This window comes from Gymnodraco acuticeps, unplaced genomic scaffold (assembly GCF_902827175.1).
Source record: "Gymnodraco acuticeps unplaced genomic scaffold, fGymAcu1.1, whole genome shotgun sequence".
NCBI classification, from domain to species: domain Eukaryota; kingdom Metazoa; phylum Chordata; class Actinopteri; order Perciformes; family Bathydraconidae; genus Gymnodraco; species Gymnodraco acuticeps.
Window position 1 is genome coordinate 1224538 of NW_022990172.1, and position 121896 is coordinate 1346433.

Sequence of the window (121896 nt, forward strand, 5' to 3'; positions counted from 1 at the left end):
CTCATTCCTCAGCAGGTTTGAGCGTGAACGCGCCTCAATGTCCAGTTTACGAGCCTTCTCCTAAACAGAGACAGGATGAGAGCCGGTGTGAGATGCAGCGTGTGGAGGCCTCCTCGCAGCTTTTCGGTCCGGGCCCCTCTTGGGTTGCTTCACGGGCAACGGCGGCGAGGGCGCTGACGTGGCTCGTCACCATCGATAATAATAAGCAGCAAGGCCCACCGGGTAAACCGGCTGCCCCTAACCTGTCGGTTATAGGCAGCATGGCTCGCTGCATAAATCGGGTGTCTTTAAAACCTATTGGTTTTTAGGCAGCTCGGTTTTTCTCCTCTGTCCCAAACCTACCTCCTACACACGGTCGTAATGAGCCCACGAGTGCCATTATTACAGTGAGGACAGCACTGCACACAGCTCCGCTCATCCCTTAGGGGTGTTGAGCGTGAACGCACCTCAGTGTCCAGTTTAACACTGTAAGCAATTGCTGTTATTTTACAGCAAATTTTCAGCACTAATCTACTGGCAGCCCCCTAACCTCTTAAGCCCTGAGCCTGTTTTTAAGGTTTCAGGCTCGAAAATGCTATGCCCAAAACAAATGACTATAACTTAACTTCTAAAAAGGTTATATGAATAATTTCTTTTTTCAAAGCAAGGTTACATCTGTGAGTTGGATGTAGAAGTGTCAGAATCAATATAGATATTTCTCAGTCAGAGTAAATTCAGATGGAACATAGTAAAAAAAGGTAAATTCTTACCCCCGCCTAAAAAAAAAACATTACTTATAGTGAAAACTACCCTTGAACGATGGGATAGTAGACTAAAAGCTTTAGGAATCCAAAGTATAACATATAATAAGTACCCTGTATCAAGATTGAGGCAAAACAAGTTAAATGTGACCTTTTTAGAGAGGTTTAGCTAAAAGTAGTCCAGGCGGACTGACCTTTGGGCACATTTTGGCACATTTGGATACCATCAGTGCCATTTGACCTTTTTCAGGTACCATACTGTAAAAATCATTTTATTATCACTACAGGTAATCATTCCATGCAAATACAAGTGTTTTAAAAAATAAATAAAAAATGGAATTACATTTTTTTTGTATGTAAATGGTGTGTGTGTGTGTGTGTGTGGACTTTGCCACAGCCCTTACATGTTTATCACCCGACTAACACTTCTAGGAAGGTTTACTTACACAATAACAATTAGGAAACACTTGTCTAGAGCAGATTTATTTCAAAAATAACACTAAAAAACGACACTAAAACCAAAATAACACCACAAGCATTTTTTTTGTAAATACTGGCAAAAAATAAAAAATGTACACAACCTGAATGTGTTAAAAGTTTTTGAATTGAGGCACCAGGCACTTAGTGCAGTAGATAGGTCTTCACCATTTTGTTGCCAGCATCAGAGCACTTCCTGAGCGCGGTGGCATCTTCCCCATAATACTTGGGAATGCATACGAGTGATGATGGGGGGGCGTGGTGGTGGTGCTGCAGGGGACTTCACCCCTCATGTCTGCAGCAAGCTGCTCCTTGAAGGACTTCTGGGTGTGTGGCTTCGCCCTGCCGGGGTCACCCCTCATCTTGTGCAGCTCCTTGTGGAGAAGGAAGCTGTTCACCACTGCAAATCCAGAAAATGGTAAAAAAAAGGTCTTGTACCATTTCATGGTTTTGTGGTGAACGCTGTAGTACCCAATCAAAGCATCGGACACATCCACGCAGCCCATGCTTCTGTTGTAGTCCATCACAGTGTCAGGAACGGTAACAACCTTAGTCTTCCACACACCAGCCCGTTTCACTTTCCTCCTGACAGTCTGTCCACTGAATCAGAAGATGCAGAGGGAGGCTGAGTTAGTACTGGTGCAGACGTCCGGCGGCGTAGCTTGGATGTTGATGGCTCTGGGGCAACTGTATGCTGATCTGATGCACGTCGTAGCTCGGATGAGGCAGATGTTGATGGCTGTGATCCAGAAGCCATTTGATACTCGTCTTCATCACTGTGAAAACAAATGTGGAAAAAACAATTACTTTGATTACTTCACTGGCGTATTCTTTCAAAAATGTAACTCAAATCAGAAATAATTCCTCCATTTAGCGTGTGTGAAATAACAGTATACATATATATATGTGTGTATACTGTTATTTCATATATATATACTATAGCGTGTGTGAAATAACCGTATAGCCTACACACATATATATATATATTAGTGCTGTCAAAATTATCGCGTTAACGGCGGTAATTAATTTTTTGAATTAATTGCGTTAAAATATTTAACGCATTTAACGCATGTGCAGAATGGCCCGCCCCATACGTGCCACCAGTGGCAGCGCCAGGGTATGGCTGGGGTAGGCTACACCATACCAAGAAATGGCTTAGCCCCACCATGAAAAATGATGTTAAAGTAAGCGAAATAAAGTCTGCCAACTTGCGCGGAGTAAATTGCACAGACAGCAGTTAGTAAGATTGATTTCAGCAGCCACGGTTTTGAAAACTTTTGTCACGTAGTGATCGTCTTCTCAATAGAACATATTTGATAACGGCGTGGTGTTGTTGCAGGAAGTCCCGACGGAGAATACTTTTGCTGTAGTACAGGGGTGCACTAACTGGTACGCAGGTTATGTGCGTAATCTGAAATGCGTACCGTCACTTGTGTCACAAAGCGCATTTGCGTACCGACGTAGGCCTACTTGTGAAGCTTTTCCAGAAGGCGGTTAGATCACCGGACGACAGAGTCGGTTTCCGTGTGCACAGACAGGGCTGCTGTTAACGTCGGTCTGTACAACGGAATTGTGCCAAAACTACGCCAACCGGCTGCGGAGGGAGACTCCCCCCCCCCCATTCACTGGAAAACTGCGCTAAAACAGCTGATCGTTCACACTCTGTGGTCACTCCACTACCCGCCGCCGCCCCCCCCCCCCCTCTGTCGACTTTCCTGAAGTACTCCCCCGTTGATAGAAATCAACACGTAATGAATTAAGACCCCACGGTTTGATGATTGATAGGTGTGTGGGGTTGTCTTTCATTTTGACACGCAGAAAAATGTTATAATAAACATAGATACTGTATGTTAAATGGATATATCCGCCTTCTTTCATTTATCTTTCCATTCCCACAACAATATACTACATAAATAAATGGCATATTTTGGACATAGTTCGAATGGTGATTAATCATGATTAATTAATTTTTAAGCTGTGATTAATCAGATTACAATTTGTAATATATATATATATGTATACTGTTATTTTACACACGCTATAGTATATATATATATATATATATATATCTATTTATAGACTGATATACAATACAGCTTTATTTATAAACTGCTATTAGTCAATGTCTGTAGAACTACAAAACAGCATTCATTTGGCGTGTATTTTGCGAGTGTGGAATAACTATAGATTACACCAAATACACAACTAATAGATACAAACAGATAGAGTACATACCTTTCCTGAAGTTCATAATCAGGGTTGCCTGCTGTTGTCTCTGTTCGCTGTTGTCTCTGTTCGCTGTGTTCGTTGCTGCTGTGCTGGTTGCTGCTGTGCTGCTGTGCTGTGCTGGAGCGGTTGTGCGGCTGCTTCTGCTCCGTCTGTGCGTAAAGCAGCCGCTGCTGGCATTATTCATACTACGCAGGATCCTATCTCTGGAACCCATTGGTCGATTTGGGTGATTGACACCTTTTTTGAAACTTTGGAGCCAATAGAATCGAGGGGGAGTTAGTAAATCCCGCTTTACACTTACGTCAAGGACAGAGAGGCTCGCGTAAACAGCACCAGAGAAAGCCTAAACCCCGGACTGCAAAACGTTATACCTACGATGCGGCCATGAATGTAATGATGGATTATCAGGAACAATTCTAAAGTGACTAAGAGACATTGGATTAACCTTGAGCAGCGTTTTTATTCCCTTGAACACGACTTTTGATCACAAAACAGCAACGGTAAGACATAATTATTGTTATGCTTTAGAACACTGTTGTTGTTTTCTTGCTCTGTTCTGGCTGCTCGCTCAGTGAGTTTGTGTCCTACAGTGATGATACTTATATAAAAATAATCTGTGGAGTATCAGATTTCAGCTGATATGTAGTTTGTGCAGAACATATTAAGTTTTAAAGATCGTTTTTGCTAGTTAGCACCGGAAGTAGCATCAGCCTGTTTTCACTAAGGGCTAATGCTAACGCTTCTTGTGAGACTTGTGTTTTGTTTCGGTAAAAATGGCTCATATCATTAGGTTGCTGAGTTTTTTCCCGTTATTTGAGTATAAGACATTCATAGGTTTTTAAATATTAAGAAGCCCCCAGACGCTGTCTCCTGCAGTGAAGTGTTTTTCCGCCCGGTATTGGGGGGGCCGGGTTTAAGAGGCTAACCAGAATGTTACTGTGAATTTATTTATTTTTTACAGTAATAAACTGAAATTGTTCAACAGTATGAATACTGTATAATTTCAGTGTATTGCTGGCGTCTCTGCTGCCAGTATTTTACTGTTAATTGAGAAAATACAGCAGTATACTGTATTTTATTTTTACAGTAAGAGGCTGTAAAGTCATTTCACAGTATGAGTACTGTGGTATTACAGTGAAGTGCAGGCGTCTGTGAAGAGACTGCCGGCACTTTACTGTTATTTGACAGGAAAATGTGTTACAGTGGACATAATGAGAGCCTGTGTGAAATGCAACGTCTGGAGGGCTCTGGCGTGGCTCGTCACCATGACAACCACAGCACATCCAGAGCAGGATGGCGCGCTGAGTGGCGGCGCGTGTGTTCAATGGACAGAGGGAAGTTAATATGCAGCAAGGCTCCCCGGTTAAGCCGGCTGCCAATAGCCTATTGGTTACTTGGCAGCATGGCTCGCTGCCTAAGCCGGCTGTTTTTTTTTAACTTATCGGTTAATAAAACAGCAGGGCTTACTATTCAATCCGTCTACCTTAAACTTTTTGGGTTTAGGCAGCACGGATTTTTTCTCTGTCTCAGACGTACCTCCTACCCACGGTCGTAATAAGCCCACGGAGGGCCATTATTACGCATTGTGTGGACAGCACTGCACACACCTCCGCTCATCCCTTAGTGATGTTGAGCGTGAATGCACGGTTTACGAGTCTTCTCCTAAACGGCGACATATTGAGAGCCTGTGTGAAATGCAGCGTGTGGAGGGCTCTGGCGTGGTTTGCCACCAACCACAGTACATCCAGAGAATGTACACCCGGCGCTATCAGAGTACTGTATGGTACTCAGGGTGGCGGCGCGTGTGTCAGATGGATGAGCAGGCGGATGGGCAGAGAGTTCGCCTCTCCCTCCCCCGCAGTTCTACGGGATACAGGGAACCCTGTCATCCCGGGAACAGTGTCTCGCGCTCCGTGCAGAGCGGCAGGAACTCTTGTTAAAAGAAAGCTTTTTTCCAGGGTTCCTCATGGGGAAGAAAATCAGGGTTTTTTACTCCCGGTATTTTCTAGTCCCGAAGGAAACGGGGCGGGGGGAATGAGACCCATCCTCGATCTGTAGTGTCCAACAAGGGAATGGCCTTTTCCCATGCTGACGATCAAACAGGTGCTGGAGTGTTCACCAGGGAGACTGGTTCACATCCATAATCCTGAAGGATGCATTCCTCCTCCTTCATTATCAACTGGAAGAAGAGCTGTCCTCGTCCCTCCCAAGTTATCTTTTTAATTGGTAGTGGAATTGAACTCAGCCCGCATGAGAGCGCGACTCTCACAGTGGAGAGGGGAGAAAGTGACAGCTCTCCTCCGGGCGGTGACACCCCTCTCCGTGATGCAGCTGCTAGACATGATATCAGCTGGTCACATGGTGATTCCCCTGGGTCTCCTTCATAGTGAGGAGACTCCAGAGGTGGTTTATTCTCCTGTGCATCGACCCCGTGCGTCAGAGGAGACGCATGGTGTACATTCCTCCTTCCGTGGTTTTGGATTTGACCTACTGGAAAAATCTCCACGTCCTGTCAGTGGGGGTGCCCCTGAGCAGAGTGACGTCTCACACCGCAGTGTTCACAGACGCATCTCTCGCAGGCTGAGGAACGTGCATGTCGCAGGCAGTGGGGGGACAGTGGCTGGCTCACATGTCTCTCCATATAAACGTGCTGGAAATACTCTCCGTATGGAAAGTGCTCCAGCACTTCGTCCCATTGCTGTACAATCAACATATGTTGATTCAAACAGACAACAAAGCAGCGGCGGCCTACATAAATCGCCAGGGAGGTGTTCGATCAGCGCAGCTGCTGAACACACATCCTACACAGCCAAATGGACAGCATTCCGTGTGGTGTGCAGGGAAAAGCCTGGACCCCGTTGGGCCCCCTGCCTCGTGCTGTCGTTCCTCCAGCTGTTGCTGGACAGAAATTGGCTTATAGCACGGTAAAAACATATGCTGCTGCCATTTCATCTTGCCACGTAGGTTTGGGGTCAGCACAGTGTTTAGTCACCCTCTGACAAAACGTTTTCTACGGGGAGCACAGAGACTCAGACATGTGTCACGCGCTTTGGCGCCTCAATGGGTTTTTGGCTTTAGTGTTATGCGCACTGAGTAAAGCTCCATTTGAAACTTTAGATCAGGTCCCCCTAAAGTTCTTGTCAGCCAAAGTAGCTCTGCTCTTGGCTCTGACATCAGCTAAAAGTGATTTGTCTGCTCTCTCTGTGGCTCTGTCATGTCTCCAGATCCAAGGAGATGGCAGTTCAGCTGTTTTATGCCCTAACCCGGCTTTTATGCCAAAGGTGATCACAAGCTCTTTTAGATCGAGAGTGATACCTTTGGATGGCTTCTTTCCTCCTCCTCACACATCAGAGGAGGAAGCCACATCTCATGTCCTCCGTCCCGTGCGTGCGCTGTCATGTTATATTGCACGCACGGCTGCTTTACGCAGTTCCCAGCGTCTGTCTGTGTATTACAGAGAGCGCTCAATAGGGCAGCTCTGTCGGCACAGCGCCTGTCACACGGGCTGTGTGAGGCTGTGTCACAGGCGTATTTCTCCTCTGGGTTGGATCCCCCGGAATTTCCTCCTCCACGGCGTTGCACGGAGGAATGACAGTGGAAGACATTTGCACTGCTGCAGCTTGGTCTTCCCCCTGTTCTTTTATTCGTGTTTATTTGAGGGATGTCTCCCATTCCTCTCTTACACATTCAGTACTGAGTGTTCTGTCAGATTGAGTAATGTCGGGGACTAAACGGTGTGCCCTCTCTCCTGGCTATCGGCATTCAGAGAGCTGCCCCTTTTTCCCCTCTTTTATCGTTTTAACAAGTGAGATTTGTTTATCTCTACTTTTTTTAAACGACGGGTATTCACCTTCATTCCCTTAACGAGAATATTCATTTGGAATAATGCTATATTTCCAGGGACTGTGATGCTCCTTTCTTTTTCGCATGGGTTATTAATTGAGTAGATGTGTTTTTGTACTTCTGGTTACGGACGGACCAGTGGGGCGTGGACTACATCCTGCTTCGCCCTTAACCCAATAGCGATAGCCTTAGAGGGCGAAGCCTTATATGAAATAGAACTGGGGTTACGTACTGTAACCCAGCTTCTATGAGTATAGGCGCAGCCCTCTAAGGTTCGGGCCCCACTGGCTCCGCGAATAGCTGAAGAAAAGCTGTTTGTGTGGGAGCAGTTGGACGGGCCTACTTCCTATTTATACAGAAGTGAGGCCGGAGGTGGGGCCCACGTCATAGGTGGGCGTGGATTAAGTCTGTCAGTGCTGCACACGTGCAGTGGGATTACCCAATAGCGATAGCCTTAGAGGGCTGCGCCTATACTCATAGAAGCTGGGTTACAGTACGTAACCCCGGTTATCTTATCTTAGCCAGCGCCATATAGATAGATAGATAGATAGATAGATAGATAGATAGATAGATATTATATGGCGCTGATCTTAGCTATGTGGTGGTTGCATTCTCCAGCCACCTTCCTTGTGTGTGTGTTTTCCCTTTCCCTGTCTGTGTGGGCGTGGTGCCTGTCACTCCTGGCTCCCGGCTCAAATCTCCACCAGCTGCAAACAGTTGAGCACTCTCCTCTGCGACACACCTGATTCCCATCAGCCATTACGGATGGTATATCAGCGGAGGCTCCACAACCTGTCAGCGCCAGATCGTTGTTAAACCCCAGTGGATTACGCTTCAATGGATTACGTTCCAGTGGATTAAAACTCCGGAGGATACTCTTCAGTGGATTATAGGGGTGTAACGGTATCCGTATTCGTCCCGTACCGTCACGGTTCAGACGTCACGGTTCGGCACACGCAGTCACACGACGAATACGCCTTTTTTTTTACGAGTGGGAAAAAAGTCTGTCATTCAGGGCAGTATCCACTACACTATTTATAATCCAGGGGGCGGTATTGTGCCTAAAAGCTGTTTGCCAGCCGCCCTTAAACAACAAATGAAGAACAAGAAGAAACACAACAACAAAACGAACAAAATACAAGAAGAAGAAAAGTTAGTATGGCGATTTCAGATAACACACAGGAGCTAGAACCCACCTGCTTCTTTTAAATCAGCTGTGTGGGAACATTTCGGGTTCCCTGTGGACTACAATAACGATTAAGTGTGCGAGTGGTGGATCGGACGAGTGGTGGATCGGACGAGTGGTGGATCGGACGAGGACGGTGTGTCGCCGTTGTTCTACAGCGGTGCGGTATGCTAATAGAAACACACGCCAAACATGCTAAATCATATCAGAAGGCATCACCCAGATTTGCCAATCACTGGAGCCCGGCAAAAGACAACAGCAGTTCAGCAGCTGATCCCCGCTGTTTTTAAGAAGCCAATAGACATGAGAGCCGTGAGACCAAAATAAATAACGGAAGCTTTTGGCATATTTTTTTCAACGACTTTGCGCTCTTGAAACACTTTCTTATTATTTATGATGTCATATTTTCAAGACATTCTTTTTAGCTTTACAGCTTGATGAAACCTTTTTGTTTGACATCAGCCATTATAGATAATATGGCCATCTGAGTGTACCGTGTATGGTTTGTTTTTAACTGTTTAATACAGTTAATTATTCAAAATGTCAGAGTTCTTTATTTTTAAACTGAAAATTGCACTACTGTTCAAACATAAATAACAACAAACCTGGAATTATGCATTTGGGACTTTTTTTTGCTTTTTCTTGTTGGACCGAACCGTGACCCCCAAACCGAGGTACGAACCGAACCGTGACTTCTGTGAACCGTTACACCCCTAGTGGATTACGCTCCAGTGGATACTCTCCAGCCGGATTATCTCCTCCAAATAAAACCTTTGTAACACACTGCCGTGTCCTGCGTTTGGGTTCTCTCAGATAACCGTAACAGAACGATCTGGCCAGTATGGACCCAGCGGACACCGGCTACCAGGCCAAAACTACGGACGAACTCTGCCAAGCCCTGGCCAGTCAAGGCGCTCTCGTGGGGCATCATGATACAGTTCTCCGTGAGGCATTGGAGACTCTCCGGAACCTCTCCGTTAATGTGCAAAGGATCGGCACGCAGGTAGAACTGCTCACTTCACAGGCTTTTCCTCCGCAGCACACTGCACAGCCGACAGCCCCTCCCCCCCCCCTCCTGCCGCACTCCTCCATCAGCTACGAGAGGCTGTCATTCCCACACCTGAACGATACGCTGGAGATTTGGGTAATTGTAGAGCCTTTTTGTTCCAGTGTACGTTAGTTTTTTAGCAGCAGCCTAGTACTTATCACACAGATGGGGCTAGGGTAGCATATGTAATGAGCCTGTTGAGGGGGAGGGCTTTAGATTGGGCTACAGCTGTTAGGGAGAGCCAGCCACACATTTGCTGGTCATATGATACTTTCATTTCCGAAATGAAAAAAGTTTTTGATCACCCGGTACGGGGGAGGGATGCTGCTAGGCGCCTTCTTTCTCTCCGGCAGGGCTCCCGTAGTGTAGCCGAATTTTCAGTGGAGTTTAGAACAGTGGCTTCCGACTCACGCTGGAATAACGAGTCACTACAGGATGCTTTTCTTCAGGGGCTGAACGAAGCAATTAAAGACGAGCTAGCGGCTAGGGATGATCCAGGTAGCTTGGATAATTTAATTGCCACAGCCATTAAGATTGATAATCGCCTCAGAGAGAAGTAGGGATAGGACTAGCCGTCACTCCAATCCCAGCGACTTCTCACTTGATCCCCAAATTGGAACTGCCACTACCCCTATTCCCCGATCTTTCCCGACTCCTTACTCAGCCTCATCCCATGGAGAGGAGCCCATGCAAGTGGGAAGGGCCCGCCTCTCACCATCTGAGCGTGCTAGAAGGATCCATGCTGGGGAATGTGTTTATTGCAGCCAAACCAGTCATCTCGTTTCCTCCTGTCCTAGTCTGCCAAAAGGTCAGGCTCGTCAGTAGCTGTGGGGATTCTGGCGAGCCCTTTCTCCTCTCTCAACCCCCGACCCAGAACACAGCTAGAAGCCATGCTTTGCTGCAACCAACAGTCCCTACCCCTGCTCGCCTTAGTGGACTCGGGGGCGGATGAGAATTTTTTGGACATTGACATTGCAGCTCAGGCAGGAATTTCCTGCAAAGTGTTAGATTCACCTCTTAGTGCTAATGCTCTAAATGGAAAATTCCTGGCCCAAGTCACTCACTGCACCAAGCCAGTAAACCTCATTCTGTCTGGAAACCATTGTGAGTTTATTCAGTTTCACCTAATTTCCTCACCTCAGGCCCCCATAGTGTTGGGCCATCCCTGGTTAAGAACTCACAACCCCCAGATTGATTGGGTAACTGGCAAAATCATTAGTTGGAGTTCTTTTTGCTTATCCTCATGCCTGCAGTCTGCCCTACCGCCAGCAGAGGCCGCCTCTCCACCACTCAAGATCGAGCCGCCTGACCTGTCATCTGTTCCCACTGAATATCATAACCTAGGAGAGGTGTTCAGTAAACAGCGAGCTCTTTCTCTTTCTCCTCATCGACCCTACGACTGTCCCATTGACCTCCTTCCCGGGGCCCCTCTGCCTTCCTCACGTCTGTTCAACCTATCTCGCCCTGAGAGAAAATCCATGGAAAATTACATCCATGACTCCCTGGCTGCTGGTGTCATTCGGCCATCCTCCTCCCCGGTCGGTGCTGGGTTTTTCTTCGTCTCCAAGAAGGACCGCTCACTGCGGCCCTGCATTGATTACAGGGGTCTCAATGCCATTACTGTAAAAAACAAATACCCACTACCCCTCATTAATTCCGCCTTTGAACCCCTCCAGGAAGCCACCATTTTTTCCAAACTGGACCTCCGCAATGCCTACCACCTCGTCAGAATCCGAGAAGGGGACGAGTGGAAGACGGCCTTTAACACACCACTCGGTCACTTCGAGTATCTGGTGATGCCTTTTGGACTGACTGGACTGTGCTCCGTGACCTCCTCAACCGGTCAGTCTTTGTCTACCTGGATGACATCCTCATATTCTCTCGTAACAAAGAGGAGCACATTATCCATGTCAGGCAGGTGCTGCAGAGACTCCTGGAGAACAGACTCTTTGTAAAGGCGGAGAAATGCGAATTCCATGTCAACACAGTCTCATTCCTGGGCTACATCGTTGAGGAAGGAAAGCTTAGATCCGACCCTGAGAAGATCCAAGCGGTGGTGGGGTGGCCCAAACCAACCTCAGTCAAACTGCTTCAACAGTTTCTTGGTTTCGCCAATTTCTATCGGCGCTTCATCAGGGACTACAGCAGAGTGGCGGGTCCTTTAACCAGACTCACTTCCCCCACAACTGGCTTTTCCTGGACCCCAGAGTGCGATGCAGCCTTTTCAGAGCTAAAGAGACTCTTCACCACTGCCCCTGTGCTCATCCACCCTGATTCCTCTCGCCAGTTCGTTGTGGAGGTCGATGCCTCCAACACCGGGGTAGGAGCAGTTCTTTCCCAGCGCTCGGAACGAGACCAAAAATTGCATCCTTGTGCATTTTTCTCTCGCCGCCTCACCCCAGCTGAGAAGAACTATGACGTGGGTAACAGAGAGCTGCTGGCTGTCAAACTTGCCGTAGAGGAGTGGAGGCACTCGCTGGAGGGAGCTGAACTCCCTTTTATTGTATGGACGGACCACAAGAACCTGGCGTACCTCCAATCTGCCAAGCGCCTTAACTCCCGTCAGGCTCGATGGGCCCTGTATTTCGGCCGCTTCTCATTCACCCTCACCTACCGTCCAGGGTCACGGAACCTCAAGCCTGACGCCCTCTCTCGCCAGTTCGCTTCCGATGGACCAACTGCCAGTCCAGACACTATCCTGCCTGCCTCCTGCGTGGTGGGGGCTGTTACCTTGGAGATTGAGTCATTGGTCAGGGAGGCCCAGCGAGCGCAGCCTAGCCCAGGTAACTGCCCAGCTAATTGTCTTTTTGTGCCTACCCCTGTTCACTCCAAGGTCCTGCAGTGGGCACACACCTCTCGTTTCTCATGTCATCCTGGTGTCCATCGCACACTGTTCATTCTCAAACAACGCTTCTGGTGGCCTTCCATGGCTCAAGACACCAGGGCCTTTGTTGCTGCCTGTACATTGTGTGCCCGCGCCAAGTCCTCCCACCAGCCTCCCGCTGGCCTGCTTCGCCCACTGCCAGTACCTAGTCGCCCTTGGTCGCATGTGGCATTGAATTTTGTTACTGGACTTCCACTTTCACAAGGAAATACCATCATCCTAACTATTGTGGACAGATTCTCAAAGATGGTACACTTTGTGGCTCTTTCCAAACTTCCCACTGCCCGAGAGACTGCAGATCTTCTGGTCAACCATGTAGTTTGACTTCATGGGATCCCCACCGACATCGTCTCTGACGCCAGTTCATTTCCCACGTTTGGAAGGCCTTCTGTCAGGCTCTGGGAGCATCGGTGAGCCTGTCATCTGGCTATCATCCTCAGACGAACGGGCAAACAGAACGGGCCAACCAGGATCTGGGGTCGGCCCTTCGTTGTGTGGCTTTCAAGAACCCTTCGTCATGGGTCCCAGATCTGCCATGGATCGAGTATGCCCACAACTCCCTGCCAAGTGCAGCCACAGGTATTTCACCTTTTCATTGTGCCATGGGTTTCCAACCACCTCTGTTTCCAGCCCAGGAAGAGGAAGTTGCTGTTCCCTCCGTTCAGGCCCACCTTCGTCGCTGTCGTAAGGTGTGGAGGGACACCCGAGCAGCCCTGCTCTGCTCCGCTGCCCGCAACCGCCTCATCGCAGACCGCCACAGGACCCAGGCCTCCAACTACTTACCAGGTCAGAGTGTTTGGCTTTCGTCCAAAGATCTCCCACTCAAGACAGAGTCAAAGAAACTTACCCCACGGTATGTCGGCCCCTTCATCATCGACTCCATTATTAATCCATCTGCAGTCAAACTCAAACTTCCCTCACACATGAAGGTTCATCCAACATTTCATGTATCTCTGTTGAAACCTGTTGCCAGCAGTCCTTTGTCTCCTCCAGTGAGTGTTCCCCACCCCCCCGCATCATCAATAATCATCCAACCTACACCGTCAGGCGATTGTTGGACGTTCGTCGCCGTGGAAGGGGATTCCAATATCTGGTGGATTGGGAGGGCTATGGTTTAGAGGAGAGGTGTTGGGTTCCCCGGCGAGACATCGTGGGCGCATCTCTGATACGAGACTTCCACCGGGATAACCCTGGAAGACCTGGTAGACCTGGTAGACCGCCTGGAGGCGTCCCTTAAGGGGGGGGTTGCATTCTCCAGCCACCTTCCTTGTGTGTGTGTTTTCCCTTTCCCTGTCTGTGTGGGCGTGGTGCCTGTCACTCCTGGCTCAAATCTCCACCAGCTGCAAACAGTTGAGCACTCTCCTCTGCGACACACCTGATTCCCATCAGCCATTACGGATGGTATATCAGCGGAGGCTCCACAACCTGTCAGCGCCAGATCGTTGTTAAACCCCAGTGGATTACGCTTCAGTGGATTACGTTCCAGTGGATTAAAACTCCGGAGGATACTCTTCAGTGGATTACGCTCCAGTGGATACTCTCCAGCCAGATTATCTCCTCCAAATAAAACCTTTGTAACACACTGCCATGTCCTGCGTTTGGGTTCTCTCAGATAACCGTAACAGAACGATCTGGCCAGTATGGACCCAGCGGACACCGGCTACCAGGCCAAAACTACGGACGAACTCTGCCAAGCCCTGGCCAGTCCCGTAACAAGCTATCTCTTAGTGGAGGAAAACAATTGTGACATCACTTACGCGACTCTGGGATTTGTAGTCTTTCTAGTTGCGTATTTTTCATATTCTCATATTTCAACAGTTTTACGACAAACTGTGACTTTTTTTACATGGAAATGATTTTTTAAGATTGACAAACATCATATGTGTAATTCGTGGCACAATTCAAACGGGATCGAAAGATAAGTTTTCTCTCTCCATTGACTTCAATACATTATTTTTCCGAAATAAGGTCCCATGGACCGGAAGTAGATGGGCGTGACTTCGCCACTCTATTAACTATAGCTTGTTTTTTTTGTTATCAGTTTCCGTATTCTTTCTCTGTTTATTCTTTAATGGTCTTAAAACCTACCCCTCAAAAATTCAAATTTATATTTCAAATGAAATAATATGTACAATGTATTCTAAATGTAAATCTACAACTTTCCACTCATTTTTCCACTCAGAAATGTAACAGCAGCCAAGCAACACAGTTGCTGATTCCCTGCACCCTTTAAAGGACTGCTCCAATTAAACATGATTTATTGATATTGTAAACTTATTTCTCCACATATATGTAGTGTACTTTAGATTATTTTCCACAAATGGTTTAACTTTAACTTCCACATACATGCTCCAATTATTAGAAAAAGTGTAGAGATTTTTCTCAGGCTATTAAGGGGGAAACCATTCAGATTATTATGCCCTTCAGTTTGCACACTGTGTTTTTATTTGCCTCTGCTCTCTATGGGTCCGACCCTCAAATATTAAGCACACAGCTCATAAAACACTCCCTTCATCGGGGACTCGAATGAATGATAAAACAGTTTGGAGGAAGTATTTTCATCAAGGTAACTGTCAGTAAAGTAACTCAAGAGTCGTGCACATATGAGTATTGCGACCGTCAGTCTTTGTGCTGTAACTCGTCTGCAGGGACGAGAGGGGTGCTCTGCAGCATGATTAAGTATTCCCTGCTGGCCGCTGGCTGCTGCATTAGTATGGATGCTGAGTAGGTGAAAGTCGTCTTTTGACGCTGTGAACCTCGACTGCTGTCAGGTATGCAAGACGCCTTTATCCAGACTGGGAATAACTGCGAACACTTTTGGAAGATAACAGACAAGAAGCTCAAATGTAATGAGACCACAGAGAGTCCTAGAGAGCTTCCTCATTGTCTGGACACCTTGACGCCCCTTTAATACGCACGCAATCTCTCACACACAATCTCTTTCAACCACACTATCACTCTATTTGCGGGTTCATTTCCATTCTGAGCGCTCAGTGCTGGTGGGTTCAAAGCCCTGATTGTGTGGAGAGCTGATGAAGGCAGAGACTCACTTTCCTGCCTTTACTATGGAGGAGGAAGAGGAGGAGGAGGCTGTGGCTTCCCTCGGGCTGCCTCCTCTTACATCACAGTCTTCTGGCGGCAGCTGGCAGGACATAAACATATTCATAGCAGCCACAGCAGCCCATGGATTGTTTAAAATGAGCCTGCTAGGGCATGAAGCAGGTAAAGGCCTGGTGGTGGGAGATTATGGGGGGGGGGGGGGGGGGATTAGATGGGATTCAGCAACCTGGGCACCTTTGTTTCACCCAGGCACTACTATTTGACCAGGGGGGGTATTTGAGAAGTGATATATGCATTTATCTGTGTTTGTGTGAGGCTTATGAAGACATTTTATTCTATGTCTTTGTTGAATATGTTATGGTAATCATGGGCATCTAAACACCTCATTTTAGCTTGAACAAATCCCCCTCACAAGGAATTGAAAAATGTATTTGAATCAAAAGACAGACATCATTACTCTCTCTTCCCTTACAGTATGCATACAGTTGTGTGGTCAATTAATGGAATATGATATATAAATTGTCAATTTATGGCCTGGTTTCAGACTTGTGGGTTACGTTAATAATGGTGGATCATAAAATGCTTAGAATGTTGCCTTCAAGTGATAGGTGATTTGCTCTTTTCAAATTACAATGATGGGTGCAGAGCCTTGCCGTGAAAACAGCAAGTTAATTGTCATTTCTATGGTTATGTCCCTTGCTAGGCTTAACACACCTCCCATCTGATTGGTTGTGCATCAAAAGGTTAGCGGCAATTGAAGTCCAACTTAAATAATGCGCAACGTCCGCACAGAGACATTTTACCACTGGTTAAGTGAAGGTGGCTTAAGAATTGCTTTTGTTTTAAAAGATCAATGTGTATAAGGTCGCATTCACACCAGTCTTGTTGAGTCCGGTTGAATCGAACCCTGGTGCGTTTAACCCCTTGGTGCGGTTCATTTGGGTTGGTGTGAACGCAGTCTGAGACCTCTGAAGTGAACTAAACAACCGGACTCTGGTCCGCCTAAAAGAGGTGGTCTCAGACGGTCGTGTAAAGTAAAAATGCTCCGTCAACTACAGTATACATAAAAGTAAGAGCCACCTGTCGTCGGTGAAACGCCCCTCCTTACTGCAGAATGTCTCTCATTATATGTGTTATAATGTTTTTTATCGCACGATGTCTGATTGTATAATCATACGCCCCGTCCGCTAGAGTCTATTTATATGCTCTCTCTCTCTCTGCAACCTTATATCGTGGGGCCAGAAGCTTAACCAGTGCCCCCACAAAAACTTGTTGAGAAAGCATATCAAAATCATGTGATGTGACATGGCTCAACATGAGCACTAGACATCCCCTTAGAGGCTCTTGTCTGAACCTGCTGCTCTCATCCTGAAGCTGCTGCTGCTGCAGAGATAAGCGCTCGTTTGGAGATGTAGACACCTGGGATGCTGGATCATAGGGGCTCAGGGATGCAAACAGTCTGATCTGCATCTGGTCCATGTGCAGCTGGCAAAGGAGACCTGACTCAGAAAGCTGGGGTTTGTGCTGTATGGCATCACTCTGCATGGAAATGTTTCAGTAAGCAGGTCAGGGAAGGAGAATGGTTTTACTTTAGTTTATGGGTTCATGGGAATGTAAGTGCTGTGGGAGGAATACAAATCCATCCCCTCCTGCACTCACATGTTTTTCTCACTCTGGCCCTACACTGTTGACAAATAGAGATGATCAGATAGTCTAAGGAGAATGATGCAATGCGTCAAACACTCCGGCGTGGATGTGACACTGCAATAATATGAAAAGCTGTCAGAGTAATGAGCTGTCACTGAGACTTGACCCATCTTCATCCGTCTCTAGTTTCTCGCAGCCACCATCCAGAGCCTTTCTATTCATGTACTGTGAACGTCCACACTAGTTTATTTCCACACAACTGCAACTGTCTGACCAGAACTCAATTAAGTACTTATATACTTAGCAATAAACCAATGTAAAAATAATAATATAAAACATGTGGCGAAACATTTACAAATGGGAATGACCTACTGTGTTGGGTGTTAATTGCTATTGAGTATGTGATCGCAAGAGAGGCAGATGCATCTCTCACAGAATAATAGATCTGTCAACAAACTAAATAGGACACCAATGGACTTGGAGCTCAGAGCCACAGAAAATGTAAACAAATTGACAAACACATTTTTCTGGGGGGACTTTTCACTGGATTTGTTTGCAATGGGAAACATTAGTATAACAGCAGCGTCAACTTTAAATTAGTGCTAGACTTTTTTTCTTATATTGATGTTTCCTCCTTAAAGGTGGGGTAGGTAATTTTGGAGAAACCAGCTCGAGTGCGCTAGAATTTGAAAGTACGCAGCCGAAAAAAATCTGCCACTTCCTTCGCACTTCCTCACAGAGCCCCTCCTCCAACACGAACGCGCACATGACCAATGAGGGCACAAGATACGTTTGTGCACAGATGGAAGGCTGACAGGCAGGTAGGCCATCCAGTTATTTTAGCCGGGCTGGCTCAGATGATTGGTCATGCTTTTTACAGCTCTACGGCTTCCACAGATGACATTTTCTTATTGTCAAAGCATTTAATATATTCATTGCTATCGGGATGTTAAGAGCATTCCATGGAATATAACAAAAAGTGTTTCTGAAATAAATTACATGCCCCACCTTTAAGTTGATCAGAAAACTCTAGGTGCCATTACATTTCCTGCACCATATTTGCTACTGCAAGTGATTTGTATGTGCATGTATGACAGGGTTGCATTGCTGCCAGAAGTGGGAAGTAACTAAGTACATTTACTCAAGTACTGTAAGTGTAAGTGAGGTACTTGACTTGAGTATGTTAATTGTATGCTACTTTGTACTTCTACTCTACTACAATTCATTAAATGGTGTACTTTTACTCCACTAGATCTACTTAATACCCTCTAATTCCTTTGCAGATTTGGATTAATGATGTGAAATATAAACAACATTTAAATAAGGCTTTAGTTACACCTGGAGTAAATTCACAAGCTACCCTGCAGTATACCAAGTCATTAAAACTAGCTGCATCTTATCAGCTTTGATAACACTTTAATGCATCAATAATTATAAAACAGATCATATATATTATTCTGAAATGGACCAACCCAGCTAGCGGGAATGTTCTCACAACTTTGGCTAACGTTACCTACAGGCTCTAATAAGGTTTTAAAGAAATGTTTTAATCTGATGTTCAAAGAACAGGATGTTTATTTTTTCAAATAATGTTCCTATAAGGTTTAAGGTTAACTAAGACATAACGTTTTAACTGCAACATTCAGAGGATGTTTTTAGGATGTTATTGAGGCCTGAGATGACAGAAAGTGTTTTATAAAACGTTCCTTTAATGTGATATGTTAACAAAGGCGGAACGTTTTGCCTGCAACATTCTAAGGATGTGTTTTGGACGTTGTTGGGTAACACATTAAAGATGTTCTTTATAAAACGTTCCCTCAATGTTACATGATAACAAATGAAGAACATTCTCCAAGAAACATTCTGAAAATGTTTTCAGGATGTTATTCTTTTTTTATAAAACGTTCCTGTTATGGCAAATATTAACACGGTCATGGTCAACGTCAGATTTATTTCTAGAGCGCTTTAAAAAACAAACTTGTTGCATTTGTTTGAAAAGGATGTTTAAAAAAATCTGATGTCACCATATTTTCCTTTTGAAAAAAACAAACAAGCACGTAATTCATGATAAGCTGTAAGCAGATATTGCATGTTTGCGGTGGCATGTGTGAGTTCCCAGCTAGAAATGTTTGTTACCATTCGTTGTTCTAGGAATGTTTTCAGCGGGACGTTTTATTTTGGTTCCCAGAATGTTCTTCTGAAAGGTAGGATAATGTTCTCTAAAAACATTCTTAACATTTTTGGTGATAACTTTCTTAAGATGTATGAGCGCATTGAGACAATGAATAGGACTTATAAAAACGAATGTATGCATGCCAATATTCACTCACATGCACTTATAATCACACTAAGGTATGTAGGCCCACAGTATTCATAATATCATATGTGTAAAATATCCGAAAATAATCACACTTTTTTCTGACTATAAAGGTTGTGTCTCGTATGTAGGTTCTAACTGTTCGATAAGCTATCTGGCCGTGTGTGGTTTGTGAGGGCTGCGTATAAACAGTGTCCGCTGTTTATGCATATTGGATACAAATCTTTATTGCACCCTTTAGATTTGAGACCGACAGACATATAGAGGAACGGACCGACTGTCACTGCCCGTCCCTGAAACCCCTGTTAAGAGTTTGTATGTGTTTGTTTCTACTGTGTGTCTCTCTCTCTCTGCCTGCTGGTCTGCTCGACACGGCTGGGAGCAATCAACCACACCTGCAACCTGCTCATCAGCCACACTATGAAAGTGCCTGCACTCATTTCCTGCCGGATTGTTGTCGTGAACGGTTTGTTGCCGTGAACGGTTTGTTGAGTGCTGCTCTAGCTTTTTACCAGCATATTCTTTGACAACTTTGCCTGCTTTTGCCTCACACTCATTTTTATGTCTCTCCCAGGAGGAATCCAAGGCCTTCCACACTCCCAAGACCAGCCAGGCCTCTCCACCCTGGAACAACTGTTTCCCACTGCTGCCATAACCAACCTCCACTCCCAGCTCCCCTTTTCTAATAAACAAATGTTACTTTCACCAGCTGATTCCGAGTCTGATTCTGGGTCCCCTCCAGTACATGTGACACCGACAGTGACTTGTACTAGCTGCTGGTCGCATTTATAAAAAAAAGAAAATACTTCTGATAAATCGGAACGATAAAGCACGTTATCCTTCTCTAAAATAATAACATTCTAATAAAAAAGTCTAACTTGCAGCTGAAAACGTTTTAAGAATAGTAGGGCATAATGTTCTAACAATGTTATCAAAAACATTTAAAAAAGGTTATTACCAAGCATTTTAAGAATGTTTTTAGAGAATGTTATCCTACCTTTCAGAAGAACATTCTGGGAACCAAAATAAAACGTCCCGCTGAAAACATTCCTAGAACAATGAATGTAACATTCTAAGAATGTTTTTAGAAATAAAAACATTTCTAGCTGGGAATCTGCATAATCATGAGTACTTTAACTTTTGGTACTTCAAAGGTAGGGTAGGTAAGAATGGAGAAATCAGCTCGAGAGCGCTAGAATTTGAAAGTACGCAGTCGAAATAAATCTGCCCCTTCCTTCAGACTTCCTCACAGAGCCCCTCCACCAACACACACGAACGTGCACATGACCAATGAGGGCACGAGATAAGTTTGTGCACGAGATGGAAGGCTGACTGCAGGTAGGCCATCCAGTTACTTTAGCCGGGCCGGCTAAAATAATTGGTCGTGCTTTTTACAGCGCCACGGCTTCCACAGATGACATTTTTTTATGTATTTATTTTCAAAGCATTTAATGTATTCATTGCTATCGAGATGTTAAGAGCATTCCATGGAATATAACAAAAAGTGTTTCTGAAGTTAATTATCTACCCCACCTTTAAAGGTGGGGTAGGTAAGTTTGAGAAACCGGCTCGAGATACACTTCTTGTTATATTCCATGGAATGCTCTTAACATCCCGATAGCAATGAATATCTTAAGTGCTTTGACAAAAAATCCATAAAAAAATATCATCTGTGGAAGCCGTAGTACTGTAAAAAGCACGACCAATCATCTGCCCGGCTAAAATAACTAGATGGCCTACCTGCCTGTCAGCCTTCCATCTGTGCACACATTTATCTCGTGCCCTCATTGGTCATGTGTGCGTCCGTGTGTGTTGGAGGAGGGGCTCTGTAATGAACTGGCAGATTTTTTCCGGCTGTGTATTTTCAAATTCTCTCGAGCTGGTTTCTTCAAAATGACCTACCCCACCTTTAAGTATATTTTTATGCCAATACTTTTTTACTTGAGTAACCTTTTGAAAGATACTTCTACGTTTATACAAGATCTGAGTACTTCTGCCACCTCTGATTGCAGCACAAAACCTTATGAACTCATCCAGATTATATCATTGCAGAGATGAACGTATGTGGGTGTTCTGTACAGTCATTTCCTTTTTGCACCTCTCTAGATTATCTCCGATAAAGCCAAAAGCAGTTTGTGCTACCTGACTATCAGTCAACAGACAGCGCAGATGATAGCAGGTTCCTACTGTATATTTATAGCTCGACAAGGCAAGGTGACATTGGAAGATTATTATTGCAGCAGCAATGAGTCTGTTTCAATGGAGTGGATAATAATTCACTTTTCCCCTATAGGGACAGCATTTAGAAGAAATCGCTATTCCCCTAATGTAATATCCTAAAATAAAGCATGTCAACGCACAGCGACTCTATATCATGTGTCTTATTCCTGTGCCATGCGTCAAAGGTAGCCAACCAGCCAAAGATCCATTTAAGGTGACGTATTTTTATCCTGTGTTATTGAGATGTCTCTTGATGTGAAGGATTGAAAGCCTCGTATGCTCACCTACAGCAACAGGGGTATACAAAATCACAGCAGAGAAACATGTATTTTTAAGAAACAAATCAGTGAGCTGTCAATTGCTTCAATGCATTCCTCCTCAGTGGTGGTGAGACAGCTGAATATGTTGTGTGTTCACATACAGAGAATATATGGTGTAAGGTGATAAGACAGCACCTGAGAAGAAGATACAAAAAAACCTCTGGTTTATAAATATGTCATTTTTGCTTTCTATCATTTTGTATAATTCAGTGACAGCAGGAACTGTGGCACAATGCGTCTCACTTTGTATTTCAAAGGGGTATATATGGAGTGTATAGAGATAGAAGGTGCCGTATAGGAGACTTTATGAGTTTCCTGTCCAAAGCAAGGTGCCATTACTCAAGCCATGTCGGGGCTGATCTCAGTTCAAATACCGCTGTCCCCACTGAACAGGGGTCCACATAAAGGAAGTCTATAAAGTCTACCCAAGACCTGGGGAAGGGGCCCAGCACTCCATCTGTCTAGAATTCTTAGTTTATCCAGAGATTAGGGAGTAGAGGTGGTATGAAAAAGATTGTGGATGTCAGTTACCAAGTATCTTATTGCGGGTCTGTAAATCTGAGGCTGTAACAATGTCCTTTACAGAGATTATTCTACTCGTGCATCCGACCAGACACTGCATAATTGTGTTAACTCACACTACATGTTTAATCTGCACTACTAGATCCTGCTTTTATTGTATTGTACATTAAATCCTTGTCGCTGATGTGTTGCTCTTCTGATAACCTGCGACAAATAGAAGTAATACTTGTACTAACTGGACACATATGCCTACTATATATAAATACATATATATAGTAGCAGGGTGTCCGCGGGGTCTTAAAAAGTATTAAAAGTTGATAAATCAATTTAGCGAAAATTAAGGCTATTAAAAAGTATTAAACGGCATTTTCCAAGGTATTACATTTTGTAGCTTGTTTTCAATAAATATATAAATTGTCCAAAGAGGTTGTATTCTACAGTCTGCCTGAATGTAATCATTGCGTAGGTGTGTAGTGGGATTCTGTGTAGTTTATTTATGGCATCCCGTTGGCTTTGACGTCATCTGAACAGGAAATCGCTCGCTCACTGCTTGATAGCACGAAGGTCCGTTTACGCCGGTTGTTAAACAACATCGTTATGGGGAAATGCAAGTTTGCGTCCAAATGGTTGGAAGATAAGGAGGAAGGACAATCAATACTGTATATAGTCAATGTGAGGTAAAATGTGTCGCCAATGTAACCGGTTAAAACTCCAAGTGGCGTTGAGATCTTAAAATGTATGGAAAGGGTCTTAAAAAAGGTCTTAAAAGGTATTACATTTGACTTCAGGATTCCTGCATATACCCCGAGTAGGCATACATGTACAGTATGTGTCCAGTTTGTACAAGTAGTACTTCTATTTGTCGCAGGTTGTCAGAAGAGCAATACGTTATTTATTTATATCTAAAAAATTAAGAAAGATATTTGACTGGTGAAGGAACATCTACCATAATTAGTCCAAATTCCTACGCCAGCAAGAGTCACATCGAGCACTATCTTCAATGTTTCATGCTTTTTGGCTAAAAATGTTATCATGGATTCTTTCAGGATAGCAAAATGAGCTTCAGATTCTGTATGAGTTGTCTCTGAAGCCTCATGGTGAGCTCCCAGTTAGCGGGGAACGTTCTCACAACTTTGGCTAACGTTACCTACAGGTTCTAATAAGGTTTTAAAGAAATGTTTTAATCTGATGTTCAAAGAACCTTTTTAGGATGTTTATTTTTTCAAATAATGTTCCTATAAGGTTTAAGGTTAACTAAGACAAAACGTTTTAACTGCAACATTCAGAGGATGTTCTGAGGATGTTATTGAGGCCTGAGATGGCAGAACGTTTTTTATAAAATGTTCTTTTATTGTTACATGATAACAAATTAAGAACATTCTCCAAGCAACATTCTGAAAATGTTTTGAGGATGTTATTGAGGCCTGAAATGACAGAAACTGTTTTATAAAACGTTCCTTTAATGTGATATGTTAACAAAGGCGGGACGTTTTGCCTGCAACATTCTAAGGATGTGTTTTGGACGTTGTTGGGTAACACATTAAAGATGTTCTTTATAAAACGTTCCCTCAATGTTACATGATAACAAATGAAGAACATTCTCCAAGAAACATTCTGAAAATGTTTTCAGGATGTTATTCTTTTTTTATAAAACGTTCCTGTTATGGCAAATATTAACACGGTCATGGTCAACGTCAGATTTATTTCTAGTGCGCTTTAAAAAACAAACTTGTTGCATTTGTTTGAAAAGGATGTTTAAAAAATGTTTATGTCACCATATTTTCCTTTTGAAAAAACAAACAAGCACGTAATTCATGATAAGCTGTAAGCAGATATTGCATGTGTGAGTTCCCAGCTAGAAATGTTTGTTACCATTCGTTGTCCTAGGAATGTTTTCAGCGGGACGTTTTATTTTGGTTCCCAGAATGTTCTTCTGAAAGGTAGGATAACGTTCTCTAAAAACATTCTTAATATTTTTGGTGATAACTTTCTTAAGATGTATGAGCGCATTGAGACAATGAATAGGACTTATAAAAACGAATTCATGCATGCCAATATTCACTCACATGCACTTATAATCACACTAAGGTATGTAGGCCCACAGTATTCATAATATCATATGTGTAAAATATCCAAAAATAATCACACTTTTTTCTGACTATAAAGGTTGTGTCTCGTATGTAGGTTCTAACTGTTAGATAAGCTATCTGGCCGTGTGTGGTTTGTGAGGGCTGCGTATAAACAGTGTCCGCTGTTTATGCATATTGGATACAAATCTTTATTGCACCCTTTAGATTTGAGACCGACATATAGAGGAACGGACCGACTGTCACTGCCCGTCCCTGAAACCCCTGTTAGTGTTTGTATGTGTTTGTTTCTACTGTGTGTCTCTCTCTCTCTCTGCCTGCTGGTCTACTCGACACGGCTGGAAGCAATCTCCAATCAACCACACCTGCAACCTGCTCATCAGCCACACTATGAAAGCCTGCAGCCTGCACTCATTCCCTGCCGGATTGTTGCCGTGAACGGTTTGTTGAGTGCTGCTCTAGCTTTTTACCAGCATATTCTTTGACAACTTTGCCTGCTTTTACTTCACACTCATTTGTATGTCTCTCCCAGGAGGAATCCAAGGCCTTCCACACTCCCAAGACCAGCCAGGCCTCTCCACCCTGGAACAACTGTTTCCCACTGCTGCCATAACCAACCTCCACTCCCAGCTCCCCTTTTCTAATAAACAAATGTTACTTTCACCAGCTGATTCCGATTCATCCTTTTACATGTGTCCATCCATCCATCTTCTCCCGCTTATCCGTGGTCGGGTCGCGGGGGTAGCAGTTCCAGCAGAGAGCCCCAAACGTTCTTTTCCCTGGCGACATCAACCAGCTCTGACTGGGGGATCCCAAGGCGCTCCCAGGCCAGCGAAGAGATATAATCCCTCCACCTGGTCCTAGGTCTACCCCTTGGTCTCTTCCCAGCTGGACGTGCCTGGAACACCTCCCTAGGGAGGCGCCCAGGTGGCATCCTAACTAGGTGCCCGAACCACCTCAACTGGCTCCTTTCGACGCGAAGGAGGAGCGGCTCAACTCCGAGTCCCTCCCTGATGACCGAACTTCTCACCTTATCCCTAAGGGAGACACCAGCCACCCTGCGGAGAAAACCCATCTCGGCCGCTTGTATCCGCGATCTCGTTCTTTCGGTCATGACCCATCCTTCATGACCATAGGTGAGGGTAGGAACGAAAATGGCCCGGTAGACAGAGAGCTTTGCCTTCTGGCTCAGCTCCCTTTTCGTCACAACGGTGCGGTAAAGCGACTACAGTACCGCTCCCGCTGCTCCGATTCTCCGGCCCATCTCACGCTCCATTGTTCCCTCACTCGAGAACAAGACCCCGAGATACTTGAACTCCTTCACTTGGGGTAAGGACTCATTCCCTATTTGAAGTGGACAGTCCATCGGTTTCCTGCTGAGAACCATGGCCTCAGATTTGGAGGTGCTGATCCTCATCCCAGCCGCTTCACACTCGGTTGCGAACCGATCAAGTGAGTGCTGAAGGTCGCAGACCGATGAAGCCATTAGAACCACATCATCTGCAAAAAGCAGTGGTGCAATCCTTAGTCCACCGAACTGCAGACCCCCTCCCCCATGACTACGCCTCGAAATCCGATCCATGTATATTACAAACAGGATTGGTGACAAAGCGCAGCCCTGGCGGAGGCCAACCCTCACCGGAAATGGGTCCGACTTACTGCCGAGGACCCGGACACAGCTCTCGCTTTGGGAGTACAGAGATTGGATGGCCCTGAGTAGAGACCCCCTCACCCCATACTCCCGCAGCACCTCCCACAGTAACTCCCTGGGAACTCGGTCATACACCTTCTCCAAGTCTACAAAACACATGTAGACCGGATAAGCGTACTCCCAGGCCCCCTCCAGGATCCTTGCGAGAGTAAAAAGCTGATCCGTCGTTCCACGACCAGGACGGAATCCGCATTGTTCCTCCTCAATCTGAGGTTCGACAATCGGCCTGACCCTCCTTTCGAGTACCTTAGAGTAAACTTTCCCGGGGAGGCTGAGTAGTGTGATGCCTCTGTAATTGGCACACACCCTCTGATCCCCCTTTTTAAAAAGGGAAACCACCACCCCGGTCTGCCACTCCTTCGGTACCGTTTCCGACTTCCACGCAACGTTGATGAGACGTGTCAACCATGACAGTCCCTCAACACCCAGAGCCTTCAGCATTTCCGGGCGGATCTCATCCACCCCCGGGGCTTTGCCACTGTGGAGTTGTTTGACGACCTCAGTGACCTCCCCCCGGGAGATTAGTGTTGATCCCCCGTCATACTCCAGCTCTGCCTCTAACATAGAGGGCGGAGTTGTCGGGTTCAGGAGTTCCTCAAAGTGTTCCTTCCAACGCCCTAACACTCCATCAGTTGAGGTCAACAACGTGTTTTACATGTGTTAATAGTCAAATTCCAATAGTTAAGTAAACTATCAAAATCATCCTAATGACCACAGTGGCCAGTCCACTTACCCAGGAATTTTGAGTTGAACAATTACAGGAATATTATGTATTTTATGTTCTAATAATGTAAAACTATTTTAGTAAATTGTTACCACAGAACATTTGCATAATGTTTTAAACATAAAGCATGTTATCCTTCTCTAAAATAATAGCATTCTGGCAACATAAACAAATCTAACTTGCAGCTGAAAACATTTTAAGAATGTTTTTAGAGAACGTTATCCTACCTTTCAGACGAACGTTCTGGGAACCAAAAGAAAACTTCCCGCTGAAAACATTCCTAGAACAACGAATGTAACATTCTCAGAATGTTTTTAGAACCAAACATTTCTAGCTGGGGCTGTGGGTCTCCAGTCCCAGCCCGTGATAGGTTTAAGAATGATTACCCATGCTGGTCTGTATTCTCCAAAGGGACAAAATGAGCTGGAATCACACGATGATTTCACACGACGACAGTGATGAGCTGTGCCGTCTCGTGCAGCGCTGCTACACTCTCTGAACTCATTCTTAATTTAGCTGCATCATTTGTATCATATGAAATTCTAATGCTAAGTGAGTTTGCATGCGGTGCTTTTGAATTCGTTGAAAGGTAAGCAGAGCTACAACAGGCAGTGTGATGCCCAAACACAAACATGAGTTGCACAATAATTCCCCTCCCCAGAGGTCTCATTAGGACTAAATGATTTATCCGCAGAATAGTTTTAACTCAGCACTCAAATCTCAAATAGTATTTCTGCTTTCATACAGTACTTTTCAGTCACTCCTTTATTCATACACACACATAGATCTAGAGCTAACATAACAGGAGGTCCAGGCAGAATTAGCCTCTGTTGTCTTGAGGGGGGGGGGGGGGGGGGCTGCTTGGTAACCCTGTGGGTCCCTGCTTTTCCCTCCAGTGTGCAACAGAGCATGCTCAGTGGGAGAGAAACCAGAGCCTGTTTACATCAGCAGAACCCCTCCCCTCTCTTTGCTTCCCATTCTATTGGGACTTTTCATTTTGCCTGTTTGGTTTAATATCGAATGAGAAACACAGGAGCGTGCGTGCGTGTGTGTATGTGTGTGTGTGTGTGTGTGTGTGTGTGTGTGTGTGTGTGTGTGTGTGTGTGTGTGTGTGTGTGTGTGTGTGTGTGTGTGTGTGTGTGTGTGTGTGTGTGTGTGTGTGTGTGTGTGTGTGTGTGTGTGTGTGTGTGTGTGTGTGTGTGTGTGTGTGTGTGTGTGTGTGTGTGTGTGTGTGAGCGAGACCATGGTATACGTTTGCTTGTAATTACCCCCCGAGGGAGCTCTCTCGCCCCCCAGAGATATTTGCCTCAGTAGCGAAGTGGATACAACCCTGACTTGCTTCTGAATTACACTCAATGCCTGTAATCCTAACCATATCAATGTACTACCATCGGTGTCTGATATGAGAGTTTTTTTTAATTTAAACCAGTGTGTGGAAAATAAAAGACTTCTCCTGCATGTTTGATCCACAACTGTCCCAGCTAGAAATGTTTGGTTCTAAAAACATTCTGAGAATGTTACATTCATTGTTCTAAGAATGTTTTCAGCGGGAAGTTTACTTTTGGTTCCTAGAACGTTCTTCTGAAAGGTAGGATAACGTTGTCTAAAAATATTCTTAAAATGTTTGGTGATAACCTTCTTAAAATGTTTTTGATAACATTGTTAGAACATTATGCCCTAATATTCTTAAAACGTTTTCAGCAGAAGCCTAAATTAACTCAACAAGTGCTTCGTTTTCTTTTTTTTTGGTTGGACTACGCAACTGCCATTGTAAAAAGATGGAATAAGAGCCAGCATCAGAATATAAATGTCTTCCATCTACAGCATTCTAGTGAACATTAAAGTAAGGATCTTGAGTTTGAACTTGCATCATGTCATGTCAATCACTTCCGAGGTGGTGGTCTGTCCTTGTGGGAGGGTCAGGGCTATCTGCTGCTGTCACTGACAGTTTTAAGGTTGGGTGCTCTGCTGCTGTTCAGGCGTTTCCTGCTGACTTCTGCCTCGGCGACACTCATCCGTCACAAACTGCCACTCCGAGTTAAAGCTCTATGACTGATGCAACGGAGCCGCTCCCATCGCAACTCTCTGTGGCATCGCATCCTGTAAGCCCACCTCACAAACCCACCCCTCTTTGGTAGGCCTGCCTCGCAGAATGGATTCAGAGCACCTGCATGCTGAGCGCTGTGACTAGAGAGACTCAAGTGCACATTTTCATCAGCTCGTGTGTCCCTGTTGACATAAGTGGATCAGAGAGAGTCTATGGAGAGCACACTTAAAAGCAGGACTCAGTCACTGCAGCAATGAATGGATGTGACGTGATGTAACTATCTCTGTTAAAGGATGTGAAGCCTGCACGTCTCCGAATAGTCATTAAAAAATAGATTAAAAAAATAACCTGCTCCAATATACAATTAGTAATTAAAGGAAGTCTTTGATACAGACTTTGTACAGTTTTCTGTTCCAGCATCTTTTATTATACTTCTATAAAGTTTTATGTCTCTACTTTTTATGTCTTAAGTTTCTTGCATATTGCACAGAGGTGCCTGGGACCTAACATTTGCATTAACAACTACGCTAGCTATTTTGCATATGGCAACAAAACACAACAGTGAAGATGTGGCTCTTAACCCCAAAACAACAAACAAAGAATAAAAAGAGCTAAAAAGCTTAAGAAATTCAAAGGGCTGTATTATTACACAGCTGGTCATGAAGCATGAATGCATTAATAACAGGGGGAAATTGGTTCTTGTGATTGTTCCATTGTAGAATGAATAAAACACAAGATAAATAAAATAAAATAAAATGTATTATATAATATAAGGAGTAAAATGTCCAATGAAAGATGAAAAGTCAAGTTCCGATGGCCACAGACAGGTTGACGTAAAAGGTATTGCTCGTAAGCTGGAAACTTCAGTCATGTATTCAACCCTTCCTCAAACAATCATATTCTTGTTGTCAATGTTAAAAACCTTCTTTGACTTGAGTCTGTTAGTTGTAATTCAACTAAGAAATGACACAACCCTTTTAAACTTCATCCACCTCCAGTCTTGTTCAAAAGACTGGTCAAACTGAGCTCAAAGAAGTTCTCTCCACATCCCATCATCCAGATCTTCATCCAACTCTCTCTTACCTCATTCACACCAACGCAACTCCGGTTCAAGCTCCGTGCTAGAGCTTTTGAGGTTCAGAACCGGTTCTTCGGTTTAGCTCTGGCTCTTTTCACACTGCCCAGAGTCCGATTGGTGCTGCGTCATTGCGTCATCGTTTGCGTCATGACGTAACCGTTTGCGTGCCTGCTTCATAAAACCAAAGCGCACGGAAACCCCTCACAGCTGACACCGACAACAACAACAATGGCCGATTGTGCTCCAGCTTCCTCTGTACCTCTTCGGAAGACCAGATTCCCAGTAGGTAGCTGGTCTCTTCAGTGGACCACTGCTGCTTGTTAAGTTTCTCCATCGTTGTATACAAACTGGATAAAACGCCGGCTTTTTGTTGTTGTTCAGGAGTTGATCCTGTCTCTTCCCCCGCCTCGACGTAAGCGTGACGTATGTGGTGCTTTTGCTCTGGCCGGACAATTTTTTGGTGCTCGAAATGAACCGGATTCCGGAGCTAAGAGGCTGCTCCGCTGCGGTGTGAACAGGAAAACCCGGTGCTTTTCAAGCTCCGGCTCCGAACCGGCACTGAAACACCGTCCGTTGGTGTGAATGAGGTATATGCCTCTCTAAAACCACCTACACTGTCTCCAGGGAAGTGAATGCATCATGTCATCATGAACCCCCTGCACATGTATGTGATGTACTCTACTAGCCAAAGATTTAAACAACTCTAACTTTTCTTTGCATCATGTAATACATTTATAGCTTTTAATGAAGTCTCTCCTGGGCGAAATACATATATTGATGACTTCAAATAAAAAAAACGAAATGCATTTCACAAGAACTATCGATTTTTCGCCTCCTCTCCATGCCTTTAATATACATCTATCAATATTATACAGCTTGGTAACAATCACAATTCAATCTCAGATTAGACTTGTATGCAATAGTAGAGATGTATTTTCTTATTTTTGAGAAACATGTACCGTGATATACTGTCACCTGATTTGGAGATAGCCTATGTCCTAATGCTGCTGTCACTACCTTTAAAGGGGCCTTGTTAGGCTTTTGGAGGTTTTCCTGTTCCTGTAGTGTTATATAGGTTTTAGTGCATGTAAACGGTATGCAAAGGCTAAAATCCCGAAGTTCCCGCCAGAGGGAGTTTCTCTACCACACACTCCCCCCCCCCCCCCCCCCTGCTTGTTTACTTCTGTAACATAGTGACATCACCATGTAACACTAGCGCTTCTATTGGCTAGGGCTCCAACACATTGTACGTGATAGGCTGAGGGGCGGGACAAATCACAATAGAGCCGGCCTGCTAACCAATTAGAGCAGACTGGGATCTGGTTTCAGACAGAGGGTGAAAAGAGGTGCTGCAGCACAGGCATTATGAGAAAAATAAAGAGCTTTTGGAACATTAAAGCATGGAGACATGTCCCAGTTGAGGGCCTCTTTAGCTGTTAGTTACCATTAACCATTGTTCAAAAGCTGTCACACTCCCCATTGTGAGATGTCAGAGGTCAACACTCACCAGACTACAGCAGCAGTCACTGAGTTAATGTGAACGCTTCTCATATCATCAACACTGAATCAGATTTCATCTTGTATAATACACTGTTACAATTGGTGCCCCCATTGGTGAGTGATAAATGAAACCCCTCTGAAGCAGTTAAATGATGTATGACAAAATAATGAAATAGTGTATTAGCTCTGTGTGATCCCAACGATGGGGGGTGTGGTGGGTTAACGAGTATGTAGCCCTGTGAAGTCCCGCAGTAAATCAGCAGGAAAACCCCTCGCTTATAATGCTGACTCAGTGCCAGGCACGACTCTGCTTCTTCCTCTATGCTATCGACATAATACTATGTAGTATGTCGCACGCAGTATACCAAAAACACCAGGATGTCATACTGCATCTGGTTAAAAAATTCAGTATACTGTACAAGTTAGTATGCTTTTTTCTGTCCCACAATCCTTAGCACAGCTGATATATGAGATGGTCACATTAAAATGTTATGATGAAGTAATATGTCTAATTTGTATGTGTACTTCATGCAACAATACGTACTTTGTAAGGGCAACTGCATCACCAAATGAAAGTAAAAAATTCAATTACGGTAACGGTAAATTATGGTTAATTTCAGCTGTTTTCAACTCCAAGTGTCCACTGTTTTTCGTTGACACTCGTGCGACTTATAGCTTGTTTATGCACTTGGTAGTGTTTTCTGTATTTGCAATGCCTTTCTGTATTTGGTTTTATTTACTTTTCTTGAGCTTTTTAAATGCTTCTAATACTTCTAAATACTGCTCGTGTTGTCAGTTTGATGAAGATATTTTCCTATATGGAAGTGTTACTTTTTACTTAATCTGTATTGTTCTTTGAGTTTTCTGGGCCACCAAATGATTGGCTCTGGTATGTGCAGTTCAGCAAAACTCATTTCTAATCTTGTATTGTATACTTGTTTTATATCGCAATTTGCACATTAAGGTTCCATTTAAATCAAACACAAATCAGGTCCCTATATTAAATGTGTCCATAAGTCAGTCAAGGGAGAGTGGATAAGCGATTGGGATAAGTCACCTGTCATTTCCTTGCGTGCCTTCATTTTTCCATACACATACTAATATTAAATGTATAAATTGGTATTGATTTACCACAAGAAGAATTATAGTTACTGCCTATTTCTCCTCAGGGTGAAGAGGATTAGATTCTCATTCAAAACGGCCCTTTGATGTTTCCTTCAAAGCTAAAATAGAATGATATTACAATGTGTTTCAGGCTCATCCCCTGGACAGAGTGCGGCTGAGCAGAGAGCATGGCCAGTGCTGCATGTGGATTTCCAGGTTAGTGAGGCTGAGCTCCAGCCAGCAGTGACGCTCAGAGACCCCCCCCCCCACTGTGGACAGCTTGAAGGTAGCCTGCCACCACTTATCATCACTGGAAGGAAAGCAGAAACACTCTCAATACGTCAATCAATCACGGAAGTTCTATATATTTTGCCCTATATCACAACATGTATTTCAGTGGGCTTTATATTCAGCATTCAACACCCACTGTCCTTAGCTTTGGTAGCAGACGTGAAAAAACTCCCCAAAGGAAACATAAAAATGAAAGGGAGAAAAATGAAAGAAACCTCCAATGATCAAGCAGTTGATGTTGTGCGTGCAGTATAAAACAATGTAATAACATTACATAGACAGAACAAAACGATAATGTGAAGATATATGAAAAAGAAAGACCCAGGAGGATTTCAAGTAGCTTCCAGGGGTCAGCAATAATATGAGCTGGGCAACAGGAGCAGCCATTATTCATGATCCAGACGCAGCCATGTTGCAATGTGCTAGACGGAGATAGTGCATGGATTCAGATTTAGTAACATGCATTTAAAAGACATGAATGCATACAGAAAGAGAGGACATGAGTGCATGCACTTTGCGTGATTATCTAGATGTTAAAATCAGCTGCTGAAAAGAGACTAAGATGTAATGTCAAGTAGAGGCAAAATTGGAGCAATGTAGCATAAGGATGCAATGCTAAAATTGTCATATAACAAACTGTGGTTCAAATGTCAATGATTAAAGTAAGGATTCTGAAATATGTCAAAGAACTAGTAAAAAACAAACAGATTCAAAACCAGTAGGATTCATCCTCTGAGGACCGTGAATCCATATATCCAAATTCATTTCAATCAAGCCAATAGAAAAATAATCAAAGTAAAGCCCTGAAAATAATTTATGGTTATGTGACACAGAGGAGTTTTTTTCTTAAATTTGACCAATGGTCTCTAAGAAAGGTTTTAAATAAACACACATACTGTAATGAATGCCCTCGTCAGTCTGCAGTGTATATAATTAATGAGTTACCTTGTGGACTGTCAGGCAATAGTAGAGTGTGTGCGTGTTCGTGAATGTGCGCGCGTGTGTGCAAAACCAAACACAGCTTGCTGTTATTAAGTATTGTTGGAGGGTGTCACACTATCAGCAGTGAATAATGGCTTGCAGTGAAGGACACAGGGGCAAACAAAGGAGCAGCCTCACTCTTGTCCTACTGTATGCAATTGACAAGGATACATACAGAAGTACTACTTTTAGGGCAGGAAAGGGCAGATAAAGTGGTTCTGAGAACTCAACGCACGGCAAACAAAGAAAATATCTCCACCAATTCAACAATAAAAGCGTCATTTTGAAAAAGCGCTGCCAAAAGACAAATAGACTGCAAGAAGCTCACAACACAATGGAGACTGTATCCAAGGGAACGCTACTAAATGCGGGTGTAGTCCACAGGAAAAACGAACACAACAGCAGCAGTGTTGTAGTCAAGACCACCTTAACCGAGACCAAGTCATGACCAACACTTTAAGAGGTGGAGACCAAGTCAAGACCAATATCTTGCTGCTGTTTTTGTACCCCACACCCTAAAGAATGGAGCTTCAACATTTAAGATTCAATATTCAAAGGTTTTATTGATATGTGCGCAATAGCTAGTTGTTGGCAATTCACTTCTTAAGTGTTGGGCGCCTCCAACAGTGCAACATACAATATACTTAAGACATGAAAAAAGACAGAAATAGTGAAAGAATAAAGTGTCACAATGGTGCAAGTAAAATGCAGGAATAATACACGATGTTGACGTAAAATAGAATAAGATAAACTAAAGTCAAACTAAATTCTGTACAGTGGAATAAAATACTGCGTATAAATATGTGGGCTTTAAACAGATGAATGTGCTCAAATGTACTCATTTGTTTTATGTCTTATATATATTTATGTTGCATTGTTGGAGGAGCCTGGGACTTTAGATTTTAATTGCCATCACTACACTGTAGCTGTGCATATGACAATATAGTCTTTTATGACTTGTCTCAATTTTTTTTTTAATGGTAAATTACTTTTTTATATATATAATCGTTATATTTTCGACCTTCTCTTTTAACTTATTTTCTTACATTGATTATGTTTGCACCATTATACACCAAAGCAAATTCCTTGTATGTGTAAACAATAAAGGTAGATTCTGATTCTGAGCCTTTAAAGTTGAACTGCTATGAGTTCTCTCTTTAACTGAGTTTAGGGGGTGTAAGGGGCCAGATGGAATTGTGAGGATCACGGTGATAATCACTTCACAGAAACACCCCCTGTCGGAGCCTCAAGCTTACTTTTAGCCCCAGGGCAAACTGGGGGGTAATCCAGCCCTGCTTTAGCCTCCTGAGTCCCTAAACCAGTGGTGTCAAACATGCGGCTTGTGAGCCAAAACCGGCCCGCCAGTAAAATATTACAGAGAAGACATTAACTGAAAACAACAAAACAAGGCATTGCACTAGTAGAAATTAAAGAGTAGAAATAAACAATACTGGAATTTAAATATCTCAAAATAGAATTAAAACTAGGGCTGAACGATATATCGTGTCATGGCGATAACCGCGATATGCGCATGCGCGATTTTCACATCGCAGGGACGTGCGATTTTATTAATTTTTTATAATAATTTTTTTTTTTTTAGTTCGTGCAATATTAAGTAGGTACATTAACTCAAACACGTCATGTTACAATTATTTTTGCTGCTTGCTACAAAAGGAAAAGTTGCGCAGCTCTCATGTCAGGGGTACTTGAGTGAGTGACATGTAGGCTCTGCATGCACAGCAAACCACCAATCACAATCATTCTTGATCAGATCACAGCAGGCCCCGCCCCGCTAGTTTGCAGACCATCAAAACACCGGTAAAAAATTAGCGAGGAACAGGAGGACAATACCAGCGGAAGATACCTTTGCGTTCAGTTATTATGCTCCAAATATCTGGAACAAACTCCCAGAAACCTGCAGGTCCGCTGCAACTCTGACTACTTTTAACATTTGGGGCTTGTAACCCCAGGGAACCAGTGTCTGGGGACTCTGTCCTGGCTGGTTTTCTCTGTGCTGCTCGGGACGTATGTGCCATACAAGCGTACACAGCTCATGTTCGGATAAACCTTAAAGAAAGGCTTCAGTAAAATGGAACTTCTGTGTGAACTATTCATATCTTAAACTGCACATTAACTTTCTATTCATGTACTTTTTATTCATGTGCTTTTTATTCATGTATTTTTTCTTTTAATGTTTCTTTTATTATCTATTCTTTTTAATGACTGTTTTTAAATGCCTTTGTCTGAATGTCTTTCATTTTTGTAAAGCACCTTGAATTGCCTTGTGTTGAAAGGTGCTATATAAATAAACTTGCCTTGCGTTGCCTGGCCTTGCCTTGCCTTACATTGAGTTTAGGGAATGGAATTAAATAAAATATAAATTTCAAATGTAAATGTGTGTTCCTAATGTTTTGTAGATAGTTCATTAAACGTGAACATTTTCAGAATGTACCTTGTTTGCACTAAAACAAAGGTAGTTATCATAGGTCATTATGCTATGATTTTACTGATCCGGCCCATTTGTGATCGAATTTGGCTGTGGCCCCTGAACTAAAATGCGTGTGACCCTCCTGAGCGCCTAACCACAGCCGGTCCGGTCCAGACTCCAGTCCGTCCTGATCCACTCCTTCTTCCCCGGCGTCCCCTCTCTGGATGCCGAGCTGTGATTGGACGCTGGAAGCTTGTCAGGAAGAAAGAGCTGCTGTGTTGAGGCCGAAAACTCAGACACACAAGCAGGACCTGGGTGATACCGGACTTACCCCCGTGGAAGGGATATATCTCTGCTCCACCGGACAGTAGGAAGTGGTTTTAACTGACCGGCGGAGCTCCGACCGAGTCCCCGGGCTTCAGCTACGGAGGCCGCCGCGGGTCCGCTGCTCCCCGCCGCCTGTGTGTCGCTGCCTGCTGCTCACAGTCATCCAGACCCTGGTAATGATATTGAAAGGAGACACAACAGACACCACAAAACCTGTGTGAGATTTGAGTGTGAGGAAGGCGAAGGGCTCAGCTGTTGCTGCCGGTAGCCATGGCTAACAGCTGAGGCTGCTGCCCGGTAAACATCCCGCTACAGACCCAACTACAAGAACAACTCAGCGGCGGAACATTGTCTTATTTTGCGCAAGAACTGTCACCTGCACTCTCGTTTTGAAGAAGCGATGTATTCCTGGGGATTTATTTGATTAAGGACATCTAAAAGTATCTGCATCAGGTGAGTGGATTCCGCAGTTTTTCTGACCTTACCTCACTACCAGCTTCATTCTAGCTGCGATATTTTTCCACGACTTGTGTGTCACTTGTGATCATAACCTTAAAAAGTCCTTGTGATCAAATGTCCATTAAGGCCTCTATGTATATGTATAGTCCATGTTTTGTTCATACAGCCAGCCACGCAGCTGATTTAGGATCTGTACCATGCAAAACCTGCAGAAAACTGCTCCTTTTTTATTACACTAAATACAGGAGGGGGTAGGATTAGCAGCACCATGCTTCAGTCAGCCTTCCTCTTCCATATGTCTCATACTCTTTGGGAAATCTGGAAGTAAAGGGAAACATTGTTGTGTTTTATAAGTATGCTAATTTGTGCCTCTTTCCAGTCTTTGTGCTTTCTGTTCGGGTGCATCAGCAGACATTGGTCACAGTGGAGAGTGGAACAGCAACAGTTGCACAGAGACACAGTGTAAAAGCAGAGAGAAGAGATGGTAGCCTAATGCAAACCCTGCTGAGCTTTGTGGATTTAACACATTTCTCATTTACTTTTCCACTACTCACTTCAAAACAAGTGGTTGAAAAGAAAGGACCAGAGTACTTTATTTATCCTGGGGGGGATGTAGTTGTGTGCCAGTTGCTCCATTTCAGATGGAAAATAATCTACAATTAAAAGATCAAATACAAAATATGTTCACAAACATAAGAAGTTAAAGTCCATAAGAAACAAAAGGAATCCCCTTTAAAATAATATTAATTAACATAGGATACTTATGTTTATAACATAAGGGGTTAGAGTACAAATGTGCACATTGTATCACAATATGTAAGATGTGTATTTAAATATATACATTAGTGTTTTCGTTTAATAATATATTAATGAAGAATTGCACAAAGTGTTTAAAATGGTTTTGGTGATATGTAATATAACGTAAGTAGTGTCAAAATGTATCCAGTTCTTATTCACCTATGAAGGAAATACAAATGTTTACTATACATTAAAGTTATCTTTTTAGGACATTGAAAAAAAAGTTGTTCTTTTAAACAAATAAATTACAAATTTTTGGTGCTGGATTCAATTTACATTTCTACAGATTTGTATTGTTTTTCTATTTAATTGACAATTTCGCTTTTGTATCGCTCTCCAATAAAAGCCTTCAGCTACAAAAGTACTAAGACTTGTTTTCAGTTTGGTTGGCATAGCATTTTTCATAGAGTCCAATGAGTTTCAACACTCTATTAAACACAGTGAGGACGATCTTTTTTCAAACCATACATTTGAGACTTATGGTTTTCACTGGGCAATGATTGGGTTAAACCAAGTTACAATGGCTGCGTACAACTGATGCTCCTGACTGAGGAAGAAAGTTAGTCCAGCATTCATCAGGGCAGCATCTCATGATGATTTCAGTACTGATCATTTATCAATCAAGCCTTTCGCCTCTAGATGTCATAATAATGACATCGACTAACTTTAAGGCCCCAGAGCTACAACTGATTGCCATTATTGGTGATATTTTGTCAATTAACTGATTGATCATTTGGTCTAAAATGTCTGAAAATACAATCACAATTTTCAAGAGTAAGGCTGTGTCTGGAGATTTAATTTTCTGACATTTAAAAATCCCAAAATATTCAGTCCATATAAAACTGACCAGATGGGACCAGTAAATGTTTTTGCTTGAAAAATACTGTACTTTTTAAATGTAATTTTCCTAACTTGGTAATCATCATCACTTGTTGGAGCACTAGCCAATAGAAGCTTGAGTGTTACACAGTGATGTCACTATGTTATGGAAGTAAACAAAGCAGTCCAATTGAGAAAATGGAAGATAAACTGCTCTTGAATGTGGTGTGAATTTGGGGATTTGTAGCCTTTGCAGACCATTGACATGCACTAAAACATATATAACACTACAGGAAAGGGAGAACCCAAAAAGCCTAATAGGGCCTGTTATACTTTTTTAAAATATATTGTATTCCTTATGGTCACCTTTTATAGTAAGCAACCCAGAGAATTAAGCAATACGATATACAGTATAGACACCATAAGTCAATAACCTTAAGACATTCAGAGACGGTGGGTATCTCCATCCGTCCTGTTCATAGTGTATCATGTGTCATGTCTGTTTGTCTTCATTAATGAGTGTGGATGCCGACTCTCCGGGGATTGTATGGTGGAACAGCAAACAAGCCTGTTCTGTCCACTGCTTCATTGATTTCCCCATTCCGGCCCGGCGGCATTAAACAGCCACATTTCAGGTGATGCACTCATCACGATGTAATCACTGGAGATGTTCGGCAAGTGAATGCCCCTCCGCTGGAGATGAGCTCAGACTACGAAACTACTACCATACGAGTAGTGAAGTTGAATGAACATTTGAGAGAGTGTAGGCACTGTTGAGCTATTCATACTTTTTCTCCATTTAAGATATTCTTAGAAGGTCTGGCTATTTGCGATATTATCTCCAGCATAATTACATCTGTATTTAACAACATTATCTAAAATATATTTATTTTGCTTGATTTTCATTGGATTGTGATTGGCCCGCAGCCTCTCACCAGCATACTAGTGTATCTGCTGATTTCTAGTGAAGCAACATTTAGTCTAGGTGTGTGTGTTTGTATGATGTTGTAGAGAGTGGATGTTAGGCAGGAGGAAGTCAGTTACTGTGACGATTGTTGTGCGTTGTTTCCCAGATGTAGCGAGGCGGTGGGGTGACTGTTCACTGCCCTGAAGAGATGCTGCTGAAATAACCTCTGACATTCACACTGAATGGACTGGCCCTTTTCTCTCCATCCTCAGTGGGCGGTCATGTGGGAGTAATTCAGTGGCTGGTTACATGGCTGCTTACCGCCAGCATTTGTCTGTTCACTCTCTGCTACACTAATGCAGATTTAGATTTAAGAGCAATTTCTTTCCTGAGCCTTTGCAGTGTACTGTGTAGGCCAGCTGTCACTACCCACTGTTGCTGAAAAAGTACAGTATCTTCTCGAAATGTGACAAATACATGAATGAGACATTCTGAAAAGTGACAAAATTCAACATCAGCCTTAAAAACAACCAAACATAACCCTTTATTATCGCTTGTGTTTTTTTTCTTCAAATGGGGCATTGTTTCCTCACTCATACTTATTTACATATTGTTAAATCATTTCCTTCAAACTGCTGCATGTATTTGATCCGTAGGGGATACATAGGTGTCTAGCAATCACAGGATCATTGGTTCGATCCCCAGTCCCTGAAGTCCATGTCCAAGTGTCCTTGGGCAAGATACTTAACCCCAAATTGCCAGTCCTTTTTATATTGTAAGGAAGTTTAACAGGTCATAATTCCCTCCCAGCAGGTTGACTGAGTAGTAATCATAATCAAAATGTTTTTTAGTTTGAAGTGGTGGCTCAGACACTGTGGCAAGCTCTTCACTCAATGTGCGGTCCCTTTTAGAAAAGCGACTTAAGACCCACTTATTAAAATTGGCCTGGTCTACTCTGGACTCATGCTGAGTGTTTTTTAATTTATTGTGGTTTTTTAGTGTCTGTTATTGGTTAGTTTCAGTTTTTACGGTTGTCATTTCTTCATTTTATTTGCGCAAAGCATTTTGTGTGTAGTTGTTCCTCTGATCTTGACAAACAAACCCCTTAAACTGAGCCATATCCCCTCTGGTGGAGGTAACAATGTAATGTGGACGTCACTCTTTAAAGGCATATCCTGCATTAGCATTCAGGATTAGCATTGGTTATGAATCTTCCATTATACATGTCATGCAAACATGCTGCCAAACCTTCACGAAGCATTATGTACATTGCTAATGTGAAAATCACATTTGAGTAAAATACTCTTTTTAAGATAAATGTGTCCTTCAAGACGATCAAAAAAATGGAAACCGGTGGATTTGAATAAAGTTAACATTTAATCGTACACATAGTGAAATGTAGAATCTTAATTTAACCAATCCTAGTATTGTTAGTTTCAGCTTGAATGCACTCTTTTCTGTAGACTTGGCAAACTGAAAAATATTTCCTCTTGATCGTAATACATGCATATGTAACCGGTTACGCTCTCACGGGTGACAGACTACAGGATGAAGCGTTAGAATTAATAATTGGATTTTTTCACATCAATTTGATGTGGCACTCTAAGACATACAGACTATTTAATTATATCTTAGACCAACATAAAATCCAGGAAACATGACCACTTTCTGAAGGTTCATTATCTCCTACTCTCACACCGTATCTCACAACACTTGGATTCTGCTACTCTCTGCAATGAGTGCTGGAACATTGTAATTTTTATTTTCTTCTCCAAAACAAATTGTTCCTGATAGCTTCAGAGTACTAATGCAGAGATTAGCTTAAAGTCTGCCACTGAAATGTTCCTAAACCTTAATATTTCTTCATCAAAACCGTTGATTTATTCAGTAAACAAAGAATAATGCAGCAGCTCACTGACTCATTATAGATGTAATTTGTTATTCATTATTTCCCATTGATTACATTTGATTCATTCTTAATGTCTAAACATTTCATTCTCAGTTGCCCGTGTGCTGCGTTTTAATTTCTCTGTGTGCTGCATCTAGTTTAACATACAGTGATTAACAATGACAAGGACAAATACAGCATCCACATATGTTATCCTAGGTGGTGTTAAAGGGGCCCTTTTGGAGCTATATTTAATTTTGTGTGCATGTAAATGGTCTGCAAAGGATAAATCCCAAAGTTCCCTCCAGTGGGAGTTTCTTTCCCACGGCACAAAATACAAATATGAACCCCAAAATGAGCACAATATGTCCACTTTACGGGCTTTAATGGCCAGATTGACGAATGACTGTTGAAACAGTGCTGCCTCTTGAGGGCAGTGGCTTAAACTCAGGCTGGAAAACATGAGATGGATCTGAGATCTTTTTTATTTAGGTGATTTCTCAAAAGTAAGCTGAAGTTTGGGTTGCTGATTGACTCCTATGATCTTCATAGCTGTCTATACGTTTGGTGATCCTTTGAACCTACCTTCAGGTCACCATGTTTATCGTGAGATGGCCAGACCATAATTCGGGAGGTATGCATGAATAAGTAAGGAGCCCCTGGAGTAGACATCTTCCTCATTGGCTTTCAACACCAGTTTGTTTTCCATGTGGATGCTCAGGTAGAAGTTTGATCCACCTGCTCTATTGTATGTTCATAATTAAAACCCCGGATAGAGATCACCAAGAGATTTTGGGTCAAACACCATGTCCTCTGTTTTTTACATTGTTTTGTGTTGTCTTGGTTACGTTATTTCCACTCCCAAAGGTAACCGTACATTGAATTAGAAACACCCTTAAACCCTGGTTTGGACGTTTTCCCAGCAAACAAATCATAATGACATTTACTAACATCTAAGCACACCATGTTGGTACAAACCAAACGGCCACAATGCATTTTAGTGACTTGTCTGAATGCATTACAGCGTGGAACTCTGTCAGTCATTAAAATGATGGAACCGTTGCTGCTTCCTTGGACAAAATATAAAACTGTAGACGATACAAATAGACTTTCATGAAAAACAAACTCACACACATGTATTCATTTCAAACAAACTGAATAACCTGTATGTGGCTTCGCATTAATAAGATGTTACCGAAAGGGTAAATCTAGAGAAACTGCATGTTTCAAGTCTGCAGCTCTGGTAGCCTGCTGTCTGTTTCAGGATTGTTTATTTATATCCAGTATAAGAAGAAGAAAGCTTTGTATGAACAATATAAATAACATAAATTGTTCAAACGTCCTGTCAAGCTGTGAACACCACATACTTTCACCTCTGTTGTGTTGGGCCGATGGCAGGAGCTAGAGATATTAAAACTAAATGCATGGCTAGGTATCGTGAACAGCACCGCTGCGATAAATCTTGCAAAGCTCATGATATTCTATTTATTGTTGAGACTCTCAGATGTGATGATTCAGCGCTGGTATTTTTCATGCTGTAGTACATTATGTTGTTGGACAGTAATTGGATTGCATTATATTATACTGTCCATCCATCCATGTGCAAATAATGAACAACATGAAAAGAAGGAAATGACACCAAGAGGGTCATTATCATTAATGTTGGATTAACCGAAGGGGGGTATGAACTATTTGTTTGGATTTTTTTGCAAGCTACTTGTTCCCAATAATACATGATCTCAGTCACATTCTGTAATTATTTAGTAGAATAAAGTTATGAAACTAAGCGGCACACTAACGAGAGGATGGATCAGGTTGAAGCCAATACTGAACCCTCCAAAAACATGGTTTGTCTCAGATACTTATGCTCGGTGTCCGATTTGAACTGAGACAATAATCCTGTCTTAAAGTTCAGTAGTTACACAGGCTGTGTTTTTTTCTTTGCGAGCATGTTGTTCGGAAAGTAATTCGGACAACCCATTTTCAATCTCTGGACCTTTATGCTGAAAGCTGAATCCTGTGTTGAGTGTCAGCTTTTATGGGGAAAACACTGATGGCACCATTTCTGTTTTTAGTCCAGTGCCCTACTTTTCTCCCCATGGTATGCGCTTGGTGGGTTTATGAGAGAGTAGGAAAACACTTTCACATACAAACCATGACTCAGCGTTGATTTTATTATTGTTATTGAATGTACAACCTAGGAAAACGTACTAATGCAAAGAGCATCTGTCCTACATGATATTTAATGTGTCCACAAAGCGTCATATTCTGGCAATAATGTGCTGCCGTTTAATCAAAAACACACCGACAACACCAACTGTTAGATTCTTGCTCTCAAACTTCATAAGGATGAGCTTGTACCAAATCTGACATCCGCAGGTCAATGATGACGTTCTTTGACGGCGATATAAGAACAGCACTCACCGGCAGCAACATTTAGCTTCTGCCTGGCTGATCTGCTCAAACAAATATCCTTTTCTGTCTTTGACAAAATAGTTTCGGTCTGAAAGACATTTCCTCCATTTTCTTCAGTGACATCACAAGCTCTTTTCAAAAACATTTTAGACATTTCCCAATAGAAGCGCATGTGCTCTTTTGTAAACAACTTAAAGGTCCCCTATTACACTGTTTTTGTTTAGGTCTCAGATATATACAAAACATGTCTCTGAAGTGTTTGGCTCGAAATACCAAACAGATCATTGCAGCTTCCCATAATCCCCTCTGTTTCAGCCCTGCTTCAAAAGTGCTGATTCTCTGTCTGTTACTTTAGATGAAAATAAGGAGCCCCTCCCCACGCCCCTCTGAGAGAGATTTGGTTACAAAGAACACCATGGTGCTCTAGGAGGAGATTCAGGTGATACGGTGGGGGGGGTTACCTTGTTTGGTGATTGGCTAATGGTTACACAAGCCAACAAATTGTCATCCTAAAGTGGCCAAAATCTGATCAGCTCATTTTCAGCCAGGTTTTTATATAAATGGGATCGGGACAAAAAGTGAGCAAATATTTTTTCCTGAAACTTTCAGAGTCTCTTTACACAAAGGGAACACGTGTTGATGTGTAATAGAACAGGAAAAAGTGGATTTTGCATAATAGGTGACCTTTTAAAAAGAAACACTATTGCTCTCATAAAGTTGCGATGGGGATGCTATGTGGAAAGATTAAACTATTGCATATTAAACATGTAGTGATTCTGCCATCAGGTTACTTTTTTAAATCAGAATTTTGCAAGAAGTAGGCATTCGAATAAACAATCTGCTATAAACTGTTAGAGTTGTTACTTTCCCTGTACCAACACGGCACTATTTGTCCTTTGACAACAACAAATAACTTGCAGCCTGAGTGAGGAAAATATCACCTTGAAGATTTCAGTATAGGACGTGTGCTTTGGGGCTGTCTAGCTCCCAGCTCCGAGGTACCCATGAATAATTGCTTCAGACGGGCATCTAAAGGTCTATGTCCCTATCAGCCCAACATCAGGTTATCTTGGAGCTGCTGTATGAATGTATAGTGCTGCTTTATATGAATTGGACCTAAAATGCCAAGTGTAGCCTGAAGATCGCTCAGTGATAACCAAACTGCTTGCCACAGCTATAAGCAGTGTTGGGTGTAACGCGTTACAAAAGTAACGGAGTTACAGTAATATATTACTTTTTGCTGTAACGAAGTAATGTAACGCATTACTTATGAAATGTGGGTAATATATTACCCGTTACAATGCCCAGTAACGCAGTTACAACACATTTCAACCCGAAATTAAATTGTGTTTTTTGTTTTTTAAGAATGTACTACTACTAACATAGAGACATTCCGACACCAGACAAATTGTGCGGGTAGATTAGTACACCTGGTGTGTTTACTCTTCAGGCTTCGCGTCGGGATCTTCGGGGCAGTTGAATGTTATGCACCCTCTATTCAAAAAAGAGAACGGAGCGAAAAATACAAACAACAGATTGTGTCAGGTGCGCGTGACCTGCTCCGCTGCGCGTGCATCATTTCCAAAGTGCTTCCACAGCAGTGACACACATCTGTGGATAATCATTTATACGAAAATGGTTACCATCACTAAACGCCAGCAACACTGCATCTACTGCAGACCGTAGCAACGGGTCAGATGGGGACATCATGTTACCCTCCGTTGTGGACACTAGCTTACTCCCGCCTGACTCTCCGCCCTCGCCCCCGGAGCAGCAGTCTTCGTCTCCCCAAACTACGCAGCCCCTCTGCGGCCCGCAGGTGCCAGGATACCACGGCAAAACAGAGCCTCCCCAGGTATATCTAAACAAGTACTCGCCTGTACAGTGGGGTAAGGCGGTCATTTTGCAGCTCGTGGTATAAAAATAGACAAGGGCTAGAATATTCATGTGAAAATAGTGCCATATTCTGCCAAGCCTGTAGAAATGTCGGGTCAAACATAATGCATACAATAGCACAGATGCCTTCACCACGAATGGCTACAAAAATATCTCATATCCCAAGCTTATCAACAAGCTAATGTTGCAGCTGAAATGTTCTCCAGGTCACAAAGTCAACCTCACATGACGATGTGATACCAGTTTTCAAGCACAGTAAATATTCTCTTCCCAGAATATATGATGGGACCAAAGTGATGATTTAGTACATGGTTTTAATAATACTTTTGCTTTTCAATGTTTGCCATTTCAAACCATGAGCTGATTGAAATAATATGTGCCTTGATTTACAATATGTTCTCATTTGTTTTATCAGTACAGCTTTGAAGCTTTTGTGCTTTTATCTGCCATAGTCCACTTTGGACTATATGAAATATTTCAGGATTGCACTTTTAACTCACTTGAAATGTTCTCACTTGCTTGGTTTCAAAGCATAACAAATGCCATAATCTGTTCATTGGGACCATCAATGCTATTTTTCATTGCTGTTGCCGGCCACTATTGCTCATGTAAACCTACTACTGCTGCGCCCCCTGTAATCTCAGATGCCCCCTGTAATCTCAGAGGCACCCTGAGTCATTTTGTTCTGGAACCGGGCCTGTACACGGCCATATACTAAACACACTACAGAGCCCATTCCGTGTCCTGTTATTGTTTACTTCCTCTCTGCCTTCTTCTAGTGATTTATCTGACGTCCAGCGCGCCGTCTTTGAACCTCTTTTCCTTTCTCTTTCTTGATCCTCCTTAGCAACCTTCATTATAGTCCTTGACAGCGGTCTGTACTGTATTAACAATGTGTCACATGTTAAGAAGTTACAATCAGAATCGAGTATTCAACTAAGCCGTGTAATACAAGTTGTTAGTAGCCTTAAGGGCGTACACAGTTGTTATGCTATACCACATTGTCCTTCACTGGATGTATAATGAGCTGCACTAAACCACATTTTAGCATTTAAAATAACTAGCCATTCTTTTGCGGTTATTTTGGTGAAAGTAACTCAAAAGTAACTAAAGTAGTGTAACTCATTACATTTCAGAGACAGTAATATTGTAATGTAATTTATTACTTTCAAAAGAGAGTAATATATTATATTATATATTAATATATTATAGTAATATATTACATTTTGGAAGTAACTTGCCCAACACTGGCTATAAGTGAGGTTTATACCTAAACTGCAGTTTAATAGGAAGCATTTTCAGTAATACGGGACACTATATGCTTCTCAGCGCTAATTACATCAAAACTGTAGAGCCTTATTCGCATGGCAGTGCTCACGTCCCTCCAAACTATAACAGAATACTAATACAGCTGAGGTAACATAATGAATTGGAAGGCAACTCCCCCAGCATAATCAATATATTTGTCTTCTCTCTGTGGGGAAAGCAGCAGCCATTTAGTCCTCAGTACGCTCCGTACACCTGTCAGGATAATGTGGATTGTTTTGACCTATGGCCACTCTTGATTATCATGTCGAGAGAGATTCTCTGCTCTTTTCTTGGCTCCACAGAATAGAGGGCCACCATTCATTTGTATACCTCTGCATTGCAAACTGGATGGTTTTAATATGCACACCCCATTGTGGGCTTTGTGTATTTATCACTGATTAAAAAATTGGCCCCCTTTTATCTGGTCTACTGTCTCTTATGGTCTTCCTTAGTTAATTTAATTTGCTAGAGTGTCAGCTTGTGACCTTAATATTGAGTCACATTATAACTGATTGTCATAGGTCACTTGATTTTGACCATATGCAACTGTGAGGTGTGGCTGAAATTAAGGCTGCTCAATTAATCGTATTTTAATCGCAATTACGATTTTGGCTTGCAACGATTATGAAAACAACATAATCGAAATTTAAAAAAAAATTTTTTTTTATTTTTATTTATTTATTTTTTGGTTTTTCAGTTGAGTTATACTTAAAGTTCAGGGTAATCAACGGTTAAAAACATACTATTCACTTTTCCTCCAAAAATATGATGTTTTCAAAGGTAATGGATAATCGTTTTTAATAATCGTGATATCAATTATTGACTCAAATAATCGAGATTATGATTTTTGCCATAATCGAGCAGCCCTAGCTGAAATATATTTTTTTTAAAAACTACTAAGTGGATGTTTTGTCACACATACTGATCCCTGTTCAAAATAAGCCTCTGTGCCCAAGAATATGCCCACGATCATAAAGAAACTAAAGGAGGATGCTATCGGTTTAGGCAAAATTGGTTTAAAATATCAAGAAAGTGCCCCAATTGTGAAATATGTAGTATTATACAATTCTAAAAAATAAATCACACAGTTCAGTTATAAATAGATAAGAGAGTCAATAGAATAAATACATGAATAAAGACATTAATTCATGACATTTATATGAATATAAAATAATGGAATAATCCAATAAATGTTCAAAGCTTAGCTCATTACTCTGAGATGTTAATTCATTCTGTCATTTACACAGTACTGGATTTTATAGCAGCACATTTCCTTTTATACAGCCAGTATTTTATTCGAAACGTCCTTAATCCCAAGTGTTTTTGTTCCACATTTTTCCTGATTTATTTGGCAATCAAGGCAAACAGGGCCAGTTATGTGATTGGCTGTCTGCTCATTTAGATCGTAGCTGTCAAGTTTGTTTATGGACGAACTGATTGCCGAGGGGTTTACAGTGCCGAAGATCAACTTTGAATGTAAATGGTGCAAGTCCGTCTAAGGACCTCTGTTGCAGGCCTTTCACTATACTGCAAGTTATGTTGGATGTAAAAAATCTGATCAGTCATTCTAGTCAAACAACCAAGACCCTGAACAAACAATCATTGCAGACATTGGTCTCTGTTGTACACCATTGTACTTCTAGAGAAAGAACCGGAATGTCTGCTATTTGTTAGGCCAATAACAATCATTGATTGTCTTAAGCTTTTTATAATTTTCAGCTTCTTTATCGTATTCATTAGCATTAGGCTAGAGGAGGAGGAGGAGGAGGAGGAGGAGGAGGAGGAGGAGGAGGAGGAGGAGGAGGAGGAGGAGGAGGAGGAGGAGGAGGAGGAGGAGGAGGAGGAGGAGGAGGAGGAGGAGGAGGAGGAGGAGGAGGAGGAGGAGGAGGAGGAGGAGGAGGAGGAGGAGGAGGAGGAGGAGGAGGAGGAGGAGGAGGAGGAGGAGGAGGAGGAGGAGGAGGAGGAGGAGGAGGAGGAGGAGGAGGAGGAGGAGGAGGAGGACTAGGACTAGGACTAGGACTAGGACTGAGACTGACAGATGGTTCATTCAAACCCTCAGGTGTATGTCCATGGATATTATGGAGGTCACGTTGGCGGTTTGTGCAAAAGTAGGTCTGATAGAAAGAGTATGCATGCTATGATATTTACAGATCAGCATCCAGGGACTGATTGATTTGAGGATTATGGGTAGAACGGTATTCATCTGGTTTGGACATATCAGAGTTGTGTATGGAGGGACTGGCAGAGATCAGAAATGACAAAGAAGACAAAGAACAGACTTTGCCCATTACAAAAAGGCAGAACGTCGTGGTTAATATCTTTATTAGAGTACGTATACGATTCTTGAAAATGGTTGAACAAACTGAAACTACTAATGGAAAACAAGTGGTTTGGTTTAAGATATCCACTTATATAGTGTTAGTTGGCAATTGTGGTCATGAATAACATTAATCAACTTGACTGCTGATGAGAAAAGAACAGTGATCCCCAATGACAGTCTAATGCTTTGTTCACGTTATACCCAAGTCCTTGCAAAGTTATGAGTCTACCTTCATTTGACGGACTGTGAACAGTTGTCTTACATCAAGTCTTGTAAACCCCAGAATGGACATTGTATTGTTCTATATTGTTTTCGGTAAAGGGACAGAACCCTAAAAGGACAAGTAAAGCAAAACCTTGACACATAAAACCAAAACTCAATGTGCAGATAAATTGATGAAACAATTGTATTTCTTCCTGTACATACTGAACATTTAGCATGCTTGGTATTTATATGTTTCCATAAAGAAAAGTAGCAGATAAAGGACTGTGGATTTTTGAAGTGTCGAAAACACTGTGTATTTGATTCATCTTGATGTTAGGTACCTTTGTCCAAATCTCTTTTTGAAGTGTTTTATGAAAAAAGAGTCTGCAGATGAAATAAAATCGCCTGTCAGAGCCAGTTATATTTCTAACCTCTGTAAATATAGCATCTGAGCATTTCCTAGCTCCAGTGAAGCGGCTTCCTTAACACAGTGAAATCCAATCAGACTCTCTCAGCACGTTTCCCTATGGCCTTTTTCTACCAATAACCCGCTGCTCCAATAATCATCGCTCATCACTTTTAGTGTCAACACACAGCAATTTGCTATTGAGCTGTGCTGTGGATATAAAATTCAATTTTATATTAACTTATTGTTTGTCCACAAGGGAAGTCTCACCATTGACATCTCTAGCAATGACAATACATCTGAAGCCAGGCTACGATTATCACATTCGTTTTAGTACTGGGCAAGATTAGAAAATATTGGATGTCATGTGAAGCTAAATTCAGTCACAGATTGTAAATGTTTGTGACTTTAAGGAAGGATTGGGGCTTTTATATAAAGCAAGTAAAGTAAATGGTCTTTCATTCATTAAACAGTTTGTGGCATGTCTACAACACTAAGCGTACATAAGCCGATTTAATAAACCGCAACATATAATAACATTGTGCAATAACGTCCTAAATCTAATTCTCATCTGGAGTTGTAACACTAATCCCACACTACAATAATTATCTACTATCTTCTATCAGAAATAAACCAGAATTTACTTTTTTAAACTCATACCTAATACCAAAAAATGGGCCTCTCAATCTGTCAAACCTGGTAATAAGATTAGAAGCTGCCATCAGACGCACCTTAAGAGGCCTCTGGGCTGACTGACTGTGAAGACCACCCTTACTTTTTCATTTATAATATCCCCCAGGGCTGCAAAAAGTAAATCATATCGAGTCCTTTGTCTTTTCCTAACCACTTTCCTTCAACCTCATTGAAACATTTCATGGGGTTAGGGGAAGATGTGAAAGAGACACATCAGGACTGAGAAAAAGTCAACTGGGTGCTAAGAGAATCTAACTGCACTTACTTTGGTTGTTTCCGTGAAGTGCTTTGTCACTTTGAATGTTGCAGCCCGCAAGTTGTCTGTGGAAGCATAGTCTCCTTCCCTTTCATAAAGGATGGTCCAGTGTTTTCCTATGCTTATAAAGATAACAAAGGAAGCGTTTAAAAAATAGATAATTAAATCAGGTCTTATCATTGCTTCAACTTCTTTTGGAACTTACCTTAGCAAAAAAGACCAAAACCAAGGTCTCAGGTATAGCAGCTTTCAGATTTGTCCTGATGTACTTCATTTTTTTTTTTTTTTTTTTTTAGCATATTGTTTATTATATTATAACTTAGTACTTTTTTAACGCATGTAAGATATGCAACACTAAGCTGTCTGTGGCTCTTTCCTGCTGTAACGCTGCAAATGTCCCCTCTGTGGGACTAATAAAGGTATTCTGATTCATGCAAATAGTCCTACTGTACAGTTGTCTCGTTGTCTGTCTTGGTGCTGCTGTTTTAAAGCTGTCACAACTGTTGAAGCTGTGCCACATTTTTAGCAAAGACTCTAATAGCTGATGACAAACGTTTCCTTCAGTCGGCTGCTGCTCCTCAGTCTGAGCTCCTTTTTGCTACATAATGCTTTCTCTCTCTCTTAATCCCTGTATGACTGGATCTACTTAGTGTACACAATGGCATGACACCTCACATGCTAATAAATGGCTTTAGTGTAGCATTTGCAATGTAAATCACAGCATCCAGTGGAGAGCTCATATCAAACGGAGGTCAAAGGCTAAGGAGCTCTGAAATTATTCATAGTCCGGCTATCAAACCAGTGGTTGTCGTACTTGAGAGACTTGTTTAATCTTCTTTAGCCTCACTTAACCCTGTCTCACTCTGAGCTCTTCTCATTGCCCAGGCCACAATATCACTGGAGATTCAGTAAGAGAGATTCAGGAAGAGTGCTGGGAAGAGTGCTGGAAATACATTATACTGCATTCTACTTGGTGGTAATTGGCATCCTGTCTTGTGTTTATGCCACCCTCCAAAGTGTCGCACAGAGGTATTCAGTTTCATCCCTTGGCAGTCTCTGGTGAAGATTAGAAATCGACTGAGGTCAACAGGGTAATTGGACAAATGTGGTTGTAACGGAAAGAGGATTTCGACTAATATCATATAATGAGACCTCTATACTCTCTGCCCTGTATCACACTAGGATTGACACATTAGTCTAGGTAATCAAAGTCAGATTAGTATGTAACTTTTCAAGCAACGTGAATCTATTTAAACAAATCAAATCAAGTTTTATTTATAGCACATTTATAAACTATTTTTGGTCGAGCCAAAGTGCTGTACATATAATAAAAATAGCCTACAGTAGAGACACTTTACAGCAAATACAACAGCACAGATTGTTCAGAATATCAGTATGAGAAAAACGACACCCTCTATCCTTAGACCCTCACATCGTACAAGGAAAAACTTCCGGAGAAAAACCCACAGTTTAGAGGGAAAAAATGGGAGAAACCTCAGGGAGAGCAACAGAGGAGGGATCCCTCTCCCAGGACGGACAGACGTGCAATAGATGCCGTGTGCAAATCGAAGAGATAATACATTTTACAGCATAAGTAGTCCAAATGTTAGGAAATGCATGTGTCTATAATAAGAAGATGAATCTACGAAGATGTCAGCTACAATCCTGTGGGAGCCTTCAGGGAGGCAGCAAGACGAAACAAGGGTTGAACTTCTTCGGGCTTGCGGTTGTATATGTTTCAGTGTCTAGTTTAAATTATATATGAATGGATCCACCATTTGGCGATGTCTATCCCTAATTTGTCTTGTCTAATTAGATGTACCAGTGGTTATCTAATTTCAACCCAAACCTTTAAAGGTGCAGATCCACAATTGGTGAAGTTAATACAGAAAGAAACACAATGACCCGTGTAAACCAAAATGGAATGCTTTTATAAAGACATTGTTAGTCCCTTGCGAGTAAAATTACATTATGTTAATGAATTCCTCGCTCCAATGATGTGATACCTGCATAACTCATTTTTCAAACTAGTCCCTGGGTATTTTCATTATAAGTAGCAAACTGGTGTCAAGACATTCTTTGGAACTTGAGATAAGATACTGGTTTGTATGCCAACTACATAGCTTGGTCTGTGTTTGTACATTGTCATTATGATGCAACCCAACCAAATATGGTGCCCCAATCGTTATGTGTTCCAGACCTACCATTTCAAAATTGGTGAAATACAAACAATTAGATGGTTGAAAACGCCTTTTCCGTATTCTGTAAATTGTAAAATGTTTCCATTAAATACACATTATTTATTTTTTATTTGTTCCATTTCAGACCGAGAATGAATAATAGTTAATGATACAAATAATCATAGATAAAACATTTTAAATGTGATTGTTTGCACAAGAGGTTCTGATGTATTTTCTTTTGGATACAGCAGAAGTCATGTGCTCAGCTGTAGTTCTGTTTGTACAGAATGTCAAATGAATGTTTTTTTCCTTCTCTCTTCTTTCCCCAGTGCCATGAATCAGCCTGGACAACAGCTGCTCCCCACATAGAGGTCACTTCACCTCTCTTTCCATTTGCTTTGGTCTAGAGGATGCTGGGAATGTGTCGTGGGCGCAGGAAGTTCCTGGCGGCTTCTCTTGCCTTGTTCTTCATCCCAGCACTCACCTGGCTTTACCTGTCAGTCGGGAGCTTTCAAGGTAAGCACACATCTCCACGAAGAAACTCACAATGAAGTAAGGGAAACTCTGCAGTGAGACGGTCATTATAGCAAGAAGAACCCCGACAGGTTGAGGTGGAACCCAACGCCAAGCTGAATGATCGGTCGGCTAGCTCTCCGTGTCCGTCATTCTCTTTCCTTCTCTTGTACTTTATTCTTGTTTTTGTTCCCTTTTTCTTTTCTTTACTGTGGACACTTAAACCATCAGAAATCTATACTTTTCTTCTTTCCACAAATATATAAATTATAATGCCATGATGGTGTTTTCTGAAGAAAGAAAATAAGTGGGTTTTTTTTTTGTTGCTGTAAAATGATTGGACTTCTTTCTGCATATTAAATTGTCGTCCACCATGACTTTATTCAATTAAAAAATAACACCTTAGTAAATCTCCAGAATTTAAACCAATTCCACAAAGAAAGAATAGACTATTGGAATTATAAATAAATATGTGGAATTAATTAACATCATAACTGTTTTTGCCCCTTTTCACCGTGCCTGATTATCAAACAAAAGGATTTGTCCTAGAATGTCTGAAGAAACAAATTTCCTGTGGACAAAGTCACCCTTCCCTCCTTTTCATTTTCTGGAGGTGCTATATTAATGAATTACTGAGGCCTATCCAAACTTGATTACTTCCTGCAGACGATAAAGTCCAGGAGTTCTTGGAGCCATTTTAATGACTTTGACTCGCAGGATTGAAACGCTGCAGCAGTGCCATTATTAATTATGATTAAATTGACAATTTTGACTTGGGGTCACAGTCACTGGAGACTCTGAGTGTGAATAGGCTCCAATAATACAATAGCCACCAAAGTCTGCAAAGTAATTATTCGATTTGGCAGTCAATTCCTGGCGTTGGGGAGTCATTTCTAAGAGTGTGATAAGTTGTGAAAGGCCCACGCTGCAGGGAGCGTCAGCTGGAGGTGAGCGCTGAATGTGTTGGACAGGAACAATGTGCTCTCCCTGCCTTGGACTCCCTTTGACACTTCGCACTCTCCATCTCTAACCTCTTTTTCGTCGCTCTGTCTCCATTTTCTCTGTTTTTCTTTCTCCTCTCTGTTGTGTTTGTATGTCTGACAGAGTGAGAGAGATGGCGAGTCTCAAGGGTCCTCTGTGCTGTGTCTGAATGAGCTAATACAAAAAAGCAAACCTGCAGACAGAATAAGCTGTTATCGACACAGAAATACACCTTAAGGCTTTAAAGTATGTGGGCACTGTTGTCCACATACAGGACCATTTTCTAAGGGCTGAGTATGACTGCTATACGTCTGTCTTTTATACATGCAGTGTTGAAATATTGACTGCGTATATTTCACGCCTGTCATTCAGAAGGCAACAATACGTGCAATTGGACCACACTGATGAAACTCTGAGCTGCTGCATTATCATCTTCACGTGAGGCATGTCCATCGGTGTGCTTACTGTGGCACAGGGAATTGTTCGCTCCTTGTAACGTCACATGATTGGACTAAATCCAAAGTTGCAAAAAACTAGAGAACGACCCGCAAATCCATCTTCCTGGCTCTGATGAATGGAACCATTGTGTTTATCTGTAAGAAAGCTGTCGAATACACACTAAATATCTCTAGAGATAAACATACTAAAGATATGACGCAGCATTCTTGCCTTCCTATTCCTGCATGTTTTGCAAGGGCGCCTTTGTTGCATTATGTACTTGACGCCACGGTGTCAAACATTGAAAATCCCCGATCCATAAGGTATAGCAGTAGAGTAGAAGAGCACAAAAAATGTACTCAATGTAAACATTTGACCAGCCTAAGTCTAATGACCTCAAAAGCCACCATACTGTGACACACTGAAAAAACTGAAACGTTGACCTTAATTAAATGTATTATGTCTTCACATAACTGTATTGTGTTGAAAGCAATAATAATAAGTTGAACCTAATATTTGTATTCAAACTTAATATTATTACTTTTAACTAACCTAATACAGTAACATAATACATTTAATTAAAGTCAAGGTTTCAGTGTTTTCAGTGCACACAGTGATGACCTCAAACCTCTACTCAACTAGGTTTTTTAATTCAGCCTCTTCACATGCCGACCCACATGCCAAAAAAATTACTTTTCATCCTCCCCCTTGAATATCATAAATGTAAGCAATGTTGTGAAAAACATATGTATTCAGCTGAGGGCTTAAACCTTGTCAGTTTCTCAAATGAAAAAAGCGTTATCCATGCTTTCATCTCATCATGTCTGGATTATTGTTAGGCTTGTTGAGGTTTTTTCTCTGCTGTGAGCTCCCAATCGAAATACTTGTTAACTTTAAAATGGCTTCCCTTAGGTTACAATGAACAAATGCTATGACCCTGAGGATTTTTTCAATCCCCTCAAATCTTCTTTAAAACATTGCCTTGCCTCTTAATGACCACTTTTGGGCAGACAGCCAAACAAGCACAAGTACAATAACAAGTATGAATTTATTTTGTATATGTTGGAAAACAAATTACACCCCAACAAAACTCATTAATGGACCGCATATTTTTGGTAATGGGGTCCGGGATATGCGGCATGTATTATAATACTTTTATTGAAATTAACCGCTTTTTCCCAAAGTCCAGTTTGCATATATTCTCTCCTTGCCCTGAACCACATTGTCTGCTTATTATTTAATTACTTTGACCTTCCTGCCAAATGAATTTAAGTTCTCCTCAAGGCGTAGTGAAACTTGTGGGTTCTGCTTTCATAAATGGACAATAGTCTTCCATATTCATAAGAAAAGAGATGTGGGAGTTTGGTTTATGGAGAACATTTATTTTGGTAGCTCAGAAGTGGAAATGTATGTCCTTGTGTCCTCAGCATGACTTATATAGACTACACATCAATATCTTGAAAACAGAGACGTATTCCTCCAACAAATCAAACAAATAATATGTGACTGGTGTAGTGGACATTTTTATTATATCCTTATATGCTTAAACCAAATTCTTCTCAACACATTGTAAAACACCTATATCATTTCCTGAGATGTGCTGTTTTCTTCTTATACTCCACTGTGGGTTTATTCCCAAGCACTTCAAGGCCACACTTCAAGGCCACAGAGCTGATTTGGCTACTAGGTTGAGACTCACACAAAGTCACACAAGAACTTCCCTTGTGAGAACCGTTATACTATCTACAGCTCAAGGACAGGTGTCTAATAACAATATGACCGTGTGAAGACAGATTTCTGAACTTCCCACTCTTTCTTGTATATAAGCTTTGCTATTTTTTTATATCTGCGCACACTCACGCAGACTATTCTATACTCTGTGAGACCTGTGTCTATTTTATTGTATCTTATGTATTTGAAGCTTCAAATAAATAACCAGAAAGACAACTCTGTCTGATTCACCATTTATTTGTTTTTGATCACTCTGACTTGTACTCTCCACAGTGTTGGGTCTCAAATGTCCATAACACTGGTTTATAAAGTTGGAGCCATTTGGCAAATTTGTCCACCAACTAAAAAAACAGAAATGACTAGGGGTGCGCAAAAAAATCGCAAAAAATCGCGATTCTATCTCTGCCGATTCAGAATCGATTCAGAAATTCCAAGAATCGTTTCATATTTTTCAGTCTTGCCGCAACGCTGGTTTCCATTTTTTCTACGTCGTGAGCTCCGTAATGTCCAGCTAACATGGCACTTCGACTGGCAGCATCCAGGGAAACACACCAGGAAATCCTCTTTACTCTGTCCGCTCTTCATGCCTCACAGGGCGGACTCGTGAGCTCCGTAATGTAGGGTTGCTCAATTAATCGCAATTACAATGATGGCTTCCAACGATTAGGAAAACAACGTAATCTAAATAAAACGATTTTTTTTTTTTATTTTTTTTTTTTTAATGAATTTTTTTTATAGGTTTTTCTGTTGAATTATCAGGGTAATCAACTGTTAAAAACATGCTGTTCAACATTTTTTTCGTTTTTAATAATCGTGATATCAATTATTGACCCAAATAATCGAGATTATGATGTTTGCCATAATCGAGCAGCCCTACCGTAATGTCCCGCTATCATGGCACTTCCACTTTATGCAGCAACCAGGAAATGACACCAGGAAATCCTCTTCACTCTCTCCGGACTCCTGAGCTATTTTGAATCTCGAATCGAATCGTGACCCCAAGAAATCGAATCGAATCGTGAGATTTCCTGAATCGTGCACCCCTAGAGATGACCATAACAATCCATTTTAACAAGTATGGAGTCTTGATTGGTCATCACCAAGTAAGAAATAGCTAAACGAGTTGAGAAGAAAAAAGTAAAAAGATGATGTCCTATACATTTATATTGCAACAAGAAGAATATTTGTTCCAGCTCTCTTCAGTTGTCTTGTTTCTATTTCAGTCACTTTCTAATTGCATCAGCTCTCCTACTTGTCCCAGTTCTCCCCATAATTTAATCACCATCTTTGAAGGTGTAGCACACTCCACAACTGTAATTTGAGTCGTGCAGAACATGACAGTTCCAGGCCTCTGCAACTTGCTTTAACTCTTATCAGCAGGCTCAGAGAATACCTACAGCCTTACGTTTTTTAATTCAAACCTCAGTGGTGGTGTGAGCGAAAGGATGCCAATTATTACGTAATAATATCAATTGGTATGTACCGCCTCTGCCTTGTTAAATGGGGAGAGAGGTAGAGCTTTTCAGAGGTCTAATAAGGGTCTCTTTTCGTATTCAGGTAAGTGTTCCATGACTCTGTTTTTTTGTTCAGGTCCAAGGAGCACCTGCAGGGGTCTAGCAAACATCAAGCATTGCGAATAATAACACAGGTACCCAAGCTTTTTTGCCTGTTGCCAAAAATCACATCAGAAACTTGGTTCACTTCCTATTGTTGATTTCGACAACACCTTTTGTCCATTGGGAGTTACGGTTACCTGGTTAAGGGTGTTGGAAGTCTAAATACTCAAGATGGCCTTAAGAACTGATTGTCCTTTTTACTTGTACCACATTTGAAAACACAATGTTTCTTAGGAGTTCATTAAATACTATTAATCGTCTGTTTTACCTGTAGTCCATTTAAACAAGAGATTTTCAACAATGTCCAAATGCAATGGAGATATTTCTACCCGTAAAATCCTTTTAGACTAAACAATCAAGCTAAAATCAATGTATACAACCCTAGCATCCACATCTATGGCGTGGCAGTACAGTAAACTAAAAGTTGAATGAGTGTGTACTTAATACATTGTGTCATGGTGTTATATAGCGTAAATAAATAATGCGGGTGTGGGTGCCAAACCTGTTAGCAGCTGTCATGCAGACCACCATCCATCTCGCCATCTAACCGTCCCACAGCATTCAAGGTCACTGACCCAGACACTCCATCAGTTTTTATTTCTGTGCCGTGGTGAGTCGCTGCATGATACCAGCCAGATCATACCATCACTGTCAATGCCAGGACTAGATAGCTGACACAATCAATCTACCTTGACACACGATGGACAGCAGTAGCTCAGCCTGTAGGAACTTACCAATACCAAAAGTGTATGTTCTGGTAGCTGGAGACCGGCCAGTTCCCTTTCTGGGCAATGCAGAGATGTCCTTGAGCAAGGAATATAATATGTACATGGGGACTAATGTCCATTGGTCTTGTTTGCTTGTGTGTATTTTTACTCTATAACTTCTAACAGAGTAAGATAACTTTATGTCTTGTTCTTCACACACTTCCTGTTGGGTACACACACACCGAATCAAAATCAGAATCCCTTTATTCGTCCCACAGATATTTACATTTGTTACAGCAGAAAAGAGCCAAAGACAGCTTAATGTTAACTAAGAAGCATGTATAAAAATGTACACAATTCACAAAATACACATCCTGTAACAGTTCTGAAGATGGTGTGTGTGTGTGTGTGTGTGTGTGTGTGTGTGTGTGTGTGTGTGTGTGTGTGTGTGTGTGTGTGTGTGTGTGTGTGTGTGGTGTGTGTGTGTGTGTGGTGTGTGTGTGGTGTGTGTGTGTGTGTGTGTGTGTGTTGTGTGTGTGTGTGTGTGTGTGTGTGTGTGTGTGTGTGTGTGTGTGTGTGTGTGTGTGTGTGTGTGTGGTGTGTGTGTGTGTGGTCTGACCACTGCAGGATGGAAGGACCTGCTGTATCTCTCCGTGAGACATCAGCAAGGTTGCTGTTGTTAGGCAGATCAAACCCTTTATTAGGTTGGTTGGTTAATATATAATGGTACTTGACTCGTGTAGATAACACATGCTTTGACAATAAGCTTTATGAAATGTTAATTTCGTTGTTTTTTTTGTCTGACCAGTCAAGAGACACAGGTTAAAACCAATCCCCGATTTTAAAGAAGGTTGTCTTAACTGTTTGAAAACCAACGTCCTGCTTCAATTTTGCCCTGTAGTTGCCCACACAACCCTATAAATTACTCTATTCTCCACATAAGGTTCCCTACAGAAACCTTTGAGGAAACGTTATATACCTGTTCTCCAGCAGCAGCAGATTGTATCTTCAAATATATTTTTTGTGAGCCTACAGATGTCTCCTAACTGCTCAGAGGGATAAAATGTTGGCCCGGGGCATAACTAATGTTTAAATCCAATATGTTTGCAGAGTGTGTCGCATTGTCCTGACTTAACATTGAGCCTCAACAACAGGTTATCATTCTGGGCAGACAGTTAACATTTATATGGTCATAAACATACCTCAGAAGATACAACCTGCGGCAGGATAACATTATAATGTAATGCTCAGTTTACATTTATTGCAATGGGTCGTTATGGTTTTTATTTTACATTCGAATTAAGACTAAAAGTAGGCAAATAAACAAAGTCCTTAAAGGTTTACAGAAATTATAATTTTCCTACATCAAAATATATTTTATTTATGCTTGAGTTTGAGTTTTCCTTTTAAAAAAGTTGTAAGCTTAGCAAGCATTATTAACCTGGTCTGTTTTAATACAAATACACTGCATAAATGTTTTTCATGGAGACTTTTGTTTGCATGTAGGCGATGAGCTTAACAACAAATACCTGAAAGCCAGATTAATTTGGCTGCATTAAAGACCCGGTCCATCTGCTGCCATATGCAATCTCTGCGCAGCACAAACAAATGGCCAGTTCAGTGGGATTAAGTCCACCAAATCCTCTTTGCAAATTAACGACAGTTTGGACAAAATGGAGCCCAGAAGGTGCTTTGGTTCTGTGGGAGAGGGCTTAGTAACCCTCCATGGTTGAAAGGACCCATTCTGACTGCCTTAATATAAAATGACCACAAGGGACAAAAATGTGAAGGAAATCAATCAGTCAATTCATTAAAACACATTGTTAAAGAACACCGAGCTGAGACCAAAGAGAACATTACTTTAATTAATTCCAGCCATCTTTTCATTTAATGAAAGAGTTGCAAATGTGTTGGAATTTATTGGTATATTCTCTGTAGGCCTTCTCAGTACAGGGATGTTTATCTGCCTGTGTTGAACTGGGACCAGGACATCTCCCAGTTGGGGGAACGCAACTGGTTGTTGACACAGATGACAGATGGTATCATCCTGGAAAGCCATCTATTACCCAACACCGATCAATACATGTAATGCGAGCTCTAATGCCTCTGGTCTCCTGCCATACTGTAATATGTGGAGTTTTCCAAGGCTGTCTGTGTTCCCCAGTGAGATTGTGGAGGAGAACCCATTGTATTATTTAATGATCTTCAACCAAGGCCTCCCCCAACCCTCTGGGAGCTGAAGTTTCCAATAGAGCTTCATCTTCTCTCGAAAGATTCATCCCTCTGCCTCTCTTCGAAGACGCAGGGCTGCTTGTTCACATTTGAAGCAGTCAGAGAAGAGCAGAGGAATATTGCTACTGACTTGGATTAGATAGGCAGAGTGCAAAATTATCTGCTGTTCTGACAGCTCTGATGGAGAGATATGTGTGTCCTCCCAAACGTGAGATATATCATCACTTTGATCCTAAAATGTAAAGCCCCATACGCCCTATGGGGGATATTATAATGATAGAGAAACCCAAAGAAAATCAGAGTTTAACAATGAAAAACAGCTGCTTCTTAAGGAAGAGTTCTGTTTGAAGATACAGTAGCATTGTACGCTAATTATTGCTGTACCTTGTGCAATGATAAAAAAAGAGAATTCTATGTCTTCTAGTTCTTTTGACAGTATGCTAGTCCAATGAAGATGTATAACATATCATTTTAACTTTGAAATAAATCTTAAGCTATTTACTAGGGCCGGGACTCGATTAAAAAAATTAATCTAATTAATTAGAGGCTTTGTGATTAATTAATCGAAATTAATCGCATTTTTAATAACATATAAATATTTGACCTAAGAACAGTGAGATTTTAGACATGGATTTTAGTATACCATTAGGCGCATTCACACCGCAGTACTTTTCCCACAAAGGTTCATGAGAACTTAGTTCATGAGAACTCTTTGAACCTGGGGGTGGATTAGGCAAATGAAGCCGCTGACGTCACTTCTTCTTCTTCTGCTTTGGGTTTACTGGCAGGCCGCAAACCACTTCACGGCGTATACTGCCGCCCAAAGTCCCCGGCCGGAAGTCCCCGGAGTTGGGGACTGGCTTCAGTAGAAGCTGCTGGGAGTCCCAGCAGCCTTCCGAGTAAATCGCCAGAACGCCGACACCTCCTCATCTCCACCGCTCCTATGTTTTATTTTGTGTTGCCATAAGTTAGTCTCTCTGCGTTTCTGCGCTGGGATAATGCTAATGCTAATAATGCTAATGCCAGGATAATAAAATGGCGGCTTCACAACACTTTTTGGGAGTTTTACGGGGCGTGGTTTGCAATCCGCCCAGCCAATCAGAAATATAGCTCTTTTCTCACAAGAGAGCCGTACGAAAGTCCCTGCTCTCTAGCAGCTCTCTGCTCTCTAGCAGGGACTTTCGTGGGGGTAAAAAGGTTCTCATGAACTAATTTTAGTACCTGCTCTTTTTGGTGTGAACGCGATAAAAGAGGCTAACGTCCACGCTAGCTTCCACGCTAGCTGCTATATGTTTTGCATTGAGGTGATACTTGAGGCTTGATGTGCTGCAGTGATATGCGAATTCCTTTTTGCATAATTTGCACACAACCGTGCTCTTATCGACGCTTCCATCCGTCCGTTTTTTAAAACAACATTTCCCACTGTTGTTCACTGTGGTTTGTTGTTGTCTGAAGTCATGAACGTTAGTTGGTGCTCCAGTATAATCGGTACGCCTGAAACTCATCCAGTGAGAAACGTTCCGCGGTGCAAAAATAAGTGCGATTAAAATGCGTTAATTTTTTTAACGCGTTAATTTTTGTGTAATTAATTAATCTTAATTAACGCGTTAAAGTCCCGGCCCTACTATTTACATTTAGTTGTGTTATCCGTCAGTCCCTGGGATAGAGTTGTATTTTTCCCAGCTTGTATTTTCAAGGCACTCATCGTACCCCAAATAACTGAAAAAGTGAGTCTTCCATTATATGTCCCCTTTAAGTAAAAGACAGGGGTCTACAACATGAATGTGTTGCTTTAAAGTACAATCATAATCTAGATAAGCATTCGAGGTTTATAGTTGCCTATCCACAAGAGTTCAATGGGTCTTACAATAATTATTCATGAAGCGGGATAATCTGAGCTGACACCCCTGATGTTGGTATCTACATTTAATGATAATGTAAGAGGAGATAAAAAGAGCATTTAAAGTCACGGGATAAGGATCCTGATTTAAAAACCTGAAAGTGCATTGAAGAATTTATAAATACTAAAGGAAAACATGCTGTTGGTTGCAGACAACAAACCAGCTTTACGTCCCAATTCCGAATAACTACCATGCTAGTTAATATGCTAGAAAAGAGATATAGCATGTCTTGATACAAAGTGTGTGAAATGAAGTATGGGAAAAATACCAGGATGTCCTTCTGCATCCTGTCGCGCACTGCAGTATGGGAGCCGACATACTGTTATGGCTATTGACCTGCAATCCCTACATAGGTACGATGTAATGACTAAGTAGTCCAGATTGTATAGCCACTGCATGAAACGGTTCATTCTCTGCACGGAAGCTGCAGTACATACTAAAAGCAAGGAGTGTGTATGTTATTTGGAACGCAGCCCAGGTGTAATAAAAAATAAATGTAGGTATAAACCGTAAAGAGTTAAGGTGATAAATCACCAGAAACGACAGGCAGTCAACACATGTGCCGAGTCAGCACTTAATGTAGTATTTGATGTGCTTTATGGTTGATTGCTTTACTTTGTCGCTTGTTTACAGGAAATCTAATTCAACTGTTAAATGAAAAATGAATACAGCGAAACGATAAATAATTGTTTGATTTTACAGACGTTGTTATAAGTGTCAGGTTGTGTTGGGGTTATTTCCATCACCAGAGGTGGGAAGTAGTGGAGTACAAATGCTTTGTTACTGTACTTAAGTACATTTTTCTGGTATCAGTACTTTACTCCACTAACTTTTTCTGACGACTTTTTACTTTTACTTCTTACATTTTTAACACAAATACCTGTACTTTCTACTTCTTATATTTCTAAAACAGGTTTGTTACTTTAGTTTTAATCTGTGTTTTGTGGCATGATCATTATTATTTAGAGTCATTGCGTGCCTATTGATTTGAACACGATCCGTGTATCCATCACTTCCTGGTCTTCTCTAAAGAAGAGGGACCAATGAAAACGTTGCCGTTGTTCAGCATGGAAACATTCATTAGCTAACAATGACATTATTGTTCTATTAATATAAAGGGAGGTCAGTTAAAGTTGCTCTTTAAAACAGCTGGTAGTTATGGGTACTTTTTACTTAAGTATATTTCGAAGCCCAAACTTCTTTACTTTTACTTGAGCAAAGAAGTTTAGTCAGTACTTCTACTTTTACCAGAGTATTTTTAACCACGAATATCTGTACTTCTACTTGAGTAAAGGATGTGTGTACTTTTGCCATCTCTGTCCATCGCTGGATGTGTTATATCACTTGTAAAAAGATCAGATTCACCACATTTTCGTTTGTAATGTGTATTTCATTTGTTGAATTTCCAGGAAAAAAACCGACACCAAGACCTTTCACATCTTGCATTATGTTTCCCTATCTCTTACACATTGTTTTTTGCCCCACAGTGAAGCCCCTCCCTTTGTCTCCATTGGAAGCCCAATCATCGACGACGGTGGGCGGAGCCGTTGATCGGCATGCCTTAGAGCTGCGTGTCCGTGCCGTGGAGGAGGAGAATCGGGCGCTGCGCCGGGAGCTCAGCCGCCCCCCCAGGAGCCCGTCTGCACGCCTCCAGAACGCTGGTCACCGTGGCAACCAGAGCAGAACCCATTCAGAGGAGGGCACCGGCGAAAATGAGGGGCAGAAAGCTGGTACAGCGGGAAACAACTCCGACTGTGTGCAGCAGCCAGTGGTGGATAAGTGCGAGGTGAGATATGTTTAAAGGTCACCTATTCTGCAAAATCTACTTTTTCATGTATTTTCTACATAAACATGTGTCCCCTCTGTGTAAAGAGACTCTGAACATTTCAGGAAAAAATATTCTCACTTTTTGTCCTGATCCATTTATATAAAAACCTGTCTGAAAATTAGATTTTGGCCACTTTATGATGTCATAACAATGTGTTGGCTTGTGTAACCATTAGCCAACAACCAACCAAGGTAACCCCCCCCCCCCCCCACCTTATCACCTGAATCTCCTCCTAGAGCACCATTGTGTTTTTTTAACCAAATACCTCTCAGAGGGGCGTGGGGAGTGGCTCCTTATTTTCATCTAAAGTAACAGACAGAGAATCAGCACTTTTGAAACAGGGCTGAAACAGAGGGGATTATGGGATGCTACAATGCATGATTTGTTTGGTATTTGGAGCCAAACACTTCAGAGACATGTTTTGTATATCTGAGACCTATAATATCTTGATGAAAAACAGTATAATAGGGGACCTTTAATGTACATTTGTTATAGAAGATTTTAGAACATTAAATCCCATTGCTAACACACCACTCGTAACCTTTTTGTTCAGCAATGCAATATGACCTTGAAGATGTTTTCCAGGAACCAGAGTACCATTAGCACATTGGCATATTATATCTAGGCTTTAGCCTCCTATTACCCTAATCCTCAGCAGTGATGGCTCTCTGTTGGGATATGGCTCGCTGTCAGGAGGCTGGATGATGTGAGCGCTTTAACACAGCCATGCTCTGATCCCTGCAGTGATAGTGCCTCACACCAACTCAGCACATCGCCTCTCAGCTCAGTAGGTGTTTGTCTGGATGAATAGAAAAGCCTACACTTGCAGGTAGGAAGGTGTTATGGTACATCTTCAGGATATTGGCTCAGGACTATGAAGCTCATGGGTTTACACAGTACGTTTCAGAATTACCTTTAAAAGAAAGTGTAATCAGTTCATCCCTAAATACTGTTAAAAAGGTACTATTATGCTTTTATTAGTGTGTTATATCATTTTTGGTGCATGCAAATGGTCTGCAAAGGCTAAAATCTAGAGTTTCTTTACTTCTGCAACATGATGACATCACTATGTATCAGTTGCACTTCTATCACATTCCAATCATCAATTCCACATCACAAAATACAAATATGAACCTGGAAATGAGCATTATATGTCCTCTTTAACATTCTATCAATTCATGTTCAAGCACTATTAATACAATTAAAATGCCCTGTTTTAAGTTGCTTATTTTTCCATATTGTTCCTTACACACAAGCAAAGAAAACGTTCTATTGTATGAGATACGGGGTTGTATTCGGCCTGCTTGTAACATCTGAATGACTTGTTGAATTACCTGGTTTCACAGTTGGTAGACCATGAATCAAAATATATGTACACAAGCACTGCAAAAGTGAGATGCGTCCCCTATGTAGTTACAAGTTTAAAGGTGCAGTATGTATGAATTCCAAAAATTAAGTGAATAACTTAAACTAAATCCATGATTCCAGGAAACTGAACTAAATACATTTGGTAAAGGAATGACAGTTCAAACCAAACATGTACTAAATATATTAAGTTGCACTCTACACATTAGTGGAAAGAGACTTTAAAAATGTCATATTACATTTATATAATCCAGTATTTCTGAATAATGAGAATGCAGTGAAAATACCAGGAGGTTTGGAGCTGACAGTCTCTCTGCTGCAGTTCTGCTGTGTAGCGGTCGGAGAGAGGATATGCCCTCAGTTGTTTTTCTTATCACCACCTTCTACTTTCCTCCCACACCAGCTGTCACTCACTCTCAGTCCTCTGCTGCAGCCACGCACTGTTCAAGGCCGGCACACTGCAGGGAGAGCAGAATGCCGTCAGGGTGAAAAGGACAGAAAAAGAGAGGGCAGTCTGACTGTAGCACCCCTCCAGCAGTGCTCGAACATGACCATCGTTTGGAGGGTTAGAGCGGGTTAGCCCAGCTGCCCTCGCCCCCGCAGGGTGATAACTGCAGAAGGTCTGAGAGTGGAGAGGAAGTGCACATGGAGTTCAGACATCTTGTTTAAGTGAGAGCTAAAACTGAAGCTATAATCCAGGGCCGTGAGGGAGAGGTCCAGGGCAATAACAAGATTATCTAACAAATACACAGTGTTTTTTCTTCTCTGTGCAGAATGAATTTCACTTTAATTGTTTCACTTAAAGGTCCCCTATTATACTGTTTTTCATCAATATATTATAGGTCTCTGATATATACAAAACATGTCAATTAATTTTTTTTCTCTAAATACCAAACAGATCATTGCAGCATCCCATAATCCCCTCTGTTTCAGCCCTGTTTCCAAAGTGCTGATTCTCTGTCTGTTACTTTAGATGAAAATAAGGAGCCACTCCCCACGCCCCTCTGAGAGAGATTTGGTTAAAAAGAACACAATGGTGCTCTAGGAGGAGATTCAGGTGATAAGGTGGGGGGGGGGGGTTGGGGTTACCTTGGTTGATTATTGGCTAATGGTTACTAGGGGTGTAACGGTTCACAGAAGTCACGGTTTGGTTCGTACCTCGGTTTGGGGGTCACGGTTCGGTACAACAAGAAAAAGCAAAACAAAGACCCAAATGCATAATTCCAGGTTTGTTATTTATGTTTGAACAGTAGTGCAAGTTTCAGTTTAAAAATAAGGAACTCTGACATTTTGAATAATTAACTGTATTAAACAGTTAAAAACAAACCACAAACAGTACCACACACTCAGATGGCTATATTATCTATAATGGCTGATGTCAAACAAAAAGGTTTCATCAAGCTGTAAAACTAAAAAGAATGTCTTGAAAATATTACCTCATAAATAATAAGAAAGTGTTTCAAGAGCGCATAGCCGTTGAAAAACATATGCCAAAAGCTTTGGTTATTTATTTTGGTCTCTCGGCTTTCATGTCTATTGGTTTATTAAAAACAGCGGGGATAAGCTGCTGAACTGCTGTTGTCTTTTGCCGGGCTCCGGTGATCTGGGTGATGCCTTCTGATATGATTTAGCATGTTTGGCGTGTGTTTCCATTAGCATACGGCACCGCTATCGAACAACGCCGACACACCGTCCTCGTCCGATCCACCACTCGCACCTCCATCGTTATTGTAGTCCACAGGGAACCCGACATGTTCCCACACAGCTGATTTAAAAGAAGCAGGTGGGTTCTAGCTCCTGTGTGTTATCTGAAATCGCCAAACTAACTTTTCTTCTTCTTGTATTTTGTTCGTTTTGTTGTTGTGTTTCTTCTTGTTCTTCATTTGTTGTTTAAAACCTCTTAAGCCCCACGGACCCGTATCCGGGGCCGAAATCGCGTCATTTGAAGGAAACGGCGTCTAAGGAACCTTCATATTTAATAAACTATGAATGTTTTATATCCATATAACGGAAACAAACTAATTTAACTGATCTTTTTCATTTTTTTTTTTCAAAAAAAACTCTAAATGCTAACACTAGCACCTTTATTACTTATCCTAGCTGCACATCCAACACATCGTTTATGATCGTAAGGAGACACAGAATCTATTGGTACCCACCTCAACACTCAAAGATTACAAATTCGTGGAGAAAATAACAAAAGCTTATCCTAACAAAAACGCTAACATGGCTTACCTTGGTCTTTGTCTGGTCAAAACTGGTCTTCAATGGCATAAAAACGATGATGTAGTTAGGGGTGTAACGGTATTCGTATCTGTATTATACGGATACCGTTACACCCCTAATGGTTACACAAGCCAAAAAATCGTTATGACATCATAAAGTGGCCAAAATCTGATCAGCTCATTTTCAGACAGGTTTTTATATAAATGGATCAGGACAAAAAGAGAGGGGGTCTTTCTTCCTGAAACTTTCAGATTCTCTTTACTCAGACATGTGTTTATGTAGAAAATACATGAAAAAGTGGATTTTGCACAATAGGTGACCTTTAATAGCCTTCTTACTACAACCAGGGGCCTCATTTATAAAGCCTTCACGTGGGAATGTTGCTTACGTAGGACAAAGCAAATAAATACGCACAGACATTTTCCGATTTATAAAACACTGCGTACCAGCGTAGGACATGCAACTCGAAATGCGGCGCAGCTTTTGCGGGCTTCACGTAACGCCCATATTTGCCTATAAATAGTCAAAGAAACGCCCCGTATTAATATTCATTTTGACTGACTGCATGAAGAAGATCGCAGGAAATTACGACAGAACAGCTAAAAAAGACATCTGACACCGTGTCAGATTTTGGTTCTTTTGGGGAGGTCGAGATAAATCATATTGTTTGGTGGATGCAGTTTGAACCAGAGTAGCAGCATGGAGGTCGGATCGTCACCAAAATAAATAAACAAGTGGTCCGAAAAAGGCTAATGACAAAAAAAATACACATAGCCTAACCTTCCTCAGGCAGTGTGTTTGTACCGGAAACAGGAGACGCCCCCTTAATGAGAAACTGTAAGAAATGATCGGGGAATCCCTCCGGAGTGACACTGCGCACAGCTGTCGATCAGCTGTGCGCAGTGTCTCCACTGCAGCCTGTGCGTCTCAACCCCCCCGCAGCAACTCTATATCCACCAGTTTAAGGAAATAAAACTAATGTGTTGTGTTATATTAGCTGTACAATTTACCACATATGGTGTTCTTAGTTTCCATACCTCCTGTGTTTTACGAGCGATTTATCAAGTATTGGGGAACGGCATAAAACATGATTAAACATGATAGTTTAAAACCATGCTCGTATCTATACAACCTATTGAAAAGCAAAACGGCGTCAGTTTAAAGTAATTCTGTCCTTCTGTTTACCGCATCATTTATGAGAATACATTTCTCAAGAGAACATAATCGAGGGGTGATCAATAACATTTCCGTATTTATTTATTTATCCAAGTTATGTTTTTGTGGAGGAGTCTCAAACAGGCGTTTGTTTAATCATTTTACGATTGGCTTTAATCAATTTGTGAACATTAATTCTTCATATATGATAAATGAGAGGTAACATTTTATTGATGGTATTATTTCCACATATTTCTCTCCATTCTTCCTTCTGCCAACAGTTTCTCGTCTCTCCCGTTTTTGTGCGTACGCATGGGTCACAGTTTGCGTGGAGGACCGCACATTTCCCGTCAAGTTTGTTTTTTATAAATCGCAAAGATTGCTTAGAAACTGGCGTACGCCATCTTTTGAGCGTACGCACCGTTTATAAATGAGGCCCCAGAGCTCTTAGAAATTATATGTATGCTATTTATAGAACAGTAATTAGCAGAAATAATCACATTTGGTAATGTACATGTACAGCATTTTAACATACAATATAGTCCTCAAATGATAAAACAAAATAAATATGACCCCAACCTCATGCAGAAGGGTAGAGCTAAAGATCCCCCCCCCCCCCAGTCATCCACCAGATGACTGGTAATTTAATGTAAATACAAATACATTTTTTCTTTTTGTTGTGTTTTCTCTTCTCTGTGCATGTGTGAGTGAATTTCTCTCTTTTCTAACCATTTTTTTCCCTCTTTCTATCTATTCTTTATAACCCATCAGACGATACATGTGGCCATCGTGTGTGCAGGTTACAACGCCAGTCGAGATGTGGTGACGTTGGTTAAATCCGTCCTTTTCCACAGGTACAGAAATGCTCTTTTTTCACTTAATATCCTTCTAACTCCAACCAGGTCTCATAGAAATTATATGTATGCCATTTATAGAACAGTAATTGGCAGAAATAATCACTTTTGGTAATAAATCTATGTACATATCTGGCAATATTTGCAGCACTTCAATGTTAAAATATCTGACATGAATGTAAAGTAGTGTGAAACTTTACTGTTTGCCGTCTTGTGTAAACATGAATAATGAATAGTTTAATATGAGTTGTATATGGAGGATTGATTATGAATCAGTCCCTGTGCATTGGGCCTTACAGCTTCTATGGCTCCATCTTAATTAGCTCCTGATTTGCAGGTAAATTAATCATGAGTGCAATGATATTTTATTCAGCTGGAAACTTCAACTATTGCTGATACATCTTCAGACTGTTATTATGCTTTAATGTGACAGGGGGTTGCTCATAAGTCAACATATTGTATAACTCTTTTAAACCAACTGAAATCATCTGTACTACATCTTTCACCTAATAATTCAAACCAGAACACATTAATGATGTCATTGTCCCAGATATCCATATATCTGCTTAAAAATCATCTAAGAAAATGCTCTGTTAAACTTCAGATCTGCCCTCTTAAGTATCAAATTTAGATTTTGTCTTTAGTTAAAGTAATCCATTCCATACATGATCAATGGTTGGAAGCATTAAGTGCCGCATGACTTTTTACTGTCTTTATTGTCCAAAGGCTAAACAAGTATATAACAGTGATGCAAATTAGTCGCTTTTCGGCGCCTCCTGCTTTTTTAACGCTGATTTGGGTGACTTGTGTAATTCGTGGAGAACCGAAGAGTTTTCGTTTTGGGGGGGGGTCCGTCCGTCTGTCCGTCCGACTGACGGACAACTTCTCACTTCAAAAAAGAAGAAGAAATCTAAACCGCAAAATAATTAAACAAGCGACTGCCTGTTTTTCCTGGCCAAGGACAGGTTCCTTGAACACAACACGAGCGTAACATTTCTTCACGTGGTATATTACATTACATTGCATTTAGCTGACGCTTTTATCCAAAGCGACTTACAATAAGTACATTCGACCAGGAAGACACAACCTTGAAGAAAACAGAATCATATAAGTACATCAGGTTTCATAGAGCCAGACATTTCAAGTGCTACTTAACTGGCTATAGATAAGCCAGTCCTTTTATTAGTATATAAGTGCTTTCTTAGCAGTTCTTTGTTAGTAATTCTATCGCTCGAAGTGAAGTCGAAAGAGATGAGTTTTCAGTCTGCGCCGGAAGATGTGCAGGCTTTCTGCTGTCCTGATTTCAATGGGGAGCTCATTCCACCCTTTTGGAGCCAGGATAGCAAACCCATCAGTTTTTGCTGATGTGAACTTGGATCCCCCTCGCAGCGAGGGTGCAGCGAGTCGTTTGGCTGATGCAGAGCGTAGTGCACGCGCTGGGGTGTACAGTTTAACCATGTCCTGGATGTAGGAAGGGCCAGATCCATTCGCAGCATGGTACGCAAGTACCATTGTTTTGAAGTGGATTCTAGCAGTTACCGGAAGCCAGTGAAGTGAGTGGAGGAGCGGCGTGGTGTGGAAAAATGTTGGAAGGTTGAAGACCAGACGAGCCGCTGCATTCTGGATGAGCTGCAGAGGTCGGATGGCACATGCAGGTAGACCAGCCAGGAGGGAGTTGCAGTAGTCTAGGCGTGAGATGACGAGAGCCTGGACCAGAACCTGCGTTGTTTTCTGGGTCAGCCGGGGACGTATCCTCCTAATGTTGTAAAGCGTGTATCTGCAGCAGCGGGTTGTAGCAGCGATGTTTGCAGTGAAGGACAGTTTGTTATCTAGGGTCACACCCAGATTCCTTGCAGTCTGAGTCGGGGAAACAACAGAGGTGCCGATGTTGATTGTTAGGTCAAGAGTGGGACAATCCTTTCCCGGAAGGAAAAGCAGTTCAGTCTTGTCAAGGTTGAGCTTGAGGTGATGAGCAGACATCCACTGAGAGACAAGCAGAGATGCATGCGACGACCTGGGTCTCTGAGCGGGGAAAGGACAGAATTAATTGGGTGTCGTCAGCGTAGCAGTGGTATGAAAAACCATGCGGGCTAATGACTGATCCGAGCGAGTTTGTGTACAAGGAGAAGAGGAGGGGACAAAGAACAGAGCCCTGAGGCACCCCTGTAGTTAATTAACAAGGGTCGGATTCGGACCCTCTCCAAGTTACCCTGTAGGTACGGTCTTTGAGGTATGAGGTGAGGAGGGAAAGTGCAGAGCCTGAAACTCCAAGTTTTTGGAGAGTGCGAAGGAGGATCTGATGGTTCACCGTGTCGAATGCAGCAGACGGGTCCAAAAGGATGATGACAGAGGAGAGGGAGGCTGCTTTGGCAGTGTGCAGTTCCTCCGTGACAGCAATGAGAGCAGTTTCTGTGGAGTGACCTGCCTTGAAACCAGACTGGTGCGGATCCAGAAGGTTGTTCTGATGGAGATAACAGGAGAGTTGTTTAAAGACAGCGCGTTCAAGTGTTTTAGACAGGAACGGGAGTAGAGAGACAGGCCTGTAGTTTATAACATCAGACGGGTTGAGAGTGGGTTTCTTTAGGAGAGGGTTTACTCTTGCCTCCTTGAGACTGTTTGGAAAGTGACCAGAAGTTAGAGAAGTATTGATGAAATGGGTGAGAAACGGTAGAATATCAGGAGCGATAGTCTGAAGTAGGTTTGAGGGGATAGGGTCCAGAGGACAGGTGGTAGGACGGGCAGAGGTAATGAGGGTAAGAACCTCACTTGGAGAGAGAGGGGAAAAGGAGGTAAGTGTGTTGGTGGAAGGAGGGTCTGGTGACCCAGCGGTGAGTAAAGGTGAGTCAGAAAAAGAAGAGCGAATATCATCAACCTTTTTTTCAAAGTGGTTAACAAAGTCGCTTGATAGAAGGGAGGAGGGGGAAGGGGCTTTGGGGGGGTCCAAGAGGGTGGAAAAGATTGAAAATAGTTTTTTGGGATTGGAATAGGAAGATTGGATCTTATCTTGAAAGAAAGTGCTTTTTGCCTGAGAGATCGAAGCAGAGAAAGAGGAGAGGAGAGCCTGATAGGTTAGGAGGTCGTCTTGGTGTTTGGATTTCCACCGTTTCCGCTCTGCTGCCCTAAGGACGGTTCTATTAGCACGCAGTGCGTCATTTAGCCAGGGAGCAGAAGGGGACTGACGAGGCTGCCGAGATGTGAGAGGACAGAGAGAGTCCAGAGAGGATGAGAGAGTAGAGAGGAGAGTTTCTGCAGCAGAGTTTGGAGGCAGAAGTTGGAACGAGTCAGAGGAAGGGAGGGCTGAGAGCACAGATGAGGCAAAGGTAGAGGGGGAGAGGGAATGAAGGTTACGGCGGACAGGTGCAGGATGAGAAGAGATTAGTTTGTTATGTTTGGAAAGGGGTAGAGAGAATGAAATGAAGAAGTGATCGGATGTGTGGAGCGGGTTTACAGAGAGGTTAGAAGTAGTGCAGTTCCTTGAGAATATGAGATCAAGGACATTGCCAGCTTTATGAGTTGGTGGGGATGGAGACAGTGAGAAAGCAAAGGTGGTTAACAGAGATGTTAGTTCGTCTATCTTCCCTGTCTGGAGGTTGAAGTCTCCGAGAAGTACAGCGGGAGGACCAGTTTCAGGGATGTGTGAGAGGAGATTATCTAATTCCTCCAAGAAGTCCCCCAAGGCCCCTGGTGGACGGTAGAGAACAACAATGGTTAATTGTATAGGATGGGTTACTGTGACAGCATGGAATTCAAAGGTGGAAGGAGTGAAGTTAGGTAGCTTGAAGAGAGAAAAGCTCCATTTGGGAGAGAGCAGGAGACCAGTGCCACCTCCTCTGCCAGTGGGTCTGGGTGTATGGGAGAAGGAGTATGCTGTGGAGAGAGCTGCTGGGGTGGATGTGTTGGATGGAGTAATCCAGGTCTCAGTGAGAGCAATGAAATCCAGGGTCTGCAGGGAGACGTAGCCAGAGATGAAGTCAGCCTTAGGAACAGCTGACTCGCAGTTCCACAGGCCACCTGAAACTAGATGTTGGATCTCAGTGGAGCATGTGGGATAGACGAGAGCATGGCGGTTATATCGATTAGGAGATACACGGGGCCAGTGATAATTGCGAGAAGACACATGAACAGGAATGGAGAAAATACACATGATTATAGCCTGAGGGGCTAGAAAACTAAATAAAATAAAATAAAACACCAGCGATATTTAGCTCAATCAGACTAGGATTTGCCTCCTCTTTGCCACCCTCGTGACTCCCGCAGGACTCCAATGTCTTTGTCAGTCTTCGTCTGTCTGACGCTGAAGCTAACGCTCCAGTATATGTCTCGTCTGAAAGGAGTGTAGACTAGACGTGCTTACAGAGCACCGGAACGCCGCTCCAGCTCTTCAAATATTGCAGTACCCATAAGGAGCCGTACACACCGCAGTGTTTGCGTGGCTGTGTCTTTAGTTGTAAGCACAGTGGCGATCTGTTGTTATTAGCATCTGGTTAGCTAGCTATGCTAACGAAATTAAAGAGCTTTTCTACAACCAGGTGGAAGAGAGCTCTCTCCTGAGAGGCTCACATAACCTCAGCTCAGTGAGGTTAAGGCACACCTTGATATGATCATTATAGTTATTAATGAGACATTAGAGACTAAATGAAAAACAGGTATAAAATACTATATGACAGTAACAAAAAAGTTGTTAAAAATAACAAGAATAGAGTTTAAAAGGGGAGTGATTTGTAAAATATCCAAAAAGAAGAATCTGCTTACAGTTCTGTTTCATATGGGTGTTGAGATGTATCCATAGATGTCCTAATGTTGCTCTCAAAGTGCACCAGATTGATGCTTTTAACGTCAATAGTTTAAAAAAAAATCACATGGATAGGATACTAAATACGTTTGCACACATCTTGTGTACATATCTTTCTGTTTTGGTGGTCATGCCACAACCGTGCACATGCATGCGCGAGTCATGGTGAGATATCTGGATTAAGAGGTTGCTTTTTTTTTTGCACAACATGAAAGAAAGGCGAAATGAATGGGCTGTGATTTTAGTTTTTTTAAGCAGAGGTTGAGTTCAATCATTTGTACGGCCCTCGGAGGATGTTGTAAAAATTGAAAGGAAAAAGGTTCCCCACCCCTGCGTAAATAATAATAAAAACCCTTGATGTATAACTTAACATCTCTGTCTCCTATTGATCTGAGTATAGTATATTATAAAGAATAGCCAGTTAATTGAAGCATTATAGCACAGGCCTTTTTTTCTGCTTCGAATAGTTCTCTCTTTTTTCACCATACCTGTGTTTGCATCACTGATATAAATATGAAAAAAAAGGAAGTCATGGATCATAAAGTCAAGGAAGTCAAGTGCCATTAGTCTGCTTTTCAAAAAGTCATTCAATTATTTGCTTTGACCAAATTTGTAGAGTAGTCAGAAGAAATTATACATTTAAGACCTCAGCATAACTGGTCTCCCGAGATTAATATAGTGATTTATAGAATGACCTCCACCTAAAGGAGGACTCGTGCAGGCTGAAGTTACAGACCCCCCCCCCCCCATAATTTATCAGATGACTGTTGAAGTTTTCTTGTGGAGGACCGATCACCAGCAGCATAGCCAATGTGCTAACGCCTGCAGGCCCTTTTTAATCAGAGGGGAAGTTTAAATGTTGGCTCTCTGTGTTTCCGCTGAGTGACAAATATGTGAATGGACAGATGCCCGAGAGGTCAGCCTTTTGGAATGTCATCCCGCGTGCCGCTTTCTGCTGAATGATCGAAAGGATGAGGATGGGACATTGATTGTCAAACACCACCTGACCCTGAGATAAGCTGACATGCAGCTTCTATCAAATACTCTCCACCTGGATTTCGTCTCTATATTGTCGATTTGTGATGGAATATTAGATATGCTATAAATTCACCGTGAAACAAGATTCAAGCGATATATGCCAGTGACTGTACTACACTGTGAGGTAATTCCCAGCCAGCCATATGTTGTTTAACCTGCGCTGTAAATCTAATATCGGCCACCAGTTCATCTCATGGCTCAGTGATGGAGAGCTCTGTAGAAGCTCATTGTCCCACATGAGAGATGGTAGCTTTCTGCTGTATTCAGTCAGATGGCAGGGCCTCTCATCATTCACATCTGTCCGACAGCAGCTGTCCTGTTGGGATAATCCGAGACTGCCCTTACCAGAAAAAACAGCATCAGGACTCTGCTTTAACCGATGTATTTATTACTGACAAGTGACTTTTTGTGGATATACACATGAAAACTGTTCTATCAGATGCAAAAGTGGAAGGAGTAGTTACTGCAACTCATGTTATGGTCATGATATGTGGACATAGGCGAGATAAACCACAATGGATGTCAATGCTTTGTGAAGGTTGACAATCATACATTATCCAAGTTCTCTGGTTTCCACTTTCACACTTCCAAACTAGATCGAAAACAACTCATTGTATCCAAATGATGTCATCGTATCATGCTTGCTTACAACAACCACTGAGAAAAATATGTTTTAATTTATATCGGCTAAAGCCACTGCTCTACACTACAGGGATGCACCAATGTGATCCACTGCAACTATAAGGCAAGGCAAGGCAAGTTTATTTATATAGCACCTTTCAACACAAGGCAATTCAAAGTGCTTTACAAAAAACGAAAGACATTAAGAAAATGGCATTTAAAATCAGTCATTAAAAAGAAAAGATAATAAAAGAAACATTAAAAGAAAAAATACATGGATAAAAGTTACAGTGCAGTTTAAGATGTGAATAGTTCAATTAAAAGCATTATAACCCTAATGGAATTGATTCTGGCCTGAAAATTGGGTATTCACAAAATAAATGTAGTAAATAAATATTTAGGAAAGGAAAGGATAGACATTCGATGTCCTTGATGATTAAAAAAAGAAGGAAGTTAGTTTTTGTTTGTAAGTAAAAGAGATGGAGCTATGCTCAACTGAAATGCTTTGGTGTATTAACGCTGTTAGAACCTTTTTAACTTTGATGTGGCTGTTAAAACATTTTCCAAAGGCGATCCCACTAATATAAAGAGACGCAATGCGACTACAAAGAGATGCACATGGACTACAAAGAGACAAAGCTTCTAAAGAAAGATTAGTGCTATTTATGAATCTAAAATGAAAACTCAATCTCAACAGCCAGTATGTTGACATTAGGTATTGGAACCTGTAATTGGAAGTGACTACACAGAGATACATGCTCAGGTTCAGATCAGCCCTTCAATGAGCACATGTGAGAGAATCTGTTAGTGTCCGCTCTGAAAGTCTTTAAAACAAGATAACCATATTGCATTATGAAGATTAGATCATCACGGGCCCAGTTCTGATGATCAGGATGCTCTTGATATACTTGGTTCTGTATCGGCAGGATTCCAAGCATCCAGTGAATGGCTTGTTGCTGTTTGTCCGGGGGATGTAAAGACCCTTTCTTTATTCTCACTGCTGTTGCTGACAGCTTGTATGGAGTCATAGTTCCGATACATTTTGACAGCTCACAGCCCCCCGGTACTTATTGAGAAAGTGCAGCTGACACATTCATTCCCAAAGTCTTTCAGCACAAGACACCCGAGGGTGCTCACATCCTCAGCTCAGTGTCACTATTTCTTGACCTGATTCGGAAGTCTTGAATACCTATTTTGCATACTCCCACTCTTCCATGTGTGCGAACTGTGAGATACAGTTCAGAGCACGCTTATTTTTCTGATGAATCGATTCCTTCACTACACCAGCATCAGGGCTGACTGCATGCACTCATTTCCAAACTATATCGTTGACTAAACATTCTCTCAAGCAGCAATTACTCGCTTGTTCAGGGAGTGTTCATTCATCACATGGTCTACATGAGCAGGAGGCAGGCTGGTTTCAGTGTCATTTTCACTTCTTGCTCAATAACATCTCTGAGTCTCAGAACCATTACAAACACAGTAACCTTTGTAATAACCATGTAATGTATATATTCTTCTATAAGACCCCTTATCCTCAACCAGAATTAGCTAGTTATTTTTGCCCAAATAAGAGTCCAAATGTGTCAAAATTCGGATTAAAATCAGGGGCTTTCTGTTCGTGTGTAAACAGAATGATATATCTGATCATGTTATGTTTTGAAACTCTGTGCTATGGATAGATTTAGGTCTGTACATAAAAAATATACTGATGTTTCAAAGCCAGCCCTTGTTAAATTCAATTGCCTTGTTATGGACAGTATTAGGCAAGGCAAGGCAATTTTATTTATATAGCACTTTTCAGCACGTGGCGATTCAAAGTGCTTTACAGATTAAAAGCAAAAGACATTTAAGAACAAATACAGCATAAATACATTATTAAAAAGGCATTTAAAAACAGGCATAATAAGCAAAGGTAATGAAATAAATGAAATAATAAACACAGCAGCAGGTACAGAATACATGACTAAAAAGGCATACTGTAGTGTGAGTATGGGCAGCTCAATTAAAAGCAGCGGCCTAATAAACCAGTTGTATTATGACATCTGAGTTGTCTTTTGTAGTACAAGGCCTGTGCTACATATTGGTTATATGCTACTATTATAAGAAATATGCTATAAAGCAATATAGAAATAAAAGATCTATGATTATTGTTGATTGACCAATAAGCTAAACGTAAAGTCAACATATCTCGGTTGTTATTGCATAGGTATTGATCTTTTGACTATTTACATTTTTTTTTATCATCTGGCACTATTTTATATTCTGTATGAAAACCCCAAACCACTTTTATTTTGAGTGGAAATTCAGCATGTGGCAGTGGTGAAAAGTTCCTACTGTGTGTGTGTGTCAGTGTAGCAAATAACTCTGTCTGAACCTTTGAAGTACATTTGAATCAGGATGTTTTTGCTGTAAAAGATCCTAGAGCTTTTTCATGTTTGGGTATTCGTTTTTGTCCACAGGCGGAACCCACTACATTTCCATTTCATCACAGACTCCATAGCTCAGCAGATCCTGTCCTCTCTGTTCCACACCTGGATGGTCCCTGCCGTTAGCGTCGACTTCTACGATGCAGATGAGCTAAAGGTGAAGAACATATCTCCTCTTCACCTATGTTTTTCCTAACTTCTCTCATGGACACTGAATTGAACTTAATGTGATGTGTCGTAGTGCTTAATGATCTGTTTGCCGTCTTCTTTTATCCTCTGGAGAAGTTCTGTTAACCTAACTATTGAGAAAGATGTTTATACAAAAAACATGTTTTTTAAATCCAGTCAATTTAACAGCAAATAATTCCAACCTTGCTTTGTTTGCTGTGTCAGTCTGAGGTGTCGTGGATCCCCAACAAGCATTACTCTGGGATCTACGGCCTGATGAAGCTGGTGCTCACTAAGACGCTGCCGTCCGACCTGCAGAGGGTCATCGTCCTGGATACGGACATCACATTCGCAACCGACATTGCCGAGCTCTGGGCCGTCTTTCACAAGTTCAAAGGTAATTCCCTTTTATTTAACTATAATCACAATTTCGCTGAATGTGCAGGTACTATTTTCCCTTTTGGTGTTTGTTTTGTCTTGAAACTGATGATACATTATCCTTTCTTTGTGTTTTAAATGTTATGGTTAAAGGACATCAGCCAGTTGCTCTATTTATTGGAATTGTAACAATTATTGTAGCCCTGTGGGTTTCAAATGAACTTCCCCATCAATGCCTAGTGTCAGACTAAATCTCTCTCAGCAGCTGTCGGTCTTAAGTTATCTTCTCCCTCCCCACGCGTTCTCAAGAACGGTTGATTTATCCCTCCTGTGGAGAAAATCACCACATGTAGGATTGTTCCTTTTTAAATCAATATGCTGTGGAGTCGTAGATTGAAGCTTTGTGTTACACAGGTGGTGTTAGAAGTAGGGCTGCAACAAACGACTAATTTGATAATCGATTAATCTATCGATTAATGAAACGATTAATCGACTATTCGGACTATTACTGTATGCCTTGCACAATTTCTCAAATGCTCTTATTTAGCCATCAACTTTTAGATTTAGCTTGAGGTTGTTTTAGGCATGTGGAAACTAACAATGAAGACAATAAAGATGAATACTTGATTCAAAAATACATATATTATTAAATTAACTAAACACATTTTGAACAAAATTAACATAGCTTTTAATTTAAATTAAATAAATAATATATTTCACATCAAAAGAAACAACAGTGTTTTAACAAATCGTATTACATAATCTGATGACAGAACTGTAAACAGAATAGCTGAAACTTTAACAAAATAAATAACTCAGTTACCTCTAATCATTAACCCATGTTTGTATAATGTAGTTAACTCCGTGTGTTGCTGCTAGCATACATAACACCTGACGTGGAAACGTTACTCGTGGATGGGGCTACAGAGCTACTAGAAAGACAGTCGAACCCGGTGCATTCCTCCGTCTGAATGTGGAGCACTTTTGATAAATGTTTAGACAAATTGCTCGTGTTACCGCCCTTACATGCTAAACTCTTATTGCACTTTTGGCAACGAGCATTCTCCACATCTAGACGGAGCGCGTTCTCTTCGCCATCTCCGCAGTGTGTTGCTGCATGTAGCAGCTGCGTGTGTGTAAACTGCCCCGCCCCCTCGCACACAGACGGGGAGAGAGATCTCGTCTGATCGAAAATACATCATAGACGCATTTGTTTGTCTTTTTGCATATTAGAAACGAGTTAGCGACACTAAGACTGCGATATAATGTTTTTGTAGCAAGAATACATGACATATATTTTTTAAATGTCTCCAGTACCGATAAAAAGACCAATAACGTTGGAGCTTAACGGCGCGTAAAACACATGTGATGACGTCACCAACGAATCGACGACTGAATTAGTTGGCAACTAATTTGGCAATCGATTAAGTCGATTAGTTGTTGCACCCCTAGTTAGAAGGCTGAACAAGTAGCTTGCTATGTTTTAATGAACTGAAAGAAGTTGTTAAAATTGAAAAGAGAAAGCTTAAGAGTGAAGATGTTCAATGCATTAAGGAGGCATGATTGTCGGGTTGTCTGTTCAAGGATGCTTGTTTAGAACTGCTTTTGTGGATGTTAGAGCAGCTTTGGAAACCCTTTCCGAAAATGTTCTCACATCAAATGTAACCTTCTATCTCAAGCTCGTCTTTTCATTTGTTACACATCAACTTCTGTCAGTTTTCATATAAACAACATAGGGCTCATCTTTCAACGACGAAGGCATTACATATTTAAATAATCTGGAGTCTCCTCAACCCTTTCTATGACACCAGGATCTTTACTCAGATTTCCGTTGTGTCTGATTGAAACAGCTACAGCATGAAAACTTCCCAAACCATCACACGTGTGACTAACTAGTTGCCTAATTGCTTCACACTTTCTTGAACGCAGCCCTACCCGATTCTGCCATTGGAAGTGAGGCTTCAGAGACTGTTAGACGATAGAAAAGCACTTTTTCTTAGCAAAGTCAGACCTTAAAGTTAAGAAAGAAGACATACAAGAAGTGTGGAGGCGATAGGACACAAAGTCCTGCGAGTGTGTCCCTGGCAGGTAGTGAAAGGAGGAGAGTGTAAATATTGAGGTAGGCACGTAGACAGGAGGAGGGAAGGAGGCGGTGGTGTGTCACCTCAAAGATTTATAGGGGGTGCTGTCCAATAGTGCAGCACAGCCAGAAGGAGTTTGGATCAATCTTAATTAGCAGTTGACTCCAATGCAGCACCTCTGCAACCAATTCCCTTTACTGTCCAGTCTGGCCAAACTGTCCTGCCCCATTATCTTTAAAGCATCACAGTCCAGCAAGACACGTTCAATAAATGTTACTCTCAGGCTTCAGCTTTCTTTATGTTACTTATAGAGACAGTGAGGAGGGGCCGATGCAGTGCCATGATTCAGCCAGCACAGCTCTTATTTTATCTGGTCATTAAATGTATCAGGCTCTTATAGGCCACCATCATGCAAGGGGTTTACTCTAAGAAAGTAATGAGGCAAGGAGTTAACATGTAGTAACCACACACTATTCTAAAAAACAGCAATTTAATTACTAGAACTAGAATAACCCTAATGGCCCAGTTGGTAAATTCAGCAGATTTTCACTACTTCCATTATTCACCCCTCCGCTTCTTTCACTATCTTTTCCTAACAGAAATATTATGTTCATTAATTCCAATCACCTCTACATTTTTGTTTTGTCAGTGTAAGCCACAATCGAGAAAACACTTCCTGCTAATGTTTTTTCATTTCCCAAATGAAGGATTATGCTGTTTAAGCTGCTGGGAAGCCTTTAAATGTGAAATATCAGTTTAATAAGAGTTGTATTGTTTATTTCTGATAACACTGAACAAAAAAGGCAGAGTAGAACCAATTACAGCTTGATTAAAGTGGTATTTAGTGAGTGTAAAAGTATTTGTGTTTGAAAAGATAAACTCAGGGCAGCTCAGGGTGAGTATGGCATGTTTTACTGACAACAGCAAGACAATAGGTAAGCATGGAGGAAGTGTTGAGGAACAGAACAGGAGTAGATCAGGAAACAGAGAGGCTTCTTATACTAGAATATGACTGGGCTGCGAGGGAGTGCGGGCATCTTTCAAAAAGTAGGTAGTGGGTTCGAATCCCAGCCCATGCATTCAACATGTCGATGTATCCTTGGGCAAGATACTTAACCTTGAGATGCTCCCGGTGTGAAAGGTTGAATGATGACCTGTAGTATGTAAAGCGCTTTGAGGGGTCGTAAAGACTGGATAAAGCGCTATATAAGTACAGTCCATTTACCATGACCAAACATACTTTCATCATAAATCTCTTTTTTATTTACGGGCATTTTTCCTGTAGCAGAAGTTTTGTTTAAAAAGGACTGGCCGATATTTAACCCTCTGAAGTTTATCACAAAACAGAATTATTAAGACTACCACAAGGATATCTTCTGAGCGCAGAAAGCAAGTTTCACTTTGAACTCGATGGCACTCCTGACACATGATGCAGCGCGGTCGTCGCATATTCGAGCTATTTGTAATTGATCCTGGACATTTATAAGGCTTATGAACAGACAATGGACGATTATTTATCCATGTAGATTTAGATGTTTCTGGATGGAGGAAATGAAATCCAACTAGGTATTTTTGTTGGTGGATTGGACCCCATATTTCTTTACAGCTGTTTGCATCGCATATTGGCTAATTACTATGTCTATTCTAAGGATATTTTTCCTTCCTTGCTTGCAGTCCTTTTTCTTTCCCCGCCTCTGTGTTCTCCAAATGATTCAGGTAGCATTCATGAATGTGAAATGTCGATTCTACGTCTCCTCCCTCATAGCTTATTGTACGTTTTTGCTGATGGGCTGCAGGGCCATTCATAGATGTCGACGTCCACCATTTATCCGTCCATTGTCAGAAATCACTGGTGCCTGCCTGGAATTTATTAGGGTTAACTCTCCACTTGTAATCAGAAGATATTCTGAGGTAGCGTGCGCAGCCCCAGGGAAATTAAAGCTCAACTCAAGACCCCATGTTTCATTTTCGCCTCATTCCCATATGCCATGTCCTCCAGGGAGTACAATCCGTGACCTTTCCCACTGGGCCTGCGAGGGTGTGTACCAAGTAGAAAAAGGCAGGCATGTGGAGGTCAGGTGTTTTAATGAGAGGTGGGGAGAATATTTAACAGTGTTGCAATGCATTTAGTATGGTACTCTACTTGGAAATATCAGAAACATCAAGCGTCCTATTTAACGGATCTACCTTATAGCACATGATGTAAAGTGCATGGTTCAAGTGCATTTAGAGCGTGCTCTTTTCCAAGTTTTCGGCACAAAGTAAGCGGCAAGTGGCAAAGGGGTTTTATTTAGTCTCACAATAAATCATAGGTAGGTTTTGTCAGCCCCCATCTTATTTAAAAAATGAGCCTGCCTCTGATCCATCAAGTACTTTTAGTTTGAAGCATACTGAAGTCCTGAGGGCTTTGCACAAGGGCACCTCAGCTGTGGTTATAGATGAGGGGCAAACTGAGGTAAACTGAGACCACTGACTCTATTAATGACAAACGAGCAAACGTCATCCACTGGTAAAGACTGTTGGTTGGGATTGAAAGTTGCTTGACTCTCACAATCAGCTGCATATGACTTGGACCTTTGAAATTAAAGGCCCTGACACACCAAACTGACACCAAAGAACACGTCCCGACAGACCCGATTGTTGTGTCGCCTCACGTCTCCTGCGTCTTGGCTAAAAAATCGCACTGGAACACACCGCAAAGACTTCAGCCAAGTTGCACGTACGCACTGCGCATGCGTGAATGGCAATAACTCTCCTTACCAGCAGGCGGCGGTTGTGTGTATTCGTCATTCAAAAAAGGCAACAACCGGAAGACAGATTGCGTGATACACAGAGAGAAGAGGAACAGACTGCGTGATATACACAAACAACAAATAGCGTGCGTTCCATTTTCACTCTCGTCCACCACAGACTGTTTCACATAACGACTTATCGAAAACATGTTTAGTGCGGTACTGGAATTTTTTTTGAAATAATAGCCGTCTGTGTGTGCCTTCTTCACTTCCGTTTCGCTTCTCATCCACTGATTCGCTAAGCTGAACAGCCAATCAGATTGATTTATTTTGCCGACAGCCTCCCGATTCAACATGTTGAAAGTCACGGCCGAAAAGTCACGGCCGAAAAGACACGACGGTGCAGTACACACCAATCTGAGTAGGGCGACAGGACGCTCACAGACATCTATCGATGGCCGAATTCGGCCCGGTGTGTCCGCGCCTTAATGTGAGCTCTTACGATGCTTGCATGCACACATGTTAAATGGGGTTCATTTTCTTCCCTGGGAACACTGTGTTGATTTACCTCCAATAAAGAGGTTGCCAGTGTTCTACACACACCTATACATTAAACGCGACTTATTTCCCCTTCCTTTAATCCACCGCCTTCTGTTCATCAATGTTGTATAACTCATGGCAGCAGTGTTACACCTGCTGTCTTCACTTATTTGCTGAGGGTGACCTATTTTCCGCCTCCTCTCAATGCCACAGCATCACCCAGAGCAACATATAAACATGAAGCACTTAACAGATGATGTGCTCAGTGGATTTTTAGGCCAATGGAAGTGGAGCATTAAGGAACATATTATGCTGTGGCCACTCTGTGACAGACTCAGAAAATGCAGCGGTGGGGGATTCTGATAAGGGGACTAGAGAAAGCAGGCCAACAGAATATTCAAACGACTCGAAATATGGTCTCATCCTCATAAAATAGGAGAGAAAAAAGTAAACGTTTATGTTCAGTGAGGAAAGAAATAGGACTCCATTAATAGTAGCATACTTTTTTAAGGTAAAAAGGCATAAATGTTTGCCTTCCAGCTACAAAAGTGATGCCCCCATAAGGAATGTGCATGCCTAATTAAGTTCCTTTAAGCTTGCTAAAGTTTTGTCTTGAAGAATTGAGAAGCTATTTATACTAACATTACCTTTTTTTAAATATCTTTCATTTCTTTGTACTGAGTAGAAAAGAAAACTGAAAAGCACTGTGCTTTCTGTTTTCAAGTCATTTAAAATGAATGTAATCACCGGTTTCCTCCCCTGCATTAGAGGACATTTGCATAAGCCTTTTTAAACTTCCCCAGGTCATGTTGCTGGAAGGTTTTTGAGTCTTGAGTTGCATTTGATATGAGCCAGGATGTTATTTCAAGGACTTAATTACCGTCTCACAACTCCAGTGCTGCTGAGTATGTGAATTAGGGCTAAATGAAACAGAGCCAGATGAGCCCATGTAAAGCAGAAGGGGCCAAATAGGCCTTCATTCCACCTCTGGTTGCTTTCATGTTGCGTCACAGAAAGCTGACGTCCTAGTGTTTCGAGAGATCAGTGACAAACAAATCAAAGTTTAAACAGTGATGTAAAAAGATATACAGGAAAAGGAAAATCATATCTTGACAAGTAGCTGCATCAGCATGTTGTGCTGCTCGCAACCACGTCTCTCAGAAATGAAAGCTGTCATCTGTTTCTGTTCCTCAGATCTTCTAATGTGATCAAACTGTATAAATATCACCCTTTTGAAGCACTTTGGCGTCAAAGAAACCCATTTAACCCGCTGTCATACTTTATTTTCTACCATTTACCCCCAATATCTGTGAAGTGAGAGACAACAGTAATGGAGGCCAACAGTGTGGACTTATAGGCAGGGAAACAGAATCCTAGCAGTGAACATGGACTTAGCTTGATATCATTTTGGATTGACATGAGCAATAATTGCCCATCACCGGTATGATGAAGCCTTTCCAGAAAGCTGGTGAGCTGGAGCGAGAGCCACACTTTGACACTGGGACTGTAGCCCATCTAGAAGTGTGCAGCCTGGGGCCAGACTCTCCTGCAGACAGGGGCTCCATCGCTCATCTCCCCAGGGGCAACACTCATTTGAGAGTGATCCCTTGGTACTGTACTTCAACATCTACTAAATACGCTGTCAGTGCCTCTTTCCAGTATTAACGGACTACACAAAGCATTCTTGTTCCAGGAAGAGTCATATATACTACCCTTGCACATTTATCTAAAAAGTGTTTTCTTCAGAATTCCAGCAACACCAAAATAGAAACTTGGAAACCATCCAGTTTTTGGAGATTGTGAAGAGAAAAGCCAATTGATGTGACCAATTCAATGTTGGAATTTGAAAATACACAACCGGAGAAATTCTGCCACTTCCTCACAGAGCCCCTCCTCCAACACACATGAACGCGCACATGACCAATGAGGGCACGAGATAAGTTTGTGCACAGATGGAAGGCTGACAGGCAGGTAGGCCATCCAGTTATTTTAGCCGGGCCGGCTCAGATGATTGGTTGTGCTTTTTACAGTACTACGGCTTCCACAGATGACGTTTTTTTATGGATTTTTTGTCAAAGCACTTAAGAAATTCATTGCTATCGGGATGTTAAGAGCATTCCATGGAATATAACAAAAAGTGTATCTCGAGCCGGTTTCTCAAACTTACCTACCCCACCTTTTAAGATACATCTTTTTTTTAGCTTTATTTGGGGTTTTTTCCCAAAAATATTGCTTCTAATGTAAAATAAAAATAATAAAGTACTGATGTACGCACTAGAGCTTGTCCAAGAGACAAAATACCTGCCAGTAATGTTGTGAGGGTCCATTGTAACGGAGAGTTGTAAGCACCCTTCAAAGCTGCAAATGGGTTACAATCCCTATTACAATCCCAATGGCTCGCTTTTCTTTAGTCGGACAGACAAGGTACATTAACCATGAAGCAACCACTGTGCAGTTAAGGAGAAATGGTAGTCAGAGCCACTAAAGACTGGCGACATGAGAAAGACTAAGGCGCTGTTAAGCAACCGCTGTGAAGAACTGCAGCACTGACATGTCTTAACCTGGCTTTTCCAAAAACCTACCTCGATATAAACAGAAATAACATATTATGTTAACGTATACCCATTTTGGCAGTTGCTTGGTGGCCTTTTCTTAGGCTCCTGGTCACTGTTGTGAATGTTGAAAACACATGAGCAGTAAAGATAGGAAAAAGGAACTAAATGAAAATGTGTGTCATGGGGAAGTGTTTTTATGACAACTGCTTCCCCATGAAACCTTGGATTTATTTTGGATATGAAATGTTAGTCATACAGCCTCTGGTTTAATTGTATCCCTAAATCATCCAAATCAGTCCAGAGAAGGAAAGGCATACTGTAGATGTTTCTGGATGTTCTCATAACATTCAAAAAACATAAACCAATTTAAGCCTATCCTGCAGTTAATATGCAAATTGTCACCCGTAGGTGGTCCCCATCACATTGCCCCCCACTACACTCTATCCCGAGCAGGGCCGGTTAACATTACGCCTTGCCTTTATTGCCCCACCTTCTGCAATCAACAGAACTAATGGCAGATGATGCTTTGGCAGTATAACCTACCATCTACCTGTCCTTGAATTAGGAGCACTTAAGTGTATTGCGGCTTAAAGTGCATGAGACATAATTTCTCTCTTTTTCCGCAGTTCAAGCCTCATGTGACAAGAAAGGCTTTTTAGCTGATCACTTGGCGTTCAAGGACACCGGGACAGAGACTTGTTTCATCATGCAATCGCTCAGTGAGCCGCCTCCTGTTTAGGTTTTCCTGAGCTTTCTTGTTTTGTGTGGTTGCATTTGGATATGTCCCTGTACTGTATGAAAGCACTCGTTTAAATAGTTAAATGATGGCTGTATGTCATTTAGAGGCTTCAGTTCATGGGGGATGTTCATGCCGGATCATTGTGACACTGGGAGGGTTTGCTAGGAAAAGGGTTTGCTTTTCCTACGATGACAAGGCCAAATTATTTCTGGGAAAAGGATATAAGGTAAACAAAAATAACATGAGTTGAACTCTGATTCTGCCGAGACTTAGGTTTAGATTTTTCTGTTACATCATAAATATCTCTTTGTTACTGTACTCTGTTTTGATGGATATGTGTACCCTAGAGGGAGACATGTATGTTTTATATGGTTAGGGTTAGGGTTAGCAACAGTCATACAGCAACAGGAGGCACACAACCCAGAAAGCCAACATTTATTTTCTACAAAGCCACAGGTCTGAGTGGTTTGAACAAGCTACCAAATAAACATCCACTGGATAATAGTGCTCTACTAATGTCAGCAAAAAAGTGACTGGGTCATCCGGGTATCATAAGAGTAATGGCGCAGAGCAGCATTCTCGGTTTATCCCATCTTCAACAAAGCACAGATTACTATCAAACAAATGATCCCCTCCAGATATACTGTTTATTTCGCTCTCACTGTTTTTGTTACATCTATGGCCAGTGCACAAGCAATGACTCCCTTGTTGCTTATTTTTTGGAATAGTGTTTGTTTTCCATTTTCAGAGCCAGGGCTGTGTAAAAAGCAGATTAATTTTGAGGAGATATGGTCATTTTAACGTTAGTCGTTTCCAAAAGTCTTATATTTTGTGTCCATATAATATATCACATTGTCTGAAAATAACATAACATAGGCATAATGATGTTTATTGCAATTGTATTTCTTTACAATATAGCTCATATTTAAATTACTATGCTCTTAGTTTTTAATTACAGTACTTCTGAAATTATTAATTTGAAAGAAAAAATATATATCTTTACAATTCCATCTATCTCCCGGCCACATTACAGACCATGTCAGTAACAACATGAACTAAATCTAAGAGATCATTTCACTTGTCGTTCGTTTAATGTATATCTCCTGATAAGGTTGTTAATCAAAGCTCCATGTGTGGTGCAGTAGGAGAATACAATGTGAGGAGGAGAGAGTTGGGCCTACGACCATGGCATTGGTCTGAACTGCTGACTCAGCAGGAAAAACTCCCACTGATCTCCTTGTACCTCCCAACAGCTCATTTAAGCACCGCTCACTCCCTCCTCGCCCACCTGCATGCTGGGAAATTGATTTTGGATTGCTTGTGTGAGGACTTTGCTTGGTGGGACATGCATATACTAGTATGTCGAACTCTGTAATACATTCTGAACGGACTAATCGCTGAATAACAGGTATTGGCCATGTTACAAAATCAATAGCAAATGAACAGTGTAATGTGAATACATCTGTTGTGTTGGTTCTAAATGCTGATGCAGTGTGTGTGGATGACAGCTTGGTTTGAATATAGAGAACGGTGGGAAGAATCTCCTTGTCTTGATGATCTGATTCTTAAGAAATTCCATTCTTTCTTTTTGTTGAAACAGAGTTGGGCGAGAGAAAAGAAGCAAAATCAATATTGCTCTGTCATGGCTCTCTGACTCAGAAACCGAGAATTAAACTGTTTTGAGAAAACTGATGGTTGAAGGTACATGGTCAGTCGCTCCTCAGTTTTTCTCATTGTGGATGTTTGGTCCAAGGAACAAAAGTATGCCTGGAAAGCCTAATGTGTTAACCCTTTTGAGGTCAAAAAGGACATCACAGCACTTCTTACAACTGCATGAACACGTTTCCCTATTAGTTTTTGCCACACTGTAACATAAGAGTGACATTTATAATGAAAGGAAAGGAAAACAATGTAATGGTTACCTCAAGTTTAAAGGGGCCCAATTATGCTCTTTGGGGTTCCCCCTTTCCTGTAGTGTGTTATAAAGGTTCTTTGTGCAGGTAAATGGTCTGCAAAGGCTAACAGTTTCTTCCCCCCCCCCCACCCCTCCTCGATTGAACTCCTTTGTTTACTTCCGTAACATAGCGACATCACTATGTACCCACGCTTCTATTGGCTCGCGCTCCAACACATTGTTCGTGATAGGCTAAGGGGCAGGTAATCTCCAAGCGGGTGGACCAATCACGACCAGCAAACCAATCGGAGCAGACTGTGCTCTGGTTTCAGATTCAACAATTGATTGAATTGTTATTACCTATAATGAATCTAACTTTAACCTTTAAACAAGTATGGAGTAGAATATTAACGGAACAAATGTGCTTTTGAACTTTTCTTCCCACCTCAGCTGAATCAAGCCAACAGACTTTCTTTTATGAACCCAAACCAAAGTTGAATCCCCCGTGAAGTGCGTCCCAGTAAAGGCAGCAGTGTTTGTCTTTGAGCTCTAATTGTCCCGCTCAGTCATCACCTTGATGGCAGATCGTTGTTTTGCAGCTTATCTAAAGGGACTGCCTGTTCTCTGCTGCCTGCTCCAATATGCTCTCATTAATCTTCCTTACAGCCTTCATTAAAGCCGCCACTGCTACACCCATGCTCGCTCTGCAGGCTTCTATCTCCTGCTTAATGCCTATCTCCTTGACCTTTATCTCTGCCCAGCTTGCCTTCCTTAATCTCTCGTCCTAATGCCCACGTCTTATCTCTTTCCCTCTTCTTTTTATTTTATTTTGCCTCCCTTTCTTGTCCTCTTTATACACTTTGTCTAGCAGCTCCAAAACTGTACATGTGTTGTACTTATTGCAAAAACTCCTTGCAGCAGTCTGCCATTTCTCAAGTGGCAGTTCGTTCTTGGTTTGTAGTCGACTCAGACTAAAAAACTTTTTTTTAGAGGATTATGTGTTTTTTCGCTGGCTCTGTGTTGATGTTGAAGTTTCTGCCACTGATCCTCTCAACCTCTATTTCTGTCTGCACACACTCCAAACTTTAGAGAGGCTAAACTCAGCTGGTTAGCTGAAGATCATGACTCAATTGTCCCTTTATCTCAAGATAGAATCAATGGCAACAAGAACGTTTTTTTCGTGAGCTTGTTATTCTTAAATATATTCTTTTACTTTCTGCAACTGGCTTTTTTAGACTTATTATGACCTAAGAAAAAGTTGCATTTATGTTCTCTTCTATTTTCCCTCTAAGGCATTGCAAAAAAAAAACTCTGAATAGACTATGAAGTTGCTCACATTTAGTGTTAAGCCAAAAGTAGAGGAAAACAAATGGTATGGGGTATATGCTAGGGCTGCTCAATTAATCGTATTTTAATCGCAATTACGATTTGAGCTTGCAACGATTATGAAAACAACATAATCGAAATAAAACGATTAGTTTATTTTGTATTGGTTTTTCAGTTGAATTATACTTAGAGTTCAGGGTAATCAACTGTTTTTTTCAATAAATGGATGTTTTCAAAGTAAATGAATAATCGTTTTTAATAATCGTGATATCAATTATTGACCCAAATAATCGAGATTATGATTGTTGCCATAATCGTGTTCGAAAGGATGTAAACTTTTTAAGAAAAAGTTAATACAAATCCCCAAAGCAGACCGGCCAAGATGACAATAATGTGTTTGCCAAAAGAAGTAAATAAAAACGTTTTCTAATTAAAATTACTCCAGGTATGTTTGCCACATATTAAAGATATGCAAAATTGCACTCAACTCAAATCAGACAAACCCCCCCAGGACACGATGCATAACTTCCAATCATAAACACAAGAGAGTAGATAATGAAAAAACTCTCTATTAAATGTAAGTTACTTAAATAAAAGAGGTACTAAAGTTTATGTAGAGAATGTGAAAAATAAGTCAAGTTGTGTCTGCTGTTTTCAGGTCAGCAGGTTCTGGGTCTGGTGGAGAACCAGAGTGACTGGTACCTGGGGAACCTCTGGAAGAACCACCGGCCGTGGCCAGCTCTGGGCCGGGGCTTCAACACTGGTGAGTCCAGAGGACGTTATGTTCTCATGGTAGCATGGTCGGGCTGTATGAAACGGTTTCCCTGTCCTTACTTATAAGCGCAATTAATGCGAAGCTCTTGATTTTTGAGTATGCTTGAAGTATGAAAAAATATCCAGAAAATTAAGCATTGCCAGGAAGATCTCAAACCATTGGCAATCACTTTTCTAAAGACATTATTTTTTCACTTCACACTGGAACAGGAACAGATTTATATTTAAATCTGCACACATTTTGATGCTAAGCTTTGTGTCTTCCTGACTTCCAATTGGCAGTGTGGATCAACCATTATCAACTAAAAGTGTTTACTTTTCAATGTTCCAAACAAACCTTTCATACAACATGTTTTTGTAGAGTGGACCTTCTACAACCTACAGCTTTTGTGGCAGGATATTACAAACGTTTTACATGGTAGTGTACATCAATGGACATTGTATGTACATTTCCTGCTCCTATTGTGACAGTATATTTAGTAAATGTATTGCATTTAAACACATTAACATTTACTGTAAGGATTTCATTCCTCTTTATGTATCCAATATATCCATCTGTAATAATCAGAAAACTTTATGTTGGGTTTTGTTGTTCAATTTTAAAATGAAATCAAATAAAAGATACATTTAAATTAAGAATGTACTATTGAAAGATTAAATGAAATACACATATTTAAAGAATATGAGTTGGATACACATTTCCAATAAAACATCAAACAAATAAATAAAAAATATTTATACAAACATAAAAAGTTAGGCTAAAAATGTGCATTTAAAATGTTTTTTTATTATTGCAGTTTTCTGTGTTCCTTTTTTTCCATTCATTTCAGAGCCTCACAGTAAAGTAGAGCAGCAGTGAGGCAGTTTTGTTTCTTCAAAAGTTGTGTGGAAAAACATTTTCTAAAAAGCCGACAGTAGAATTGATTGAATTCCTTTACACCATGTTATTATTTTCACCTTGCTTATATATATTTTCCCCCTCAAACCCAGCAGGAATTCTCTTTCAGAAGACTTATAACTCTCTGTTGTTTGGAGCTGGAGGATTATAGTTCTATTGGCCACAACAAACCGCACAACCTGCTGCCGACGCTCTGTAGATTTCCTCCTGAACACCTTCATTTTGTTCACTGCTATGCCCTTACTGTTAAATTCCTGTTATTGTGACTTAACAGCAGTTCTCAGAAAAAGAAAGACATTTTTTACATCAACACAGAAGAGCAATTTGACAAAAAAAAACTCCAATTCAGCTGTGGTCAGTCAGCTTCGTGGCCACGGCAACAGATGGAGCTCAGCAGGGTGCGAACGATTTTCTGCTCCACAAAAAACATCCACCATATTTCCTCCGTCTAAAATTGGCTGCTTGATTTTATTTGTACCAGCCCAGAAGATTTATTGTATCAGCCAGGGAACTGAGAAGAAGATGCTTTTGATTTTTAGTCAAGAAAAAGTTAGAATTCTTTGTGTGTCCCCAGGAGGATATGAACCTGTTTTCCCATTCCATGACGGTCAGTCTTTAAGTTTTAAATCTGCGGCTTTATCTCAGAAAACACAGGGATGAGATTTAGAGCCTTGTGATTGGACGTTATCACCTTTAGCAGGCAGCTAGATACGGATCTCTCTGTTCTTTAAGATATTGCTTTCTGCACGCTTTTCAGGGGTGATTTTGCTTCTGCTGGATCGTCTGAGGAAGCTGAGATGGGAGCAGATGTGGAGGCTGACTGCAGAGAGGGAACTAATGAGCATGCTGTCCACCTCCCTGGCAGACCAGGTAACACACACAGACACATACCTTTAGACATAACTCAAAATGAACCGTTTCACATGGACAAATCACAAAAACATCTGTACTGGTTGTGGGAGTTTGACCAAACATTCAAAGGGGATATATATTATATAGTTATATATGTATAACATTGGGATTTTAGCCTTTGCAGACCATTTACATGCACTAAAACCTTTTATAATACACTTCAGGAAAGGATAAACTCCATAAAGCATTATACGGCCTCTTTAAGACCGTGCCCCTGCTACCTGAACATGAAGTTAAACTGAGCTGCAGTAAAGTGCTCAAATGCTTCAAATGAAGTACTGCTTACAGCTTGTTATCCAGCTGCGTCTAAAGGTCAAACCACTTCTGCCTGTTGTGTATGCCAGCACTGGAAAACATGGTGTAAAACATGCTGTCAGCCTCCTCCGGGCTGCACCACACATCAAACAAAAGGGGATAAAACGGTACACCTTTAAACACACTCTTATATTTCCAGCATGTTACACTCACTTGTCCACTAGAAAACTGACGATGGGAATTAGTTTGAAGAATGAACATTTTTTAAAAGTCAAAGCCCTCAATACTTTCCAACCTCCCCACACTTGACTAATCTTTCTTGTAAAAGTGGGAGTGGTTGTTTGGTTTTTGAAAGTCACAAGAACGGTCAAAATGCAGCCCCCAATTTCCTTTCTGGCTCAAAGGTGGGCGGGGCATGAGGTTTCAGAAGATATCCAATGATCTGACAAGCATTTCGAAGCAGACTGACTCCTTATAGAGGCCCTGTTATGCTTTTAGGGGTTTTCCCTTTCCTGTAGTGTGTTGATATATTTTTGTGTGCATGTAAATGGTCTGCAAAGGCTAAAATCCCAAAGTTCCCCCTGTCTCATTTGAGACAGAGGGTGAAAAGAGGTGCTTTAGCATGGGCGGTATGAGAAAAATAAAGGACCTTTTTGAACATTAAAGCATGGAAACATGTCACAGGAGAGACACTAAATACAGATATGAACCTGAACATTAGCGTAATATGGCCCCTTTAAAGTACACTTTATCCATCCCAGTTGAGAGTACCTGTAGGTCATAAATATATTTATCTTAAACTATGCAGAATTCTATGTGTAACAAGTATTAAGGCAAGACATTGAGACCTTGGAGAAGGGTCTCTTCATTATCTGGGAGCTATTCAGAGCTCATCTAGATGAGAGGTGCGTTTATGAGATTTTAATTAAAACTTCATTAGGATAGTCCCGCAGGGTATGCAGTTTGGAAAATGAACAGGGTTTTTGCAATAGCTTGAGCATTCCATCTGCATTTTGCTGTATGAGCTCCTCCAATGGACTGGCAGCCATCTTTATCACAGCATTCAGAGAGTTTTATGTCTGTAATTACCAAGCTGGAATCTGTCACTCAGACTTTAGTCTTGTCAATCTGAATGTCCCGAAGTCAAAAAAGTCTTAACTAAATGTAACAAAGGACTAAAGGTAAGCTCAAAGCAATTTGAAGCATTCAGCTTTACGATGACACAGGCTTTAAGGAATTAAAGCCTGCACATCTGGAACATCTGGGGACGTACAAAACCCTTACTAAAGAGAAGAGTCAGGAAGAAAACGTCTCTATCCATAACTAAATAATGATTGATGATCTGTTATCTTTGGAAACTGTGTGCGCATATATTTGGACCGTTCATAAATAGGTGGAAAAAATAAAGAGCATAATAAAATATTAGATTTGTATAGAAAAATGATAATAAAGTATGAAAGACATGTTCAGATATTTTCTTTATGTATGCATACATATATATATATATATATATATATATATATATATATATATATATATATATATATATATATATATATATATATATATATATATATATATATATATATATATATATATATATCAGAATACTTAATGATAATTTGTCATGGAGGAAATTGGGTTTCGTGACATTAGCTCCATTTTAATATTAATTTAATAAAATATAAATAAAAAATAATGTATATGTTTATATTCGTGCAAATAATCAAAAATGTGTACATAAACAAAGGAAGTAAAAGTGTGAAAGATCAAATTGTGTGTGTGTGTGTGTGTGTCCATAGGACATCTTCAACGCTGTGATCAAACAGAACCCGTTCCTGGTGCACCAGCTGCCCTGCTTCTGGAACGTCCAGCTGTCCGACCACACCCGCTCCGAGAAGTGCTACAAAGACGTGTCGGACCTCAAGGTGAGCCCCTGCTGTCCCCAATATGCTCACACTCTGTCACACACACACACACACACACACAATACCTGACCTACATTATTCAGGAGTCCCAGCCAGCCACACACTGCGGACCGCACACTGAGAGGCAGAGTAAAAGCATTATGGATTATGTTAGCCTTGTAAAACGTCATGTCTTTTCACGTTCTAGGAGATGTGTAAAAAGCCTGTTATTCCCTGTTATGCAGCATGTTTGATGCATGTGTGACAGACTGTTTCAAAGATATATTTGATTATGCTTAATGGCTCAATCTCAGCAGTTTTCCCCAAAATAAGTGCCCAAGTGGAAGCAGGGATTAGTCTCCCTGACATCTGCCCACATTTCGATTGGCCTCCATTACACAGCAAAGATACAACAGCAATGATGTGGGTCACAATGCCTGCCGATGTTTTATTGGCTTTGTCTGTGTCACAGCTCGTTTAATATCAAGCATAAATTAGACTTCCTTTCAAATGAGTCGATATTAACAGTATGGATTAATGAGTCTTGATGTTGTCAAATTCACCGAGCAGAATTGACACACAGTTAGAGCAAGGGAACAGCCAAATTAACAAATGACAATGTTATGTTACGTCAAATACCGATAACAAAAACTATAAAGGAATACATACTCTTACTTCACTCGGTGGAAACTGATAGAAAAGCAGGTATGCAGTTATTTTTGTTCAATGTTCTGCTTTTTCCCGGCTGAACTTATTAACTAATGCCTTGGAGCACCCACATGTCATCAATCAATCAAAGTTTATTTATATAGCCCAATATCACACATGTTACATTTGTCTCAGGGGACTTTAGAGTTTGTACAGGACTCTTTTATCTTTTAATATTCTTTGGCATGCTTCTCGAGTGATATTAAGCTGTCTTGACTTTAACTCTTTACCTGCTGTAACAAATGTAAATGCAAATTGCCCCTCTGTAAGATGAATAAAGGTATTCTGAATATGTATGCGACCCCCTCTGTCATTAGATAGATGTGATGCTATGCTCTCATATTTATTGTATTAATATTTTATTGTTACTTTGTATGAAAACAGTTAGGATCAGACCCATGGTTTTGCTGTTGTAGAAATCAAAACATCTAAATATCGGCGGTTTAAGGTGCTCTTTGGATTCAGGATTTCGTGTAACAACGAACAGCAACCTCATCACTTCCATGTTCTTTTTCGATGGTTGTATTTGGAGACAATCTTTAAAGTGTCATAAGTCAAAGAAAAAGTGAGAAGCTTGATGCCAGACTTTAGCAAGTTAGTCTATCCAATGTTTGAATGGTTAAAATGTTTCCTTTCCAAATGTTCCCTTGACAGTTCCCTAAATCCTTGAACCAGGATGTTTATGATTTGATGGGATGCAACTGGTTTACTGGTTGGTGCTTTACAAAGAAAAAAGGACCCAGAAAACCTTTGTCACTGCTTTTCTGTCTGTGTTTCTTCTGCCCAGGTGATCCATTGGAATTCCCCCAAAAAGCTGCGAGTAAAGAACAAGCACGTGGAGTTTTTCCGGAATCTCTACCTCACCTTTCTGGAGTACGATGGCAACCTGCTGCGGCGGGAGCTATTTGGCTGTCCCAGTGAAACAGACCACAACAGCGAGAACGTAGGTGCAACTGCTTCTGTGTTTCTGGGTAAAGCCTGATATAAAGGTATGAAGTCGGGGGGGGGGGGGGGGGGGAACTAGCAGACAGTGATGTAAGGGTTAGTGTCACACTTGAGTAGAAGAAGAACTATAATGGACTTTTCATTATGGAGAACTTTCTAACTTGGTAATGTTTGGGTTGTTAAATGTCAGATCTTCTTCTTCCTGACTTGATTTCATACTTTCTAATTAGATATTTCTTTGATAATTCTTTGTTAGGTCCTGTGTTGCATTAAATAAAACATGTCCTTCACAATAGAACAATAAGTCGAGGAGGTGGGCTTGATGTGATTCACAGAGATTAAGATCATATTAAATGAACCACACTCCAATGAAACTCTTTAATTAACTTCTCCTCATTTGAACCACTTTGTTTCATGACAAATGAAAGGCCCCTCTAAGTTGTGTTCTCTTCTACAGACCTCCTAAACTTCAGAGTATTTCTCTGATCTGTTAACTTTTCTTACGCCTTGCTTTGATAGAATCTTGGTTTTAGGGTGATCTTAACATACAGTAAATGTAAGAATCCCCTTTGGTCTCTTTTTTAATACGGATTTCAAAGACCTGATGAGATGTATACATCTTACTGAGTTAGATGAGGGTCCTGCTCAAGAGACACACCCGGGATCTTGCTCTCTCCTCTGGTGGATACACTTGAAAGTCTTAATCTCTCTGAAGCTAGCTTCTGTCTTTCTGTCTAAAAAGCTTATATTTCCAAGGCCATCCTTCCACCTCTTTCTCTCAGAGTGTATGATTCTTGAGTATCAAGTGATTGGTCTACCTGCCTATTCATCATCTTTTATTTAAAGAGACTCTTGGTCCATTATTACAAAAACATACAACACTCAAATATAAATTAAAAAAGGCAGTTATACCAATGTTTCCACAGAGGTGACTGGTATCGTACAGCACTGAAACACGGATTTGACAGCAGCATAATGACAGAGTTATGAGAAACATTCAATCGACAGATGAATTTGTACATTCGATTTCTCAAAAGAGCATGGAACGTGTTGACTCGTGCGTTACAGAACATTTCACTTGCACTGCACCACCTTGGTTTTCTAAGCAGTATACGCAAACAGTCATTATATGCAACCTGGAGCTTCTTGAGGCTTGCCTTCTTATACTTGACCCACAAGGGGGCAGTATAGAGAGGAGTGCAATAAGCTCTAAAGAGGTTCACCTTAACCTTATCTGAACACCAAGAGAGTTTTCTAGCCAACATGTTGGCTTGCATATATAAGACACGCCGCTGTCTATACATGTCATCATCATCAGCCATTTCATCTGTGATGATGTGTCCCAGATACTTATTGATACAGATACAGATACTATTGATCTACCAAACGGTCCATTGAATTACCTGTCCTCCTGGTGAAATCAGTTTGTCTGGCTGTTGTTCTTTCGGCTCCTCAGTGGTGGTGCTGTAAGAACAGCTGGCTCTGTGGAGTGCTATAGAGTGTCAGTCAGAGCGGGTGTGGACCGAACAGATGGTGCTACCGTAACACATACACAACACTGACATATTCCAACTGGTGTTGGGTTACTTTAAACATATCTACATGAGGGATGATGTTGACATACAATCCTTTATATAACGGCTCCTCCGGTCCCTTCACTAACAACCAGGCTGCCCAAATCTGCCTTCACACACTGGTGTTTGCCTACCGATCTTCTTACAGTCAAGACAAACCATACACTCAAGCATTTGGAATTCGCTCTGCATCGGCCAATCAGCTCGTACTTCCTCACTGTGAGTGGGACCCAGGTTCCCCTCAACAAGAACACAGCTGTTTTCTACGGAACGGTGGAATGAGCTTAAATCTGCTATAAGTCTACCCGTGTTCCCCTCACTTAGACCTAACACAAAAAACATTCAACTCATAACATTTGAAAAGCTCATTTGAAACAAAAGCAGCAGCCCTTTCAAAGGTTTTGGCCTTTTTGAAGCAGATGTATTTGAGTGTGTATCTTCACAGTTTATGGATAATATATATGGAGTCCGTTAAATGAAATGTAGTGTAATACCTGATAGTAACAAAATGGATATCTTTAATAGAGAATTAAGAAAAGTGTCTTCATTTATAAACCACATTTAGTAAAATCAGATCCGAATCAGATGAGATTATATGACCTTTATTTCGTCCCACATAGGGGAAATGTACATTTGTACAAGATGGAGACAAAAAAATAAAACAGTATTAGAAAGGGCATGCACATCATATTTACACAGACACGTTGTCCAGCAGGGAGGACAGCTTGGTTCCAAGTCAAGAATACAATGATACACAAAAACATGGAACAGAACCATTCAGAACAGGTTCCAACACTTAGACTGTAAACTTGATTGGACCACATGTTGTAAACCTGGTCATGTGGAGCTCACTGAGATAATACTACCCAGCATACTGTCAGGACTCTGTCTTATCGTACAGACTGTTATTCCACAGCGTGTTAGCTTCTAACCTGCTGAAGGTCACTCTGGTCAGAAGTGTTTCCAGGACCAGCCTCTATGGGACCAGCCCTAGAATAATTCAAGTGGCAGCTCTGCGGTCACTTAATCAAATTATAATTTCCCATCAGGGTATGCAAGAAAAAAAAATTCCCCAACCCACACTTCTAATGTGTCCTTAACTCAGGAAATACTTTGTTCGCTCAATTTTTCAGAGGTTTGTCAGTGATTTAAATCCCATTAAAGTGATGATTAGACTAATGAAGTCACTGAGGGGTTGGCTCCAGCAGCACACTGCAGCCCGGGCTCCTTCAGGGCCACAGCGTCACTCCAGTCCAATAATAACACCCTTCAAAGCAGGGCCACACAGGAAGCGGCAGGCCATTAGCAACCACTCTGCTTTTGTTTGTTTGGACTTAAATTATTGAGAAAGTTACCAACACCTGAATGCTGACATCCATTCATACGTTGGTTGACGTGTTGCCTCATCAACCATTTTACAGTATTCACACAGAAGCAGAAGGCTCCTGCCAATCCTCTATGTCCATTTGACCAAAGAAAACAAACAAGAGCTAATCAGGGATACATTATTGGAACTGCATTTATTTGTAATGAATTGTAACAGCTTGTTGCTAAATGGATTTATATGGGATTAGAGGCCTGAGTCTGGACAGACTGGGACACAGAACAGCCCTCAAAATGTAATCCTAAAGCTCCAGCCTAACCCCCCCCCCCCCCCCCCGAAGGTTCAGTACACATGCAGACATGGACACTGAAGTTCTACTAGTGGCAAATAGTTGTTTATTCAAATGCCTAAGTACGATGCAGGGTTATATTTACCTGACAAAGCCCTCTGGTGGCATTATGACTCAGGGGCAAAGGCTGGACTAATATGATGTTGTTATGAACACCGTGGAGGGCGGTGGGGGATGGGCGTGATGGATGGGTTTAGCAAGCATGTGACACAGGAGCCCACGCTCTGTTTGTTGTTACCATAGACTGTATATATAAATGGACGTAGTGTCCGTAACGTCACCCATAGGATTCTGCAGAGTTGCCGTGAAGCCCTTAGTAGGCGGAGTCGGCCACTAACGGCTCGACTGTGACGTCAGAGTCTAATCCCGCCCGCTCCAAATAAGGGCAAAGAGGCGGAACCGAGGCGGGACCTGCTGCCTCCGAACTGGAAGTAAACAGAGCTAGCTCAGGCTAAGAAGCTAAGCTAACATGAAATACATGCATACCAAGTTATTGCTAACAGTGTAGTTCCCCTATATAAACGTTACATTCATAATCAAATGAGACAATCTGTAAGAGAATTAGCTATATTTTGTTATTCTTAATGCTTGTCATTCACACGTTGAGAAAAGACGGACTCCACCGCCCGAACCTAATGGAGCCGCAGTGGGCTAGCTCCGGGACGCCGGCTGGAGCTAACCCCCTGCGGCTCCGTTAGCTCCGGCGGCCACCACTGGGATAATCGGGTCCCCTATTAACATTTGCTCCCGTTTAGCATTATGGGCGTCATAGCCATAGACTATAAAAGTCTTACCCAAGGCTGAATCATAAACTAAAATGTATATGTATGCATAAAGGGTTATGTCCTTAGCTGGCTAATAAGTAACAAGCTAAGCTACCAAGCACACAAAGACCTGCGAACGGGGTTAACATGTATAATATTATCATTTTAGACTTCTTGGAAGTTATGTTAGTACATTCAATTCAGACATTGTAATTGTCTGGTATTTGTAACAATATTCCCTAAAAGGCACAATCACCACGAACACGGCTAAAGCTAAAGGGTCAAGTACAGTACTATGACTAACTAACGTTGTAGCCCCTATGGTTGTAGCCTAGCAGAGTGGACAAGTTGCTGTTAGCTGACAGTGAGGCATGTACGTGTCCATCAAAGTGACCACGCCCTAATTTATGCAAAAACTTCAAGACCTAATATAAATAAAAGGGTCATGTTAGAAAACAATTCACTCACAGATTCATAATCATGAAGGTGGAATCTAACTATATCGATAATAATATTTATTGCATCCATGGGTAGAAACATGTTTTTTTCTGCTGTAAAGTTGGGCATTTTAACATAGGGGTCTATGGAAATTGCTCCTTTCTGCAGCCAGTCCCTAGCGGCCCATGTATGAACTGCAGTGTGTGGCACTTCCGTATTGGCGTCCCGGCTGTTTCCCAGAGTTTGCCGCTTGGTTGTTAACCACCAACAGTCATTTTGCTTTTAGTTTTTAACCATGACAACAAAGGTTCTCAAACCTTCAAAGGTGAGACCAAAACTTGACCTTGTAAACAGAATTTGATGAGATAAACTCACTTTAATGTCCTTTAGGTAGCTTTTTCTGGAGCTCTTGATTATATCGCATGATATCCATTGGAATGTTTGAGATGGAACTCTTGTTGTCGTGTTAATAATATCCTACTTTTACATTTTGTTAGCTGTAATTTGGCCCTTCATAGTGTTTATTTGACAGATTGTTTTCATGGTCCACTTGTTTATATTTGAAAATGTTTAGTTCTGTTTTATTTTCTATTTTGTGTATTATATATTTTTTAGGGCTGTCAAGTTAATTTATTTTAACGCGATTAACGCATGTGTATTTTTTTTCCTCGGCCGCCCCGTAGTTTCAGAGCGCATCGAGTTTAAAATACCATCTACAAGCTGATGCTGACAGCCCCGCTCCTGCCGCCCGCTTGTGGCAGACCACACTTCCACGCTCACCGGCAGGCACCGACTGGCTGTTGGGAGGACCGGGAGGGTGTGTGTATGTGTGGCCCGAGCGAGCGAGAGAGAGACCTTACGTGCATTGTTGTTGTTAGCATCTGGTGCTAGCTAGCTGCGCTAACGGATATGGAGCTGTTTAAATGAAAACAGAGGAGCGACATTTCGCCACAACTGCGCCGAGCACTTGACTTTATGCAGGAAGCCAGACAGTGGGGCATTGTACGAAAAGTCAGCACACTCAGCACGGATAGTGCGCAACATGATTGCAGCGTCCAGGCAGCTCCCGTTCGAGCATATGCCTTGAGTTGCACATAGCTCCAACGATCCATCACACACACACACACACACACACACACACACACACGCACGCACGCACACCATTTGTATTGTATTATTATGGGCATAGATATGTCTCATAATTATTTGTGTGAACATAAAAATAATTTGTGTGTAAATATGTGATTTGTAAATGTAAAACAACATCCACAAATGCATTTAAAAGATTAGCAAACTCACAAATACATTTGCAAGTGTAAAACGGATCGGACCTTTCGATCAGGCATTTGTGAATCCATTTTGTATTTGTGGACCAAAAATGCGCTTGCGGATCTCAAATCTCTGTTCACGGATCTCAAATCTCTGTTCGCGGATCGTCTTTTTACACACACGGAATTTTGAGACATATTTTCCGCCGGTCTCGGATAAAATCTACTCGTGTCACTCGGTTATTTTCGGAAACCACGTGATGGCCCGCTGATGGCGACATTTCCGCATGATTTCAAAGTAAGAGCATGATGGTTTGTTTAATGCTCTGTTTTTGTATTATAATGAACAGCGGAACGTTAGATGTATTCTTCATCACCATCACCCTGACCTAAATACGGTGCTTTTCTACAGATTACTTTATTACTGCACTGGTAAGGTCAAATTAGGCCGATTAATAAGATGTGAAGTGCTTTGTAACTTCGACCCGCTTGACTGAATACACAACAAACAATGAAGAAAGAGTTTTATCTGGGCTGTTTCACTGCCAGCTGCTCCCCCGGGACCCGAAAGTGGCGTATAGCCTGCACTTCAACATCAACGAAAGTGCTCGATATATGCTATATTGAACCAATAACACAAACTAACTGTATCACTATAACATGATGATGGTGATGGTGATGAAGAATGCATCTAACGTTCCGCTGTTCATTATAATACAAAAACAGAGCATTAAACAAACCATCATGCTCTTACTTTGAAATCATGTGGAAATGTCTTCATCAGCAGGCCATCACGTGGTTTCCGAAAATAACCGAGTGACACGAGTAGATTTTAGCCGAGACCGGCGGAAAATATGTCTCAAAATTCCGTGTGTGTAAAAAGACGAACCGCGAACAGAGATTTGAGATCCGTGAACAGAGATTTGAGATCCGCAAGCGCATTTTTGGTCCACAAATACAAAATGTATTCACAAATGCCTGATCGAAAGGTGTAAATGTGATATAAAAAAAGAGATATTCACAGATCTTTTTTTATTTGTGAAAATATTTAGCGTATTTGCAGATCCGTTTTACACTTGCAAATGTATTTGTGAGTTTGCAAATCTTTTAAATGCATTTGTGGATGTTGTTTTACATTTACAAATCACATATTTACACACAAATTATTTGTATGTTCACACAAATAATTATGAGACATATCTATGCCCTTATATTATTGTATGAGAGAGGTTCCAGGTTGAATTGAGGCGAATATTTGTAATGTTCAGAGGTTGTTGTGTTTAATATTCATGAGAATATTTGTCATTGTTCAAATGATAATAAACATTAGCATAAAGCATATTTGTCCACTCATATGTTGATAAGAGTATTAAAAACTTGAAAAATATTTCTCTAAGGTACATTTAGAACAGATAAAAAATGTGCGATTAATCGCGATTAAATATTTTTAATTGACTGACAGCCCTAATATTTTTATGTTTGTTTATTTTTCTACCCTTATTATTTTTCAAATTATGTGCAAGGCCTTGTTTTAACATGCTGCTGTGACGGGAAAAAAATCCCATTTGGGATCAATACAAAATATCTTATCTTCATTGTTCTGAACCCTAAACCTGGCAACGTTTAGTAAGACTGTTAAGTGATTTACAATCTGTCTGACCTCAACCTGTATAATCACTGTGGTACAATGATACCGTTACTTAGGATCACCTTTAGTAGTAAACCTTCTTTCCCTAAAGTGACCCTCTCCTCCCTCCCTGCAGCTTCAGAAGACTCTGTCAGAGCTGGACGAAGATGACCCTTGCTACGAGTTTCGTCGAGAGCGATTCACCGTCCACCGAACGCACCTCTACTTCCTCCACTACGAGCACGAGCCCAGCCCCGACAACACCGACGTCACTCTGGTCGCCCAGCTCTCGATGGACAGGTACTTTTGGTAACACTGCACTGAACTACTTTGTTTTTTTAATCGAGAGAAAACATTCAAATGGAAATAAACTGCAAAAAAGTATTTAGGATACCTCTACTTAGTGATGTAGTGATATTGATACCCTCTCTGTGACCCGCCCCCTGCAGGTTGCAGATGCTGGAGGCCATCTGTAAGCACTGGGAGGGGCCCATCAGCCTGGCCCTCTACCTGTCGGACGCTGAGGCCCAGCAGTTCCTGCGCTACGCTCAGGGCTCCGAGGTGCTGATGAGCCGCGGGAATGTGGGGTACCACATCGTCTACAAGGAGGGACAGTTCTATCCGGTCAACCTGCTGCGTAACGTGGCCATGCGGCATGTCAACACGCCTTACATGTTCCTGTCAGATATCGACTTCCTGCCCATGTACGGCCTGTACGAGTACCTCAGGTAAGAGGAGCCAAACTGAAACCGCTAGTGACCCTTACACTTGGCTTGATGTTTCTTCAGACCAAGAAACGCAATTTTTATCCCATTTTGTTAGATGTTGCAAATGTATGTAATCCTGTATTCTCACTTTGTATTTAAAGGAAGTCAGTAGTGCAGCTTGACATGGCCAACGCCAAGAAAGCTCTGGTGGTTCCCGCCTTTGAGACGCTGCGATATCGTCTGTCTTACCCAAAGTCCAAGGCTGAGCTGCTCTCTCAGCTGGACATGGGCACTCTCTTCACCTTCAGGTAAACAGCTCGTACTCATTTATTTTGTGGTGATATACAACATTAAAAAAAGTTCAATGAACATGCACTGCGTGTTTGTCAATAGTCACTGAGGGTTTTTGAGTTCGGAACGCTGCTGGAATATAGCGCTTGCAAAATACATTTTCTTTAACTCCTAGCGTTAGCTTTAGCCTAGTACTGGTGACTAACAGGCTATTACGTCACATCATAATTATCTTTGAAATCGTCCTACTCAATGATCAGCAAGAAGCACTACAATTTGTATCCTACATATAGATAGTATAGTTTTTCTTTGTTCATTCATATAGGAGTAGAACGCTCTGTTTCTCTGAACAACCAGCTAGCTTACATTTTCTTAAATTCCTAGCTTAGCTTCAGCATACCTAATCATCTCCTACGATATCATCCCTAATGATAAGCAAAAGGCTCTACTTTTTAATATTATACATATAAAGAAGATTGAATTCAATGCAGAAATAAACCGCCCTCTTTCTTCGAACAACGCTCATCGTGCATTTCGTGAAGATTGGATGAACAAATGCACCCGTAGATAATTTGCTGTGTCATTTGAGACTGAATCAGGATCTGGATATATAACTGAGGGGGTCTGGCGAGAGAAGGGGGTCCGGCTGTCTGCAGGTTGGATTCAGAGAGGACAGGAGAACAGTGGTCAGCAAAGACATCAGTATCAATACACTCATTACCAGGGACAAAGGGCCATTTGTAACATTAAAGCCACTGGAAACTCTCCCGGCTGGTGTTTAAATGTGAGAGGGGAGGGGCTCCATTTTCTGCTTCATCAGCGCTTTGCTCTAACTATACATCTCAATTAAAAACAGCTGTCATCATTACAGTAACAGGCACAATATGTTGGTAAGGGAAGGAAGAGGGTAATTATGTGTTCCCACTGTGTGCAGTCCATTCAGTCACACTTACTCTGCTCCTAGAATAGTCTGTAAATATATGTTATTATTTTATCTAGTTAGTGAAGAAAAAAGTGTCCTGATGCCACAAAGACTTTGCATTAAGTCTACAGTGTTAGGTAGACAAACTCTGTAAAAAAACATCCAGACTTTTCAAACCTTCTATGATTGAGTTTCAATATCAAAATGCCACCTAATTTATTAATAACTATCTATCTATTTGATAGTTTGTTGTTTTTATTTATTGAAATACACAAACCTAACAGATAACAGATGATATACAGAGCAAGAAGAGGCAGAAAACCCACTTGCCTCCACCTAAATAATGGTAAAATTCACAACTTTATTGAAAACACAAGATCAATAAATTCAATAGTGACATCAAAGTATTAAAACTAGGGCTGTCAAGTTAACGCGTTAACGCAAAAAAAAAATGAACGCCACTAATTATTTTAACGCGATTAACGCATGTGTATTTTTTTCCTCGGCCGCCCCGTAGTTTCAGAGCGCATCGAGTTTAAAATACCATCTACAAGCTGATGCTGACAGCCCCGCTCCTGCCGCCCGCTTGTGGCAGACCACACTTCCACGCTCACCGGCAGGCACCGACTGGCCATCTGGAGGACCGGGAGGGTGTGTGTATGTGTGGCCCGAGCGAGCGAGAGAGAGACCTTACGTGTGTTGTTGTTGTTAGCATCTGGTGCTAGCTAGCTGCGCTAACGGATATAAGGAGCTGTTGAAATGAAAACAGAGGAGCGACATTTCGCCACAACTGCGCCGAGCACTTGACTTTATGCAGGAAGCCAGACAGTGGGACATTGTACGAAAAGTCAGCACACTCAGCACGGATAGTGCGCGTAACATGATTGCAGCATCCAGGCAGCTCCCGTTCGAGCATATGCCTTGCACATAGCTCCAACGAACACACACACACACACACACACACACTTTGTATTGTATTATTGAATGAGAGAGGTTCCAGGTTGAATTGAGGCGAATATTTGTAATGCAGAGGTTGTTGTGTTTAATATTCATGAGAATATTTGTCATTGTTCAAATGATAATAAACATTAGCATAAAGCATATTTGTCCACTCATATGTTGATAAGAGTATTAAAAACTTGAAAAATATTCCTCTAAGGTATATTTAGAACAGATAAAAAATGTGCGATTAATTTGCGATTAACTATGGACAATCATGCGATTAAATATTTTAATCGACTGACAGCCCTAATTAAAACATATAATAAAAAGAGACAAAAACAACTATACATCTTACTTCTTCTCTGAAAGCATATTTGACACTCCCTCGAACTTAGTTTTTCTTTCCTCCTCCTCCTCCAGGTACCATGTGTGGACTAAAGGCCACGCACCAACCAACTTTGCCAAATGGCGGACAGCCACCACGCCCTACAGAGTGCAGTGGGAGTCGGACTTTGAGCCGTACGTCATGGTGAGGAGGGACAGCCCGGAGTACGACCGCCGCTTCGTCGGCTTCGGCTGGAACAAGGTGGCTCACATCATGGAGCTGGACGCACAGGTACGAGACCCAACGCTCACTTTCTGTCTGATTAATGTCTCAGATTGTCTCAATGCTTTATAAATTAATTAAAGTATTAGTTAAAATATCTTAAAATAAGAAATCAGTTCTGTGGTTCATACATGGATATCGTCGTACCATTCCTCACGCCCGCATCATTTTCCGTGAAACCGACCGTGAGCGACAGATGTGAATCATGGAAGTTATTACTTTCAACACTATGTTAAACCAAAAGGTGAACCACTAAGAAAGTCAACATTTCACGATGTTGGGTGGTGTTTAGTTTTCATTTTCCTTTTTCTAATTGGAATTTAAACCTTGGTAATCAAGAAAAAAGTCATTTAATTTATCCACATTTTTATGGCAACATGATTAGAACACACAGGGCAAAATATTTTTGATCTGCTCCTGTAGTCCATCTACGGAAAAATGTAGTTTTTCCAAAGCGGACGCACATCATGGCGCATATAATGACAAGTCCAAGTGTCTTTTCCTAAATAAAGATGAATTCTCCTTCACGTCTTTCCTTAACCCCATGACGTTCTCACTGAAGTTAAGGACAAATTGTTAGAAAAATACATGATTTTTTTTTGGACAACATTTCACATTTGTAGCGATCAGCCGCCCACACTGAAACTCCTCTTCTCTCTCTTCACAGGAGTATGAGTTTGTGGTTCTGCCCAACGCCTACATGATCCACATGCCTCACGCGCCCAGCTTCGACATCACCAAGTTCCGCTCCAACAAGCAGTACCGGGTCTGCCTGAAGACCCTGAAGGAGGAGTTCCAGCAGAACATGTCACGGCGCTACGGCTTCGCTGCCCTCAAATACATGACGGCTGAGAACAACAGCTAGCCACCACTGCAGACCCTCACCCCCCCGGGCCTGAACTATTGACACATGGGCTGGGGGGGGGTGGGTTACTTTGAGACTTCCCTCAGACTTTGTTCGAATGTTTGACCCTCAGTGTGGGACTGCATGGGTCTTTATGTTCTCTCTTTGTCCTGTGGATGGAAGGAGGGGATTCACTTCTGCCAGGATGGAGATGACGGGGGTCCGACTGTGTGAGCCATGGCCCTTAAATCTGACAGACAGGAACATTCGATGCCTTGTCATATTTGTAAGGCCAGTGACAGAGTTGTTGGCTGTGTGTAACATTATGTAAGCGTGTGTGCAAATGTGAGTGTGTGTACCATGCAGGTAGATGTTTCTGCAGGAGAGTGCTTAGCGAAAAGCTTAAGGAGAGATGATGAAGTGAAGCATTGTGGGCTTACAATCTGTGCGCACGCCTTTCAAGTGCCAACAAAAAGCAGCAGCTGTCTGACTGACAGCAAACCCCCGACTCAAATGCAAATCGTCACCAGGCGGCGAGATAAGACAAAGCGTTTCCGTGTCCACATAGATTTTGAAAATCTCATTGTGACGAGTGACACACACTCCGATATCGAGGCGAGCAGCCAGCCGCTGCTTAATTTGTTTCCTAGCTGATGCATATCAGAATAAATCCTTCTCCTCGTATGACAACGGAAGTTAAGTGCAGAGCTGGAGGTTGATATTCAGGGTGTCTCCACATCAGCGAGTTGCTACAGAATGTTTCCCCGTGTTCATTTACGATACACAATCTGACAGCAGCCGGTCGGCGTGGGTTTCTTTTTTATTTGTGGATTTTAAATGGATGTCGGTGCGGTCTGCACAAACACCTGCTGGAAGGCCTGTCCGTTTGTGACTCCCCAACACACACAGTATTCATTTTTTACTTTTCTTTCCAACCATCAGTGTTATTTATCAGTGTGTTTACAGTCCTGACGGGTGGAGCAGGAGGCGTTATTGTCTCCTGATCTGAAAGGAAATTTGAAAACTGAAAAAAAGCTATTTTTCTCTCACTCTTTCTTTCTCACTCTGGCCTCTAGTTTGACGACATTATCGTGGCGCCCAGTAACGCTGCAGTGGTGTGTGTTGTCACACACCATCAGGCTAGGTGTGGTGATCCTGATTTGTTGTGGATATTCTGTTCAGCTGTTACAACCAAGAAAATCATATCTCTCCCAGATAATGAAGACAGACATTCACTGTAGCATTATACTCATTATATATGATAAACATATCATAACACTGGTCTTGGGTACATGCATTAAGACGCATGTTACTATATGATAAGGTCAATTGAAACTAAAGTTTGAATAGACTACAGATAATCGAGAAATATGACCTCAAAGAATGTAAACTAGGTTAATATCAGTGATATTAAATATAATGATATGGAGGTTAAAAAGGGATTGAAAATCACAAAACGGTTGCAATATGTCCCGGTTTTCCAAGATACATTTAAATCAGAACTGTTTACTCCAATCCACAGGGTGGTGCTAATCAGACCCGGCGCCAGAACAAATGTACAGAGAGGGCATATGATTTTCATGGGAGGGCACACAAAACCGCCATGTGCCGCGGCCAGTGTCGACGCCAGAGATTTTCTTTTGGGGGTGCTGTGGGGTAGCTTGACGTTTCATAGAGGGTGCTCAAACATGTAGGGTTTCCCATTAATGTAGCTATGGGCTACAGTGGAATGTTCTACTGCAACACTCCCCACACGCACACACACAGAGCACACCTGCAACTGTTACAATGAAGGCTCGATAATCAGCTCACGGCATATAGGTGTAAGCTGGAGTAAAGTGCTACTTTCTTTTAAGTGGGGGGCGGACCTAACCTCCTCTAGGGGGGTCCGGGGGCATGCTCTCCCGGGAAGATTTGTTTTTTATATTGAAGTTAAAAGCATCAATCTGGTGCACTTTGAGAGCAAAATGGATACATCTCTCAACACCCATATGAAACAGAACTGTAAACAGATTTACTTTTTCTTTATGAATATTTTACAAATCACTCCCCTTTTAAATTGTATTCTTGTTTTACTGTCATAGAATTTCATACCTGTTTTTCATTTATTACTCTTATATTACTATCTGACATCACATACATCGTAGCATTAAAGTTCACAATTTATTTATAATTAGATACATTTTAATTATTTTTATAAATAATAAAAAACGTGTTTATTGGGGGAGGGCAGGAATGTCATGTCCCTCCCACGGCGCTGGGTCTGGTGCTAATACACATGAAGCTCTATTGAAACACCAGAAGAAGAAGAGAAACGTCTGAAGTTTAGTTACACCAAACATATTAGTCATTATTAAACACTAACTCCTTAATGAATTGCATTTATGGACAACGATCAAGAGTTACGTTGTATACCCTGTACGGGCTCTCTCACACTTTACCACACAGATCATTATTTAGTTAAACTGATCAGGGATCAGATAACCACTGCAACAGGTCACTGTCTATAACCATGTGTGTAGACATCGCTGGAGCTGGTTCCTTCCTTTCACTTTCATGTGATTGGAGGAAAACTGATCATTTAAATGTGACCTCAGCTGCCATTCTCACTGAGAGTAAATAAATAAGTAATGAACGTAGACGGACAGTAGAGTATTTACTATTTACACCTTTTCAAAAAAGGACTATATGCGTCTCAAAAAGGTATTCACTTCAGTCACGCATCTCCTGCCACCATCTCAGGCTCGATACATAAATTCAATAAAAGAAGAAAATCACACAGATGATGTAATACAAAGGAACTATGAGGATTACCCTGTGGATTTTAACGATTGTTTTGTCAAAGTGCTATTTCCAAGGTCTAGAATAAGCTCTTATTCTCAGCAGGAGCTTGCATGTCGACAACATAATGTGTGTTGTGATGGAAAAAGTGGACTTTGAGTTGGAATTTTATTTTCTATTTTACTACAGGTTAAGGCAATTGGTTGTTTATTCCAGCTGCTGGGAAATTGTAGTACGTTTAATACAATACTTGAGAAACACACATATTTGTCGGAGACATTTCCTTATTTTTAAGATTGTACCATCGTTAAACTAGAGGCCTGTTTTTCTCTCCGTCTGTCTCTGTGCAGTCCTCTGTGTGTGTGTGTGTGTGTGTGTGTGTGTGTGTGTGTGTGTGTGTGTGTGTGTGTGTGTGTGTGTGTGTGTGTGTGTGTGTGTGTGTGTGTGTGTGTGGTGTGTGTGTGTGTGTGGCTTTGCAGGGCTGGGAGGAACTGCATTGTTTAAAGTAGGACAGTGCTGACTGATGCTGCTCCCTGAATAAAAAGTAAAGAGTCAAACGTTGCTGTTACCGTGTTTCATCATTTCCCTCTTCAAACGTGTTGTTTTAGCTTTGTGAACCCAAAGGAACACTCACTGTCACACACAGAGTAGACAGTGTGTGTCTATACTTTCAGGAACACACAACAGTTTACCACCTTTCTGAGATAAAGGGCCACTATGTTCATGTGTCAGCGTCAGTTTACTCAACAAAGAGCCAATAAAAACCGTTTTTGTGTCTCTGGAAAAGCTTTGTCAAGTCAGCCAATGAGCTGTAAGAACGTTTAGGGTCCCTATTAGCATGTTAGCATATACAGTAGCACGCAACTACCAAAAATGAGTAGCATGTAGATGAGCAAAGCCACAAAAAAATACAAGACATAAGGTTCCCAGTTCTATACACTTCCTATTTTCACTAATGAAATTATCTAGATATTTCCTGGTAGAGCTGACAGTGAGAACGATCATTGTAAACAGAGCAAAATAACCCCAAAGTTGAATGCAAGAAAATGCGTATATTTACAGGGGGATAGAAACGCCACCAATACATATTGAGAACAAATGTCCCATAAAAGGCCTTGGGATGAATATATCCCAATCTGATTTGTACTATCTTGGCCAATTGTTGTCTTACCAAATCATACATTTGGACAGATCCTTTTAATGTGTATAATTTAATTGGAACCTCTAGCAATGAATATGTAAATGAAGCCATATAGAACCCTTTGAGAGGTTAATGTATCCTTATGATCATACATTTGTATTTGATGTAACCCTAACCGAAATATCCCACCACAACAAACTTGGGGCATCATCTTTAGATGTATGGACAAAAGCATCTGCCAAATAAATAAAAGTAATTATATAAAAATGATTTGTCGTAGTGAAAGAGACTTTAAAAGTAAACTATACAACTAGAAGTGAACATTTCTACTACTTTTTGATTAGTTTTTTGAAAAGAGTATTTTCTCAGTTCATACAGTTGTATCTTTAACCTGTGGTCCTGCTGTTGGGTTGTTTGACGCTGAGGGGACGGTGGGCTGACCTCCCTCCAGATGAAATGAGAGCAGGAGAGTGGAGCACCCAGTTTATCGGCTCCCTAGAGTCTGCCGTCCCTTCATTTCTCTTTAATGACGGTCTCACGACACCATTTATCTTATCGCTCAGGCTATTAAAAGTTTTAGTGGAGCTGCTCATTAATTCAATTTAAAATTGAATGCATGAATTTCAGCTGACTTTTTAGACCGTAAATTCAGAGGATTGGATGAAGTTAGCCTTGCAGTGCAGGGCAGGGTGTACCGTGGCCCTGAAGTGCAGAACACAACGGAATAACAGAAAAGACAACAAAAGAGGAACAACTTCTTTCAAGGTTTAGCAAATTGCTATTGGGTTTTTATAATTTGTTGTTCTGTCCTCTGTTTTATTGCTTTTATGCCACTTTTGAGGGTGTAGCTTCACCTGCAGCGGTGTTTGTTAAGCAGAACAACATCAAAGTTAGCTTGTCCTTTCAAAAATAAAACCTACATATAAGGTCATATTTCTGGCACAAGCCACGACAGTCCCAGCACCTGATGTGTGTTAACCAGGAATTAGGAAATAGTTCCATGATGTTTTTTTATACTAAATAGTAACAAAAGCACGCTATCACAGTGGCAATGTTTTTGAAGAAATTAAAGTTTTGTCCTGATGATTGGTGCTAGATGAAATGTCAGAGAATCACTCATTTTATTACATTTTTATCCTGAGGGATCCATCAATGTCCAAACCAAATGTTATGGCAATCAATATAAGTGTTGTTTAGTCTTCATTTAGGTGGAGGACTCACCAATCGGCCAAAAGCAAAGCTGCTGGCATGGCCAAAAAGTTATTGTAAATCACACTCCTCATCCTTTGAAGGACTATAATTCAAATGTAGTTTTTTTTTTTTGCCAAAAGAGGAAGACATACAGGCAGTTACAGGGCGACTCGATATCAGGACAGCAGAACGCTTACAAACCTTCCGGCGCAGACTGAAAACTCATCTCTTTCGACTCCACTTCGAGCGAGAACTATTAACAAAGCACTTATGGGCTGGCTTATCTAAAGCCAGTTGAGTAGCACTTGAAATGTTTTTGCTCTATGAAGCCTGATGTACTTATATGATTCTGTTTTCTTCAAGTTTGTATTTTGTTGGTCGAACGCACTTATTGTAAGTCGCTTTGGATAAAAGCGTCAGCTAAATGCAATGTAATGTAATGTAATATCTGTGAGTCCATTTAGAAAGGAGACATGAAAAGAAGTGAGAGAATTAAGTCTCCACGCAGTTTTTACGACATTTACTTTTTTTTTTTAAAGGAGGCTTGTAACACTATAAAACCCATCATTCCAAAATGGTAAACTGATCATTAATACCCTTGTGTTAATAGTAAATCAATACTGCTTTTGATGCTATATTGTGTGCAACTAAAATATATGTTGATGGTTTTGCAAACCTTTTAGATAATATAACATTTATAAACATTACATAGGGCCAGAGACCAACTATCAACCATTAACAAATGATTAACTATGTGTTTATAGAGGCTTATAATAGCCAACCAAATAATGTTTGTAGAACGTTTACAAACTAACCACTATTAACAAAGTGTCCATCCATCTTATCGTCTGGTTCTCTTAAGTTTGGTTTTATGGTGAATCATGGTTCTATGCTGACACCTAGTGGTCATCTTTTTTGGCCTCTATCCTTTCAGAAGGTTTTAAATTGATCTCACAGTACAACAATATTTAAGAATAAACCACTTTAATAATGTCTATTAGTTCAAACTGTGTCGTATAAACTTTTGGGACAGTGGTAAAAAGCACATCATGGTGTCAATGCTGCAGCAGATTAAATGCCAAAACGACAGCCTATGTCAAAAGTTCCCACAAGTGTCCTCTCTTGTAAATTGTTGATTAACAGATTATGTGGGTCATCCTCCCTAATCCTATCCTTATAACCTGAATTTAAAACGCTTCCTGAAGACCATTTTAGATGTTTTGGTTTGATATTGTATAAAATAATATTTACTCAAGGTCATTTACCATCGCCATCAGAGCTAGTATTACCTTAAAGGTCACCTATTGTGCAAAATCCACTTGTTCATGTCTTTTCTACATCAACATGTAGAGGGGGCGTGGGGAGTGGCTCCTTATTTTCATCTAAAGTAACAGACAGAGAATCAGCACTTTTGAAAAAGGGCTGGAACAGAGGGGATTATGGGATGCTGAAATGATCTGTTTGGTATTTGGAGCCAAACACTTCAGAGACAGTATAATAGGGGACCTTTAAAGTAAAGATTGTCTGATGGATTTATTCAAACTTCTTTTTTTCCTGTGCTTTCAACCACATCTCAAGGTCTCCTTCAGGGGATGCAGGTCCAGTTTCATGGAGATTAGGTTAACATTGTGTCTGCTTCTCACCTGATGAGTGTATGCACGACCGTGACAGAGGCAGGCAACAGCGATGGAGAGCCCCCCCTCCACAGGGCCGAGCGCAGTCTCCTCACGTAGGACCTGATGGAGATTGTCTGCAATGGGTCGATTGAGGCGATCAATCACTGTCTGCAGACCTTCCTCATGCTAGCAGCAACAAGCACACAACCATTCCTCCGACATCACTTCCCCTGGGAGAACAAGATACTCATTTCCTCCTGCAGCCAAATGGTAATAACATAGAAATTCAGCTTCGACACATTCAAAAGTCACCACAACATGCCTGTTTTCAGACTTTGAGAAAATGCTTTGACATTTTTTTTATTTATTTGGAATTGTATGAAAAGTTTTCAGAGCGGCAGTTCTCTGTTACTGTTTTCATTATGACACCTGAGTCACAGTTTGAGGAACATGTATTCATTTCTGCCACTCGTGTAGAACTGGAGTAAGTGATGGAAATCTGAAATATTTGGACGTATGTCGCTGCCAGGAGGTAACATTACTGATATTCCTGAAATTCCCCAGAGTGCAAGGGTGTAGTTGTAACTACTTGTGATTGAAATTGGGCCTCCGCCTTCAGGGGAAATGTAGGGTTAAGAATCTTGCCTAAGGACACTTCAACATGCAGCACCTCATTCACACCAACGCAACTCCGGTTCAAGCTCCGTGCTAGAGCTTTTCAGGTTCAGAACCAGTTCTTCGGTTTAGCTCTGGCTCTTTTCACACCGCCCAGAGTCCGACTGGTAATGCGTCATTGCGTCATCGTTTGCGTCATGACGTAACCGTTTGCGTGCCTGCTTCATAAAGCCAAACCGCGCGGATGAAATCAGTTGCATTCATTTCTTATGGCTCTATCTGCAGCTTTTCCGGAGTCATTTCTGTGGTTTAGTTATATTCTATAAAAAAGTGTACTCGTGTCAATAAAGTTTTTTTTAAAACAACTGCTTCCGAGGTCGGTCTTATTTCTTAAGGTGGACTGAACCATGAGTGTGGAGTAACGTTGTATCTTTCATTTAAATGAACTGTAACCTTCACCCAGGTATGTAACAGCTGTTCTCAAATGAACACGTTGTGGTGACCACCTTTAATACACTGGGTTACATAATCCACACATGGAACTAGAGTTGGGGGTATTGTTTCCACACGGACATATATGTGGTTACCTTTATATGTTGTGTGCCCTCCTGGCTCTTTCTCTTGTCGTCCCGGGCTGCGACCCAACAACATCTACATTTCTGCTGCTCATTAAAGCAAGCTTTGTACCTCCATTGCACCGCCTCCGACTCCCTATCTCTCGGCACTACATTGGTGACCCCGACAGCGTCTTGGGAAGTTTCCGAGACGGACCCGAACACGGCAAAGGAAACCCAGGTTTCTTTCTCGAAATGCCGGGGATTTTTTGGAGTCGACCGTAGCTGCTACAGGCACGTGGACGGAGGCTCGGTGCGCGCCTCGTGGAATGGCTGAGGATGTTGCTCGCCATTCCCGCATCTGCCTTCCGACTACAGGGGGGACGATGCACGACCTGCTGGGTAGGGATGAACCCGATTGCTACCTCGTGGGGTTGTTTCTTCGGGGCGTGCGGCTGCACGTCCCAGCTGCGCTAGCTAACGACAACTAGCAGCTAACCACGTTGGCTAACTACGGCTAGCAGATACCGGTGGCTGCCAGCTAGCTGCTAACGGCTATCGATCCTTTTTGAGCTTTTTTTCTGGTGCCGGAGAGGAGGTTCGACCAGCCGGTTGACCTCATGTGGACACTCTCACATTTTTCACCACCTCCACGGCGGTTCCAGACGCCACTCACGTTTTCATCGACGCCTGGGTGGTGCACTCCTGGACCCCGTCTCGCCTCAACACATCCTCACTCCCAGGTCGGCCTATGTTGACGTTATGTCAAGTCCCCTGTCGGCTTTTTCCAACGCAAGGGGGGGGGGGCCTTAGCGTCCATTTTCAACGCAAGGGGGGGGGGGCCTTAGCGTCCATTTTCAGCTTTCCGGGATGTCCATATGCTTCTATGGACGCTCATGGAAGCACGGCATTCGTTTGTGTCGGCTGCCCTTAAAGGCAATGTGAGCGTCCATTCTCATTGGATAACGGAGAATTGTACACCCGGAAGTAAGTATTCCCCTTACTGTCGATTGATTTTACAGTGATATCTGCACTACTCATCGACTAAAAAACACCAGATTATCCTTGTTAATTACACAACATTGATTGGTTTAAATTGTGTGCAATGCTTTTGTATTTTTCCCCTTTGATTCGGAGAAACAAATATGTTTTCGGAGTAAAGGATGGCAGAAGACACTACACTACCCAGAATCCCCAGCTATCGTTTGGACTACACCATGTGCTCTGTTTGACGTCACGTGATCTTCAAATGTCTCCCTGAAGAAAAAAAAAACATGGCCGAACTTCGTTTTATTCTCGATGGAAAATGCCTATTTTAAAGTTAGTTTGGCCATTAAAATGCGTTTTGATGTCATTTGATGCGAGAAATATGAGTTGTTATTTCAGATTATGTGTGCAGTGGATGTACATGATCTTTAGTTTGCTAGTTATTACGAAGATTACTTCAGGAAATTGCGTCCATAACGTTTTCATTGTTACCAAGGTGGTTGCTAGGGACGCTGCTATCGATATTATTTCTGTTATGTTGTGTAACTGTTTAATGGTGTTATCTTTATTGCTACCCCCTTCCCCGTCAATGTATAGTGTTGGTCCACAGCGAAAACATATTAGTTTAACAAAATCCGCATCTAAAGATAGCCTACGTTATTTTCCCCTGTGCAATTCCAGTCTCACATCTCACAGCACATCGTCATTAACAAATAACGGAAACAGACCGAAAACATTTAAAAAAAATACAATAATACTTTATTCCGAGTGTGCTTGCTTTTCTCTTTGGAAGTCATCACATAACGGCATTGTAATACACGGTTCGGCTGCATTAAATATTACATATCTGCCGTAGTTCTGTATTTATATAGCCCTGATGAGAAGACTTCTAGACAAACATGAGGAACTGAAAACGTGACGTGGATCATAAATATATCAGCCATTAAACAACATCTTACATTTCTTTTCACACAATACGTCTCCTTGCAGTATCAACACTAATTCGGCTGACTTTTATATTTGATCCAATTGGTAGATAGGCTGTATTTACACCATAAAGGTGCACACCTGATATAAAGGGACACCTAGTGGTTAAAGCACGTTATTGAATTTCATTATTTTTATTATTAGATATTAATAGGATCCCTATAAAGTATATTAATTACTCGTTATTCTCTACTAATAGTTAATTAAAGACTGTATATAATGACTATTTTGCACATCCCTTTCAAGATTTTCTAAGGTTTATTGACATATCATATAGGCCTACACAACTATGGTGTAGTTATGCATTGAATGAAAAACTTGGGTCGCAGGTTCCTCAATAGTGCATTACAAGACATCTATCAATATTTGTGCGTACCTCCAGCAATGTTAACTATGTTGAAGCACTTATTTTAACTGATATTATACATAATGTATTATACTCTTATAAGATGTATGTAGATATTTCATCTCCGACCTTGTCAGGTATTGAACAATCAATAAATAAAGAACACAGAATTGTTGAATATAAAACACAGAATTTGTGTGATTATACTAAATGATTTACAAATAAACACCACTGCATATTTAACTGTTACACATGCTGATGTAACGCAAATGTTCCAACTTGAGATCAATAAAGTATATCTTATCTTAAGCTGATCGATGGCTATACTGCCATATTTGTAAAATGTGCCTCTGAACCTTAACAAGTGCATGTTTCAGGCTTATCAATTAATGTAATGTAATGTTATCAATTAACAACAGGGGTCACAAACATAAGACCAGCTGTTAAATAAAGCTCTTCTGACCTTAGCTGGCATGTGTGTGTGTATATATATATTAATGCTGCCCATTATGGGCACAAGCAATTTTCACCCATTTATTAATTATATGTTTTAAATGTGAGTGTTTCCTATCCCCTAAACCTCCAGGGATGTACACAGTTTAATACTGGCAACTTCTTATTATGGGAAATACGAAAACGTCTTTTTAAACTACAACTCCCAGTAGAGACGTGCCATAGATACAGAACATGTTGCGAAACAGAATAGCCAGCATTTGTAGTTCTGGAGACAGGGTGGGGGAGGGGGGACGCGGTGGACCCGTTCAAATCCAGTTTTGGACAGTCTGCCGTGCATGGTTCCATCCCATTTCAAGTGCTGTTCGAGGCTCGGCGTAACCCTCAGAGCACACTCTCCAATCACAGAGCTTGAGGACTATCACGGGGTTTGTCAAACAGAGCACATGGTGTAGTCCAAACGATAGCTGGGGATTCTGGGTAGTGTAGTGTCTTCTGCCATCCTTTACTCCGAAAAAACATTTGTTTCTCCGAATCGAAGGGGAAAAATACAAAAGCATTGCACACAATTTAAACCAATCAATGTTGTGTAATTAACAAGGATAATCTGGTGTTTTTTAGTCGATGAGTAGTGCAGATATCACTGTAAAATCAATCGACAGTAAGGGGAATACTTACTTCCGGGTGTACAATTCTCCGTTATCCAATGAGAATGGACGCTCACATTGCCTTTAAGGGCAGTCGACACAAACGAACGCCGTGCTTCCATGAGCGTCCATAGAAGCATATGGACATCCCGGAAAGCTGAAAAATGGACGCTAAGGGCCCCCCCCTTGCGTTGAAAATGGACGCTAAGGCCCCCCCCCTTGCGTTGGAAAAAGCCGACAGGGAACTTGACATAACGTCAACATAGGCCGACCTGGGAGTGAGGATGGGTTGCTCGCCTCGACGGTTTTGGACGTCGCCCATGCTGCCATCGGCCCGTGGGTGGCGCGCTCCGGAGCCTGTC

The 121896-nt window shown here is 41.5% G+C and overlaps 1 protein-coding gene across 3 annotated transcripts; it reads left to right on the top strand.

Moving 5' to 3' along the window:
• The first annotated feature begins 36697 nt into the window (after positions 1-36697).
• large1 (LARGE xylosyl- and glucuronyltransferase 1) lies at positions 36698-113558 on the top strand. 3 transcript variants are annotated; one of them, XM_034217665.1, is made up of 15 exons: positions 36698-37224; positions 53650-53836; positions 64927-65225; positions 70785-70867; positions 79781-79904; positions 80141-80312; positions 92819-92923; positions 94590-94702; positions 96802-96927; positions 98402-98557; positions 106040-106212; positions 106353-106631; positions 106772-106918; positions 109186-109381; positions 110040-113558. In XM_034217665.1, the coding sequence occupies exons 2-15, from the start codon at positions 53731-53733 to the stop codon at positions 110235-110237; spliced, it is 2277 nt and encodes a 758-aa protein (XP_034073556.1). In that variant the 5' UTR covers positions 36698-37224; positions 53650-53730; the 3' UTR covers positions 110238-113558. The 3 variants fall into 3 exon arrangements, with proteins under 3 accessions (XP_034073556.1, XP_034073557.1, XP_034073558.1); XM_034217666.1 differs by having other exon boundaries at positions 106040-106203; XM_034217667.1 differs by lacking the exons at positions 36698-37224; positions 70785-70867 and having other exon boundaries at positions 53676-53836.
• Positions 113559-121896: the final 8338 nt, after the last annotated feature.

Bases quoted from the DNA above. Each gene is read 5' to 3' on its own strand.
- large1 (XM_034217665.1), top strand. From the start codon at position 53,731: ATGCTGGGAATGTGTCGTGGGCGCAGGAAGTTCCTGGCGGCTTCTCTT. The intron at 70,868-79,780 runs GTACAGAAATGC...TTTTGTCCACAG, and splicing joins AAATCCGTCCTTTTCCACAG to GCGGAACCCACTACATTTCC. The intron at 94,703-96,801 runs GTAACACACACA...GTGTGTCCATAG, and splicing joins CCACCTCCCTGGCAGACCAG to GACATCTTCAACGCTGTGAT.